This window comes from Musca autumnalis, unplaced genomic scaffold (genome assembly GCF_047663935.1).
Source record: "Musca autumnalis isolate F117 unplaced genomic scaffold, ASM4766393v1 scaffold_2, whole genome shotgun sequence".
NCBI lineage: Eukaryota > Metazoa > Arthropoda > Insecta > Diptera > Muscidae > Musca > Musca autumnalis.
Genome location: NW_027411755.1, coordinates 116,259,782 through 116,403,715, shown reverse-complemented (window position 1 = coordinate 116,403,715; position 143,934 = coordinate 116,259,782). Strand labels below are relative to the sequence as shown.

At 35.0% G+C, this 143,934-nt stretch overlaps 1 pseudogene; it reads right to left on the bottom strand.

The window, feature by feature from the left end:
- Window positions 1-36,694: 36,694 nt before the first annotated feature.
- Window positions 36,695-128,838, bottom strand: LOC141393045 (insulin gene enhancer protein isl-1-like; annotated as a pseudogene).
- Window positions 128,839-143,934: the final 15,096 nt, after the last annotated feature.

Sequence of the window (143,934 nt, the reverse complement as noted above, 5' to 3'; positions counted from 1 at the left end):
ACTTTTGTTGTGGTACCCAGATAACGAGTACGATCAATTTCAATTCCATTTAGTTCATAGCGAATTTCATCAAACATGTAACCCACACAGTTATTCCTTAGTTTAGCATTCTGCGAAACACCCCCCTTTGAGTTTTTCAAATTTCCTTCAATGTATAGATAGCTCTCCGATGGTAGTATGTAAAGATCTTGATTTTGTATACTTATACGAATTTCATCGTTATTTTTAAATGATTGAATATATGGAACATAGCTATGGTAGTCTCTCTTCACAATATTCTCGTCAGAGAGTGGGCGCTCATTAATGTCGAGTATTTCAGACATTTGGTTTGACTTTTAATTTTATAAGCTTTAAAAATTCTTTATTTTCCTTGCTGAGAGGAGGTCTTGACGGTTTGGCTCCTTGATGATGAATGTGTTTTGGTGTTTGTTTATGGGTGTATTTATTGTAAATAATCATGGCTGTCTGGGTCTTATATGAATTCGTAGCGTAATTTCTTCTCCTCTAAAGTTTATCAAGCGACCTTCTTGATCTAATATGAGTATCTCCAGATGACTTATTTCTTTGACGTTCACCGGCAAATAAATGAGATTCATCGGTCTCTCCGCCAATTTATAGCCTGGAGGGACGTCAAGAGCGAATTCGTGTAGAATATGAGCAGGCGACCCATTCATGAATGATCCGGTAACAATATTGCAATGTATTTGTATGGCATTGACCTTTAAAATGTTAACTGGAAGGTTTGAAGTATGCTTTTTGCCAGGTTCTAAAAATTTTTCGGTAAAACCAAAGAGTTTTGCAATGGATTTTTCTTTATCAAAGTATATGGGATCATGAGAGGATAAGATCTCTATCTGTAGCGTATTATTGTTGGCTTTAATCTCAATAGATCTGTTAATGTGGATTGCTCTATACTGTGTCTCCAAGTAGTGAGCAATGTCTTGTAGTTCATATGATCCTATGGGTATCTTTATAATTTTGTCTCCGATATGGAAGAGATTGTTATCATTGTCCACATTTGGAATGGAATTGTAGGATTGAAAATCTATTAAACAGCACTCATAACTACCCTCTCCCAATTCAATAGGAGGTGAATAGTTTGAGTGTAAAATTGATGATTTACCCGTCAAAGTAAACGTTGTTGACATTGTAAGATTCTTTCTAGTAATAAGTAAAACATCAAATATACATATGTTTATATAAGGTTTTTATTTATTTTATTAAAATTATTTAAATGTGTTAAGTTTACAATACATTTGTCTTATCTATCCAGGAATTATGCTTGTTTGAAAATCCCAGCCATTTAACAAAGACTTTATCACCCTTTGTTTTTAATATTTTTTCTACTAAGTATGTGTTGGGATATTTTGTGGGTAAAAGTTCTTCTTTATAGAAACATCCATGTATGGGATTTCCTTCGTAGTCTTCTAGTAAATAAGTAGCAGGGTTGGTTAATCGTATTCCTCTTATTTTAAATATTTCTGTAGTCCAATTTGGCGTATACCCCTTTTCAAATTGATGTTTATATTTGCTGATGCGAACATGATCACCAGCACGAAGATTTTGCCTCTTAAAGATTTTTATGTGGTTATATACAGTTTTTAACAACATCTGCTCATTCGATGAGTTTACTTGAATAGGTGCCATTTTTATTGTTCGATGACGAGTTTTGTTGTATTGATCAACCAGGTCTCTATAAATATCAATCCATTGATAATTTCCATTGTAGCTAAACTCCTTCCACATCATGCCTTTTAGAGTTCTATTGAAGCGTTCAACAATTGAGGCTTTCAAGACACTGTATGTAGAGTAGTGGTTTATTGAATGTTTCTGCATTAATTTTTTAAATTCCTTGTTGAAAAATTCTTTTCCATCATCGGTTTGCAAATTCTTTGGAATTCTTCCATCTTTCAAAATTTTTTCAAATGCTTTATATACTTCCGTTGCTGTTTTTGTTTTAAGTGCTTCACACCAGGCAAATTTCGAAAAGGTGTCGATAACAGTAAGCATAAATCTATATCCCCTGTTTGTTTTGGAATAGTTGCCCATTTCAACTAAATCAGCTTGCCAAAGATCATCGATCCCCTTTGTAATAACCCTTCGTCTTTTAAAATTTCTTCGTGCTTGAGAGTGGAGTTCGTTCACCAATCCTCGCTTTTCCATTATTCAAGTTTTGGGGGGTATATTAGAGCAATTGAGTTGAATGGGGGTTGAGATAAGACTTTAAAAATTTCCTTATGTGATTGTTTGAGATGGGATATTTCTTCTCTTAGTTGAGTACACTCCTGAATGATATTTTGGTTTAATACTTCTTGTATGTGCTTGATTTGTGAATGTATGTATGCTTGGTTGACCGCATCCGTTCCTTCTGTTGGGGGTGCAACGTTCCTAATTTTTTTATTTTGCACGTCAAGGTTGTTATCTTCGTCAATATTAATTCCCAGTATTCTCGAAACATTTTCTCTTACTTCTATTGAGTGGGTTTTTGGATTATAATGATGACCAAACTTGTCAACAGTCATAGGTTGTTTGTTTCCTTTAAAGTTTACTTAATAGATTATGTTGCCTTCTCGCAGTTCTTCGATAATCGAAACAATCTCATTAGTATGATTATTGTTTCCGGCTTGTTGTGATGCCATCAACAGCTTTAATCGTTCTACCAACTCGTTGGGATCGTCCCAGTATATATAGTTGGGTTTACTAGGATTTAGTGTCATTAAGCCTTTGCCACTGTGAGTATTCCCCATTAACTTTTTAATTATCCGCTTATATTTTTGTCCTTTGTTCCCCTTGATTCTACCATTAGGGTCATAGTTTATTTTAAATGCATTTGAGTCCAACAAGATTGTTTTATATATGTCGAGTTCTGTAGGATCATATTTTTTGGGGTTTTGATAAAATAAGAGTTCAAATAGTCCTGGTGTAAATGCCCAATTTTTATTTCCAATCGTAATCTTTTCATCGCTGATTTTTAGTTGTTTATCTCCAAACATCCATTCACCATTTTCATCTTTATGCGGTCCATATACTGTATCTAGTTTTTTATTTTTCTTCAAGAGTGTTAGACTAATTGGATCGTATACATCATCCTCATTTTCTGAATAAAATGTGTCATCTTTTGAGGTATTGTAAGTATCATCATTTTGTGAATAATCTCCATTATCCTCTTTCCCCTCCAATATACTTGGCTCAAGCTTAATCTCCGGTTTATATTTTTTAAAGGGTGTACTCGCAACAAAAGATTCTCTAAATGAATCCATATTCTCCTTCTTGGGTGCAATCATTTTGCTTGCATTCTCAGTTGAAAGCTTTAGTAGTTTGTTTATGGGTTCTGTTAATGGTTTAAAAGTATTTGTCAATTCAGTAGTTTTAGCATCTTCGCCCATTTTAATGCTTTGAAATTTTCTTTTCAAAACATTTTTGGACTTTACAAGTCGTTTCAACATTGCTTCCTCCATGGTTGCAGGTGTACTAATGTAAATATACTATATAACATCTTTTAAATAATATTATGGTTGAATAAATGTATGAAAGCCTTTTCGATATCTCCCAGAGTGAATTTCATCATCTTTAGAAATCGTTAGAAATCCATATTTTTCTTTCCAGCATTCATGACACATGTCTTTGAAGATATCAAAACTCATGTCACATCCAACATGATCGTTGTATATGTGTTTTAAATTCAGATCGTCTTGTTTAAACATGATTATCATATTGGCATTATCACGCAACAAATGCTTTGGGATACGGGTGTATGTTTGACATAAGTAAAATGAGTCAACATTCTTATGTCGACCCATACTAAAGTAGTTTTTAATATTGTTCTGTTTATCACACGCTACATCGTCAAAAATCATGATTGAGTTTGGTTTTATTTCATCTGGTTGTATAACATCATCATTATTGGTGAATGTAAACAACCCCATCCCTTTTACAGAGGAAATCAGTTTCTTTAGGTACTCATATGACGGTTGATATAGCGATTTTGAATAAATGTAAACATTTTCAAATTTTAATCCATTTGGGCTTTCAATCAAACTAAGCATAACATTCGTCTTTCCACAGTTTGATGGACCCACTATTAATGCTCGTATAGTATTGGGTAACAAAGTACTATGTCGAGGGGTTTTCTTTTGTATAAAGTCCCCATTTCGTACTGTAATTTTAGCTTGTTGCTCAACTAATCTCATGTTTACAACTAATGACTAGTATAAGAACACATGACTATTTATAATATATATAATCGATTTACATATATATTTTGTTTAGCACATGTGAAAAAGTATAAAATGATTGTTTACAACGCAAATCGATTTATTAGAAAGAAAGCCGTTAAAGGAGGAGGACTTGTAAATAAGTTGATCAACTCTCTTCCAGTCGAACTTCATCTACCAGGTTACCAATTTTGTGGACCAGGTACAAAGCTAAGAAAACGCATACAAAGAGGAGATCAAGGCGTTAATCCACTGGATGCTGCTTGTAGAAAACACGATATTGCTTATTCACAGAACAAAGATATAGAACAACGACATATTGCTGATCGTGAACTAACTGAACGAGCTTGGGAACGAGTAAAATCAAAGGATAGTAGCATTGGAGAAAAAATAAACGCATATCTTGTAACTAATATAATGAAGGCAAAGACAAAGCTTGGAATGGGGATGGGTAATAAGAAACCCAAACAAATACTTGGTCAACAAATATTTAAAAATGCTATAAAGAATGCAACAGATTCTCTTAAAAGCGTTAAACCAACTGATATTAATGCTGCCATCAAAATAGCAAGGAAAGAAATACAAAAGACATTCCGAGGAAAAAAGTCAAAGGTGGTCATACCAAGAGTAATAAGGGTACCCAAAAGGGGAGGATTTCTTCCTCTCATACCTATTCTAACTGGGTTGGGAGCATTGGGTGCATTAGCTTCGGGCAGTTCAGCGATAACCAATGCAGTTTTGAATGCTAAAAAAGCCAAAGAAGAGTTGCAAGAGCAAACCAGACACAACAAAACCATAGAAGCTATAGCTATGGGTAAAGGTCTCTATCTCAAACCATACAAAAAAGGCTATGGAATTTATGTTGATGAAAATGAAACGCCAAAAAACTAATAAAACAGCTGCCCAAAGGTCCACTTGCCGATACACATATAAATACCTTTGGAAAAAAATACATACCTCACTTTAGAGGTGTTTATATGCGAGATAAACTACCTAAAAAGCCTTATCGAATCGAATGTGGTGTCGTAAATTTGGATATTGACAGTGGGCCTGGCACACATTGGGTGGCATATTATAAGAATAATAACATCATCGACTATTACGATAGTTTTGGGAACCTTCAACCTCCAGCTGAAATTCTACGTTACTTGGGATCAGATACAACATATAATTATAAACGAGATCAACGTTTCAATACATACAACTGTGGTCATCTTTGCTTAAAATTTTTGTTGCAAATGAGCAAGATTTTATAAATAAAATACACCAACAACAAAATTACTCACTACAGTCTAATACAACTTATCCAAGATGTCGTACCTAATCCAAAGATCGGATGTCGCATTTGCCGACTTTCAATATTGTCATGGAAATGATAAAACCATTTTCATGAAGGAGCTATCATTTATGTGTGGAACTTCTGTTATTCCGAATCATTTTTTGTTTCGACCACCTTATAGTGCAAAGGAGCTTGATGGAGAAGCACTCAGAACAATCAACTACACCAAAGCACATGTGAATGGATTAGACTGGACCGATGGAGAAATCTGCTACAATGATATCGAGGATGTTCTCTCACCATTAAACAACTATCAATACGTTTTTGTAAATGGGAAAGAAAAGAAATGCTTTTTGGAAAACTATCTTCAAACTAATATTGTTAATTTAGAAAGTAATATGAATCTTAGAACTCGTCAAGATTATTTCACCAACTGTCCAATACATATAGATTCTAAGTATAAATGTGCTGTTAATAATGTATTTAAGATATTTGTTTTCATTGAACAGAAATGGTATTATATTCGTGATATAATACAAGATGGATTGTAAAAACCAAAACATAAAATAAAGATTATAAATAAAACAACAAAGATTTGAGTGTTTTAATTTTTCTCAAATTTTATTCATAGAAGTGCAAGCAATGAATGTGAACAATAATACTAATATTGTTTAAAACTCTCTGGTGCCGCAAACATCTAGACCAATTTCAGGGAGGATATCATCTAAAATATCTTGATTGATGGGAATATTGTTTGTATAAAGTCTTCTCATTAGCGGGCAGCTGTATGACATTCGTAAATGCTCTGCAACAGGACAGTCAGCTTCTTCCCATTGATGAATAACTAATTCACAAAAATAACATCTGGTTAAATCTCCTATACCAATATAATAAAATCCAACTGCAGCCATCGTCTTTGTATCTGGATACGATAATGGCCAACCATTGAAGGTTTTTAAACGCTCGTCTTCCCTATTAAGCGCAGACATCTTTCTAACTAAAGTACTATTTTCATACTGAAACCTCTATCCCCCCAAATTTAAATAAGAAGCCACAGAAACTTTAAATTTTATAAAAATTCTTTATTTTTGTTTAATACGGTGGATAATAAAATGTTGGAATTTCCAATTGTTTTAACTCTAATTTATATACATCTGCTCCGCTGGAATCTTTCAGGGTAGATTTTGTGATAGCATATCCTCCACCAGCTAATTGTTTCACATGTTCGTCTCCTAGTGAAAGAAATCTTGTTGGCAAGTAAAGAATAGAGTCATTTATCCTCAATACAATTCTCTCCCCATATTTTGTTTTGCTCTTGAATGCTCCGGTGATGATGTAATCCTTGTTGTCGTCCATATCCTTCAAAGGAATTATTGATTTGATGTTGAAGGAATTGAAGAAAGTAATTAAATCTCCGCTCGCCATGTCTTCACTTGTACTTTAACTTTTATACTGTGAATCTTATTTAAGATTTTTTGCTTTTTATACCAAAACTGTAGTATGCTAAAACATGAATTTCACAATATTGTGAAATTAATTGGGCATACATATGTTAAGTTATGAACATGATTGAACATGCTCAGAGAGAGACTGGCGGACGGACGGAAAAATCCACATTGATTACGATCATGATTCGACATGCTTACGGACAGACATATATTGAAATGTATTTTGTTTACATTAGCGATCAAATGTGGTTCTCTCTCAACTTCTCGGTCTGGCTCCCTCCCACACATATACAGGTTAAATGTGGTTCTCTCCTCAAATCTCGGTCTCGCTCTCTGTAGCACATATACAGGAGGTAAAATATGCAACATTGTTTCATATTTTGCTTCACACATACAAGAGGTAAAATATGCAACTTTGTTTCATATTTTGCTTCACACATACAGGAGGTAAAATTTGCAACTTTGTTTCATATTTTGCTTCACACATACAGGAGGTAAAATATGCAACATTGTTTCATATTTTGCTTCACACATACAAGAGGTAAAATATGCAACATTGTTTCATATTTTGCTTCACACATACAAGAGGTAAAATATGCAACATTGTTTCATATTTTGCTTCACACATACAGGAGGTAAAATATGCAACATTGTTTCATATTTTGCTTCACACATACAAGAGGTAAAATATGCAACATTGTTTCATATTTTGCTTCACACATACAGGAGGTAAAATATGCAACATTGTTTCATATTTTGCCTCGCTTATATTTAAACGCTTACATATGTATGTATGTATTCTTGATTATATTATCGAAAAAATGTGGGTCTCTCTCAAATTCTCGGGCTCTCTCCCCCTCATCCGTTCATATAGGTGGCTTAGCCTATCATATTTCTTGTAATTTTTTGTTGTTTTGACCCACTGTGCAGTTAAATTTAACCCTCGCTCTCCAAATACTCTCTCTCTCTCACACACACACACACTCTCTCTCTCTCCTTCTCTCTCTCTCTCTCTCTCTCACACACACACACACACACACTCTCTCACACACACACACACACACACAGACAGGAGGTAAAAAGGTATCAAATTACTGATCTGGAATCGGCATTACCCCTCTACTATCATTACATGAACTCAACTGTCCTGTCATTTGTAAACGCAGGGTTAGTGCAAAAGAAAATAATTTTTTGAATTTTTTTTCATAGCATTTTAAATTTTTTTTTCAAAGTGGCACAAAAACCTTTTTTAGAATAAAATGAATGTTATTTGAGGCATTTATAGGCAAAAGTTCATTCATTCTCCGTTCTGCCTTTAAATTACGCATTTTGTTTATATTTAATAGAGTTGGGTAATCAAGTTCCTAATTCACTGTACTAGGTATGAGTAACGTCATAACATCTAACGTAAGATATTACGTATAAGTTAACAATAAAAGACTTCTTCGTCTTTTGGTGAGCTTAAATAAACTGTTTCTTTATTGAAATCCAAAAACTTATTCTACTTAAACTACTTAAGTTATAAAAGACAAAAAGTGCTGACACCATGATCACGCCACTAGACGTAACACGACTCCATCAATGTAGCCTAGCAAGAACACAACACAGCCAAGCAAGCAACAATGTTGTTTGTTAGTTCGGCAGGGATGTGCTAACTACCCCCTCACTTAAGTGGAGGCCGTCCTCGGTCTTCTTTATAGCCATTGCTACGGCAGATTTAAATCTTTGTTGTTCTCTTATCTTTGTCCTACGTTTGACGAGGCACAATATGAAATGGAGTATTCCGATACTCATAAAAACAACACCGCCAACTAAAATTGGTCGCATTCTTGCATCTTTTTCAAGGTCGCCAATATATTGTAAGTTTTGCAAGTTCATCTGATGGATAGATGACAAACTTAAAATTTCACTGTGGTTGTTTATAATAATTGAGGGGAATGATGGTGTTCCTGGTTTCCGCATATCAATGTTGTTTCTATTTACGAATAGTGTACCATTGACAGTCACATTTTTTCAAAGGTTATGAGGAATGTGCCGTTTATGTTTCTTACATTTTCGGTTGCTTCTTTCACTTCTGCAATAGCGTCATTGACAATGATAATTCCATCGTCGATTTCTGCCACTTTATCAAGATTATTGCTTTGCGTATTACAGTGTGCTGATTCACCCGATATGAGTTGTTGAGCGCAGGTTTCGCTTGGCATAAGTTGACAATAGGTTGAAGATATTGTTTGCTTGCAATTTGTTGCTGAATACGTCTTGCCTTCGCAGTCTACTACAGTGTTGGTGTCAGCGAATTGGATAATTTTATTATCGTGAGGTACTGGGAATAAAGAAATTTTCTGACATGTTCTTATTGGAATAGGATATTTAATGATAAAATACAAACAATATTCATTTGATATTACTTTTACTTTAGACAAAGACATTAGTTCTGATATGGTGAAATCTGTGTGTTGCTCATTGCTCTGATTTTTTATAAATATTTTTAAATCGTCCTGGTCCAAAACTGTTGGATTTACAATATTAATTTTAGCTAAAGTTACGGATAAAATTATATTTTGTAGTTCCATAACTATCATCCGATTTCTGGCCATTAAAATTTCAAATAGATTTACGGTATCAATTTGTTCATTTCTACGAGTCCTTAGAATCGTGTTTACAGCGTTTGTTAATTTCTCGATTTCAATTTGTATTTTTGTATTTATTTCTATCTGTCTATTGTTGGAGTCTACAAGTTGTTTTTCGATTAATTTTGCTTCTTCCCAATCATCTGCATCTGGTGTACCCGCAATGACCTTAAGTGCTTTGCCTATCAAATTAATGCTTCTTGCATGCCGATGATGTATGGTGAGGGTTGTTAAAAGAGTATCAATATGCAATAAATCGGATTCTAATATCTTTTTTACATGAGTCTGAGGAAATATGCTAATTGCATTTTTAGTTTCACGTTGTATCTCAAAGTACGTTGTTAAGTTAGTTGTATGCCTTAGATACCCATAGTCATTCCAAACGATGGCTTTCCCATCCAAAATTGGGACATAATCGGAGTGTGAATAGTCAATAATCTTTGCACGAGTCAACGTTAGTATGAAAAGAAATTGTAGTAACAGCCTAGGTAAAAAACAAAAGCAGAAAAAAACATTTTATCAATATAAACTAAAATTTATCTGAGGTTGTCCTTATGGACCACCCTCCCCTTTATTAGGACAGTTGTCCCCAAATCTGCTTCGACAGTAGCTTCTTCATAAAGTGGTGTCATTTTATTTCCAAGTCTACGATTATTCCTAACAAAGACTTTATCCCCCACATTGTAAACTTTGTCATGACGACTTTTATTAAAGTAATGTAACTGCCTGTTTTGCGCGTTAGAGATTCGCTCTTTAATCTTTTGTTTTACCTCAGAGGGTGCAGAATGTATCGTATCAATAGGTCTTTCATTCGTGACAGAATGAATTGTTCGGTTGTATTCTATAGTTGATTGTAAGATGAGTTCGACGGTATCCTCGATCTTCCTTTCTATTTTCAAGCATCTTGCGATTTCGGCAAGAGTGCTATGAAATCTCTCTACCTGCCCATTTGAGGTGCTGTGTAGAGGAGGTGAATTGACAATATCTACATTAAACCTGTTTTTCAGAATTGATCTGATAGTCTCAGAGTTAAAGGACCTCTCATTATCACAGTAGACAACTTTGGTATTTGGAAAAATATTCATTAATTGGAGAATTGGTTCTTTTACGTCTAGAATCGTTCTGGACGCTATTGGCTGTACCACAGCGAATTTTGAGAATTTATCCACACAAGTTAAGAAATGGTTTTTATCAGTTGAATAAATATCAATATGTAGAATTTCACCGGAATAAGAAGGAACCTTTGTTTCTCCTATAACGTGTTTTTCTGGATGCCGATTGTATTTTGCTTTTGAACATGTCTTGCAGTTGGCAACAACCTCATTCGCTATTTTCACCATTTTGGGGAAATAGTAGTCTGAAAGGATTTGCTTAACATTCTCTTGGGCTGCCCGATGAGCTCTATTGTGTTCACTTACGACAATTTCTCTCTGGTCGCATTGGTTGAAAATGTCAGAGACAAATTTACTACAAAATCGGAACTTCGTTGAAGGGAACATTCTAATCAAATCGTGTTGAATGTGGGCCAACACAGGTAGGCCGCAATGAATAGCATTGACAACTTCAGTGTTGACTGCATCAACAATTTTGGCCAATATTTCGTTTTTATCTCTATATTGTACAATATGTCTCGTTTTGTTTCCGAAAAGTATAAAATTTCGAGTGGTGGGAAATTCCGACTCTTCCAGAATGATTTGGTTGCGAAAACAATTGACCGGTTTGTCTGAGCTTTCCATAGTGTAAGTGAATGACTCTTCACTATGGACTGTTGCCATGTCTGACGAATTATCGTTCTCCAACGCATGGACAAGTTGCCTTGATAGCGCATCTGCAACTTGATTTTCTTTTCCTGACTTATAATACAAGTTTGCATTATGTTCATCGATGAAAGCTTTCCAGCGCTTAATTTTTGCATTCGGATTACGATCCGAAACTGCATATGTCAAAGGTTGATGGTCAGTGAAGATGTTAAGAGTCTTCACACCATAGAGGTAATGTCTTAATGTTTTAAGAGCCCAGACTATTCCTAAAAGCTCCCTTTCGTTTGTTGCGAAATGCAACTCCTTATCCGACAATGCTCTAGAAATCATAGTGATTGGTCTTCCCTCTTGGGATAGGACAGCACCTAAACCATGTGCTGATGCATCAGTGGTAAGGTCGAACGGTTTTTTATAGTCAGGGTACATCAACATGACGTCCTCCGAAGATAGAATATTTTTCAGTTTGTGAAATGCATCCAGTTGGAAGGCGTTAAGATTGACTACAACCTTTTTGGATTTGGTTGCAGGAATTTTACCGTTTTCTCCTTTTAAAATATCAGTTAAAGGTTTTGCAATTTTGGCAAAGTCCTTGATAAAACATCTGTAATAATTTGCTAACCCAAGAAACGATCTTAGTGCGAACAACGTCGTTGGTTCTGGGAAATTTTGTATTGCACTTATCTTTGATGGTGCGGTTTTTATACCTTCTTTGGATACGACAAAGCCAAGGTATTCAACTTCAGATTTAAAAAAATTTGATTTTTCGACAGAGACTCTCATGTTTGCATCGAGCAGTTTCCTAAGAACACAGTCGATATGTTTTACATGATCCTCTTTGGTTTCTGAAAAAACAATAACGTCATCAACATAAACGTAACATGTTTTGCCTATTTCATCTCTTAGTATGTCATCTATCGCTCTTTGAAACATACTAGGAGCATTCTTTAGTCCAAATGGGAGACGGCAAAACTCGTACTTTCCGTTATTTACAGAAAATGCCGTTTTTTCCCTATCTCTTTCCGCGAGTTCAATTTGATGAAACCCGGATTTCAGATCTAAAGTGGTAAAGTACTTTGCTTTACCTAAATTTGATAATATCATTGTTACGTTCGGAACGGGATACTTATCACTAATTGTTTTGGCATTAAGCTTCCGAAAATCTATAACGAGACGTTTGTTTCGGTTGCCTAGATTATCGACACCTTTTTTGTCGACTACCCATACTGGGCTATTAAATGGTGACCTTGAAGGTCGAATTATACCATCTGCCAACAATTTTTTTATTTCTGAATTTACGAATTCAGATACACCCATTGGGTATGGATATAGTTTAGAATAAATAGGTTCTTCGTTCTCCATGTTAATGGTAGCAACGATATTTGTATTATAAGGTAGTGCTTCTTTAGGATCAGCAAAAACCTTTATTCGTTTTTTTAACATTTTCTGAAAATCCGCCTTAATTGCGAAAGGCACATCAATTTTATCGACGTCTATAAAATTAACATCTTTACATTCAAAAAATTCAATTAGTTCAGAGCCAGAATTATGTAGGATAAATCCTTTTTTAAATCAATGTTTGCATTGATTTTCTTTAATAGGTCTAAGCCCACAATTCCATCAAATGTTGTTAGAGTTGGCAAAATGAAGAATGTAGAGTTCATGCCGAATAAATTTACAAAACATTTTTGTTTAATAGGAGTTTGTCCGTTGACAGAGTGAACTGAAAAAGGAGTACTTACGGGAATTATATGCTTCAGTTCATTGAGAGGTTTTATATAATTTTTTGAAGCACCAGTGTCAATTAAAAGGCGTATTGGTTTCCCTGCTATCGTCCGCCTTATGAACGGTAGTAGGGACCTGCCTCTAAAAAATTTACATAGTCACGGTCTTCATTTATTTCATCGTTTATGTCTCCACATTCGGATTGAGCTATGTCACAATAGTGTCCCGCCTGCTCTTCTCCTGAATGGGATTCTGGAATCATATTATTCACTTTTTGAAATTTTGGGCCCGTACTTCGGCCAGACCCAGCTTGACGCTTAAATGGTTGTCTGTGAGAAGTTTTACCGTTACCATAATTGGTCGGTTGTCTGAATTTAGACGAAGTTGGGTCCAAGTCCATGTCCTCTATTTGATCTCTAGCCTGTAAATTAGCATCACCACCATTTTCGTAATGTGGATTTTTCTGTTTATGATAGTTTTGTTGTTTATAGTTCCAACCACTATCAGACGGTTTTCTTGGCTGAATTTTTTTTGAGGTTTCAGACCTTAACTTTTTTTCATCATTCCTATTCGCAAACGATGTGGCAAAGACGTATCTTTCGTGATTCGCCTCTACCTCCTGCGCTAAGGCTAGAGCTGACGGAAGATCAGCAGCGCGGGCTGAGAAAAGCACATCGCAGAGAGGTTTCCTCAATCCGGAAACAAATACTCTGAGTGCATCCTGTCTATATTTGTTATTCATGGCCAAAGCGAGAGTTTTGTCGTAACTCATAATTGTTTTATTGGTTAATAACGACAGTTTCTTCTCTACTTCGTCATAAAATTGAATCACTGACTGTTCGCCTTGTCTGAGGGTACTTAGTTCTTGTTCGATTAGATGAATTGGTTTTTTATCTGAATATGTAAAATCTAATCTAGCTATGATCGCTTTAAAATTTAGCACAGTGTTGAATGACGCTAATACAGCATCTGCTGACCCCCTAATTTTGTTCCTAATAATGCAGACCGCTTGGTAGTGTTTTGAACTACCATCGTATTTTTCGAAGACTTTATACGCGTTATGTGCCGCTTGTCTCCACGAAACATAGTTTTCGATTTTCCCGTCAAATTCGGGCAAAGATTTGATAATATCAAGTGATTCATCACACGTTATTGATGAATAAATTTTTACGTCTTCGTATGGTTTCACATCTGTTTGCCCTACTGAAATGGACGATAATTTTTTTGTTAACTCGTCGACTTTTTTGTCGACTTCTGTTTTATATGCCAGAATCGCTGTACGTACAGCGGATTCTATTAATGCAGTCATTTCTTCACTGTTCATATTGTCTTTTCAAACAAAAAATTGTTACGACTATAACAAGATCTAAATCACTGTGTTTGTTTTTTTTTTTTTTTTGCACAAAGATAAACATTTTTTAAACACGCACTACACTTTGTTTTTTCTTAAATATTAAGTTCTTAATTCACCAGTTTTGGACACAATTTTGAAATTCAATGAGTGACACACTTACATGACTTTATGTTGTTTAAAAAGAGTAAATCCTTATATTTTTCAGCAAGTTTTAAGCGGGGTCTCTTAATCCGGCAAGTTTTAAGTAAGACTTCCTTCCAGTAAATATTACTTTCAGTAAGTATTACGTTATTTAAAAAGAGTAGATCCTTAGATTTTTCAGCAAATTTTAAGCGAGGCCTCTTAATCCAGCAAGTTTTAAGTAAAGCTTCCTTTTTCAGCAAAATTTAAATTTAAGATGATAGATCTCTTTTTTTTAGATCTTTATATTCGTAGGACTGATTTAAACTGATAGATCTCTTTTTTTAGATCTTTATATTTGTAGGGTTGAACCCGGTTGGGCGCCAGTTAACAATAAAAGACTTCTTCGTCTTTTGGTGAGCTTAAATAAACTGTTTCTTTATTGAAATCCAAAAACTTATTCTACTTAAACTACTTAAGTTATAAAAGACAAAAAGTGCTGACACCATGATCACGCCACTAGACGTAACACGACTCCATCAATGTAGCCTAGCAAGAACACAACACAGCCAAGCAAGCAACAATGTTGTTTGTTAGTTCGGCAGGGATGTGCTAACTACCCCCTCACTTAAGTGGAGGCCGTCCTCGGTCTTCTTTATAGCCATTGCTACGGCAGATTTAAATCTTTGTTGTTCTCTTATCTTTGTCCTACGTTTGACGAGGCACAATATGAAATGGAGTATTCCGATACTCATAAAAACAACACCGCCAACTAAAATTGGTCGCATTCTTGCATCTTTTTCAAGGTCGCCAATATATTGTAAGTTTTGCAAGTTCATCTGATGGATAGATGACAAACTTAAAATTTCACTGTGGTTGTTTATAATAATTGAGGGGAATGATGGTGTTCCTGGTTTCCGCATATCAATGTTGTTTCTATTTACGAATAGTGTACCATTGACAGTCACATTTTTTTCAAAGGTTATGAGGAATGTGCCGTTTATGTTTCTTACATTTTCGGTTGCTTCTTTCACTTCTGCAATAGCGTCATTGACAATGATAATTCCATCGTCGATTTCTGCCACTTTATCAAGATTATTGCTTTGCGTATTACAGTGTGCTGATTCACCCGATATGAGTTGTTGAGCGCAGGTTTCGCTTGGCATAAGTTGACAATAGGTTGAAGATATTGTTTGCTTGCAATTTGTTGCTGAATACGTCTTGCCTTCGCAGTCTACTACAGTGTTGGTGTCAGCGAATTGGATAATTTTATTATCGTGAGGTACTGGGAATAAAGAAATTTTCTGACATGTTCTTATTGGAATAGGATATTTAATGATAAAATACAAACAATATTCATTTGATATTACTTTTACTTTAGACAAAGACATTAGTTCTGATATGGTGAAATCTGTGTGTTGCTCATTGCTCTGATTTTTTATAAATATTTTTAAATCGTCCTGGTCCAAAACTGTTGGATTTACAATATTAATTTTAGCTAAAGTTACGGATAAAATTATATTTTGTAGTTCCATAACTATCATCCGATTTCTGGCCATTAAAATTTCAAATAGATTTACGGTATCAATTTGTTCATTTCTACGAGTCCTTAGAATCGTGTTTACAGCGTTTGTTAATTTCTCGATTTCAATTTGTATTTTTGTATTTATTTCTATCTGTCTATTGTTGGAGTCTACAAGTTGTTTTTCGATTAATTTTGCTTCTTCCCAATCATCTGCATCTGGTGTACCCGCAATGACCTTAAGTGCTTTGCCTATCAAATTAATGCTTCTTGCATGCCGATGATGTATGGTGAGGGTTGTTAAAAGAGTATCAATATGCAATAAATCGGATTCTAATATCTTTTTTACATGAGTCTGAGGAAATATGCTAATTGCATTTTTAGTTTCACGTTGTATCTCAAAGTACGTTGTTAAGTTAGTTGTATGCCTTAGATACCCATAGTCATTCCAAACGATGGCTTTCCCATCCAAAATTGGGACATAATCGGAGTGTGAATAGTCAATAATCTTTGCACGAGTCAACGTTAGTATGAAAAGAAATTGTAGTAACAGCCTAGGTAAAAAACAAAAGCAGAAAAAAACATTTTATCAATATAAACTAAAATTTATCTGAGGTTGTCCTTATGGACCACCCTCCCCTTTATTAGGACAGTTGTCCCCAAATCTGCTTCGACAGTAGCTTCTTCATAAAGTGGTGTCATTTTATTTCCAAGTCTACGATTATTCCTAACAAAGACTTTATCCCCCACATTGTAAACTTTGTCATGACGACTTTTATTAAAGTAATGTAACTGCCTGTTTTGCGCGTTAGAGATTCGCTCTTTAATCTTTTGTTTTACCTCAGAGGGTGCAGAATGTATCGTATCAATAGGTCTTTCATTCGTGACAGAATGAATTGTTCGGTTGTATTCTATAGTTGATTGTAAGATGAGTTCGACGGTATCCTCGATCTTCCTTTCTATTTTCAAGCATCTTGCGATTTCGGCAAGAGTGCTATGAAATCTCTCTACCTGCCCATTTGAGGTGCTGTGTAGAGGAGGTGAATTGACAATATCTACATTAAACCTGTTTTTCAGAATTGATCTGATAGTCTCAGAGTTAAAGGACCTCTCATTATCACAGTAGACAACTTTGGTATTTGGAAAAATATTCATTAATTGGAGAATTGGTTCTTTTACGTCTAGAATCGTTCTGGACGCTATTGGCTGTACCACAGCGAATTTTGAGAATTTATCCACACAAGTTAAGAAATGGTTTTTATCAGTTGAATAAATATCAATATGTAGAATTTCACCGGAATAAGAAGGAACCTTTGTTTCTCCTATAACGTGTTTTTCTGGATGCCGATTGTATTTTGCTTTTGAACATGTCTTGCAGTTGGCAACAACCTCATTCGCTATTTTCACCATTTTGGGGAAATAGTAGTCTGAAAGGATTTGCTTAACATTCTCTTGGGCTGCCCGATGAGCTCTATTGTGTTCACTTACGACAATTTCTCTCTGGTCGCATTGGTTGAAAATGTCAGAGACAAATTTACTACAAAATCGGAACTTCGTTGAAGGGAACATTCTAATCAAATCGTGTTGAATGTGGGCCAACACAGGTAGGCCGCAATGAATAGCATTGACAACTTCAGTGTTGACTGCATCAACAATTTTGGCCAATATTTCGTTTTTATCTCTATATTGTACAATATGTCTCGTTTTGTTTCCGAAAAGTATAAAATTTCGAGTGGTGGGAAATTCCGACTCTTCCAGAATGATTTGGTTGCGAAAACAATTGACCGGTTTGTCTGAGCTTTCCATAGTGTAAGTGAATGACTCTTCACTATGGACTGTTGCCATGTCTGACGAATTATCGTTCTCCAACGCATGGACAAGTTGCCTTGATAGCGCATCTGCAACTTGATTTTCTTTTCCTGACTTATAATACAAGTTTGCATTATGTTCATCGATGAAAGCTTTCCAGCGCTTAATTTTTGCATTCGGATTACGATCCGAAACTGCATATGTCAAAGGTTGATGGTCAGTGAAGATGTTAAGAGTCTTCACACCATAGAGGTAATGTCTTAATGTTTTAAGAGCCCAGACTATTCCTAAAAGCTCCCTTTCGTTTGTTGCGAAATGCAACTCCTTATCCGACAATGCTCTAGAAATCATAGTGATTGGTCTTCCCTCTTGGGATAGGACAGCACCTAAACCATGTGCTGATGCATCAGTGGTAAGGTCGAACGGTTTTTTATAGTCAGGGTACATCAACATGACGTCCTCCGAAGATAGAATATTTTTCAGTTTGTGAAATGCATCCAGTTGGAAGGCGTTAAGATTGACTACAACCTTTTTGGATTTGGTTGCAGGAATTTTACCGTTTTCTCCTTTTAAAATATCAGTTAAAGGTTTTGCAATTTTGGCAAAGTCCTTGATAAAACATCTGTAATAATTTGCTAACCCAAGAAACGATCTTAGTGCGAACAACGTCGTTGGTTCTGGGAAATTTTGTATTGCACTTATCTTTGATGGTGCGGTTTTTATACCTTCTTTGGATACGACAAAGCCAAGGTATTCAACTTCAGATTTAAAAAAATTTGATTTTTCGACAGAGACTCTCATGTTTGCATCGAGCAGTTTCCTAAGAACACAGTCGATATGTTTTACATGATCCTCTTTGGTTTCTGAAAAAACAATAACGTCATCAACATAAACGTAACATGTTTTGCCTATTTCATCTCTTAGTATGTCATCTATCGCTCTTTGAAACATACTAGGAGCATTCTTTAGTCCAAATGGGAGACGGCAAAACTCGTACTTTCCGTTATTTACAGAAAATGCCGTTTTTTCCCTATCTCTTTCCGCGAGTTCAATTTGATGAAACCCGGATTTCAGATCTAAAGTGGTAAAGTACTTTGCTTTACCTAAATTTGATAATATCATTGTTACGTTCGGAACGGGATACTTATCACTAATTGTTTTGGCATTAAGCTTCCGAAAATCTATAACGAGACGTTTGTTTCGGTTGCCTAGATTATCGACACCTTTTTTGTCGACTACCCATACTGGGCTATTAAATGGTGACCTTGAAGGTCGAATTATACCATCTGCCAACAATTTTTTTATTTCTGAATTTACGAATTCAGATACACCCATTGGGTATGCATATAGTTTAGAATAAATAGGTTCTTCGTTCTCCATGTTAATGGTAGCAACGATATTTGTATTATAAGGTAGTGCTTCTTTAGGATCAGCAAAAACCTTTATTCGTTTTTTTAACATTTTCTGAAAATCCGCCTTAATTGCGAAAGGCACATCAATTTTATCGACGTCTATAAAATTAACATCTTTACATTCAAAAAATTCAATTAGTTCAGAGCCAGAATTATGTAGGATAAATCCTTTTTTAAATCAATGTTTGCATTGATTTTCTTTAATAGGTCTAAGCCCACAATTCCATCAAATGTTGTTAGAGTTGGCAAAATGAAGAATGTAGAGTTCATGCCGAATAAATTTACAAAACATTTTTGTTTAATAGGAGTTTGTCCGTTGACAGAGTGAACTGAAAAAGGAGTACTTACGGGAATTATATGCTTCAGTTCATTGAGAGGTTTTATATAATTTTTTGAAGCACCAGTGTCAATTAAAAGGCGTATTGGTTTCCCTGCTATCGTCCGCCTTATGAACGGTAGTAGGGACCTGCCTCTAAAAAATTTACATAGTCACGGTCTTCATTTATTTCATCGTTTATGTCTCCACATTCGGATTGAGCTATGTCACAATAGTGTCCCGCCTGCTCTTCTCCTGAATGGGATTCTGGAATCATATTATTCACTTTTTGAAATTTTGGGCCCGTACTTCGGCCAGACCCAGCTTGACGCTTAAATGGTTGTCTGTGAGAAGTTTTACCGTTACCATAATTGGTCGGTTGTCTGAATTTAGACGAAGTTGGGTCCAAGTCCATGTCCTCTATTTGATCTCTAGCCTGTAAATTAGCATCACCACCATTTTCGTAATGTGGATTTTTCTGTTTATGATAGTTTTGTTGTTTATAGTTCCAACCACTATCAGACGGTTTTCTTGGCTGAATTTTTTTTGAGGTTTCAGACCTTAACTTTTTTTCATCATTCCTATTCGCAAACGATGTGGCAAAGACGTATCTTTCGTGATTCGCCTCTACCTCCTGCGCTAAGGCTAGAGCTGACGGAAGATCAGCAGCGCGGGCTGAGAAAAGCACATCGCAGAGAGGTTTCCTCAATCCGGAAACAAATACTCTGAGTGCATCCTGTCTATATTTGTTATTCATGGCCAAAGCGAGAGTTTTGTCGTAACTCATAATTGTTTTATTGGTTAATAACGACAGTTTCTTCTCTACTTCGTCATAAAATTGAATCACTGACTGTTCGCCTTGTCTGAGGGTACTTAGTTCTTGTTCGATTAGATGAATTGGTTTTTTATCTGAATATGTAAAATCTAATCTAGCTATGATCGCTTTAAAATTTAGCACAGTGTTGAATGACGCTAATACAGCATCTGCTGACCCCCTAATTTTGTTCCTAATAATGCAGACCGCTTGGTAGTGTTTTGAACTACCATCGTATTTTTCGAAGACTTTATACGCGTTATGTGCCGCTTGTCTCCACGAAACATAGTTTTCGATTTTCCCGTCAAATTCGGGCAAAGATTTGATAATATCAAGTGATTCATCACACGTTATTGATGAATAAATTTTTACGTCTTCGTATGGTTTCACATCTGTTTGCCCTACTGAAATGGACGATAATTTTTTGTTAACTCGTCGACTTTTTTGTCGACTTCTGTTTTATATGCCAGAATCGCTGTACGTACAGCGGATTCTATTAATGCAGTCATTTCTTCACTGTTCATATTGTCTTTTCAAACAAAAAATTGTTACGACTATAACAAGATCTAAATCACTGTGTTTGTTTTTTTTTTTTTTTTGGCACAAAGATAAAAATTTTTTAAACACGCACTACACTTTGTTTTTTCTTAAATATTAAGTTCTTAATTCACCAGTTTTGGACACAATTTTGAAATTCAATGAGTGACACACTTACATGACTTTATGTTGTTTAAAAAGAGTAAATCCTTATATTTTTCAGCAAGTTTTAAGCGGGGTCTCTTAATCCGGCAAGTTTTAAGTAAGGCTTCCTTCCAGTAAATATTACTTTCAGTAAGTATTACGTTATTTAAAAAGAGTAGATCCTTAGATTTTTCAGCAAATTTTAAGCGAGGCCTCTTAATCCAGCAAGTTTTAAGTAAAGCTTCCTTTTTCAGCAAAATTTAAATTTAAGATGATAGATCTCTTTTTTTTAGATCTTTATATTCGTAGGACTGATTTAAACTGATAGATCTCTTTTTTTAGATCTTTATATTTGTAGGGTTGAACCCGGTTGGGCGCCAGTTAACAATAAAAGACTTCTTCGTCTTTTGGTGAGCTTAAATAAACTGTTTCTTTATTGAAATCCAAAAACTTATTCTACTTAAACTACTTAAGTTATAAAAGACAAAAAGTGCTGACACCATGATCACGCCACTAGACGTAACACGACTCCATCAATGTAGCCTAGCAAGAACACAACACAGCCAAGCAAGCAACAATGTTGTTTGTTAGTTCGGCAGGGATGTGCTAACTTATACGTAGTTTGTTCATACAAATGATGTGGGTAGATAATTCCATACAGTTCATATCTGGCGATAAGATTTTGGTATTGCGTATCTTGCCTTGCCAGGCTATCGGAGTACATGCAAATTTCAAGCAAGCGTTGACGATTCCGACCAGTTCCTTTACTGATCGACCCATTATGTCAATATCGTCGGCATAAGCAAGTAACAAACATGTGACTATTTGTGTATATTGTGTCATTTGTTTGAACGTTTGCATTTCATATAACCTTTTTCAGTAGGATGTTGAATAGGTCGCAAAGGCTGTCAGAAAGCTCTTGCGGTACTAAACTGTTCGGAGAGGCTTTTTCTTATTTTAACTGAAGACCGGATATCGGCTAATATCGCCTTGCGAAGAAGAATGAGTTTTGCGGGAACATGAATGTCAGAATACCTCTGAATGTATAGGGATGTCGAAGACAGCGTTATAATCAACAAAAAGATGTTAAGTGTCGATCTGCATTTCTTGAGTCTTTCCCAGTACTTGCCCTAGGGTAAATACCCAACAAAATGTTCGATGCCAAAGATGCCATTTAATCATGGGTGCAAGTGATCTGGCATGTCATCTTTTTAGCATCTTCATCGATGAATTTTATATGAGCGTGGACCCCAAAAGATGCTATGTCACCAACCCTGGGCAATGACATTATCATTACGACGAGAGTTTTAACAACGTTGGTTGTGATTTCGAGTCTCCGACAACATCAAGCCTATTGGAAATAATTAATCTTATATATTTAGAAAAATGTGTATAAATAAAAACACTAAATTCATCTCTATTGGATCGATGGAATGGCTTCAAATCCTGATGAAAAGATCGGATCTTTCACGACTTCCTTTGCATGGGTTCGTTTGAACCAATCCAAAAGATGACATAAAATCACGTCATCGCATAGAACCCCTTCCTTCAAATTTTGCTGGGTATCTGATCAGTGGTGGACTTGCCGGGACTAAAGACGCATTGACATGACCCAATTATTTCGTTGACCATAGGCTTTAGTCGTTCGCACAATATCCCTGACAATATCTTGTAAGCAATAGGGAGAACACTTATGCCCCTATAGTTAGAGTATACAGTCTTATCTTCTTTCTTGTTGACGGGACACAGGATGTTCACGTTCCAACCCTCGGGTACGCGATCTTCCTGCCGGATGGTGCTAAATAGCAGATGAATAATACTTATCAGCGTGTCACCTCCGGTTTTGAACAGCTCGGCTGGTAAGCAATCGGCTCCTTATTATTCTTTAGCCTTTTATTGCTGTCTGTACCTCATATTGGCCAGCGGTATGAGTTCAATACCATCTTCTGGGATTGGAACTGGGGTATTTTCGTCGTATTCGCTACTATTGGATACCAGCAGCTTGGAATACTGTTCTTTCCATATCCTGAGCCCACTTTATGTCCGAGTTACAAGATTAACTTCCTGGTCTCTTCAGGAGAATGTGCCTGTACCAAAGCCGTCTGTTTGATGTTTCACTCTTTGGTAGAATACTCATTGCTACTGATTGTAGAGTATCCCCACATGTCGACTTTTTATCTCCGGTACCGGCACGACACTCTTGACAATATCATTGGTTCCTTGGTGGAGGTCTCTGGTATTCAAGTATGGATTATGCGGATGTTTGCGTGGAGTAGAAAATACTAACCATTGTGCTGATATGTTATAGGGTCGAGGAGTGCTTTGATTAAGCAATTGGGCCAGTAGAGTTGAATATGCTGTGGCTATCTGTTGTGATTGCAGCTTACCGATGTCCAACTTATGTGTTGTGTCTGTTCGTAATTTATTTGCTATGTACCTTTGCTACAACAAGGTGGAGTCTACGTTTGCTCCTCGGAATGATCGAACATCCAACACGCTCGATGATTGTCTTTCATATATTACAACGTGATCAATTTGATTTTATTTTTGCCTTATTGAGGCGAAGGTTATTTATAGTTATATTTATAAACTAGAATACTATGTGGGGAGGGTATTATAAGTTTGTTTGCGTCAAAAAGTTTGTAACGCATCGAAATAATGGTCGTAGACACATACTTATGTATGCCAAAATGAATGTATCGACGAGCTGAGTCGATCTGGCTATGTCCATCTAAACCTTGTAATCACGCTATAGGTCGCAATTTTGATCGGATCGGATTTTGTGTGTTTATGGGGGGTCCCGGAGCGGATAATATTTAGGGCTCGAAATGGACAAAAAAACTTATTTAGAGAAAAAGTCAACATTTTTTCCAAAGTGAATATCGCAGCTTCTATAAGGGGCATACTAAAAGCAAATCCTGACAATGAAAGTAGGAAATATCACCTTTTCAACGATGTAAAGGAGGTTGCAGTAGGTGGTCAAGCAACGAATATATCCCAATAGACGCTAATGAAATCCAACTTTTAATTTTTGCGATTTTAATTATAATGACGAATAGAAAATATTCCATCTTTACAATGATGTAAAGTAGGTAGGCGTAGGTGGCCAAATAACTGATATATCAAAATAGTCGGTAATACATCCCATTTTTCCATTTTTTAATCACGCTACTGGTCGCAATTGTGATCGGATCGTCACGAAATTTTGTGGATTAATGGGGGTCCCAGAGAGGAAGAAGTCTATTGAGTTGGGTGATGGTCGGGTAATGTTCTGGGGTCGGAATGGGCAAAAAACTTATGTGAAGAAAATTCAACGTTTTATTCTTATGCGAATATCTCAGCTTTAAGTAAGACTATTCAAAAAGGAAAGCCCATCAATGGAAGGAGATAAGAAAAAGGCGATCAGTTACCCCAATTTTTAGTTTATGAAATTTTATTTCTATGGCGGATAATTCTGCTTCTGTTGGACATATTCCAAGGGAACCATCTGAGCTTTAATTTAATGCAAAATGTGGCATTGATGGTTAAGTACCAGCGTTATTGCAAAAGACGCTAAGATATCCCAATTTTAATATTTTTAAGTTTTTATTTTAATGGCAAATACCTTTGATTCTATTTAGTGTATTTAACACATGTAAAATGCTAATCAAGAACACCAGCAATGTTTTCAATCATTACTGTCGACAGTAGTCAAATATTAAATTGATTATTAATTATTTTGGTTCAGCTAGCCCGAAGCCAGGGTGGATGATAACTTTAGTACCACCATAATAGGAATATTTACCAGATAAAGTATTATGCCCAGTGGTAGTGGTGTTGGGTATCCCATAGTCGCCCTCGTCCCGACCATAGCCTTTGCTTACTTGTTTTAATTGCATAATTTGTTTTCTTGTATTTTGGCCTGCTGGAGATAGTTAGGTACCACTATGAATGTCGAGATGCTTAAATCGGGTACTGCTAACTATAATGTTTTTGCCGCTGCGAAGTATCTTTCCATTGTCATATATTTCACTGTGCGGACGGATTTCTCGACTGTTTTTCAAATTTTGCCATTAAAAACCCATAGAATAATTTTAATGGCGTGGGCAGGACAACTGTAGTATGCTTCTTCTAAGCGCTCGTAAAATATATCTTTGGCCTGTTCGTCCTTGTCTTCAGCTGGAGCATGAGCCCAAATAAAGCTGATGTTGAAGAATTTTGCTTTTACCCGTGTTGTAGCAGGTATTTCATTCACTAGGGTGAAACAGGAGAGCAGATTTTTAAACCTCAGACCAACTACAAATCGGCAAACCGAACGCACGCTTTGTGTCATGACAGTTATAAAAGAGTGGATCACCTTTAGGTGTTATTCACGTCACGCTTTTCCCAATCCAACGTATTTCCTGTATGGCAGTAATGTCGGCCTTGTACTTTTCAAGTACATCTGCCAGTGCGTAAACTGCACCTTCTCTATACAGAGTGCGACATTCCAGGTGCAGATTCGCAGACAATGGTCCTTAAAACTTTGCGGGGGTTTTCAACTTTAGAGGTGCCAGTTTTTCTTTTCCTTTGCGTTTTAAGCCCGATTTTAGCCATATTTTCAGACCGAATTAGCTATAATTTGAGATTTAGGGTTTCCAGTGACCAAGAAACTTCTTCGCCAAAAATTATAGACATAGGTCCACGTTTTCTTTTAGGCCCCATATAACGGTAGCGCCCGATTTCCGGTATTTTGATGTGTTTAGCTACATGTTCTGTCGAATTAGCTACATTTTGGGATTTAGGGTTCTCAGTGAACAAATGACTTCTCCAACAAAAATTATGGTCATACCCCATATGACGTATGTTCTCCACTTCAAATTGTGGACATAGGTATTTTTGCAGCAGAAAGAAAACTAATAAATCCATGTTAGCTCAGAGTATTTCATGGTGGAGGGTATAAAAAGTTCGGCCCGACCGAAATTAACACTTTTTAACTTGTTTCATGGTAGGATGCTATTTTCTAGGGGTGGGTTACTTACCCGACGCCCAAACTAAATTTTTAATCGTTTTTATGGGTGAACTTTTGACACATGTTAGCTCACTACCTTTATCAGGTGACCACGGGGAGGTCAGTGTCCACTTGATATAAGAGAGGGACTGGGCTGGTTAAAGCCGGTCAGGACCGTTTCTTGGCATCTCTCATACCCTACGTCACACAAAGACTACTTTCAATAATGATTTTAATTTTGTTAGTCACCGTAATATTTTTTCGCAATGTCACATAACATCTCAGACATACAAATGCCTGTAAGTTTTTCACCCATTCTTGTGTTGTGTTTTATGGTTGACAATAGTACTAAGCCCTGTTGTTGGTTTTGGCGTGTATAATTGTTTGGTTTGGTTGGTTGCCCAGTGATATTTCTTTGCAACACTCCAAACATTTTTGTTTCAATGATTCGTAAATTTCTTTTGTTTTAACAGAACATGAATTTGTGTGTGTGTCAATATGCTTGTCTTTAGTTTTTGGCTTTTAACTTTGGCACTCTTCTCCGGATTTGATACGATTTACGGCTGGATGAAGTTTGAATATTTTTACCATTGTCAGAGTCTCTCGCTGTATGTTTGTCTGAAGAATTTTGCGTAAGTATATTGGCGCCATCGGTGACATTTTTATTGTGCGTTAATTTGTACAGCGGCAAAACAATTATTTCTAAATTAAATTCACCATTTCGGTACGTAATAAGAGCTGAACCCGCACTCCTTTTGAGCGTCTCGGTTTACAAACATCTCGGGAATAATTTACGACAAAGATGTCCAATTAATAACAAACGTCACAACGAGAATTACAAGTCAATAATTTACAAAACTTGGAGTGTATTCTAAACATTTGTTTTGTTGTTTTGAATTCCACAAGCAATGTACAGACAGCGACAAAGAGCTTAGATATGGGGATAAGAAAATGACACTTGAATTATGTTTACAAATTTTTCAAACGTTTTGGTTTGACTTGAGAAGTTTTTTATATACAGTGACTGTCGCTGAAAATTATGCAATCTGAAATAAAAAATGTAAACGTTGATAACTTGGAAACGAGTAGAGATTATTTAACAATTCAAAAAACAATTGCATACAAAAATATGCCGTTTACAAAATTAGTATTTTTAAATTGTGAATTGAAAATGATGCACCACAATAATCGATTAAAAATTTCCAAATTGTTCGCTTTTTATGCCATTTTAGTAATCAGTAGTTGTGTCATTGATTCCGATAGAAAAATGAAGTTCCTGACCATGGGCGTAGCCAGGAAAAGCTAGGGAGGGGCAACTGCCCCCTCCCCCCTATAACAACCAAAAAGCATTCGTGGCTACGCCCATGTTCCTGTCGTCATTTTGGCATGATTGTAATAATATCCAAAGACATAAATACAACTAAGACTTGACAAAATGCATGCAACAAAAAAATGTTTACGAAACTTTGTATAGAAACATTACCCTTAACAGGTTGCAGTTAATTCAAAATCGCAACCAAGGAGGAACATTTCATGTAATGGTATCAGAAACGAAATTTATGAATTCAAGGATCTATTTAAGAATAATTCTATGTCAATTGGATCGGTAAATTCGGTTAAATACGTAAAAATGTATAAAAGAAAAAAATGTTATATCACCATATGGCGATATAACATTATGTTAAATTCAAAAGCCATTCACTGAAGAATGATAGCAAACAAAATGTCTTATCTTGTTGTATTTATGTCTTTGTAATATCCATTTGTAGGCAATTTGGCTAGAAATATCTAGTTTTTGAGGTTATTTTCCAAAAATGACTTAAATGACTAATTCTTGCACTTTTCTTTGAAAATAGTGTTCAGAACTATTGTTAACAATGTTTTGACCATATTTGCTCTTATAAAAACAGAAATTTCAACACATTTTGTTGCCTTCCAGTTCGGAAGTTTGATAGATTGGCAGTGGCGTAGTAAGCTAAGACCTGTCTGTTTTTTGGAGAGGACCCAGATTCAAACCTCAGCTAGGGCTGCAGGGCTCATGCTATGAATTTTATTTAATTGTTGTCTTATTAGGATAATGTTTGTATATAATGTTTGAAAGAAATTTCTTGGCGAAATTGGACAAGTTGTGTTTATTCGTGGGTTGTTTGGAAAAATCCACGGCATTCTATTGTTATGAAACCCGCATATTTATCGTGAGCTTAAGTTTCCTTGTTTTAAATACACAATGAAGATAATTGGTCTGTTCCAGAAACGGCACGAATCTACAAATTTTTACTACGATAACAATTTTTTCTATATAATATCAAAAAATGCTATATAATCAGGCCAATCATGAATATTTCCCTCGGAATTTTTCGGCACGGAAAATAATTTAAAAAGGTGAAATGCTTGAAAAATCATTGTTTTAAAACGTGGAAAACTGCTAGAATTTCCTAATTATGAAATATTCTTGCCTAATCAACAAAAATATTCCGTTTTTGGACATCAATACGTAAATAAAAAATTGTGAAATTGGGGAAAGGGAACAAATTCCGCACGGAATTTTTAAAAATGATTGCCCTGAATTTAAAAAAAAAGATAAATAAGTAGATTCTTGCAGTTCTGGAACAGAACAGTCAGTTAAAATAGAATACCAAGGGGTTTGCTTATTGATTGTCTGATTTATTTGTCGTAAACCACTTGGGACACACGCGGATCACTGTACCTGCTCTCCGTTTTGGCAAATGGAAACACACTGTATTATTAAGTTGCTTCTTGTTGGGAGCTCAATTGGCAGAAATGAAACGCACTGGACTTTCTGGTAATTCCAAATTGATAAACGAATTTATTTTAATTCACTGTTTACAATGTTTAATGATTTAATGATAATAGAGTAACAAATTATGTCTTGTTTTCAAGTTCACACAAAGGTAGTTTGATTTATAAAACGAATCTCGGGGTTGCTTGAACCGCTCGCGCCAATTGCTCACAAACTAAACGAAATAGAAATAAAAGGAGATGCGGCGCGGCGAAAACAAAAAAGAAAAAAAGTAAACAAAACAGAGAGTTGACACTTGTTAGTGATGGTTCTCGTAAGGAGAGGGGAGATAATGTAAAACTATGATCTCGTAAACTAATACTGCATTTACATCATCATTACATCATTAATTTAGTTTCATCTGTCTGTTCCCTGGTCACGATAACATATGTATTATTGATTACACTGTGCAACAAAATGGAGCTCAAAGTCTGGGGGGTGGAAAATTCCTATTGGAGATGAAAGCCCTTGTTGAGTATATACAGAACCCCGAAGGACAGATTCGCCGTGATTCGAACTTTCGCGATATGGCGTGATGAATATTTTGCTGGAGACCCTAAAAGCCATCTGGAATCAGAGTTATATCTTTGTTCGCTGTTGTTTAAGCTTATATTTAAGATCACATGTCTGCAGTCAAATCAAATGAGGATTATTTTCGTAGAACATTTCGACCTTCTAACTCGCTTCCTTCAATGTCCTTTTCGTCCTTTATTTCAAGAACCGTAATAAAAGTGGTACAAGATGACATTTTTCCGCTTCGAAATATTCTACAAAAATGTGGCTCGGAAGATTTTAGGTACGGTTCCCAAAGACATAAAATCGATAAAATCTTGTTTAAGCGGTCGTTTTTCACTTTTATCCGAATCTTGCTCAGACAGCCCTATATCTATTTATTTCAATATATTATTGTTAACCTATTGATGACCGAGAATTCTCGGAGTCATTAAAACTGTTGCATCTCGTTTTGCTAAGCAAGTTAATTTAATAATTTTTTGGAATAAAGATCCGGATATCCGAATTATGGAACCGGTTATTCTGATATTAAAACCGAATTTTTATCCGGTTTTTATGAACCGATTAACCGTATATGTATATCATTAGAAAGCTATTAAAATTGTCAATCAGATATGATTAATATGCATTAGACATTTTAAGCGGCTTTGGTGCTGGAACAAAAAAACCGTATTTTCGAACCGTTTCTTAACGTTTGTGAGGATACATTTCTGTACGTGAAAAAAATTATGATCATGACCTGGGGGGTGGAAAATTCTTTTTGGAGGTGAAAGCTCTTGGTGAGGACATACAGAATCCTGAAGGGTAGATCCGCCGTGAGTCCAACCTTTGAGTTATGGCGGGTTGAATTCTGGGATGGTGACCCATTATTGCAAGTGTAAAAAGTTACGTAACTGAATTTCAAGTGGGTTTAGGGTTCTACCTTTTTCAACAACAAGGACGTAAACAACAAGGCAGGATAAGAGTAAGACACAAAATGTGAAATCGTCTTAAATCGATTTGACTTAGCACATACTGTCCCAGTAGAACCCTAAACCCACTTGTATTTCAGTTACGTAACTTTTTATACTTGCAATAATGGGTCATCATCCCAGAATTCAACCCGCCATAACTCAAAGGTTGGACTCACGGCGGATCTGCCCTTCAGGATTCTGTATGTCCTCACCAAGAGCTTTCACCTCCAAAAAGAATTTTCCACCCCCCAGGTCATGATCATAATTTTTTTCACGTACAGAAATGTATCCTCACAAACGTTAAGAAACGGTTCGAAAATACGGTTTTTTTGTTCCAGCACCAAAGCCGCTTAAAATGTCTAATGCATATTAATCATATCTGATTGACAATTTTAATAGCTTTCTAATGATATACATATACGGTTAATCGGTTCATAAAAACCGGATAAAAATTCGGTTTTAATATCAGAATAACCGGTTCCATAATTCGGATATCCGGATCTTTATTCCAAAAAATTATTAAATTAACTTGCTTAGCAAAACGAGATGCAACAGTTTTAATGACTCCGAGAATTCTCGGTCATCAATAGGTTAACAATAATATATTGAAATAAATAGATATAGGGCTGTCTGAGCAAGATTCGGATAAAAGTGAAAAACGACCGCTTAAACAAGATTTTATCGATTTTATGTCTTTGGGAACCGTACCTAAAATCTTCCGAGCCACATTTTTGTAGAATATTTCGAAGCAGAAAAATGTCATCTTGTACCACTTTTATTACGGTTCTTGAAATAAAGGACGAAAAGGACATTGAAGGAAGCGAGTTAGAAGATCGAAATGTTCTACGAAAAAAATCCTCATTTGATTTGACTGAAGACATGTCATCTTAAATATAAGCTTAAACAACAGCGAACAAAGATATAACGCTGATACCAGATGGCTTTTAGGGTCTCCAGCAAAATATTCATCACGCCATATCGCGAAAGTTCGACTCACGGCGAATCTGTCCTTCGGGGTTCTGTATACACTCAACAAGGGCTTTCATCTCCAATAGGAATTTTCCACCCCCCAAAATTTCGGTTCACAGTGTTATTATTATTCAATATGACATCGAATTTCTATTTTGGAACGTTATAATTCTATATAATAACCCATTGCGCAATTTCATAAATATGCAAAAATCCGATGTCTATTGATAAGTATAAAATCTTAAGTCGAAATAGGCATGCCCGCCCATCTGCTGAAATCAAGATACAGCTCGCAAATTTTAAGATAGAGCTTTATAATTTTGTTTAGAAGTTTCTGTTACTCCTAGGATGTTTGACATTGGCCTATTTCGGTGCACTTCTTCATACATAGCACGGTACCTCCCTATTTTTCGTATTTTGATGATTGTGGTCTTAATATCGCACCGAAATTATTGAAATTTGGTATTTAGTCCTCTTTGGAGCTATAAATCTTTCCATTTATTTATTTTGTATATAGTCTTCGTTTGGGGCATACAACTTTTCCCAAGAAATTTTTCGGTATAGACCCTCATCTTCATGTAGTTATGGGGCTACATGGTATCCCACTGTTTTCGTTATTTTGAAAGTTTAAGCCACATTATTCACCAGAAATTCCTTGGAACAGATAAACTTTTTATACCGCCTCCTTTATGGAGGCTCCCAATTTTCTTCACTTTGAAAGTTTTAGCCACCATGTCCAACCGAACTGAAAGAGGTACAAAGCATCCATGCTACAAAAACAGACAGTCCAGGTTTTGGTACAGCACACATATAGGTTTAGTTTCCATTTAACTGGAATTTTTGTTCACAGAAGATAGAAAACTTGCGCGAAAAACTATCCATACCCGTATATAACCAGGTTTAAGTCTAGCACCCATTACGGTATTGCGCAATTTTATGCATTTCGAGGGGTTTCTGTTAAATTGTCGAAATGTGATTGCTGTAATTTATTATTGTGTGTTGTCAGAATATACAATTCGGAAAATTGAAATTATTGGTCCATGTTTTGAAAAAAGAAACAACGATGACGCTCCGTATTAACTCTTTTTAATCGATTATCATCAGTTAAGATATACATAAGAGGAGGAGCTTTGTACTTTCATAAACAAAATGAACTAATTGTTCAGATTTAATAGTATGTTTACTTATAAGTGAGTTTGCTTAACCCAGTGGGTCTCAACTGCCAAGTTCATTGCGTATACTTCAAATAAATCCTCATAAAGGAAGTTTAACCCGGCAAAAAGCTCTTAAATAAAGATGACGTTATTTCAATACAGTTCGTGGGTGGAGGGTATAAAAACAATTATAGCCGTTTTTACTTGTTATGCCCTCCACCATAATATGGAGGGTATAATTAAATTTGTCATTCCGTTTGTAACACATCGAAATATTCATCGTAGACCCTATATAATATATATTCTTGATTAGGGTAAAATTCTAAGTCGATATAACCATGTCCGCTGTCCGTCTGTTGAAATCAAGATACAGCTCGCAATTTTTAAGATACAGCTTTGTAATTTGGTATAGAAGTTTCTATTACTCCTAGGATATTTGGTTCTGCAAATGGGCTATATCGGCACACGTTTTGACATAGCCCCCATAGAACGGTACCACCCGATTTTCGGTATTTTGAAGGTTTTATCTTCATTATCACACCGAAATGGCTGATATTTGGTACTTAGTCTTCGTTGTGGGTATAAAACTTTCCCCTAGAATTTTGTTGGTATGGGTCCACGCCTTCATATAGCCTCTATAGTACGGTACCTCCCGATTTTCGGTATTTTGAAGGTTGTGACCTCAATATTCCTTCGAAATGGCTGAAGTTTGGTATTTAGTCTTCGTTTGGGGGTATTCAACTTTCCCTTCTAACAGTTTTTGTATTGGTCCACGCCTTCAAGTTGGAAGTAAACCCTTTCCGACTGAATTTCGTCGGAATAGGTCCACGTTTCGATAAAGCCCCATAGAACGGTACCTCCCGATTTTCGTAATTGTGAAAGATGTGACGTCAATATCCCACCGAAATGACTGAAATTTGTTATTTAGTCTTTCATGGGGTTATAAAATGTTCCATAAAAGAATTATCAGTCAAGGTCCACGTCTTTCTATATCCCCCATTGAAGCGTACCTCTTATTTACTGTATTTTTTAGGTTTTAACCACATTATCTTACAGAAGTATCGGAAATTTGGTATTTAGTCTTCTATGAGTCTAAAAACTTTTCGCCAGAAATTTGTCGATATATGTCGACGTTTTGATATAGCCCGAAACGTACCTCCCGAAGTTAGCGACATTGTTTACCGAAATTACTAAAATTTGGTATTTTAGAATTTATTTATTTAATAAGGCAAAAATAAAAAAAGCATTTTTTTCATTCATTCCCTGCAAAATAATTTTTTTCTCTGTGATGTAAATTCTAAGTAAAAAATAAAACAATTTCGGGTTGTGCAGCATAAGTTTGTATTGCCCTGCAAACAACTTCTTATACCTTCCACGTCAATGTTAATATCTTTCTTTCCCAGGAAATCAATCCATGTAGAATTTATTGCTATCTTTGACGGATTGGTTCGTTTTTCAATGTGTTTTGAAAACGAATAGCCTAAGTTCAAGGGAAACTAAATAAAAATTATTAATTAATACAATTTTACAATATGTATTTATTTCATTTCCCTTGAATTCCATTACTCATTTCTTCTCAGATTTCTTCTTCCGTTTCTGTAAATTAAATTTCATATCTTGAATATAAATACCTTCTTTTTGTTGTTCGTGCAGATCATTCACATAAAGCGAAAATAACAGCGGCAATGAGAGGCAACCTTGTTTCACCACCAAACTTTCAAATTATTTCGACAGTTTTTCTCCTGTCCAAACTGCGTTCACAAGGTCCACAACGAAAGCATATACATACATTCTTATTTTCCTTCTGCGTAAGGTTCACAATTGAAACCAGATTATATGTTATCCACCGTCGAGTAGCCTTTTCGGAAACTTGCCTTGATGATGGTGTTCTTAAAATATTATCGACGCATCCTGTATACAATTTTTGTTATAATGTGCTTTTAGAGAACTCTGTCCTTTCCTGGAGCTTTGCTTATATTCACGCTTCTCCAGAAGCGGGTCAGTTATAAAATTTTTAGCATGACTTATTTTCAGAGTCCTGTGAGGATTCGAGAGCTCTTGGAAGCATTTTTATCGTTTCACTGTTTTGACATATATCCTATAATTAAGAATTTTTTTGGAGTTCTTTTGACCTTTCAGATTTATTTGTCAATTGATAAATTAACTTAGCTCGAGGTTCTGTGTTTTTATACCCTACGCCACACTGTATGTATGTAACATGCACAAGGAAACGTCCGTCCGTTCGCAACGTACAGGTTGCTTTTATTGTCCGAGGGGATGTACATTCCCCACGTCATATTTCCTTTAACCATTATGTGTGTATGCAAAACGTATAACCATATCGTTTGAGCATTAATTTTTCAGAATAAATGGTGGTTGTGTCTCCGATCGTAGGTATTTATTTGGAGCCAAAATAACCGATGACACTTACTTATTTAAATATGCTATATTCTGAAAACTTATGACCACGTCCACTCTTTTCAATACATTGTACTTCTAACACTACTGAATATAACCGGTTTTTAGAAACCGGTTTCGGTTAACCGAAATTTTCGCTTTTTTCAAAAACCGGTTTTCGGTTATTAAAATTTTTAAACCCGTTTAAACAGTATAAACAATTACTAATATAAAATGATGTACCAAAAGAACTAAATTTACAATTTACGTCGTCTTGCTTTTTAAGCTTCATATTATTGTGAAATGTCTGAATCAAACATACATCTTATTTATAACGTGGCATTCGGCTAAAGATCGCGTTAATTACAGTCAAACTTCTCTATCACGTAGATCTTGGGGACGAAAATTAATATGTTATAAAGCACCTTCTTGATGATGATGATTTTTCTTTGAAATTTAAAATTTTAAGTCTAAAGAAGAATCTGTTGTAGGGAATTTTTTCTTTCGACTATATGTGCAGGTTTTGTCTAATTAGGCCGATCATAAACGTTATCAGAAAATCGTTGTTTGAATAATGAAAATATTGGACTAAATATTCGTTTCAAATTGTAATTACAACAATACTTTCTGAATATTATTTAGTTTTTTAGGACACTGTTCGTCAAAAATAGAGATGGGAAACGGGTATGTACCCAAATGGTAAATACCCATTAAAATAGGTAAATTGGGTACAAATGGGTAAATACCCAGGTATTTACCCAATATGTGTGTTTTAGAAAATTTTAACTGACTATTAATAAAATAAAAAAAAAGGCAAGTTAAAATATGTCTAATTTTGGTAAATCTCTCATATATTATGACAGCATCATTTTGATATTTGAGAGCTTTTAGAGCGGTTTGGGAGAGATTCAAGAGCTGCCACTTAATCTTGAAAAAATAACGGTTTGTTGGTCGGTTGAATCGTCGGACCCTATTTCTTCAAAATTATCCCGGTTAAGACTTCATCGTCAATGGCGACCGTTATTGCGCCGTCATAACCGACTATTTGATATCTGAAATTGAAGCTCGTAATCTCGACGACATTTGGTTTCAACAAAACAGCGCCACTGCCCACACAACGCATCAATCAATGGATTTATTGAAAGAACACTTTGGTGAGCACGTTTAGGACCAGTCAATTGGCCACCAAGATCGTCTCATATCACTCCGTTAAACTTTTTTCCTGTGAGAATATGTAAAGTCAAAATTGTATGCGGATAAAGCCGCTTCAATTCCGGTCTTGGGAGAAAACATCAGACGTGCCATTCGCCAGTTACCAATCGAAAAGCTTGAACGAGACATTGAAAATTGGACTCAACGGATGGACCGTCTGAGACGTAGCCTCGGCCAATATTTGTTAGACATAATGTGCAAAAAATAAATGTAATCGAATGTTCTTTCAAATGATAATAAACATTCCCCATTCAATTTGATTTTTCTATCCAGTCTATTCCGTAACAAGCCATGCTAACTCTATTCGTCTTCTAATGTTGTTTCCTTCATTTTTCTGGTTATATTTTGTAGTAATTTATATTTTTACATTAATTTACATTACATTAAAATCCTCAATGAATATCTCGGTTTGGCAATGGACCCGAAGAAAATACCTATTTTTTTGGTAGAAAACACATGTTGGAGAGCGTTCATGACTACCTACTTTTCTCCCTCAGAATTTTTCCGTTCGGATGTTTTGTTCGTGATAGGAAAAAAGTTGATTATTCTGTTCCTTACCTTCAGTGCATAGAAAAGATAAAAATGCAATTTCAATATTAAAATTTTTTGTTTATTTCTGCTTTAAATTTCCAGCATTTTCCATTAATAATAAAATTAAAGTTGAAAATACAGTTATTTTCTTATTCTTTTTTGTGATTTGTTTTTACATAATTTTACAATTACGTATGTATATATAAACATTGGTGCTACTGCCGGTAGTTTCAGATCCAAAACCAGTTGAAGAAGGTGGTGATGATATGGGTAGCCCTGCTCCACCGTTGTCGTTGCTGCAATATTGTAATGGTGTATATGAATATATGTAGATGCCTGAATTGCCAGCAACAGAATAGGATGCTGAGGAACAGAATGATGATGTTGTGGAGAATGCGTCAATATTAGTTTTTCGGTTTGTAAAGCAAGAAGTAGAAGTAGATATGATTGCATTCGTTTATCTAGGGACTGCCAGGCATACTGTCATCGTTCTCCAAATAGCTGACATAGGAATCCGTACTGTCCGGATTATGGTGTGTGATAATTCCTGCATCCATGTTGCCTCCGTGTGGACCGTTCATTTGTTGACCCAGTATTTACGGATGTGGTTCTTGTTGATGGGGTGGCATGCCTTAAGGTCGTAACCATGCATCTGTAAAACGAACAAGAAAAAGCAATCATAAGAAAATAAATAGAATGGGAAACGGAGACTTAGTAATAATGGGAAAATGCGATCAGCAGTTTGTAATGTTAGCTCCATTTGAATCAGCCGATTGTATTAAGACATTAAAACATGGATTCCTGAAATCTTACCTGATTCACTAGTTGTTGAAATGCTGGTGTGTGGATATTTATGGCACCATTACTATCCAAATCGGCATGTAGTTCAAAATCAGAGAGGACTTTCCATGGTGGTTGATATGTCTGGACATCGATACTCTGCAGGTTTTGGGGTGAATTGTGTCGGACAGGTGAACGCGAAAACATTGGTATAACCGGTCTGGCAACATAGCCCAGTTTACGACCCTCCTAAAAGAACAATAAAGGACATTTTTCTTAATTATTAAAATTAATAAATAATGCGAAGTTGCAGAAATCAAGAAGGTAAATACGAATACCATGCGTTGCGTTAACTAAATCAACAATTCTTACATTTTCTTGTTGCATTCGTAATTTCATTTGTATCGTTTTCTTATTATCTTTACAGCGTTTATTTTGAAACCACACACGTATAACGCGTGATGATAATCTAGTAATTTCTACCAATTGATCTTTCATTAGCGCATCAGGTCGCAAAATAGCATTATATAATGTACAAAATAGAGAAAACAATAAATTAAAATTAATTAATAGATAGGTTCCACCGTGGTGCAATGGTATGCACACCCGCCTTGCACGCTGAAGGTCGTGGGTTCGATTCCCCGGCCAGTCAACATCAAAATTTTCAACGGTGGCAAAATACCCCCCAGTAATGTTGACGACATTTCCTGAGTATTTCAGCCATGTAAAACTTCTCTACAAAGTGGTGTCTTAAGACACGCCGTTCGGACTCGGCGATAAACAGTAGGTCCCATATCACTGAGCTAATATGAATTGGGGTGCACTCATTGATATGAGAGAAGTCTCCCTTGTCCCGTTTGGGATGTTTGTGGAAAAATTAAAAAAATAGATTCATATAAAGGTGATGTAACGGTACAATAAATAACGAATATTAGAAAATCAAACACTAAAGAAAGTTAAATTAGCAGTTTATCATGGTTATAAGCGCTAGTTAAACGTAGTATAATGCGCAAGTTACACTACTGCTTAAATAATGTTTACATTTACGAAATAAAGTGGATTCCAACTTTCAATTCCATTGCGAATAATATCGACTAGATTTCAGATATATATCGTACTAGCTGAACCCGGTGCGCTTTGCTGCCCCGACTACGATAAAATATAATGGAATGCCAGAAATATTTTAACGTTTTTAATATTGTAACGAATAAATATAGGAGATATGAAGGCGTTATATACCTATTCAGGGTTGTTATAGAGCTATTATGGTATTTTTGTATGTTTCTGGAGGTACTCGTACAGGCGGAAAGCCTTAGATATATCATAATAAAACATAAATCTTAAGAAGTCTCTCAAAGACATGATACTTAATAGCTGTAGCCTTGTTCAATTCCTTCCCGACTATAAGTACTTCTGTAAATAATGATGACTTTTACTGACTGCTAAGTCTTCAAAATTTCATTGAAATTGAACATACGTAACAAAAACATGAAATCGACCGAAAATATATATGGGTAACTATATTCCTATATGAACCGCTCTCGATATAATTTGTCAAATTTATTTTTGGACCAAACCCGTCTCACATTCACATTTTGTTCATAAAATACAGAAAATCAGCCGAAAATATATATGGGAGCTATATTCAAATCTGAACCGATTTCGATATAATTTGTTCGATTTATTTCTAGAACGAATTTCGTCACGCTTTCCAAATTTAAGTGAAATTGGACATATGTAGTGTGTCCAAATCTGAACCGGTCTCGATATAATTTGGCACATTTATGTTTGTTAGAGCATCAAATACAGAAAATCGGCCTAAAATATAGATAGGAGCAATATCCAAATCTGAACCGATTTCGATATGATTTGGCACATTTATGTCTAGACCAATTCCCGTTACGCATTCCAAATTTCACCGAAATTTGACATAAATAGCGAGTTTGGTGCATAAAATACAGGAAATCGGCCGAAAATATATACAGGAGCCATATCCAAATCTGAACCGATTTCGATATAATTTGGCACATTTATTTGTAGACCAAGTTCTGCAACACATTCCAAATTTCAGCGAAATTGGACATATATATCTTGCTTGGTGCATAAAATACAGGAAATCGTACGAAAATATATATGGGAGCTATATTCAAATCTGAACCGATCTCTATATAAGTAAGCACATTTATTTCTGAAACAAATTTCGTCAGACCTTCCAAGTTTCAGCGAAATTGAACATATATAGCGTGTTTGGAGCATCAAATGTGGAAAATCGGCCGAAAATATATATTGGAGCTATATCCAAATCTGAACCGTTTTCGATATAATTCGGCACATTTATGTCTAGACCAAATTCCATTACACATTCCAAATTTCAGCGAAAGTGGGCATATAATGCGGAAAATCGGCCGAAAATATATATGGGAGCTATATCCAAATCTGAACCGATTTCGATATAATTTGGCACATTTATTTTTAGACCAAGTTTTGTAACACATTTCAAATTTCAGCGAAATTGGACATATATAGCGTGCTTGGTGCATAAAATACAGGAAATTGGCGAAAATATATATGGGAGCTATATTCAAATCTGAACCGATCTCTATATAATTTAGCACATTTATGTCTAGACCAAATCCCGTTACGCATTCCAAATTTCAGCGAAATTGGACATATATAGCGAGTTTGGTGCATAAAATACAGGAAATCGGCCGAAAATATATATAGGAGCTATATCCAAATCTGAACCGATTTCGATATAATTCGGCACATTTATGTCTAGACCAAATTCCGTTACACATTCCAAATTTCAGCGAAAGTGGACATATATAACGAGTTTGGTGCCTAAAATAAGGAAGTCGGGCGAAAATATATGTGTATGGGAGCTATATCCAAATCTGAACCGATTTTGATATAATTTGGCACGTTTATTTCCAGACCAAGTTCCGTCACACATTTCAAATTTCATTGAAATTGGACATAAATAGCATGTTTGGTACATAAAATAAGGAAATCGGCCGAAAATATATGTATGTGGGAGCTATATCCAAAACTGAACCGATTTCAATATAATTTGGTAAATTTATTTCTACATCAAGTTCCATCACACACACTAAATTTGGAGATTGTATCTGTAATAGTTCTAAAGATATTTGCATACAAAATCTACTTTTTTTGGAGGTAACTCCGGTTTTGATGCTATATCTCTAGATCAACGCGAAATTTCAAAAAATTATATAGCCTATTTTCATTCCAGGCCATGTAGCTATGCACCCTAAAAATGTCAGTAAGAGCTGTTCAGCGGTTTTCGAGTCTATAAGGCACAAACAAACGTACAAACAAATTTCAATTTTATATATAGATAAACAACGGAATTGACAGTTGAAACTCACTGGACTTCGTAAATGTAAATGTGATTTTATTATCATAATAAACCTTTCGTTGTTGATTTATGAAGTAAATGAGCATTTGTAATAAATAAATCGCACAACTATTATTTGAAATCAAATATAAGAGTAAATATGTCGCAGATATTTAGGTTATATCCATCTTCCTTTAAAATATCTTTCTATTAAAAGGAATTTTCTTAATTACCTTAATGTATGTAACTGTTTTTCATTGAGCACCGTTCGTACTCTCGTTGGTTTTCCATCCGATGGTCCTGAAGTACTTTTGTCCCTAATACTTTTATGTGAGCCAGATTTACTGCCAGAGACTGCAAAAAAATAAAAACAAAAAAAAAATAAATTTTAATTTGAGGCTGTGGCAATTTCAACAAGAACACAATATTCAAGGGTAAATCAATCAAAATCTAAAATTAAAATTTTTTGTACATTGTATTGGCCAAATAATGTAAAAACTTTAGAAATAGTCCGACAATACGAAATTCTCTTGGTTATATTAACACATGTTGATAAATTGATTGGTTTTCATGCAATACTAAGACGTGACGAAGGAACAAATTCGCAATAAATGTCTGGCAACGTCCGAAGAAGAAAAGAACATCAAAGTAAATTCCATTTTGTGAATGTGATCGCAAAAGATCAATTGTTTTGGAACAATCTTAAATGCTAGGAGTTTTTGTTCTCTTTAAATTGTGATATTTACAAGAATTCCTTTGCTAGGGAGGGAGAAAAAAGAATTGTGATCAAAAGAACACAATGCGAAGGCTCGTGTCAAAGTTCATTGTTTTTTGTAGAATTAACATCATGCGTATTTTGAGTAGGGATGTGTTTTGTGTCGGAATGATTACTAAAGATGTCACTTTTTTTCTTATTTCCCAGACAATTCACCAAAGAGATAGTTTATGTGACATTAAATGATCGCAATATTGTTATCTTAAATGTCAAATCATTGTCAACAAATTTTCATTCATGGTTTGTTTGTTGAATTTGACAATTGTTGTGTTGAACAAAGGTGTGCGTAAAAGATATAAAAAAGTCAAAATATAGAATTTATTAGTAGTAATTGTTAATGTTAATTCACACTCAGATGTTATTGTCAAATAAGGTAATGGTTTGGGCCTTAGAGATTTTTGTTAGATAAATGAAATAAATACATATATAATTGGCTATACTCGTAGGCAGATGTCACATAAGGTGCTCACAAAAACAGTTACAATAAAGCACTTCAAAATAAATTTTAGCATTATCCTAATGTTGGGTCTATTAAACCAGGTTCGTATTTACTTGATTATGATTTCTTGCGTGCTTTCTTTGATGGCTTCTGCAAATAGTGGATTCATTCCGCCAGCAACCAATGTATCATCTTATGAAACTCTAAAATAATGTTATTTACAGTCAAACTTCTCTATAACGAACTTCCCTATGACGAAAGGTCAAATTAACAATTTTGCCTTGGTTTCTCTATAACGTAGTAATTCTTCGGTCCCCAAGTGCTACGTTATAGAGAAGTTCGACTGTATTTGCCCTTTCGTTTTTCAAATTTTGGCGATCAATTCAATTACATACATATGTATATTATATGTATGTATCTTATATATATGTTCCGCATAGACTCAAAAACGGGTGAACCGATTTTCTTAAAAATTTTTTTAACGCTATTTTAGCTGTTTCTTTTTTTTAAATATGTTATTCATATATCCAAAAATGCTGAACCGATTTCGGAGAATGTACAGGGAACACCCGTGGTGAAAATAGGCTATATATTTTTTTGAATTTCGGACGGGGGCGGGAAACCTTCCCTCCCTATGCCCTACTTTTTTCAAAAGGCTATTTTAGCACGCCCACTTTTTTTTAAATATTTTATGTATCCAAAACCACTGAACCGATTTTCCAGAATATTTCAGAATGTTCAGGAAGACCCCTTGTGAAAACAGGCAATATATTTTAATGCATTTCGGAGGGCCGGGAACCTCCACTAGACCCTATTTTTTAAAATCGATCTGAAAATGAATTTGCAATGGTGGTTGTGTCCCCCACCCTATATCCTTAGTTGGGAGATAAATGCCAGACCATGCCTTTTTTAAATATGCTATAAACAGAAAAAAATTACTGTATTTGCCAAGGTTCAAATGTCTACATTTCATGAACGCCTTTGATAAAGCAAAAATACTGGTTTACTGGTTATTGACTAACAACCACCACACACCACCAACCAAACCTGAGACAAATTTAGCAGTTTTTTATTAACACGTTCGCGGACGCAAGCAAATTCAGAGAAATTAAAAAATTGTAGATGCGAACTATATCGTAAAGCCAAGCACTTTATTTTTTCGACACCAAACGCACTATAATTGTTTGGTTTGTCAGTTAACTAACAACAGTTGTTGCGACAGTGGTAGTTTAGGTAAAGCTTGTGTTGTTGTGGTTTGTTGATATAGTCTCAATGTGATGGTGAGACGATGGTAGAGGTTGTGTTGTGGTTTGTTGATATAGTGTCATTGTGATAGTGAGACTATGAGACCATTCAAAAGAAAACGAGAACAAAGTTGAGAGCATTTACCAAACAAGAGAGGAAATATGAGGGCAAATTATGGGAATGTAGGGAAAATAGGAAAGTGATTTTGCATGAAAATTTCACATACTTTTGAAAAAATAGTGGCTTTCGGATGGATATTAGAAACTGCACATGTATCTTATGTGAGGTACCTGTACAGTATGAAAAAACTCCATCACGTACGTAAAAATGTGTAAAAATTCTTGAAATTTTTTTGTCTGTTTATCTCCAAAACTTCTGAACCGATTTTCATCGTGAAAATAAGCTATATGGTTTGTTGCATTTCGGCGGAGCTAGTGGGCGTGGTCGGGTCCCACTTTTTTAAATATGTTATATCTCCAAAACTTCTGAACCGATTTCCATGTCATTTTCAGATAATGTACAGGGATGGCCAATTTCCAACATTAACTATATATTTTGTTGAATTTCGTAGGAGCGGGTTATCCCATGTGCCCTATTTTTTAAATGCGCTATATATGTAAAACTTACGAACATGTCCATTTCCCCAAGTCTGGGTAGATATTGTAGCCATAAAGCCCGACCACTCTCAATTTCTTAAATATGCTACAAATCAATGGAAATAACAGATGTTATGCATAACGACGCTTTAGTCTTATTGGAAAGCAAGTGTTTAGATTAGGGCAACATATCGATAGCTATAGCATCATCAGGTATATAAGATACAATATAAGAAGGTGGAAGGACGGCACAGTCGGCCCTCAAGGTGCCACTGGACATTCATCTGGAACAAATGTACAATGGCACATAAAAATTCCCCAGAAGCTTTAGATTTCAGACAAACACTTCCAGTTATACTATTCCAGCAGATGAAATAAATGCATGTCTCAAGTCATCAGTTCTTTGGCGGAATGTTAAAATTGCATATCGACACCAAGATTTTTGAAGATTTTTATTAATAGTCACTTGCCTATCCCGACTAATTAGCGATACAAGAAAAATATAATTGACTTAAGAAACGGTAACATAAAACTGTTGCAAAGGCCAGCAACACGGACCGGGTCGGCTAGTGACATTGTAAATGTTATTGTGGTGTTTATACATTTCTTATTATTTCAACAAATCACTCTCTGTTTCGACATTCGTTTAGAAGATTTCCAACGTCATGGATGCCAATCCACTCTCGTCTGCTATCAATCCATATAACTTCTCTTCTTCCTCTAGTGGGTCTTCCATCTATTTATACCCTACACCACTATGTGGAAAGGGTATTATAAGTTTGTTTTGGTAAAAATGCATGTAACACCGCGAAATATTCGTCGGAAACCCCCAATGTGGTATACCAATCTTCATATCTCGGCGAGATAAAGCGATTTTGAGATGTGTGTCCGTCCGTCCGTGTGTCCGTCTGTCCGTCTGTCCATTATAAATTGTAATCAAACTCCAGGCCGCAATTATGGACAGATCGTCACGAAATTTGGTATGGAGGTCGGTTTCACATCAGAATAGATCGCTATTTTGATTGGTGATGATCGTGAAATATTTAGCGGGTGAAATGGACCAAAAACATAATTTTTATCCGATTTTGTAGATGCTATGTAAGTCGCAATAATAGTCAGATCGCCTCGAAATTTTAAATAAGGTAAGGATATATTATTCCTGGAAGAGACATTCCTGGCAAGTAAGCTATACTTGGAAGAGGAACACTTGACCTTTCTATTGATGTCAATTGGGTTGGTGTACACTTAGATAACAGAGTTACAGCCTAATATACCCTGTTATTTGTTTGTAGTGTAATCATAAACATGCTAGAGGACGCAATTATAGCTCAATAGGAGTTAAGTAGTTGCTAACAATTTTGAATGATGATCTGATATTATTTAGCGGGTGAAATAGACTATTACTTTTGTATGAAAAATACCAAAACATATTTCTGGTCTATATTTTATTTCGTGGAGGGCATATACCGGCAAAGTAGACTACATATGAAAATAGAACTACTGATCTTCCCCCTGATAAAAATTGCAATAAAGTGTATGCTAGATAACGGGCCTACTGCTATAATGGGTTTTGTATCGAGAACTACATTTTCCCATTCCCAGTTGTTGCATTATTGCAAATTACAGGTGCCCTAACGTTTTAATTGTCCTATTGTATTTTTATACATACATTGTAGCATGGGTCGCTTTGCTACCTTTTTTCAAAATGATTCCCCAGCCTGGCAAAACCAAATTTTCAACGGTTGCAAAATATCCTTCAGTAAGGTTTGCGACATTTTCTAAGTATTTCAGTTATGTAAAACTACTCTACAATTGGTGTCTTAGGACACGCCGTTCGGACTCGGAGATAAGCTGTGGGTTCCATATCATTGAGCGTTGTCCCTTTTTTGATGTTTGTAAGCATTTATTATGTTATTATTTAAGCGTATCATAATACGTTACCAGAATCCACAAATTTACTTCTTATAATAAGTTTATTTGTTCCATAAACAAATTTTGATATGTGGAAAGCTAATTCCCAGGGGTAAAGGTGTAGGGTATTACATGGGCGACCCGTCCGATTATAGCCTTGGCTTACTTGTTTTATTCGAATTATGTTTTTGAGTAGCTTATATTTGCTGTTTGGCATGATATGACTTAGATAACGAGTGATATGATTTAGATAAGCAATTTTGCGTGTTTTTCTATCTGCATTATTTTCTTTTCCTGGTGTAGTCTTTGTAGCACTTCGCTATTTGAAAACAAACAGTGTCCGTGCGTGTGTGCGACACGTCGTTCGGACTTGGAGGTGTTTACATATCACTTAATGGGAAATACATTTTTTTTAATGATATATTTTTTCCTCAAAAATATATATCTCTAATGTACATCGCAAATAGAAATAAAACAAGTAAAAAAGTATCAATCGGCTTTACCGACAGAGATATACCTTCAGTCTGTATATATTGAAACAATGGTTCCCAAAAAACGTATGTATTTAGGGGTTTTTAAAAATTGTGGGAATTTGAACCGACAAAAATGTTCATTAGTATTAGATATCAAAAGTTTTGCGGAGGAGATACTAAAAGGAATGAATCTAAATTGACCATTATAGAAGTGGATCTTCAACCACTACATATGGTGCCATAGGGGGTTTTTACACTCTTCGCGTTGTTTGCTCAAGAAGTATGAACTTCCCCTGAAAAAACGTTTACCATCGTAATTGAGGCAGCGAATGCAAGTTGGTTCAACAAAAAGCGAAGTGATTCGATAGCAGGTCTTCAAGTGAACTTATACGAAATTTTGTGTGGGAGGTACCGGACAGATTGGACAAATATAGTCCATATTTGAACCTGATCTATATCTAGTAGATATATTAGGATGTGTAAAGTATGGACAAATTCGGCCACTCCCTTCAAGAGTTACCGTACGAACAAATTTTCCGAACTTTTGTGAAACTTAAACTATGTTTGGACAAAATATTGCTAAGGCTTAATTTTGGACCTAATCGGCATATCCGTTCTAGAGTTATCTTGCGTTCCAACCACCTCACACGGTGTTCAGTCAGATGGGAATTGCTGTTACCTTATACGAGGGCTGAACGATAACAATCTGGCCTAACAATGAAAACGCGAATATTTACCATCAAAAACATTTTTATTGTTTTCTTAAGTAGTCTCCAGCATGATTCATACACTTTTTTATGCGCGCAAGCCAATTGTTGACTCACTTTTTACACTCCGATTGAGACACCTCAAAAACATGGGGTTTGAACGTTTTACAGCATCTTCTGGCGACGAAAATCGTTGACCACGTCTTTTTCTTTATATGCTGGAAGCAAATGAAGTCAGTGGATCCCAGTCAGAGCTGATGACCTTTCAATTCCACGTTTGTCCGGTCAAACAGGTGCTGGTTTGAATCGATGTGTGAGAGCTCGCTTTGTCATGATGCAGAATGATTCGTCTTCTCTTGTTCGTTTTTCGAATTTCTCAAGAGATTTCAGACAAACCAATTACAGTGTACGACTCGGAATTAACCGTCCTACATTTCTCAAGCCGTATAGTCTCCACACGGTTAGTTATGCCGGAGATACAGGCGACCATTTGCTTCGAATTGCTTCTTACATAAACAATTTTTGTTGGGAGCCAAATCGAAGAACTAAACTTTCGATTCCTGTTTTGTTTCGGGCTCCTAAGCATAGATCCAAGATTCGTCGTCTGTGACGATCTTCTAAATTTCGTTTGAAGCATTGCTATTGTTTTTATTCACAATTTTTTGCACCAATCCACAAGAGCCTTTTTTGAGCGATTGTCCAATTTTGCTGGATCTATCGATAAAAATCCATTTTTGCGGCCACATGTTCATGCAATGTCAAATGTTAGTTGGTGGAATAAATGCCCAAGGATGCCCCTTTCTCACGGTATATAACGTGACGACCTTGCATTATCCCTTCACACACGGCTTAATTTTTTTCTGGCACAACGCCCAATTTTTGGCTACACTCACGACCTTGTTTTTTTGTTGGCTAGTGTCGGCCACGATTGAATTCATTAAACCAGTTTTTCATAGTGCTATAGGATGACTCTTTACCGACATACCAAGATTTAATTTAATCGATGCGCTCTCGCCGTGAATATCCACGCCGAAAGTTGTGAAAAATGATCGGACGAAAATGTTCACAAGTAAATTCATTTTTTTTGCAAAGTGTTTTTTTCAAGTCATTGTAAACAACACAGCACATGGTCGTATGACAAACTGTCCTGTGTACGTTTAGGCTAAGAACTGTCAAATTTTCAAGAAAAAATTTCAAAGGGCGCGGTGTTGCCTAGGCCAGATAGTTTTCGTGCAGCCCTCGTATTGTTCTTCCAAGCATTTAACAATTAATTACCGAAGCTAAAGACAAAAGAAAAAAAAATCACATTTAAATTCTTAGTCCGTTTACATTGACTTGGTTTGAGTATTACGTGTCATTTATGTTGTCGATCCCACTGAATATCTATAATAAATAAAAAAGAAACACTTGGTTTAAACACATTTTTCTTTAAGTGTAAAAGTAGTCAATGAGTAGTCAATTTACTTGATTAAATTGATCGATTACCATCAATATACACGTTAGAGATCGTCGCCGCGGTATTGTTTGTATGTTTTCTTATATGTGACGTGGATCACGCTTTGTATTTCTCATTTTTACATTTTCTAAGAAGTTGTTGTTCAATTGTTTTAGGTGTTTAACAACAACAAAGCTCTAAACTCATGAACGCAACAATTAAACATTTGCTTTGCACCCATTTGTCGTTTATTTTGAAGATCTTTTACGGCTGCGCACAATATCAAATGGAAAACACAGGAATAAGGATCTCACAATTTAATAAACAAAAGTTAAAATTCAAAAATCATTTTAGGTCTCAAATACATATAAGCGGACAAAACTAAAGCACCCCAAATCAGTATTTCGTTGGGTACCCTTTATTCTTAATGACACATCCATATCTTTTAGTCATAGAGGATATTAAATTATTAATTACTAGCAGACCCCGGTCCGCGTTGCTGGCCCGTCGTAATTAGTTTTATTGACAATTTTTTATGGACTTTATGCTTGATAATTCAAAAATAGATATTTTCTACTTCACTTCTTCGGTCCATTGTCAAACCGATGAGGATTTTAAATTTATCAACAGATTTTGTCTCGAACCTTTCTTCTCTCTTATGGACTTTGGCGAATTTTGTGCCCATTGATGCTGCTTAGGATTTATTATCGTCGACGTCCCATGTCTTTACAATAAATGTCTTTACAATAAATAATTATAAATATTTAAAAAAAAAATCAAGTCTAATTCTCCCGCTTATTGAGACTTTTATGTTTTAGTTGTTCATGCCTGATGGACCGTTGAACCTCACCATTTAAGGAAATTTGTAAATATATCGTTATTCTTGATCGGGGGCGCAACCATCGCAATTTGCAAGCCGATGCACTCATAAGTTTAGCAAATATTGCGATTAGAAAACAACAGGCCCTCGAAATTGGTCTACAAATATATAACATTTTTTAAAAATTCCATGAAATTAGGTTCAGTAGTTTTGGAAAAAAACATGTATTGAAAAGTGTGGGAGTGGTAATCAGTTTTCTAGATATAACATATTTTTTTTGGCTCCAAAGAAAGGCGTGGGAAAGGTACCCAACTTCAACATTCGTAATTTTTGCAAATATGAAATTTTGCAAATGTCGTGATTTTTATTAATATAGATACAACATTTTTAAAGAAATGGGGTATAGGGGAAGTACCCCGCCCCTTCCGAAATTCAACTAAATTTGTAGCCTATTTTAACCGGGGGCCTGGCAATTTCTGGAAAATAGGTTCAGTAGGTTTTGTAGAAATAATAAAATTTGAAAATTGAAAAAGTGGGCGTAAAAGAGGGTCAATTTTTTTTCATAAAAATCCAAGCCGGGTTATGGCGCACATTCTACAGAAATCGAAATCGGTCCAGCCGTTCTCAACTGATGCCATTACCAACGAACGACATTTGATTTTTATTTATATAGATATAGCATTTTTAAAGAAATAGGGTATAGGGGAAGTACCCGCCCTTTCCGAAATTCAACTAATTTTGTAGCCTATTTTAACCTGGGGCTATCCCTGCACATTCCCTGGCAATTTCAGGAAAATCGGTTCAATAGTTTTTGTAGAAATGATAAAAATTAAAAAAGTGGGTGTTGAAGTGGGCGTGGTAAAATTTTGTTTGCATAAAAACCCAAGTCGGATTATGGCGCACATTCTACAGAAAAAATTTTCGAAATCGGTCCAGCCGTTCTCAACAGATGCGAAGTAATTAATTTTCATAAGAAAAATAAGAAAAATCCAAACTGGAATTCGTCAAGACCCATCTGAACTGTAGTGTCTAAAAATGGAGGGCTGTGCTGTTTTCTGATGAATCTAAGTTTAATTTAAAGGATTCAGATGGAATAAGGCGTGACTAAATGGGCAAAGGTTAAATCCTAAATATAGCAAAGGCGGAACACGGTGGTGTGGATTTTTTCTCTGGGCAAGGAATTGGACCAATTCATAAAATTAATGGAAATATGGATCATTTTAAGTATCCTAATGTATGAAATGGCGTGATATTGCCTTATGCTGACATTCCAGGAAGATAACGAGCCAAAACATGTATCGAAAGTTAAGGAGTGATTCCAAAATAATTCAACAGAAGTGTTCCATTGGGCTGCCCAATCATCTGATCTTAGCTCTCGATTGGGACTTGTAAGAAACCTTTAACTCGAAAAATCTACCAAAAAATTGCAAAACCAAACAAGTTAGCTCGATTAATCCAATTAATTAATTAAAAACAAACAAGATTTATTTAGAGCCGCGAAAATAGACTGGGAAGCAATATCGCCTAAAATAATTTATAATTTAATAGATGTGCTTGTGTCATTCAGAATTAAGGATACGCAACGAAATATTGACTTCAATAGTTTTTGTTGTACCTAAAATTTGGGGGTGCTTTAGTTTTGTCCGCTTATATTTACGACCTAAAACGATTTTTGAATTTCAACTTTCGTTTATTAAATTCATCTGTATAAAAATTACAACTTTGTTTTCTTTAAAAAATTGTCATTAAAAAAATGTCCTGAGGGGGTGCTTTAGTTTTGGCCGACACTGTATGCCAATATAAAACAAATGACAATGGTTTTTTGTGGTGCAAAAATTCTAAAAAAATCCTACATTGTTGTTGATTTTTCTGCCATGTTTTTTGGACCACCTTCCTTCGTTATCATTTTGTGAGGTATTTTGTTTGAGGTGGTATTTTATTTGCTGTTGCTGTCGTTGTTCTAGTCAAACGCCTAGATTATGTCGTCGATATGATGTGACAATATGTCACTTCATGGCGACAATAACGTCACTGTTATTGAATGTTTGTTGTTTGGTTATCAATTTTTCCTATATACTTTTCAGAACTGCGGCTTGTTTTCGCTGTACTTTAACACTATTACTTCTAAGAATTTTTCGAATTTATTTGAAGCAAAACAAAATTGTAAGCCAAACGTTATAGCTATGGAAAAGATTGTGTTTTTTAATATTTTTATATTGTGTTGGAATTAGCAATGAAAGCAGTATTTATTTCTTATTAAAGAATAATTTTTCCAAAACACTCACCAGACATTGAACCCAAATCGCTGGAATGATAATTATTGTTGCTAGGACTTGAATGATTGTTATCATTACTACAGTCATTGTTATTGTTGCTTTCCAATGAGAATGAGGTCAAACTACTTTGGGAGGTTTTTCCAAAACATCATGGTCATCTTTACAATACAAAATGTCACCATCTCTTAACACAAATTCATCACCTACAAAAAGATTACCAATTGCATTTACATACTATAATACAATTACATACTATAATTACAAAACACAACAAGTCAATGGTATGTAGATAGAAAGCAATTTACCTAGCAATAATTGTCTGGCCCAGGCTGAACAACGAAAATATTCTATGTGGAAGATTTTCGTTTTGGCCTGCATCACAAAATCGCTTTTAATAAAGGAATTGCCACGTTTATCACATTTGTTGACGAATAGCCTGCAAAAAGAATAGAATCAATAATCAAATGTCAATTCCATAGCGTAAACGACAAATAAATCTTCATAAAGAAAATTAAACCGGCAAAAATTTCTATTGCAAACGCCGTTTAAGCTTGGTTTTATAATGTTAACATTTACTGTAAACATTTCAAGTTTAATTTGCTATAAAAATTAGCATGTAAAAGAATAGCCTATGTTTGTTTATTTATCTGTTTTTTTTTTTTTTGCATAAATTATACTCTTTTGCAGTTTGTTTTTGTTTTCATAAAAAATTTATTAGATTTTATGATTTACTTTTTTTATTATTTTCGATACTTGTGTTGCTTTTTTAAACTATCATCAATCATACAAAGTGCTAATTTATTACTTTAACGCTTGTTGTTAATAAATGGTTTAAACATTTACATAAATATCTAGTCTTTTGTTTGATTTAGTTTATGGATTTGTAGATGTACTAGAACGTAAAAAATCGCAACTCACACTCCTGTTGCATTTAAATGCCATAAACAATCAAATAACGGCAGCAAACAAACATACGTGGCAAACAGTTGATTTTGACAAGTTAGGAGGTGAAATACTTTAAAAGTTCTATGTGTAGTGTAACAAATGATTTGTATTATTTATTTATTAATATAATTGGTTCCATTTTCCTGCAACTGATATCCCAATTTGTTATTAATAAGTTATGTGAAGTCTTTTGATAGCCAAGTACTATTAACTCCATTCTTGGCGAATTTTCTCTCTCTTATGAAACTTATTTTTTCCAGAATAGAAAATAAACTCAAAATATTGAATACGTCATTTATCTCGTTTGGTCTAAACGAGTAAACGTATACCCAATAACTCTAATTATATTTATGCCAAAGGAAATACATACTCGCAGGAAAATATATGTTAGAAATATGTTTGGATCTAAACAGATATATGTTTGGGACTTGTTGCAGAAAAATATATGATTGCAACATTTTGTACCATATCTCGAATATCACCATTACAACGATGTGAAGTAGGTTGTCATAGGTGGTCAAACAACAGAGATATCGCAATAGTCTGTAATGCATCCCTTTTTACATTTTTTGTGCAATCACACTTCAGGTCGGAGTTTTGATCGGATCCTCACGAAATGTTGGGAGTTGATGGGGGTCTTACAGTGAGAGAAGCCTATTGATGGTTGGCGTACATCCCACTTTTCCATTTGTTTATTTGAGGTGTACTGACGATGCACTTAAATGCGTTCCAACAAAATTGACCTGTATTAGTGAAGACATTCAGAGCAAAGGCGCTAAGCTATCTCAATTTTAATATTACGAATTTTACCAGTCAAAAGCTAATACACAGGGGTAGTGGTGTAGGGTATCACATAGTCGGCCCCGACCCGACTATAGCCTTGGCTCAATTGGTTTTTCTTAGAACCTATTTTCTATGGGTGGAGAGAGGATTTTTGGCAAAGAGCGTAACAACAGGGCTCTCCCTTATTTTATAATAAAGAGCCGTGTATATGGTGCAATACACGCAGAGAAAAAATATTTTTCGCTTTTGTTGGAACAAAAATATATGTTTTGGTTCCAAAAATGTATTTGTTTTGTTCAAACATTGTAATCCAAATCCAAAAATACCATCTTTTGTTCCAAACATAGAAAACAAAAACAACTTTCGAATTTCCGCAATATTGTTAAAATCGTTAACAATACCGATTGTAGGAACTATCATAATCTAATTTTGTTTACAAAAAGTATTGTCAATACAGAAAACCAGCCCAGAAATTTTTGATTTGAGTGCATATACTTCTCATATACACTTTTCGCATAACTTCGATATAAATGTGGCGTATAATATTGCAATCATTGATGAACACAATACATGGTTTGCTGCATTGGCTGACAACAAAGACAAACAAAAAGCCACAAGAACCCACCACAACATAAGGAATAATTAAACACCATAACAAACATGAAAAGGAAAGAAGAATGAAACAAAACAGAAACAAATAAAAACAAGAGTCTCACAAGTACATACACACAAAAACAAAGGTAAAGGCAGCATGTCATACAAACACACCACAACTCACCAAAATTGTTTTTTCAACACGGCATCGAATAGCGAGAGAAGAGAAACAAATTTTCGAAGAAAAGAGAGAAATATTGTTCAGTTGACACAAACTATTTTTGGATTTACAATACTACATGAGGAATCCAACAATATGTTAACAATACATATTTTGCTCTTGGAATATTGTTGGATCAAACATATTTTTTTCTCTGCGTGTAGAGGACGTAGAAGCGAAGACGGGAGGGTGAAAAAGTTTGTTTTTGCTTTGGTGGTGTGTATGCGGACAAACACGTGTGTTTCGTTCTTTGTTGTTGTTATTGCGATTTATTCATCCACAAACAGACATTTTTGTCTGTAAATCACAGTCAACCAACCTAGCAAGCGAAGAGGAAAACAACAAATGGTATGAATTATTTTTGTTCTTTTGCGAAAGACAGAGAAAATGTTTTCTTCAGTTTCCCCAACGCAGTCGTTGAATAATGAGTGAATAAATCAATGTTTTACTTTTTTTAAAGTAATTGTGGTTCTTAGTAAATTACCATTTATAAATGTGTGTATGTGTATTTTTTTGTGGGCTTTGAGTTTGCGTTTATATTTCATCTAAAGAAATATTTGTTTGAAAACAAACATATATTTTTTTGCAGGGCCCAAACATATGTTGATTTTGTGTTCATTATTTAGACAGGTTGCTATAAATCAGCGACGACCACAGAAATACAACTAAAGCGAAGGCATGTATGAACGTATGAGTGAAAAAAGCAACAACCACATTATGTTTTTGTTTGTTTTCATTCATTTACACTGTACGTGAGAGAGAGAGAAGCAAATGCAAAAACAACTCAGTGGGCGCCCTCACTATACGATCTAAGCAAAGAAGCTCGCTATAAATAAACTAATTTGTTGCACAAACATAAATTAAATATGCATAGGTAACCAAAGCACACATTATGTGTGATATATTGTATACATTCGTAATTTGTACTGATGTTTAAATTAAACACTTGTATGTATCTATTTATGACTGATTGATTGGTGATATTATTGGCTTCTTTCTATAACAGCGTTTGCATTGTAGCTTTTTTCCGGTTTAACCTTCTTTATGAGCATTTATTTGACGTTTGCGCTATGGATTTGGCATTTGAAATCCAGTAGGTTTATTTAATCCGGTTAAGTGCAAACGGGGAAAATGCCTTGGTATAATGGAGGTTATTCTGAACGAAAATTCCCCGTGAATTGTTGTCTTTCCGCCATTTCAACTTAAGAGAGACAGTGAAAAAACTCAAGTGGAATTTTCGTTCAGAAAACCCCCAAATAATTTATAGCAATTTTTCCAAAACATAATAGAGAATATGAGTAGGTGTGTCTTTTTATTGGGTTCATTTTGTTGAAAAGGTGTTTGCAACAACCTGTAGCAACATCTTAGTCACATCGCTGTCAAAACTTGCTGTAAATCATCTTTACATTTGCGATATCCAGTGATTCTCAACTGTCAATTCCATTTCGTAGAAGTCAATTAAAATTTGATTTGAAAATTTGTGAATTTCATTAGACACATACACAATGGAATTAACCGTTGAAATCCACGTATTTCATAAATGTAAAAGTACTCTAAGAAGATAACTTTCAGTAATGATTCTTGCGGGAAGATTCAGATTTTATACTCAATAACGAAATGTTTACATAAGAGCTTTTTGCCAAATTAACCTCCTCTATGAGGAATTACTTGACGTATACGCAATGGATTTGACTATTTAAACACACTGGATTCACAAAATCCAGCTTTATTTAAATGTACTATTATAGTATGTTTAGATATATATATATGCACTCGATTTCAAATGTCAATTCTATAGTGTATGCGTGAAATGAAATCCAGTCAATTTATAACTAGATTTATTTGAAGTATACATACGTAAATCTAAACGTACTATAAAAGCGCTCGGCACAATCGTTCCGTTGAGTAAAGTCTCATAAAAAAGGTTAACCTGGCAAAAAGCTCGGCGTTTTACCGTATATAGTCGTGTTTGCAATAGGTTTTTCCATCACGTACAAATTTCGTCAGGGAACTGCCGACATTCTTGGCATTTTAGGCACGCTGGATGCCATTCTAAATCGGGAGCCACTCGCAGGATATATTGATCATGAACTTGTCCACCACAACCCACACATAACGACAGCTGTTGTGTTTCTGGAAAGAAAAGTAAATAAAAGATTGTTTGATAACAAACCACTTGTTTAATTTGATGTAAATGTAGACTAATTTATGTAGTATTTACATTCAAGTTTGCAAAGTGATGCAAACCATGTACATATGTAGAAAAATGCATTTAAAACAGGTGTTTTGGATGTTTACGTCATTTATTTGACATATATTGTATGGATTTGAAACTTATACCCCGGTTACACTTAGCCGGATTAACCCAGTGGGTTTGGATTTAAAATGTCAATTCCATAGCGCAAACGTCAAATATATCCCATCGAAGTGGGTTAACCCGGCAAAAAACTCTAGTGTAAATATGTAATATGTAAAATGTGTTCAAAAATTAATTTAATACTACACACAAACTTAAAAAGTTGAATTTAAAGTTATATTTTTATGGTCGGAGAAAATCAGAAACATCTGCTAACACTGGTATTTGTTCGTAAGTTCATTTTTCCTCTTTAGCTGCGACCATTATATTTCAAGTGTACTCAAAGTGCAATGAAGCAGCCGTGGACGGAAAAGAAAACATTTAGCAAGTTTGTTTTTTGTTATTCATTGTACTTTTTAGCAACAACGACAACAACAATTGACGATAGCAAAAAAGGGGATTCAAGTTCTTGTTCAAGAACAATTTTTTTTGGTTTGTTGAGTACAAAGTACAAAAACATTGGGAAAAAGTTTTCCCCTGTTATGATTTAAGTACATGCTCGAAATCTTTCAGCAAGCGGGTCTGGAAGGGTGGTTTATATTAAAGAAGGCCAATGTGAAAAAAGGCAATAGGAACAATAGATACGAAAAAAGAAAAATTTATACAACCCACACTCCCAACCCCAAAAAACCAAAGAGCAATAGCCACCATCTTTGTACCTGTCTCTTCAAAATAGGAGAAAAGTTTTGTTGAGGTATTTAGTGATGTTTAAAAAACGTTTTGCTGAATTTTCTTTTTGGATTTTTTGAGGAAAGAATTGTATGAAAGAATTGTATTTTTTCGCTTTACTTTGTAGCCTTGCAAGTGTAACGTTGGTTTAATGTAAACCAGAAACCCAGAAAAAAAGTTGCAAACGTAAAATTCGTAACCATATTCATTCATACCCTTAGCCGCACTTTGTCTTTCATTTTGGTGGTATATCTTTGGTTTCAAAATTTTTATCTGTTTGGTGTAGATATTATGAATTATTTATAAAGGCGGGGCAGACGTTTGGCCGCCTTCTCTTCCTTTGCTACCGGTTATCAAGCAAAAATAAAGGGACTTGGTTTGCAAACAACAAACTACATTTAAGCAAAGAAGTTTGAATACAGTGGACAAATTTTTTAATAAATAAATTGTGCATCAAATTCTAACAATTATTGTATTTGAATTTTTTTTTTAGAAAATGTGATTTTGATGTTTTAAATTCCATCCTTAGTAATGGTGGGATGATTTATTCACTGACAAAGATACTAATTTTTGTTATGATGTTTTTCTTAATAACATATCAAATATATGTAGTGAGTATGTGCCTGTAAAAAGAACAGTGTCCTATAATAAGCCTTGGTATACAAAGGGATTGAAAGTTCCAAAAAATAAAAGGAATAATCTGCATAATTCTTATGTTCGAACTGGTTCGCATGAGATTTTCAAACACTATAAGTTGTGCTTAAAAGAATTTAACTTCCTAAACAAATTTCTATACAAGCAATATTTACTTAAAATGGAAAATAATATCAACTCAAATCCAAAACATTTTTGGTCTTTTATACAATCGAAAAAGCGGTGCACTGAAATTCCATCCTCAATGACATATGGTGATTTAGTTTCAGATAAAGTAGAAGAAATAGTTAACTTCTTCGCAATTTTTTTTAAAGCTAATTTTGATGATTCTATTTTGAGTATTAATTATAACAATAATATGTTAAGTAACATCAACTTGGGCCAGATAACTCTGAATGAGAATAATGTTTTTGATGCTTTAAATAAATTAAAAAATTCTATGAGGTCTGATGCTGATGGTCTTTGTCCATTTTTCATAAAGAATTGCGCACAATCATTAATCAAAACTATTCTAATCATATTTAATAAATCCCTGATAGAAGGTGTTTTTGCAGATAAGTGGAAAGTTTCTTATATAAGTCCTATATATAAATCAGGCAAACGTAATGATATTGCAAACTATAGATCAATTTCAAAATTAACAACGATTTCAAAGATTTTTGAGCATGCGATTTACGATATTGTATATTTCACCAGTAAATCACATATGATATATAAATATCTCATAGCCTGTTATTGAGAAAATTGCTTTTACTGGGCATTCACTCATCTATTCTTAAATAGTTCGCGTCTTATCTAGAGAAAAGAGTAAGCTTTGTTCGAGTTGACAATTGCGAATCCCTGCCGTATATTCAGGTTTCGGGTGTTCGACAGGGTAGTATTTTAGGTCCTTTATTATTTACGCTTTTCGTTAATGATATACTTCGCTGTTTTAAAAATTCAGAGTTTTTGCTTTTTGCAGATGACTTAAAAATCTTTTCCAAAATACGATGTTTTTCTGATATCTTGTTATTGCAGGAAGATCTTGATTGTTTTAATGATTGGTGCCTGATAAATAATTTAAAGGTTAACATAAATAAGTGCTTTAATGTAACATATTCAAGGATAAGAAGTCCTTTCAACTTTCCGTATTTTTTGGGAAATTCAACTTTAAAAAAGGTAAATGAAGCTATGGATTTGGGTATATTATTTGATTCCAAGTTTACTTTTAAGCCGCATTTGGATCAGCTGATACCTAAAGTTTATTCGACGCTTGCATTTATTAAGCACAATTCTAAAGATTACCCAGATCCTTATACGTTAAAAACGCTATACTCCTCATTTGATTTGTCCAAACTTGAATATGGTTCATTGATCTGGCATCCTTGTACAAACTTTCAAATTGATCCAATTGAAAGAATACAAAACGTTTTGTTTGTTGTGCTCTACCACATTTGAATGTTATGATCCCGCGACCTTCCTATGATTCTTATTGTGCACATTTAGGTATGATTTCGCTTGAAAAGCGCCGAAAAATTAATTCTATGATGTTTGTATATGATTTAATTAATGGAAATATTGATTGTCCTTATCTTCTGAGTAAAATCCCATTTAGTATACCTGCCAGAATATCTCTCCGGCATAGGAACTTGTTCTATACGGGTGTGCATCATAGAAATTACATAAATAATGGCCCATTGAATAGGGCATTAAATTATTTAAACTGTATTCCTAATGGTTGTTTATTGGAATTTAGTAGATCAAAAAGGAATTTTAAACAATTTTTAATTGAAAATTTGAATTGAAACTTTGTAAAAAAGAAAAATAATAAACAACCTCACAGGCAACTGTGTTGGTGTTCTTTTCAACTCACAGAATTCGAAGAATTCTTAGTTGATACGTGCTGACATGTTGCAAAATATTTTGATTTTGGTGTTTCTTTGGAAAAGCCAAAAAGTGAGTGTGATTCTCATTCATATGGGAATACTAGACACTTAAAGAGTTCGGTTTTTCGCTAAAAAAGGCATCATTTCAAAAACTGAGAAGCCAATTGATAATTCCCTTCTCCGGGATGAAATCATGATATTGGTAGCGATCAGTAAAATTTTGCAACACTGTCAGTTCGTTTTGAAAAACATTACTCTCTGTAATAGAGGGTAATAAATGAAGTTGAGCCAATGGGGGAATACTCCACTCAAACAATCGAAAAAAAAAAATAATAATAAATTGTAATCCTCATAGTCTGTAAGAACTTTGTTCATTAGACTTAAATAAATAAATAAAAATAAATAAAAAATACCTTCAAGCTGTCAAAATGTTTGTTTGCGTTTTTGAAAGATGCAACAAATAAGGTGAATCAGTTTGAACCAATCTGTCACAATGAGTTTTTAAGTTTTCTTACTATTAATTCACAATACATAAGGTGGAGGTATAAAACCAGCAAGACTATTTTGATTGAAAGTCTTTCAAGCTGTCAAACAGCTGTCAGCTGTTTTTGTTCGGAGAGTAAGTAAAAGTAATACCACCGATTTCCAAATTGTCAAAATTCATTGTAAATTAGATTTAATTGTATGAAAACGTAAACAAACATTTTGGCAGATTTCAATTGCAATAGTGGCATTGTTGATTTGATTTGTTTTCTTATTTGTTCAATGGATATTCTTCTTAAGACCTCGGCACATACAGTTCGTGGTGAGTCGCGTCACGCGTCAAAAACACATGAAAAATGTGTAAGCAATGCCAAGTTTTTTCTTGAAGTCTTCATGTGGTTGTTATAACGCGGCACTGAACGGACCGTGTAGGCCTCGGCACATAGGGACCAAATACGTTGAGTGCCGCGTTACAACATACACATGAAAACTTCAAGAGCAAATCACTATCACTTTCAAATTTTTTGTGTGGTTGTTGTTTTTAACGCATGGCGCGACTCACAGTGGACCGTACGTGCAGGGGCCAATAGGGTCCCCTGTAAATCGCATCACGCGTCGAAAATGTGGTTGTATTAAAAATGTGTAAGTGAGACCAAGTTTGTTCTTGAAGTTTTCATGTTGTTGTTATAACGCGGCACTCAAAGGACCTTATGTGCAAAGGCTTTTATGCATGCTGCAATACATAGGGTGGAACAGTATATGCGAAAAGACATCCAATGTTTGAGTAAAGTTTTTTGTCATTTCTGTGTGTCATTCAAACTTGGCTGCACTTTGTCTTTTATTCTCCACCAGAAATGACACAAAACATTACTCAAACGTTAGATGTGTTTACGCTTTAGGGGTAGTTTACACTATATGTAAATGTCATATGACATGAAATTTTCCACCATTATATAGTCTCTAATATGTGCAATATTGGGGATTTTCCTTGCGCCATTTACTTTGTGCGTCCACACCAGCAAAATTGTAATAAAATTACGTCTCCACATTGCCTGCGTGGGTAGATATGGAATGTTTTTATTTCGTGTGATATGACATTGATAGATAGTGTAAACTACCTCTTAGTACACCAACTGGACTATTCGGATTGAAAGTCGTTCATACGATTAATTCACAATAACAATGAATTTGACAGATTAGGTTAAATCAGCTGGCCTTACTGTTCGATTTTATGTATTGAAAGGGTATAGTCAAAGAAAAGGATTTTAGAAAAACTATTTTTGAAAACCTTGTATTTTATTTGACGCATATTTAATGAAATTGATAATGACATTTCGTAAATAAACCCTGTTTGATATGAGAGAGAAGTATTTCCTTGTTCTTTTGTAGATGCTTATAAAAGATAATCTGTTTCTAACGCTAAAGGAGCCGATTTTTAATCCCTTATTAAAAGTCAAAATTGGTATGAATTTCGCCACATTGGGCGCCATTACAAATCAAACATATCGAAGTCATTATTTGAAAGGGTGGCGATGATACCACATCTTTGAGCTTAAAAATAACAGGATAGATTGTAGATTTATAGCAAATACAAAACAAGAATTCTTACTTTTATATAGTATGTTTGTATGTATAAAATCGTATATATACAACAACTTGCTTGCTGTTGATTATAATGTTGTTGCTGCAGTTGTTGGTAGTCGTGGCTATTGAAAATGTTAAAGCTTTAAGCCTGCTGTTTTTTTGATTCTTATACGTCTTCTTCCTCTATGGTATTTATATGGTAATGTTGGTAGTGGCACTGTTGATGGAGCCACCATTGCTCTGTTGCTTGCTAAAGACCCAAGAACATGATGGCTACGTTTAATAAGATACTAAAATGTATAGAAGTGGCGGATCAAGCAGTAAATGTTCACACATATGTATAAATACAAACATACATACATATGTATATGGACGCAGCAGCAGCAAACTTCCATCAAACAAAAAATAAAGCAATAGGTGTATGGAAACTGTGTCTTGTACCAGAATAAACGGAATACAAAGCAACAATGGGTATGGGATGGTTGGATGTTTGGCTGTTAAGAGCGAGATATTGGATACATTCAGCCATCCACCCATCTACAGAAGTTACTTAACTTTTTTGTTTACGTTTTGCTTTGCTTAATCCAAAAGTGCCGGTCCACACTAAGCGTAATTTCACTGAAATTTTGACATGAAAGTTAGAAGCAAATGTAAGTCCCGGGCCACACTAGAGTAATTTCAATGAAATTTTGGGAAAAATGCATCTTTTCAGGAAACTAGTGTACACGGTTTCATGTGTTCAGCAATTTTGCTTTGTTGCAATATTCGTATGAAACATACAGGTCGTTTTATTTTACATTTTCTTTTACTTTCATGTCAAAATTTCAGTGAAATTACTCTTAGTGTGGCCCGGGACTAAAATGAAACGGACTGTTTGTTTCATTCGAATATTGCAACAAAGCAAAATTGCCGAACACATGAAAGCATATTTCTTGAAATTACGTGTTTTTTCCAAAAAATTAAAAATTTCATGTCAAAATTTCATTAAAATTACTCTAGTGTGGACCGGGACTAATGGAGTTCTTTCAATTTTGATTTTCTATTTGTTTGGTTGGTTGTTAGGTCGGTCGTAGTCTTCCTTTGTTATTTTAGCGCGTATTCAATCTTAAATACATTGGGGATGCTGTACTTTATACATGTACGTGTGTGTATCAGTCTTTTTGGACTCCTTAGTAAACACAGATCCGCACACAAACAAGACACAAAGCCACAAACTCCATTTTGTTTCATTTATACCTTTTCCTATGCGGGAACATATAGATTTTTTTATTTCAATCTTGTTACTTGAAAATGTTTATTTTCTTTAATATCAGACATTTTGTAGATGGTTGATCCTGCATTCGAGTTATATTTTTGGTTTTTTTTATAATAACCGTTAATGCAAACAAAATCAGATCTTGCGCAATGTAGACTTCCGTTTGTTGGACTATATCACAGTCATGCAATTGTTTTGTTGTTATATCAACTGGATTTTGGTATTCAGCTATTTTCTTTCTGTGATAAGCCCCCACCATCCCCTCCTCATGACCCTCATGAGCATGTTTCATCATAGTAACCATAATGGAGATTTAAAAAGTGCGTTAAGCGTGTTGGCTATTCAATGCATAATACCCCGTTTGCACTTATACAGATAAACCCAGTGTGTTTAAGATTCAAATGTCAATTCCATAGCGTAAACGTCAAATAAATACTTATAAAGAAGGTTAAGAAGGTTAACCAAAAAGTTCTAGTGCAAACGCCGTTTAAGGGATGAAATTTGGATTTTAGAATTTAAGGTGATTTAGTGAAATGTGTATGGAGGAGAATATAATTTTCCGTCTGACTAAACAAAGCGTTGCCGAAATGAACGTCCTGTGAGAATTATTTTTTTGAAGTTTAAATTTTGAAAAAAAGAAGCTGAAAGTTACAACTTCGCACTGCTGTAAATTCAACTCACAGTATGACGCATAGGCTAAGTTTAAAACAACTTTAAACTTTACTTCAGGACTAAAGGCGCTTTTATACTACAATACATTTACATACATTTGAAAACGTATAGTATAAAAGCGTATATGGTATCTCGAATTGTTTGATGTCAAATGTATGAAAATATCTGTGAAACAAATAGAGCTAATAAAGACAATAAACACAAGTCTCAACGTAACAACTACAATCCCACGGCGTCCGCTTCTATGCACCGGATTGACTCGGAGGATTCTTCGACCAGGGGGCGTCACCTCAATAATTATGTTTTGTATTCATGTATTTTTTACCATGGGAGCGGCAATTTATCCCGGAATGCCTGCTCCGAATTCTTTTGGCCCATGCCGCGGTAGAGATGAAGCCCGGGCCAGTATGGATCTGTTCCGTTTGCCAGATCCAGACTTTCAACCTCTACGTGTCGGAGGCCCTAGAAATTTGCAGCTATTCGCCCTAAGTCTTCAGCAACTATCCTGACTTCGTGGACAAAGGAAGTCAACGCTCAGTTAAATATACATATTCGCGGACAAGTCATCCCGACGACCAAAAACCCCAAAATCCTGGGCGTAACCTTTGACAACTTACTATATTTTTGCAAACACGCTGAGATTGTAGCAGGGAACGTCGGGAAAAGAAACAAAATCCTCAAAGCGCTTGCTGGTAGTACATGGGGTATAGACAAAGAGACCATCCTGACCACCAATAAAGCCATAGGCCGCCTCCTCATGGACTACGCAGCCCCGATATGGTCTCCAGGACTAAGCGACACACAATGGGGAAATCTTCAAGAGGTCCAAAACACTGCACTGCGCATCGCTACCGCGTGCCACTTCACGCGGTCCGAAAACCATCTACACCACGGTTCAAACAGAACCACCCACATAACGCCAGCTATACTAGAGCTCCCCATAAAAGAGTGAGCTTATCTCAAACCTTCCCCAAATCCCCCCAAAACCAATAAACGATGACATCCAAACAGCAATGAAGCAGGCTCACACAAGAGTGGTAGAGAACCATATATCACCATACACAAGCAGTGTTGTGCTAGGTGAAAGCTCCCCACCCATAAATGATGAGAGAAGAGAGGGCACTACCTAGGGAGACCAGAGCGATACTATCCCAACTTCGGTCTGACATCTCTAGGTACCTCAACAGTAATGTCTCCGTCCTGAATTTTGAGATATCAGATACATGCCCAAAATGTGGCCAATCACAGAACGTCACACGACACCTCTTCGCATGCCCTGCAAACCCGACGGACCTGACAACTGAGTCGCTGTGGACACATCGAGTATTAGCGGCCTGCTTTCTAGGGCTGGATGTGGATGCTTAGATGCCTATCAACTAATTTCGAATTTTCTTCTCTTTCTTTTCTTTTTTTTTCTCTAGCGATACAACTTTACCTATAGAGGTTACAACAACAATAACAACAAACGCAGCATCAAACACCACAGGTTGTTGTTCAACGGCCCGGAAATGCATCATTCCTGCAATTCAATTGCAACGGTTTCTGCAATAAGCTGTGTCTGGCGTCATATGCCCGATATTAGTTCGCTTTTAGAGGGCAATAACCGTCTGGTGCTGGGGGACTGCTCATCATGAGCTTTGGCATTCCGTCCTAGGTAATGACCAAAGGGGTACAGCGCTGGCCGAGCAAATTGATAGCTCCACATTTTGTACGGTGGATAAAGACGCTCCTACGAGGATTAGAAGAGATTGGCACAGCTCGCCAGATATCACCATTGTGGCACCAGGTCTGATAAATGACGTATCCTGGCAACCCGTCATTTCACTTAGCTCAGACCACCTCCCTGTCATCGTCTCCATAAGCAGACCCCCCGATTTCATGACCTCAGAACACCGTACTTTCCGGAACCATGGGAAAGCTGATTGGCAAGGGTTCAGAGATTTTTACCAATCACCGCTTCAGAGAGCTGCCCATTCCTTCAGATCCTCGGGTAGCTGGGAGAATTTTTCGGAACATCATCACTGCAGCAGCCGCTCGCTACATACTTGCTGGCCGAATACCCGATATAAGACCAAATTCCCAGCAGATGCGACGGGACTAGCGAATGAGCGTGATGAGCTTCGTTGTACGAACTCTGAAGACCCGAGAGTTAGAGAACTTACTCTTGAAGTCAACAGATTAGTAGGCGAACACGAGCGGAGAAAGTAGCTAGATCACCTGAAGAAATGCTACATTGGTGCATGATTAAGTAAATTGAGGGCAATGGTTAAATCACTCTCGAATCCGGGAAAGAAGGATGACAGAACGGCTGTTACTTTCAACGTAACTTACTCAAAGAGGTGCGCGTGTTATTTTAACCGGCAGTTCATAGAGCACTGGGAGAGTGATAGGGCGAAGAGGAGTGTGCTACGCCGTATAAGAAGAGACCTATCAGGCGTGGAGGTACCACCACAATTTACGATGCGCGATGTTGCAGATGCCATCCGAAACGCCAAATCATCTAAAGCGTTGGGCCCACACCGAATATCGATGGTAATGCTTAAGCAACTGGATGAACCCGGAGTTGGGCATTTACAAGTGTCCTCAACTAATCGTTAGTCACCCATATTGTACCAGAAGCCTGGAAAGTTGGCACGGTGGTCCCGCTACTGCAGCCTGGCAAGGATGCCAGCAGAGGGGAATCGTACATGCCGATTTCACTCCTGTCGCCTATAGCAAAGATTCCAGAGGCACTGGTCCTCCCCACGATGAGAAGCTGTTTTCCAATTGCACAACATCAACAACAATATTAGACGTCCCCACATATCAGTAGAGGACTGAACCAGAACAGGCCGTGCGACCGAACAGTCAAGGTAGCTCTTGACCTATCGAAGGCTTTCGATGCTGCCAACCATGCCAATCTGTTCGAGGATATAGAGAAGACTACTCTCCAGCCGTATTTGAAACGTTGGGTGATGAACTATATGTGCGGACGCCATTCCTTTGTGGAATTCAGAGACAAGAAGTCCAAACCCCGTAGAGTGAAACAGGGAGTTCCTCAAGAAAGGGCGATATCTCCGAAACTGTTTAACCTCTACCTCTCTGAAATTCCACACCCTACAGACGGCATAGGGATCGTAATGTATGCGGATGATTGTACGAACTTGGCGTCGGATCCTATCGTCCTATCGATTACATATGTGATAGGTTAAATGTCTACATAGCTGACTTAGTGCAGTTCTTCCATCTGAGGAATATGAAACTATCCGCCGATAAATCCACTGCCACACTGTTCACCATTTGGACGGCTGAAATAAGGCTCCCACTGAACATATTGGTCGATTGTGTACTGAGTCCTACCACTAACTATCCCAAAATATTGGGTTAACGTTCGATAGCATGTTTAAGTCGTCCGCGCAATCCACAGCTATTTGCGCTAAGATCAGAAGAAGGAATAAGGTCCTCAAGTGGCTGGCCAGCAGCACATGTGGCTGGCCGGCAGCACAACAAGATGTTGTCGATGCAGTGTTATCGCAGTGAGAATCCCTGTCACGAATTAATGGACAGGCTTCCCACCCAGGCACATCAGGAGAGATCTTCATAATCTAGAGAGAGAGGTCAAAGGGTATAAGAGAGAACCTCTAAATTAACCAGCCTATCAGGCAGGCTTAGATAGCATTCACATTGACATGGTTGCCCAGGCAGTACAGAGACACAGTGTGAATGCCGTTCTTGGAGACCATCCTCCATCCATCGCTGCAGAAGAACACCAGCTGCCAAGACAAACACGAGTGGTTTTAGCCCAGTAAAGATCAGGAGGATGCAGCCGCCTCAATTCGTATTGGCCCGTGATGCCACGATACCCAACACATGCCCGGCATGTGGATTAGGACCACATGACACACTGCATTTGTTTAGCCGTCCAGCTAACCCCACTCACACTTACTCACCTGTCTCCTGATTCTTTATGGACGCAGCCGGTCCAGGTTGCAGAATTCTTGAGTATGGATACAGAGGAACCAGAATCCACTAATTGAAATAATGCACCAACGAACATATAGGCGTTTCTACAACAATAACGTAACAACTATACAAACGACATTTATTTTAAAATACCGTCCTCTAAGTTGTCAACTTTCAGTACGTTTACATATAACTGGATTTAGTTATTCCAGTTTTAATTGTTAATTCCATTGCGTTTTATATGGAGCAAAAAGCTCAAATGTCAACATGGCGTTCATTAAATGTCTGTCATATTACAATTTACTTTGCTATACCCCCCTATTGTTTAAACATTAAATAAAATTTTTACAACTCGACAATTATCAACAGGCGTTTATTAGAGTTTGTTGTTTGGCCTGATTGAGTTGGCATCAACTGGGAAACATTTTAATGTTCAAATTTGTTAAAATTCCTTTTCTCTGATGTTCACTTTATTTATAACTTATCTTATTGCTGTTTTTTTCTATTCCTTACCTAAAGACAACAAACATACGTAGATAAGTACTCTATGTATGTTTTGTTTTGCTTTCGGGTTTTTTTTTTATCAGCTATAAAGCATGCTGCCAAGTACTGAAACAGGGGGAAACCCTGATCCTATCTTACTGAGCTTAAATGTTTTTATCTAATTACATGCGTTTCTTGTTGTTTTTCGCATTTATTTTTCTGGCGCTTCTTTGTTGTAGCTACGTTTTTTTGTCTTCTTGTCTAAAGTTTAGTTGTATCTCTCCATACATACCTGCCGCCGTACGTAGATTTGTAACGTTTTGTTGTTATCAATACTGGATTGTTGGCAATGCGCTTTAGCCTCTATGTAATTGTTAATTCCTAGATCAAGGAGGGTCTGTCCAGTTGTTCACTTGACAAAAGAAGCAGAGTTTAATTTGGTCTATGAACATCACGGTTCGTTGTCGTCCAGCTAGTCAGTCACACGGCCACTTACAATGATGGATGTTTTGACATACTTTAAATGGCCAAAAACAAACAAATAAACATGACTCGGAAAAATAATGGCTCATATCAAGAAAATTATGTAAGTTGTTGTCTCTGGCTTAACATGTGTTTGTAACAGGTATTTTTTGTTTGAAAAGAGTGTCAGTTGTTAAATGTTACCTTTCTTAACTACATATTTTGCGGACACTATCCTGGGAAAATGTTATAAACTTGAAGATAAGCCACAAAAAAGAAAGAATAACGGCTTTTTGAAATCCTCATAAAGCTGTTTCACCGGACAAAAAGCTCTGAAACGCTAAACACATTAAGCCGAAAAAAACATCCAGTAAAGTTGGGCGCCATTTCTGATAAAAAAATGAAGAAAACTCGATCTATGTTGCCCTTATTCTTTTATCAGATTTTACTCCCAACTATAGTGAAATAGAGCTTTTTGCAGGGTTAACCTTCTTTATGAGGATTTATTTGACTTTTGTGCTATTGAATTGAAATTTGAAACCCAGCAGGTTTATTAAATCCGGTTATATAATGCAAACTTGACGTTAAACAGCTGTTAAAAGTCTCACAGCTAATAGCGCATTTAAACCAGGCGCATCATTTAGTAGAAGCCAATTTTAATATTGTCAATTCCATTGATCATTCTTCAAAAAAATGTTTTTCAAAACCCTTTGCTTTAGGTACCAGTGTGGAAAAGTTTCCGCTGATGCCATTGTATGACTAATTCGTTTTATAAAACCCTGATATTTATATGAATTGTTGACCGTTTAAGTTTGTCACTGTCCCTGGCGCCAAAGTATCTATAAAAGTTTTTTATACCCTCCACCATAGGATGGGGGTATATTAAGTTTGTCACTACGTTTGTAACTACTCGAAATAATCATTGTAGACCCCACAAAGTATATATATTCTTGATCAGCGTGCAATTCTACATCGATATAGCCATGTCCGTCCGTCTGTCCGTCTGTCCGTCTGTCCGTCTGTGGAAATCACTCTAGCGTCCGAACGGATTGACGTAGGTTGATGAAATTTTGGGAAAATATGTTATTTTTACGTAGGACTTTTGGTATTGAAAGCGGGCTATGTAGGTCCACGCTTTCGTATAGCCCCCATACAAAATGACGCGTGACGCGTCGTCGTTTTAAGGAATTTTTAAGATATTTGGCCCATTTTACCACCGAATTGGTTGTAATTTGGTACTTTGTGTCTCCAGAGGCCAAAAAATATTCCTACCAAAGTTGGGTTATATAGGTCCACGTTTTGGTATAGCCCCCATATAAGGCCCCATATAAAGTACGCGTCATTTTAATATATTTTGAATGTATTAGACCCATTTGACCACAGAATTGGTTGTAATTTGGTATTTTGTGTCTTGAGAGGCCAGAAAACATTCCTACCAAAGTTGGGTTATATAGGTCCAAGTTTTGGTATAGCCCCCACATAAGGCCCCTTATAAAGTACGCGTCATTTTAATATATTTTGAATGTATTAGACCCATTTGACCAAAGAATCGGTTGTAACTTTGTATTTTGTGTTTCCAGAGGCTAAGAAACATTTCTACCATAAAATGTTTATATAGGTCCACGTGTTGATATAGCCCCCATAATACAATATCTCCCGATTTTCGATATTTTGAACGTTTTAGCCTCATTTTCACACTGAGATGGCTGAAATTTGGTATTTAGTCTTCTTTAGGCGTATAAAACTTTCCCCCAGAAATTTGTAGGTATAGGTCCACGCCATCATATAGCCCCCATAGAACGGTACCTTCCGAATTTCGGTATTTTGAAGGTTATGGCCACATTAATCCACCGAAATGGCTGAAATTTGTGGTGGAGGGTATAAAAAGTTCGGCCCGACCGAACTTAACGCTTTTCTTACTTGTTTTTATCTAAATTCCACATTTTATAACATTTATTTAAATTTTTAACTAGACCATAAATAACTTAGCAATAAAAAGAACTGCACACACACCATAAGGGAAGTTTTATTGTAGTTTCTTGAGAGTTTACAGTATCCACTCATTCATGGTCAATCATTGGTGATGCGACTGATCATTATTCTGCTGCTCCTATCAACACATCTAAAAAAACCACTCACACCAAATTTGACTCATGACTAATATTTAAATATTTAGAAGGAAGTGAATACCAACAGAAAGGCAAAGAGGAAAAACATAATCGGTATTGTCATCTTTGTTGCGCTATGACAACTTCATGGTTTAGGCAGCAAGAACTTTTCGTTCAAACGATTTGTTTGTCCAAAACTACTTCTAAGGAGTCAAGGAGCTCTTGACATAGGTGATGGGCAAAAGGGCCAATTGAAAGAAAAAATGACTGACTTACTTTGTTGACGTTCGTTGAAGAAGATCTGATCCTTCTAAAAAGAATTGCCAGACTTATGTATATGCCAAAAGCAAAATATTACTTGGTGTTTGTCCTAAGTAAACACCAGATCTTTGTGAAAAAAGGAACTTCATTTGTTATGCGGCGTTTTGGTTGTTTAGATTTAACCGCCAACATAAATTGCTGCACCAACGCCAGTTCCTTGGTGTTTGGGTTGGTTGGTGTTCAACGGAGTGCAGTAGCATCAAAAAATTAAGGCGATCGTCAAAATTACGCTTTGACAGTCTGCTATCATTGAGAGTTACGTTTAGCGTTCGTCGTTTGTCGTGTTGTTCGTTTTCGTTTTGATTTTAATTTTGCTTTGCCGCCACACATCTTCTGCTGCTTTTTCTGAAAATATCCAGTGTCGTCGTCTTTTGGCCATGGCCAAGTGGCCGACGACCAACATTGGATGCTTGTTTTATTCAAATGTGGTCAATAAACACTTGAAAGCGGCTTCTTTATGGTTTCGTTGCAACAGCTAAGTGACAACAAAGACGGCGACCATTGACGTTGGAGTTCTGAGAGACAAGCAAACAAGTAGTTATTGATTTTAGACGTTGTGCTGCGGGCCTGTCATTTGATGATACTTCTGCCAATTTTCATATTCACAAATAGGTTAATTAATTAACTTTATTAAAGATTCCCATAAGAAAGGAGGGAGAAAGATGCATATTTGTTGACTTTTTTCTGGTTCATATCGAAATGAATGCCAAGTATTTCCATTAGAAGAGGATTTGTGTGATAACAATTCACTTCTATTGCCTGACAAAAAAACTCCCAAAACAATCCTTTTTTCTGGCTTCTAATCTACCAAACAGCTGAAAAATAGTTTTGCCTTTTCTACATTTATACTAGTACATATGTGTGAAACTATGTCACAAATCCCTGGTCGACTGACTGACTGTCGCTTGATTACCTCAATTGGGCTTAACGTGGCGCACATAAACTTCTCGATTGACAGACGAAAGTGTCTCCAGTTTTATCTACAAAATTGATGAGTCTCTGCGCTAAACACACAACCAAGTGATCGAACAATGCTGGTGGGAAGAGTGTGTGTTGGTGTTTTGTTGTGGATGAAATTTGGGCACGTGTTCGGACATCATTACTTTGGGTTTTATGTGTTTTTTGGGATACGTTTGAATTATATTCCTTTTATTTTGTCTTCATGCCATTTGGCAACCCAAATTGTTGTTAACGTTGTTGAATTGGAATACTTTTGCGAGAACGTCATTGCCTTGTTTTAGTTCATTGAAGAAAGAAGTCCAGGTAGAAAACCCAAAAACAAAAGGTATTAATGGTGTCATCATCATTGATATGTATCGCATCTGATCTCTTATGGGTAACTTGCTTGACTTGGTGTTGGGTTTCCAACATATTCTGGGAAAATCGTATGATTTTCTTGGAAATTTTAACAAAATATGAATGCCGGAGTCCAGGGAATCCCAGGATGAAATGTATGTTAAAATACAGTGGAATAATTTGCCATCGGAATGACACACATGTTTAGATTTGAAGAATATTTTAAGGTCCAACAGAGCGGTATTATGGAATGTCGTGAAGAAAACTACATATATTAAACAGCAAATCAATGTTTTAGTGAAACTAAATTAAAAACTTTATTCTATTAAATAAATATAAGTGGAATAAAAAAGAGGATTTCCTAAAACATGTGTTTTAGGATCAAAAACAAATTGCAAAAACCTTATTTACAATGGCACATAGAGTGTTTTGGTTAAGAAACCTTAATATTTAAATTACGCGTTATGTTAAAACCATTGTGATGTAAATGTTGGCAGATTTAAACCTAATTTAGACTTGCAACTAAAAACTGAATTTGGGGCAAATACGTTATTTATTGACAGATATTCAATGGAACTGGCAACTTAAATGACAAGTGCTTTATAATTTTCCTTGCGACATTTCTCAGTTTCCCCGAATGCCTAAGGGCCTTGTGGTCAGTTGTGAGTCGCGTCACGGGTAGGAAACAACAACCACATGAAAAATGTGTAAGTGATGCCAAGTTTGTTCTTGAAGTTTTCATTTGGTTCTTGTAACGCGGCACTTAACGGTCTGTATGTGCCGAGGCTTTATCCTCTCTCTCTTTCTCTCTCTCTCTCTCTCTCTCTTTATTAAACTGACAATTGCGGCAAGAAAAATTGGGTAATGTTAATCTATACTGGTATGGAAAATATTCATAAGACTACCTTTACATTAAACTGATTTATGATTCATTGCATTTAGCAGTAATGGGATTCTCTAACGCATTTTTTGGTTAGCGACAAAAATCGGTAAAATTAAAACGCAAAATTATGAATGAAAGGTATGCATTAAAGTTGACAACACTGCTGCTATTGGTAGGACTTAGCGACAACTTTTTTTTGGTTGCTAAGCTCGCCGACAAACTTCGTTAATTACCGAAATTATAAGCATTTTTATTTTACCGATTTTTGTCGGTAAACAAAACTTGTGCTAGAGAATCCCACTACAGCTCTTTTTTGAGGTATTTTAAGAAAATTCTTCAATCTATCAAAATTATTGTTTACGTTTTCATACAATTTATTCACAATAACAAAAATTTCACAGATTGAATCCAATCAGCTGTCCGTTTACGTCACCTTGTTTTTTAATCATGGTTGGAACCAAGATCGATTTACCAGGTCACGTAAGTATCACAATAACAACTAATTTTGGCCGAAATTTCTTCATGATGTCAAAATGTTTGTTAACGTTTTTATACAATTTATGCACAATTACAAAAATTACAGAGATTGGAACCAATCAGCTGTCCATTTTACGCTACCTTATAATTTCATCATGGGTGAAACCATGGCGGAATAAGAAGGTGTTACATCGATAACAATAATCGGGCCATTTACCACACCAAACGTCAAAATAGCGCATTACTGTGAATTGCTTCTTTACCTTTTGTATGTAATTTTATTCACAATAATGCATTTTGACAACTAATGTGATAATCAGCTGTTTTTGCCGATGTACCTGTATTATTGTGCCATGGGTGGAACCATGGCGGAATAAAAAGGTGTAACGCCAAAAACAGCTGATCATCATACTAGTTGTCAAAATGTATTATTGTGAATAAAATCTCATACAAAATATAAAGAAGCAATTCACACCAATGCATTATTGTGACCAAATTTGACGTTTGGTATGATTTGATGTAAACCCTTCTTATTCCACCATGGGTGGAACAGTTAAGGCCTCGGCACATACGGTCAGTAGTGACACGTTGGGACACGCGTTGTCCCAAAACAGTTAAATTATGTTTAACTTTAATGCGTCTGCCATATTGTTGTTTTTCAAAAAAACTTGGCTTCACTTACACTTTTTTCATGTGGTTGTTGTAACGCGACGCATAACGCACCGTATGTGCCGAGCGCTTTAGAGCAGCTGATTTCACCAAATCTGTCAAATTCATTGTTATTGTGAATTATTCGTTTTAAGACGTAAACAAAAATGTAGACAGCTAAGGACATTCATTCAATCAATATAGTCTTGTTGTTAACTCCTGGTTCGCCTTATTAATTTCATCATTATTTCTAGTGAATACCCCTAATATATAAATATCTTTCAAATACATACCACCACTTGTAGTTAGTTACTGGTTTCAAATTTTTAAATAGCTCGGTCTGGTTACCCTATAATTGTACAAATTGTTGCTGGAAGTCTGTTAAGACAAGAATCCAGCAAAAGAGAGCGAATCGAGAGAGACATTCTGACAGTTCTTTTACTGAGAGTTTGCAAGTTCTTGCTGGATAAATTTATTCTTGCAACCACTTGCAACTCTTCTTCTTCCTGAAAACAATCAATCATCTGATTTTATTTATTTCATGCTTTAGGTTTGTGCAACTTGAAAACAATTTTATTGCGGAAATAACAAGCTCAATTTTAAAAATGGAAAATTTCTTTTTTTTACTTTTTTTTTTATTTTTAATAAAACATAACATTTTTGCTCGCTTTGGTTCCTTTAATGCCGGACAAATTGTTCTGTTTTGGCAAATAAGCTGATTGTTTGTAAGTTTTTGCTGGTAAGGTGTCTGTTTGCTTTTTACATTTTTCTTGCAAAAGAGAATAAGAACTCCTTACTGACAGACTAATATCAATTCGCCTGACTAATCCATCCATCTATCTAACCAACCATGCAGAGTACCAAAGAAAACCCGAAAAACGGCATCCGTCATACTTTTCGTGGACAAAGATAACAAGTATCTGTGTAAAGATTAAAATTGAGCTTGTATCTTTTTTGTTGTACGTTCACAAATCTTTTTAGTTTGGTTGTTTTGGCTATCTCTTAATAACCGGTAGTGATTCAAACTTAAATGACGTGCACAATTTGGTAGCTACCATGAGATTTGCAATACGATGCAGTTGTTGTTCTCGTTTCTGCAGATATCTTTTCTGTTTGGACTGCAGTGCAGCCGGTTTGATTGTACATCACAAACAAGCCAAGCAATGAAAAGTATAGCAAAATACCTAACTAAATATGATGAAGATGGCGCAGCAGCATTGGCTGGCTTTGGGAGGTAAAATCTTATCTTTTATATTTTTGTGAATTTGTGTTGTTTTGCCCAGTACACTGGGTAAAACTGCATCATCGTGTTGTTAGCTGCTGTTGTTATCTGTGTGGTTTGGTAGTTTGCAAAGGTGCTGACTTGACTGGCTGGCTGAACGACGGAATGGTTGATCTTCTGTTCTTCGTTCTGTTTCATATTTGTAGTGGGTCCACATCTGTCGATCTGTCTGCCGTATGAGTATTGCATTCATTCCATTTAATAGTTTTTTTTTTGTTTTTATTCCACAATGTATACTGCCGTCATTGTTGTAGCTGGTGTTGTTGTTGTTTTGTTTCATTGAAATTTATTCACTTTTCCAATGTTTCGATTTTTATACATTTTTGTATTTTTTCCTTTGATAGATTTCCGAACTGATAAAGAGCGACAAACATATTCACTCACATACATACGCACACAAAAACATATGATGATAATAACATTGTCGTGTATATAGCCCAAAAGGCCTACTGATGCTTATGATGAGATTCATCTAGTTTAGAGTTGTGTATGTAAATTTTCTTTGCATAGAAGCTGAACGCTGACAAACCGTATTTAGGGAGATAAATGAACTAACAACCAATGAAGAACTTGTATATGATAAAAATTTATCCCAAAACAAGAAAACTATATGGGAGGTTTATTGGCCATGAATCAAAATGGAGGAAAAAACATGGATACATATAATGATATTCTCCTTCCAATTAGATTGAATAACATGTCTAACTCTAGATAGCAGAATTTGTTTGTAAAGATTACGGGACGGTAGCCGGATTTTGTATTAATTTTAATTAAATTTATAATAATTGTTATTAGATCAAACATCATGGACATGGAAGCTTTGTGATTTTACTAATTAGCTAACTACTATAAACTGGTTTATATCAATGTGATTAAGATCATGCTATTTTCCATATAAATATTTTACATTTTATTACCAAGAAGACCCAGAAAAAAAACAACAGCTAATCAACGTTATCAGGTCTTGGGGCTATTCTATTTGTTAGCAAAAGGTGTTCACTAACAAATGTTAAGCTTACTTATCAAATGATCTTACATTTTGTGTTGTTGCCTCAAAGATGTAAACTTATTTGTTGTAACAATAGACTTGGCTTACATTTCTATTAAAATTTTGAACGAAATTTAACACTTTTTTATCTGTTACAAAATCAGAAGAGGAATGATTAGTTAGCAAAGAAAAACATGTACCTTTGAAGAAAGCTACTGCAGATTAGGGAGTCGACCAGCGCTCCGATGTACTCGCGAGTGAAAATTTGGAGGAGGTTTTAAATTTGTTTTGGGTGCATTTTTTTGGTGGAGGTGGGGCAAATTTTTTGAGGTTGGGGTAAGTTTTTGTTTTGGCGGGGGAAGGGGGCAATTTGCCACCCTCAAATTAATCGAATTCAAGAGTGAAATTCAGCGAATTAGAGCTAGTATTCGGAGCTCTGGAGTCGAATTTTCACAAACGATTATTCGATGTTTTCATAGACGAATTAAATATAGACAACGTAAAATTTTGTTATCTTACTCCGCCAGATGCCACACCAGCATATTTTGCGGATCGTGTATACTCAAAATTTTGAGTGCATACTCAAAATGTTGATAGCTACTCAATTCAAAGATGAGGTGTAAAGTTTGTTTTTGAGTTTGGCGGTTTTTACAACTCAACATCATATGTGTGAAGCACTTACTTATGGCTATATCACACCATATGCTTTTTCACATGTATGACAACAGCTGGTCTGTATATTAGTACACCCAAAGTGACAATATACATAAGAACAAGTAAAAAAGTATCAGTCGGCTTTGCCGACAGAGATATACCCTCAGCCTGTGCAAATTGAAACATTTTTTTCACAAAAAACTTATGTATTTAGGGGGTTTCAAAATTTCGGTCGAATGAACCGACAAAAATTTTGCGGAAAAGGTACTTTAAGGAATGGACCGACATATACCATGGGGTGCCATAGGGGGTTTTTACACCCTTCGGGCTGTTTTCTCAAGAAGTATGAACTTGCCCCTGAAACAACTTTTACCATAGTAATTGAGGCAGCGAATGTAAGTTGCTTCAACAAAAATCAAAGTGATTCAATAGCAGGTCTTAAAGTGAACTTATCCAAAATTTTGTGTGGTAGGTACGGGATGGAGTGGACAAATATAGTCCATATTCGAACATGATCTACATCTGGTAGATATTATGAGAATGTGTAAAGTATGGACCAAATCGGTCACTCCCATCAAGAGTTATCGTGCCCACAATTTTTCTGAATATTTTTGAACTTTTGTGGGGTTGGTACCTGAAGGAGTGGACCGATATAGCTTATCTACGAACTTAAAGTAAGTTTGGAAACAATATTACGAAGGCCAAATTTTGGCCGGAATCGGCATTTCCGTTCGAGAATTATCTTGCGCTTACACCCATAAACATGATGTCATAGGGTTTGTTTTTCAACTTTCAGGCTATTTTTTCAGGAAGTATGGAGTTGCCCCTGAGGAAACTTGTACCTTCGTATAGGGGACAGTGAATACAAGATGTTACAACAAAAACCAAGGCAATTGGAGAGCAGGTCCTAAACTGAACTTTCCAAAATTTTGTGTGGGAGGTACCCGAAGGAGTTGACCGAATGAGTCCATATTGGAACCTCATCTAAGTTTGGTAGAAATTAAACGATGTGCAAAGTATGGACCAAATCGGTTACTCCCTTCAAGAGTTATCGTCGCACAAATTTTCCGAACATTTTCGAACTTTTGTGGGGGAGGTACCGGAAGGAGTGGACCGATATAATCCATCTTTGAACTTGAACTAAGTTTGGACAAAATATTACGAAAGCCAAATTTTGGACCGAATCGGCAGATCCGTTCGAGAGTTATCTTACGCTCCAACCACTATACACGGTGTCATTGGGTTTTTTGTAACTTTCAGGCTATTTTCTCAGGAAGTATGGACTTGCCCCTAATGAATCTTACAGCGTCGTATAGAGGACAGCGAATACAACTTGCGTAAACAAAAATCAAAGCGATTCGAGACCAGGTCCTAAACTGAACTTTTCCGAAATTTTGTGTGGGAGGTACCCGAAGGAGTGGACCGATTGAGTCGATATTGGAACCTCATCTAAGTTTGGTAGAAATTACACGATGTGCAAAGTATGGACCAAATCGGTTATTCCCTACCAGAGTTATCGTGCGCACAAGTTTTGCGACAATTTTTGAACATTTGTGGGGGAGGTACCTGAAGGAGTGGACCTATATGGCCCATCTTCGAACTTAAATCGAATCTGGACAAAATATTTCGATACTCAAAATTTGAACCGAATCGATTGATCCGTTCGAGAGTTATCGTGCGCACCAGCCAGCCAGACAGACAGACAGACGGACAGACAGACAGACAGACGGACGGACATTGCTAGATCTACTCAAAATTGTCTGAAACGGATATCGTACAAACATACTTGGGGTCTAAAACCATTATTTCGATGAGGCACATTTTTGGTCGTATCAAAGTGTAAATACCCTCTTTAGCCTAAAGGCTGAGGGTATAAAAAGCATATGCTTTTTACAGTATATTTGTTCCACAAGCCGAACTAAGAAAAGATCTCCAATCCTCTGCTGTTTGCTACTGTATTTTTCCAATCTGGGATATGTAGCTTTCTGATGTCTTGTTTCACTTGTTCGCTCCAACGAAGATTTTGGCCTTCCAGATCTGCGTGAACCTGCGGGTTCATCATCACTCATTCTTATGACATGGCCTAGCCAAGTAACATATGGCTGTTTGTGTATATTGTTCCACTTCTTTTGAGCTTCGCATCTCATATGACTTTATGAGGAGAAGTTCTTTCCTATTTTAACTGCGGACCGAATATGAGCTAATGTTATCTTACAAAGCCGTATGAGCTTTGCTGGGATACCAAAATCTGACATGGCTTGGAACACATTTGAACGTATAGGGCTGTCGAAGGCTGCTTTATAATTGAAGGCTGCTTTATAAGATGAGCTAAAGACAGCAATAAACCGGCTGAAGAATAATAAGGCAGCAGGAGCAGATGGCCTACCAGCTGTTCAAAACCGGAGGCGACACGCTGATAGGGTGTATGCATCAGCTAGTTAGCAGTTAGGAAGAATGCGTACCCGACGATTGGAACCTGAGCATCCTATGTCCAGTCCAAAAGAAGGGAGATAAGACTGTGTGCTTTAATTACAGGGGCATAAGTCCATAAGGTTGTATATGGCATATTCTATGAGCGACTAAAGCCTAGGGTCAATGAAATAATTGGAACCTATCAGTGTGGCTTTAGACCGGGCAAATTCATCATTGCCAAGATATTTACCTTAAGGCAAATCCTGGAAAAGAGCCAAGAAACGCAGATCGACACCTTCCATCTTTTTATCAATTATAAAGCAGCCTTCGAAATTCCTATAAGTTCAAAAGTGTTCCAAGCCATGTCTGATTCGAAATCGTAACGATATCTTAACGAAAGTTGTATGAAGTGGTTGACATAATTTCGGAACGAAATGTCGTAGCGACATCGTATCGATATCGTAACGAAATCTGAAGCAAATCCTTGGGAAATTCGGAAAGACATTTCTTTCCGACATTCGTTCCGAAATCGGTACAAAATCTGAACTATTTCCGCTCCGAAAAATCGTTTAGAAATCTGAACGATGTTGCTTCCGAAGTTGAGACGTGTCGGACATCCGACATTTTGTTTGCTGGGTATGGTGCGCAAAAATAAAAACACTCAACACTTTGAGTATGTACAATCCGCAAAATATGCTGGTGTGGCAACTGGCGGAGTAAGATAACAACATCTTCCGTTGTCTATATTTAATAAGTCTATGTACAAATTTCAAATTCCAAACAAAAGTCAACTGCAGATATTTGTCAGCTTTTTAGGTAATTATATATGCAACTTTTGATAAAGAAAAAAAAATACAAACAATTTTATTGACGTTCAGCAAGACAAAACAATTTTTTGAATTTCAGGGGGAGGGTGCCAGTTGCTTCTTAGGTAATCTATAATTTTTTTCACAGACAGCAGGAGTAAAAATTTTTTGACATTTTTGTAAAAATAAATGAAATAATAACTGAAATGTGTTGAAAACAAAAGAACATGAACAATAACAAAATATGTGAACGGATAACAAAAATAAATCGATGATTTTCATTCATAATTTTACAACTGTTTTCGCAGTTGTCGGGACGCCTAAGTCACACAGGCAATGCATGAACTCAACTGCCCTTTCATGTGTAAACGCAGGGTAATGCTTGAAGAAAAAACTTGTAAAAAATTTCAAATTTATAAAGGAAAAGCTGGTTCAAACTTAAAAAAACGTTTATAGTAGGTTTACATTGCATTGGTTCTATTAATGGGTTTAAATTGTCAATTTCATCCATTCCAAAAAATCCTCATATAAGAAAGTTAAACCGGCAAAACGCTTTAATGTAAACATGATATTAGAATCTTGCAGGTTCGAGGAACGTATCTTATACAATATTTATAGTAGAGCTTTTTTCGGGGTTAACCTTCGTTATGAGTATTTATTTGACATATACGCAATTAAATTGACATTTAAAACCCAGTAGATTTACTAAATCCGTTTATATATAAACGCACTATTACTCCATTAACCTCATTTATGAAGATTTATTTGGTGTATACGTAAAGGGTTTGACAATTAAAACCCAGTGGATTTTCTGTTAAATGAATTTGAATAAAATATCATATTTCATACAAAAAATTATAGATTTTTTCAGTGTAGTTTTAGAGCAATTTCTTTGTCATATTTCTCTAAAGTTCAATGAAAACCGCTTCATGTCAGACTATCTGCTATGTATGAAAGAGCAACAGCAACACCAACAACAGAAAATTCTTACAAAAATTCCGACATAAAATGTTTGGATTGAATTTGTTACCTCCCTTATCTCACCTTGCCAGCAACAATATTTTGCCCAGTGCTATGCAAAAGGTAATGTTGTCCGCCACATCTACCAACACCAGATGTGAAGACCCTCCTGTAAGCTAAGCTGGACCATGGTGTGCGTAGTACCTACATAGAACTTTGTTCTCTTTTTTTAATTTTTTGCAAATAACTACAATTCCGAAAATTGTATGCCTTGCAGGGATGACTGTGTTTTACAAAACTTTTGCATCATTTTTCTTGAAGGCTTTAAGTTTTCACACAAACTGCCTAACTGGCTGGCAAGCAAGTCTTGATGTCTGCCGTTGCTTGTCGTCATGTCTGTGGGATGCTAAGCTGCAGTCACCGCCGTTGTATGCCCCAAAAACAAAACTCAAAACCTGTGAAAACAAGGTGCAATATTTGCTGTTGTAAGAAAAGAAAAAGCAAAAAAAAAAAAAAAATACAAAAAAAAAACATAAAAAGGCAAACTTTTTTCATAGAGACCTATTTAAATGTTACATCATTGAAGGTTTCTTTTTTTTATTTTTCGGTACTATGTATGAAGGTTGACTGGTCCTAGGTGGAAAGTAGGGCCTGAACTTTAGATGTATAGCAAACACATTTGTTCACAATTAGTTGTTTTTAGCACTAGCACCAGCACCATCTACTGTTGTAGTAGTTATTGCAGAAGAAGGGAGATGTATGTATTTATATCGCGTAAGGTTTCTAGTTTGTTTCCAAAGAAAACGAATAAATTATTTAACTATTTCAAATAATCTGGATAATTAATCCATAACTTTGGACATTCATAAGTTTCATTCTAAGTTTAACCTAAAAAGGAAGTATCTCTTTCAAGGTTTTTTTTTTAATTCAATTGGAATAAATTTAAAACGTTATAAATTGTTGAATGCGTGTGTCCTTTTTTCAATTAAAAATTCATCAAATTTTATTATGCATTGCGAGAATTCCACCATAAAATAACAAAATGAATATCCTTAGACACGGCACCTTCAGCTACCCCACACCAAGCACAACAAACAAACAATATGGTACGTACAGAGTCACAATTTAAACATTTCTTTTTTTCGACTTAAATAAGAGTTCTTCTGACATTTGTGAAGAAGACGACGATTGCTTACACGCACAAAGACAATGAAAAAGTTTATGATACTAATGAATTTTTCTTCGTCTTGTTCATCTTCGTTGGCCAGTGCCGCTGTTAAATAAAAGTCCAATAGTCGGCTGGTCAGTTTTATACGCTTTTATTTGGGTTGGTGGAGGTCGGGCTCTCATGCCTATATTTAGTCCTTGACACGCAAAGCCGGATTATAACAAAGAAATGCAAATTTTTTACGATTGCACACCTCATCTTTGTGCACTTCATCGCTTGCGCCTTCTTCTTCAAAAGGCTAGGGTGGATCGAGTTTAAAAATTTGCCGGTTTGGGTTAATTAATTTATATTATTTTATTGGACCGTCAATGTTTAGCTCAAAACACTACGACAAAGCCTTCAACAAACACCCAACAGAAGAAAAAGATATACAATGAATGAAACTTGTGCGACAAGAAGACAAAGATGATGGTGATGATGATGGGAGCTGGCAAAAAATCGATGACACTATCGAAAATATAGATTCTTTTTTAAAAATTCAATTATTGGATTAAAAACCCCTAACCTGAAATTAATCAAAGACGTAAAGCAATAAAGACCCGAACAAATGCATTTTCCAAAAACATATGCTAATAGTTCCACATTTTGGTTACAGATGGCTACACAACTCACTGGAATTGATAACAGCAATGCCAATCGTTTTTGCTTCCCATTTCTCGCGGCAGAAAACATTAACGTCGTGTTTTGTGGCTGAAATTTATTTCTTTTCTTTTTTTATTGTTCATTCAAAGAAAACATCAAAAGCGAATGCCGTCAAACTTGAGTTTTAATGTTTTTCTTGTCAATATTCCAATGAGTAACAGTTTTCGTTTAACAGAATGTTGCTATGATATCGTAGCAACATAGGTTAACTCCCTCTACAGTTAATTTTTCACAATTGACTTTTCCTATCTTATAATATTGACATCTTTGAATTAATAGAAATTAAGGGGGTTTTCGATGTTGTGGATGTGTTTTCACAGTCCGTAGTCACACGTACAAAATTTTCGGAAAAGTAAATTATATTTTGGTGTATTTTTACTAAATAAAAGCAATTGTTCAGTTCACCGACATAAATTTCCATGCTTTACGGACTTTAAAAATTAAGTTTACAAAATGGCGCTGCATTAAGAAAACGCTTAACATGTGCGTTATCGAATTATAATTTAAATATTAATTAAGCAAATCTGATGCTATAAGCTTTGTCAACGTCTGGCGGTATCTCTTAGGAGCAGCCAAAAACCCCCGGGGGATTGATTTTCCTTCGCTGCAGTCATAAATGATAAAAAAGCATTTGTTTTTTCTCCTTTATATTTCTGTGAAGTACTCGTGCTAAATGTCAATAAAAGCATAGACATTTCCGCCATTTTTATTTCCAAATTAATGGAGATGACAAATTAGCGATTATATTGATAGCTATCGATAGTTTGAAATGATATATCGAAAATATCAAATGTTGGGAATGTCGATAGTTTGCCAGCTCTAATGATGATGCACTTGCCTGAATATAGACCCACACACTTGTGGTAAATGTAACCTAGCCGGGCCAAGTCAACCAACCAACATACGCTTATAATAAACGACAAATTTATATTTAATGAGCTTCCATAAAATTTGAATTTCAAGAGGAAAATACCGCCACCGCTGTAAAGGGAAGGAAAAAATCTCCGCCCGAAAAACAGTTGGCGTAGAGTACAAGCAACATGATCATCATCTTCATTGCAGCTTCTCTTAGAGCAAAAAAACGCCAACTCAAAGTGTGGTTTAAGCTATGAGCCAGAGTTCTTATTGAGTTTTTGTTTTCCTTTTTGTTGGTTGCAGTTTTTGTCGTTCGAATGACACAAAAAAAGGACGGCGAACAAAGTAAAATCTTTGTTTATGATAACTTAAGTATGTTGAAGTTTATAACGTTGATAACTCTTTAGAAATGGTGTGCTAAGAAGACTTTTATAGTTCTAAAACTGTTCTGGAAGGGGTTATTTATATCTGTGTGTGTGCTAAGAAGACTTTTATAGTTCTAAAACTGTTCTCTGTGTTTATTCTCTTGGATATTTTAAGCAGTTATTTTGTGGGGTATATATGAGAGAGGTAGTTACTGCATATTTATACCCTCTACCATAATATGGAAGGTATAATTAAATTTGTCATTCCGTTTGTAACACCTCGAAATATTCATCGGAGACCCTATAAAGTATATATATTCTTGATCAGATTAAAATTCTACGCCGATATAACAATGTTCGTCTGTCCGTCTGTTGAAATCAAAATACAGCTCGCAATTTTTATACCCTATACCACAATGTGGAAAAGGGTATTATAAGTTTGTTTTGGTAAAAATTCATGTAACACCGCGAAATATTCGTCGGAGACCCCCAATGTGGTATACCAATCTTCATATCTCGACGAGATAAAGCGATTTTGAGATATGTGTCCGTCCGTCTGTCCGTCCGTCTGTCCATTATAAATTGTAAACACGCTCCAGGCCGCAATTATGGACCGATCGTCACGAAATTTTGTATGAAGGTCGGGTTCAGATCAGAATAGATCCCTATTCTTATTGGTGATGATCGTGAAATATTTAGCGGGTGAAATTGACCAAAAACATAATATTTATCCAATTTTCTAGAGGCTCTGTAGGTCTCAATAATAGTCCGATCAACGCGTAATTTTAAATAAGGTAAGAGTATATCACAAAGGAGAAGCTTGCAATTTGAGATGGCGATCGGATAATATTTAGAGGGCTAAATGGATCAAAACTTTTGTGTGAAAATTGTGAAAACTTTTAATATACAGCTTATATCTTAATTCCTGGAAGTGACATTCCGGACAAGTGAGATATACTTGAAAGTGGAACGCTTGACCTTTCAATTGATGCCAATTATGTTGGTGTGCATGATCAGATAACAGAGTTACAGCCCAATATATTCCGTTATTTGTTTGTAGTGTAATAATAAACTCGCTAGAAGTCGCAATTATACATCAATAGTCACGAAATTTTGCACCGGGTAAGAGTATAGGTCGAAAAAGATGCCTGCAATTTTGAATGATGATCTGATATTCTTTAGCGGGTGAAATGGATCATTACTTGTGTATGAAAAATATAAAAATTTTATTTTTGGTCGATATTTTAATTCCTTGAGGACATATATATTTCGCAAAGTAGCCTACATATGGAAAAAAAACTACTGACCATTCCTCTGATGTAAATTGCAATAAAGTGTTTGCTAGATAACGGGCCTACTGCCTAATATATAATGGGTTCTGTGTAGAGAACCACATTTTTATCCCATGCTACATATTGTCTCTCCAAAAGTTTATGTAACACCAGGAAATATTCGTTATTATTTGGTATGCCAAAATTCATATCTCGATGAAATAAAGCGATTTAGCGATGTGTGTCCGTCCATTAAAAATTGTAAACAAGCTTAAGGCCGCAATTATGGACCGATTGTAACGAATTTTTTAAGGAGGTTGGGTTCGGGCCAGTATAGAAATGAATAGTTTTTGGTGATGATCGTGAAATGTTCAGGGGATGAAATGGACCAAAAACAAAATTTTAACCAATTTTGTAGCGGCTCTGTAGGTCAAAATAATAACCCGAAAAATTTTAAACAAATTTTGAGTTTATGATGAAGAAGAAGCGTACAAACCAACGTGAAGATCAGATAATACTTAGCGGGTTAAATGGACTAAAACTTTTGTGTGAAATTGGTAACATTTTCAATAACGTAGCGGTTAAACAACGGATGTAGTAGTACTACATAAGTGGGTTTCATTACATTTTAGTTTGTGTGAACTAAATTTTCCTTTCCTGCTACAAAAATGTCTTTGTCATGCTAGATAACTTTTTGGTTTTGGCCATAAGTATTATACATTATAATAGTAATAATTGTTCCACAAACTTCCCAGGCGGGACAGGGGAGACTTCTCTCATATCACTGAGTGCACCCCGATTCATATTAGCTCAATGATATGGGACCTACTGTTTATCGCCGAGTCCGAACGGTGGGTCTAAGACACCACTTGTAGAGAAGTTGCACAAGGCTGAAATACTCAGAAAATGTCGCCAACATTACTGAGAAGTATTTTGCCACCGTTGAAAAGTGTTTGATGTTGACTGGCCGGGAATCGAACCCACGACCTTAGCGTGCAAGGCGGGTGTGCATACCATTGCACCACGGTGGCACCCAAAGTATTATACATTACATCTCTGATATTTGATAATTAAATTTTCACAATCATTGAAAAGAATAGGGTGTCCAAAAAACCGGTTTTTCCAAACAAAACGGTTTTCGGTTAACCGACATTTTCATTTTTTTCAAAAACCGGTTTTCGGTTTTCAAAAATTTTCAAAACCGGTTAACCGGTTTAAACCGGTTTTGTTAAATAGGTACAAAATTGATCAAAATTGATAAGTATTTGTATCAAAATGTACGGCAAGGGATAAATTAAGTATACCGACTTCGTTATTATATAATTAGTTCATGATATCCTTTTTATTGGACATTCATTCTCGAAGCGGGGACAGCAAAATTAAGACAGAAATTGTGCCCTTATTGTTCCACAAACATCTCATATGAAACAAGGGAGACTTCTCTCATATCAATGAGTGCACCCCGATTCATATTAGCTCAATGATATGGGACCAACAGTTTATCGCTGAGTGTGAACGGCGTGTCCTAAGACCCTACTCGTAAAGAAGTTTTACATGGCTGAAATACTCAGGAAATGTCGCCAACATTACTGAGGGGTATTTTGCCACCGTTGAAAATTTTGATGTTGACTGACCGGGGAATCGAACCCACGACCTTCAGCGTGCAAGGCGGGTGTGCATACCATTGCACCACGGTGGCACCCGAGCCCTTACAAATATAAGATTGTGTACCAAAAGAATTAAATTCGCATATTACAAGGTCTGGTTTCTTCGCCTTGCGTTGCCAAACTAAAATTGTCGTGAAATGCCTGACTCCAAAGACATAGAACTGTAAAGATTGGACATAGTGCATAATGCAGTTCAATTTTACTATTAAACCATAGAGGGTGTTTGTGTATAACAGACAACTAACAGAACACGACGGCAACAAAAACAAGTATAACATAATTTTATGTCACCATATTGGAACATAACATTATGTTAGACCTCCAGCGCCATCTGCCGATGTATAGTAGCAATGTAAATGTCTCATCTTGTTATATTTTATGTCTTTGCTGACTCAAACATACATTTTGTTATCGTTACCCTTCATAACCTGACATTCGACTAAAGATTGTGTTAATTATGCACAGACTTTGCCTAATAAGGCTGATCACAGTGAATATTACACAGCATCGGAAAATTCGGCGGTCTGTTGTATAATGACTATTATTAGTTTTAAACGTCTTATATTGCGTTTTCGCCCACAAACGATGTGGGGGTAGTGAACTATATTGGCACAATTCTACATTTTACACAAAATATTTTTCAAACTTTGCGGTACCTTGTGTTAGTTAAGATTAGTTTACTTTCAAGAATACAATTGTAATGAAATATTAAAAATATTAGTATTTTTTAAAAACCGGTTAACCGACACAAATAACCGGTTTTTTCGGTTAACCGAAAATGACGTTATTGGCGAAAACCGGTTTCGGTTTTCTAACTCAAAACCGGTTAACCGGTTAACCGGTTTCGGTTTTGGACACCCTAGAAAAGAAGTTCCGTGGAGAGCGATTGTCCAGGGATAGTGGTATAGGGTATCCCATGGTCGGCTCCGTCCGACTATAGACTTTTCTTACTTGTTTTTTTTTCTGTGTTTACTCTCTTGGAGATTTTACGCAATTATTTAGTGGGGTATATAGTTACTGCATATTTATACCCTCCACCATAATATGGAGGGTATAATTAAATTTGTCATTCCGTTTGTAAAACATCGAAATATTCATCGGAGACCCTATAAAGTATATATATTCTTGATCAGCGTAAAATTCTTAGTCGATGTAACCAAGTCCGTCTGTCCGTCCGTCTGTTGAAAACAAGATACAGCTCGCAAGCTCTAAGGTAGAGCTTTGTGATTTGGTATGGAAGTTTCTATTACTCCTAGGATGTTTGGTATTGCAAATGGGCTATATCGGTCCACTTTTTAATGTAGCCCCATTGAACGGTACCACCAAATTTTCAGGTTTTAGCCTTATTACAACACCGACATGGCTAAAATACAACTTTTCCCCAGAAATTTGTCGGTATAGGTCCACGCCTTCATATAGCCCACATAAAACGGTACCTCCCGATTTTCGGTATTTTGAAGGTGGTATCCACAATATTCCTCAAAAATAGCTGAAAGTTGGTATTTAGCCTTCGTTGGGGGTATGAAACTTCCCCCCAGAATCTTGTCGGTACAGGTCCACGCTTTCATATAGCACCCATAGAACGGTACCTCTCTATGTCCGGTATTTTGAAGGTTGTGACCTCAATATTCCATCTTGATTTGGGGTACTAAACGTTCCATATGAAATTTGTCGTTATAGGTCCACGCCTTCATATAGCCCCCATAGAACGGTATCACCCGATTTAGAAGGTTTTATCACCCGATTTTGAAGGTTTTAGCCTCCTTATCACGCCGAAATGGCTGAAATTTGATACTTACTCTTCGATGTGGGTATAAAACTTTCCCCCAGAAATTTGTGGGTATAGGTCCACGGCTTCGTATAGCCCCCATAGAACGGTACCACCCGATTTTCGATATTTTTAAGGTTTTAGCCTCTTTATCACAATGACTGAATTTTGCTACTTACTCTTCGATGTGGGTATAAAACTTTCCCCAGAAATTTGTGGGTATAGCTCCACGCCTTCATATAGCCCCCATAGAGCCGTACCTCCCTATTTGGGGTATTTTGAAGGTTGTGGCCTCAATATGCCACCGACATGGCTGAAATTTGGTGCTTGATCTTCATTTGGGGTATTAAACGTTTCATATGAAATATGTTGTTATATCTCCACGCCTTCATATAGCCCCCATAGAACGGTACCACCCGATTTTTGGTATTAGCAAGGTTTTATCCTCAATATCTCATGTGGTTATAAAACTTTCCCCCAGAAATTTGTCGTTATAGGTTCATGCCTCCATATAGAACCCATAGGATGGTGCCACACGATTTTCGGTATTTTGAAGGTCTTAGCCTCATTGAAATTTGGTATTTAGTCTTCGTGGGAGGTATAAAACTTTCTCCTAGAAATTTGTCGGTGTAGGTCCACGCCTTCCCATAGAACGGAACCTCCCGATTTTCGCTATTTTAAACGTTGTGGCCACAGCAACGCACCGAAATGGCTGAAATTTGGTATTTAGTCTATATTGGAGGTAAAAATTTCCGACTGAAATTCGTCGGTATAGTTTCGATATAGCCCCCATAGAACGGTACCTCCCGATGTTCGTAATTCTGAAGGTTGTGTCGTCAATATCCCACCAAAAACTGAAATTTGTTATTTAGTCTTCCATTGGGTTATAAAATATTCCAGAAGATAATTATCAGTATATGTCCCCGGGTTTCTATATCCCCCATAGACGCGTACCTCTTGTTTTTCGGTATTTTGAAGGTTTTACCGAATTATCGGAAGTTTGGTATTCAGTCTTCTCCGAGTTTAAAAACTTTCCGCCAGAAATTTGTAGGTATAGATCGACGTTTTGATTTAACCGCCATGGTACGGTGCCTCCCGAATTTCGGTATTTTGAAGGTTAGCCACATTTTTTTTACCGATCGTGCTGAAATTTCATAAACGAAAGGAAACTAATTGTTCCATTTTACTTCAACACAACTCGTTTTGGAGGGTATAACAAGTTCGGCCTGGCTGAACTTAATGCCGTTCTTACTTGTTTATTTAGGGAATTGGAAGCCACACAGATTATTGGTTAGGTTAAACAAAATTTGAGTTTTTCATTAATTTCATTAAAACCTGTTAGATGTAAATGTGATTATAAACTTACAATTATCACAAGTAAAATTGCCTAATATCATGTTTACATAAGATCTTTTTGTGGGGTTTGTCTGTTGTTCGTCTTTTTGCAACAATAAATTTTGGTTCTAAAATATTCAGTAGACTTATAGCACGTTTATATATAACCGGATTTAACAAACCCACTGGGTTTCAAATTTCAATTCCATTGCTTATATTTCAAATAAATCCTCATAAAGAAGGTTAACACTGCAAAAGGCTGTAATATAAACATGGGCTTACATAAAACTCCTAGAAATCAATTCGCATACATCGCATATGCAGTGATCGATAATGTTGGCGTTCTGGAGATCTATATGAAGACCAGTATCAAACCATCGACGAAATAGTAACAAGAAGATTGTCGAAAACATCGCTCTTATCGTATAGCCAGTAAACTCAAGCTGCTGAGGAAAATTCAAATACCTCTAAGTTGGAAGTAATACCTGGACAGTACAGAAGGGAGTATTACGTATATACGCAAACGATTAATCTTCGCTTTGGTTTGAAAAGTCTGAAAATCGAAGTCGACATTTTTTATATGACAAGTCTGAAATGGCGCCCTCTGTTGACATTAATATTCATAAAAATGCGACTTTGATCAGAACCTAATGATCGAAAAGTCTACATTTTAGTTAAAGGTATATATCAGAAGGTCAAAAAGTCGACTTTTCAGTTGAAGGTAAAAATCGAATGATCAAAAATGTCGCCAAAGGAGTTTCCTTTTATCCTTGCTGGATTGTGGCGGACGCATTTTATTGGGATGGCGCCCAACGGTGGCTTTAAAGTGCAAATCTCAATCAATCTTTGCTTGGATTGTCGCCAAATTATAAAAGAGAACGGTGACGTAATTTCAAAAAGGCTCCGATATTAATTTATAATTTGGCATTTGGAAAGCGAACAAAGCAAGCGACGGACTGATTGAGTTTGGGCCCTATTGGTTTTTGAGAACCCCATTAGTAGATGCAAATGATGGGATGACTCAATCAGCAATTCATTTTTAACAACTCAAATTTAGACATTCTAAAAAACAACCCACAAAGCAACTCCCAACTTGGACCACGTCAAAGCAATAAATATTAAACCAATGCTAAATAACTTAAATCAAGATTTTAATCCACTGAAGATGGACAACATAGCACGTGTACCAAAGATAGAATTAACTACAATTTCAAATTACTACAAAACGTTTCAATTTACTGAATCCGCTAACTGCAATTGCCTTTTTTACTATTTTGCTTATAATCCGCCACAAACGTCGCCGCCGTTGTCGTTCTTTCGGGTGTTGCTGTTTTTTCTTTGTGGCATGCTGTTGTCCATTTATTTACTGCAACATTTCAATTTGTGACATAATGAGTTACATTCCTCTCTGCTGCCTACACATAAGACTGGGTGTCTTTCCACGCCACATAAGCTGCTGATAAGGGACTTGGTAATCTTTTGAAGTCCTCCTCCTCCTGGCATTGTATTAATTACCCTTGCAAAAAAGAAATAAAATCAACAAATAAATAAATAAAAAAGGAGGGCAAAAACAAAACCTTATAGTCAAAAGCTAAGATGAACATTTTTCTTTTGGATTTACGTTCAGGTTTTTCGGTTTTACGTTTTTGTCTGAGTGGAATTATAGCAACTTGTCCGGTAATAGCTGCAGCAACTCAAGTCCAATGAAAACGGCATAGGAATGGCGGCTTAATTTTTGTTTGTGTGCTGTAACCAACTTTGCTTAGCCTATTCATGGCAAACATGTTTTGTAGTTTTTTTTTAGATTACCAAGTGCGCGGTATGCAAAATATTATCTGTGCAGTATGTTTGGTTGTTGTGTGCTTTTTTGAATTTTGTAACATGGCATACGGTCAAATTGTTGGGGTGGCGTGATTATAAATTACATTGCCAACTTGTTGATATGAACAGCGCGTTTGTGATGAGCGCGTGTATTTTTAGAACATGATAATTTTGTATAGTGTCATATTTGTTAACGCTGGACATGATTTTGTTTATAAATAAGAAAGTTGAATAAAAAACGATACTGAACAGAACGATTGAAGTAGGTTGTGAACCATAAACTAGATTAATGAACTAGTTCAGATAAAAAGAGCTGAACTAAATGGAGCGCATAACGCTGCTAAGTCGAAAGTCACACTAGGAAGGTTTCGTGAAAAATTTGCGTTTAATTAGGCGTACATACTTAGTCAACTGAAGAACGCCTAATAAAATTTATTTTTTTCGCGAAACCTCTCTAGTAAGAACTTCGACAAACTAACTAACTAGAGTGTTTGAAATGTATTTGTTTTCTTCTCTAATAAGTCAATTTAGGTTTTTAGTCAAAATAATTATCGAAAGCCACTTGCATATCACTGACTATATAATATTTTGTTAATTTCTAAAAAATTTAAATTTCAACTTTTACTACAAATAAGCAAAATTCCCTTTATAACAATCTGGTGTAGACTGTGCAGGAAAAACAAAAGCGAGATTTGAAGTAGACTGCCGGATGAGCAAATTGTCTCATTGTGATCTTATCTAATAATTACGTAACATGTTAGAACTGAGCTAGTTTCACTCTTTGTGATCTTATCTGATGGTTACGTAACGCGTTAGATTGTAGATCACCAACTGGACGACTTAATTGCATTTCCAACTGCTTAAGTACTACTTATGAGAAGCGGTAATACGTTTAATACAGAGGTATATCATTTTTTAGTAGTGGACAATACTGAATTGTTTCATAATAGTAGTAGAATAAATAATTTACATCAGGTGTGCTCGGTTACTCAATAATTTGTACAAACTTGTACAAGTCCACTAACTTCTTGTAAATGACTAAGGTCTTTTGCAATGTACTTACATTGTTACATTTTGTCAGTTAACATTAAAATTCAATGGATCAATCACAGCAGAAAAGTGGAATAGTTACAAATTCACAATTAGAAACGTACAAATGCTTTAAAACTGTTACTTTTGAAATGTAGAGGGCTTTAAACTGAAATATGGGTTGCTTCACCTTTAATAAAAATATTTAAAATTTTTGTTTGTTGTGTACACATTTTGAGCCCCCGCAATGTCAGCTGTTGTGGTTGGGAAAAAATTGTTAAATTTTACACAATACCTATGTGTTGTTTAAAATTTAACGAACAGATTCTTCACACGGTAGAATTGTGTGACAATCATTCCGAATTTTTGGCGTTTTGTATTTTTGACATTTAAACAATAAAAAACTATTGACGTTTCCCTGTAGGGACTGAAACCGATTTAAAGTTAACAAATTTTTTGTAAACATAACAGACTTTTTACCGATTATTTTCCCTTATGCCAACTGACTACGTTTACAAGGCGATGAGCGCATAAGTACACTCTAAATTGTTTGTTGAAAATAGCAATGAAAATTACTGTGATTTTTTGCTGATTATTTAGGGGGTGTGTAATAATTAACATGTTGTAGTGCAATTTATTGAAATGCGCAAACACAAATTATTGCAAAAACATAGTTTCAACAGAATATATTTGAAATTAAACACAAACTGCTTAATTTTAAACACAACGTGTTGCAAAAACTGCGATTGCAACGAAATGTGCTTGAAATTAAACACAAAAAGTAGCAAATTCATTTTTGCACAACAGAAAGTGTGTATTAATTATTGAAGCAGAAGAACAACAAAACTTAAAAACACGTGTTAGTTGCTCGCGGTGCTTTGTTCGAAGCGGATTGTGAAAAAATCGTTTTTTATATGTAAATAACAGTTAAAATAAGAAGTAAATAAAAAGTCATTAAACATTTTGTGAAAAAGAGCTTAAAAGCCGTGTAAAATAATTTAAATTAGTTAAATAATTTAAAAATTTAAATGTAATAAATAATTTTAATTGTCATAAAAGTTTAGAAGTCCGCATCAAGATTCTATAAATAATTAAATATATACAATTTTACTTTTATTAGTACTTTTAATTACATAAATGAAATAATACCCCGGTTACACTTAACTGGTTTAACCCAGTGGGTTTGGATTTCAAATGTCAATTCCATTGCGCAAACGTGAAGCAAATCCTCTCGAAGTGGGTTAACCCGGCAAAAAACTCTAGTGTAACCGTACTACAAGATATATTTTTATATAAGTATAATATTTTTTTTTATATAAAGTAATTTTTTGCATGTATTCAAAATGTTTTATTAAACACATTCAGAAATTATGTATACATTTGGGTACATTTGCATACATTTACACACCAAATTGCGTAAAATTACAATTAATTGTGTCTAAAATCGCAACTCAAAATGTGTAAAGTTTTAAACATATTTTGCGTAAAATCTTACAACAAAAAGCTGTTGAAAATTACGCACTTTTGTGTCGCATCTTGTTGCCTATCATTATCATTGTGAAATTCAACAGAAAAAGTTTAGAGTGTAGTCAGTATTGTCTATCGCTAGATGACTTTTCAACTGATTATATACTAACCATTTATAGTCAGTTTAAATGATAATGTAATGTATTTATGACTATGACTTTTCATGTTCTCTCTCTTTCTCGCTCTCTCTCTGTTATGTTTTGTTGGAGAGAAGAAGAGGGCAAATTTGTATATTTCCTTCGTGTTCCTTTTTTATACGGGAACAATATGAATAATATGTACGAATATGTTCAGTCCATCAACACTTGCTTATATTATTGGATGCTACATTTTTATGAAATTTATGAAGAAAATGCAAATGCCTTATATTTTCGGCAATCTCAAATACTTTGTAGAAGGTACATATTATTGTTTTCAAAGTGGTTGATCTCTAGATGAATTTTAAACCAATTTAAAGTTAGCTGAAAAGTAGTGCAGAAATGGACAATTGTCAATTTTTTTGTTCAAAGTAGTTGATCTCTAGGTGACTTTTCAGCCAGTTTAAGCAAGTTTAAAAAATAATCGATGTATTATCAACTGGTTGATAAAAGTCCGACAGGGATTCTTCAAATATGTATCTTGATTTTTTTTCACTTTCAAAAAAGAAATACAACAATAACAAAAGAACTTTTTTATTCGACAGACAAATGATTGGTCTAAACATGACGTAAATTTGACACATTGAATAATTGTTATTGTATTTTTGTTGCTGTTCAAAGACATTATTACCAGTGGCCTTTGTCTGTTGTTGGATAATGACTAGTATCGATGGACGGATGGATGGATGGCTGGATTGATAGGAAATGTAAGTTTAATAATGCGTACAAAAGACAATATTAAATTCAGTAAAAAGTATGGTTTCAGAGGTGACAAAGATCTGGGAATAATATTTGGAGAAATTTTCAAAAGATAAAGGCAAAAATGTGTTAAAAAACAAATGATAATACATAATAATAAAAATAATGTAATAATAATTGTACTAGTACAATACACAGCACGGTGCTCTTGAAACAATTTTAAATGGAAGGTGCTTACACCTTGGAAGTTTTTGCGGATTCTGACACTACAATGTTCGTAGATGAGAAAAATCAAAAAAACAAAAAAAAAAACGCCGGAGCGCATTTTAAATAAATCGCGATTTAAGTTGAAATTTTTAGGGGTTGTTTAGATTTTCACGATTTTGCTGAGAAACCGCAAGTCCTATCAAAATGGGACTGAAGAGAATGTTGTAGCTATGAAAATTCTCTACAAGATCGACCTTTACGGTATTTTCGTGGTTTTTACCATTTTTGAGATATAAAAGTTCAAATTGGGACAATGCACTGACTGTATCGCCCCCTTATAAAACAATGTCATGCAGGGTGCGCCTTAACTAACTTTTGATGAAAACCTCTTATACAGGGAAAGTTTTTTGTGAATTCAGAAACAGCTGTGTTCATAGATGAGAAAAATCAAAAAACAAGAAAAAATCGCTGTAGGGATTTTTAAATAAATCGCGGTCAAAATTCACATTTTTAGGTGATTTTTAGGTTTTCACGATTTTGCTTGGAAACAGCAAGTCCAATCGAAATGGAGCTAAAAAAATGTTGTAGCTGTGAAAATTCTCTAGAGGATTGACGTTTATAATTTGTTCCCAGCCTGTACCATTTTTGAGATAAAGAAGCTCAGTTTACATTTTTAGGTTTTTTTGTTAGGGTTTCGCGATTTTGCTTGAATACGGTCAGTCTTATCGATATGGGACCTGAGAAAATCTTAAAGCTGTGAAAATTCTCTACAAGACTGGCTTAAGTAACTTATTCTAAGTTGTAACATTTTTTTAGATATATAAGTTTAAGTTGGGAATTTGCAGTCATGACATTGTTTTATAATGAATTGAATTTGAATTGTCCCAATTTGAACTTCTATATCTCAAAAACGGTAGAACCGACGAGAATACCATAAAGATCAATCTTGTAGAGAATTTCCATAGCTACAACATTTGTTTTAGTCCCATTTTGATAGAATTTGCGGTTTGTAAGCAAAATCGCGAAAACCTAAACAACCCCTAAAAATTTCAACTTAAATGGCGATTTGTTTAAAAAGCGTTCCGGCGATTTTTTTTGTTTTTTGATTTTTCTCATCTATAAACATTGTAGTTTCAAAATCCGCAAAAACTTCCGAGGTGTAAGCACCTTCCATTTAAAATTGTTTCAAGAGCACCGTGACAGTGGTCCCATTTGTATGGGAAGGTGCAACAAAAATATTTATAATTGTCGGATCAATCTGATTTTTTCAGTATATGCTAAAAAAAAGTCAAAAATACTTTACCCAAAAAATCATCAATATGGGTCCAGTTTTTCCTATGGCCCCCATGTAGAGGTATCACCCGATTTCAGGTATTTTGAAGCTTTTATCTACATTTTCGGTTCAAATTGGTTGTAATTTGCTATTTGGAGTTCTTACTGGTCAAAAAGCGTCTCCGACTGGTATCGTGGACGGGTAAGGAAACAAATTATTCCATTTGAGGTCAGAATATTTCACAATAAAATTCGGTGCGACCGAACTATACATTTTTACTTGTTTTTCATATTATATGTAGCATCATACATATATCAAAACAAGTAAGAAAAGTCTATAGTCGGACGGAGCCGACCATGGGATACCCTATACCACTATCCCTGGACAATCGCTCTCCACGGAACTTCTTTTCAATGATTTGAAAATTTAATTATCAAATATCAGAGATATAATGTATAATACTTATGACCAAAACCAAAAAGTTATCTAGCATGACAAAGACATTTTTGTAGCAGGAAAGGAAAATTTATTTCACACAAACTAAAATGTAATGAAACTCACTTATGTAGGACTACTACATCCGTTGTTTAACCGCTACGTTATTACAATTTTTACCAATATCACACAAAAGTTTGAGTCAATTTAATCCGCTAAGTATTATCTGATCTTCACGTTGGTTTGTACGCTTCTTCCTCATCATAAACTCAAACTTTGTTTAAAATTTTGCGTGTTATTATTTTGACCTACAGAGCCGCTACAAAATTGGTTAAAATTTTGTTTTTGGTCCATTTCATCCCCTGAACATTTCAAGAACCCAACCTCCTTAAAAAATTCGTTACAATCAGTCCATAATTGCGGCCTTAAGCTTGTTTACAATTTTTAATGAACGGACACACATCGCTAAATCGCTTTATCTCGTCGAGATATGAATTTTGGCATACGAAATAAGGGGTCTAGGACGAATATTTCGTGGTGATACATAAACTTTTGGAGATACAATATGTAGCATGGAATAAAAATGTGGTTCCCTACACAGAACCCATTATATATTAGGCAGTAGGTCAGTAGTTGTTTTCCATATGTAGGCTACTTTGCGAAATATATATGTCCTCAAGGAATTAATATATCGACCAAAAATACTATTTTTATATTTTTCATACAAAAGTGATGGTCCATTTCACCCTCTAAAAAATATCAGATCATCATTCAAAATTGTAGGCATCTTTTTCGACCTATACTCTTACCCGGTGCAAAATTTCGTGACTATTGATGTATAATTGCGACTTCTAGCGAGTTTATTATTACACTACAAACAAATAACGGAATATATTAGGCTGTAACACTGTTATCTGATCATGCACACCAACATAAGTGGCATCAATTGAAAGGTCAAGCGTTCCACTTTCAAGTATATCTCACTTGTCCGGAATGTCACTTCCAGGAATTAAGATGTAAGCTGTATATTAAAAATTTTCACAATTTTCACACAAAAGCTTTGGTCCATTTAACCCTCTAAATATTATCCGATCGCCATCTCAAATTGCAAGCTTCTCCTTTGTGATATACTTTTGCCTTATTTAAAATTACGCGTTGATCGGACTATTATTGAGACCTACAGAGCCGCTAGAAAATTGGATAAATATTATGTTTTTGGTCCATTTCACCCGCTAAATATTTCACGATCATCACCAATAAGAATAGGGATCTATTCTGATCTGAACCCGACCTCCATACAAAATTTCGTGACGATCGGTCCATAATTGCGGCCTGGAGCGTGTTTACAATTTATAATGGACAGACGGACGGACAGACACACATCTCAAAATCGCTTTATCTCGTCGAGATATGAAGATTGGTATACCACATTGGGGGTCTCCGACGAATATTTCGCGGTGTTACATGAATTTTTACCAAAACAAACTTATAATACCCTTTTCCACATTGTGGTATAGGGTATAAATATATACATATATGTAAAAAATACACTCATAAGTAGATCCCAAAACAAAAATGTCTTAATCTTTAAAGAAAAAAAAGAAAAAACAAAAACAATTAAAGCACAAAACAAAGAAGAAATTGAGAATACAGTAATACGGCATCAATGAAACGACCAGGGGCATCGTCAGTATTTTTAATGTCACACACGGAAATGCATATATATGCAGCTGGAACCAAATTTTTTGTAAACTTGACACTATGTCGAACATTCTTCAAAAAATTTGGAGAGTGGAGAAGGATGGCGAAGTTAGTAAAACTCAACTTTAATTTTTGGGATTTGGAAAAAAATCCACAAAATAGTATTATAAAAAATTTGATTTCCAGCTCATTTTATGCGAATAATGTGTACAATTTTTTTATGTAAAAGTAATTAGAAAACCTTGTACTAAAACTTTCAACTTTGAGTTACTTGCCTTGTAAGAAGTCACAACCTTACTGATGTTTTTAAAGTTTTTAAGAGATCATACGTAAATGTCAACTTCTTCTGTTTTCTTTTGTTAAATATAGTTATAAATTACAAAAACAGTGTTGGAATATTAATATATAATATGTTTAGCGAAAATTTGCTGAATTGTCGCAGATATTTGCTGATATCGATTTTTCGATTTTGTCGCAGGTTGGGACCAGTGTGTATGGAGAGAAGTCGCCCTTGTCCCATTTGGGATGTTTCTATTCTTTAGAAAAATATTAATCACTTAATGACTCAGCACCAATAACAAGAACAACTACAACAACTTGTTGATAATTTTTCTTTGCTTTTTAACGATAGCAAATCAGCTGTTAAAAAAGACGTTTCAATTTTCAATATAACGCTCGTTGTAGTTAAGAACTTTAAGATCACCCTTTTAATGGACATTTAAGAAAATAAACCAACACCATAAAAAATTTTATTGTCAAAATCTAGCGATTTATTATGGTTAATTAGGTGATCATCTTTTTGGCGTTAGCCTGGAATGAGAGTTAGAAAATTAAGGAATTTCTTGTGGTTTTTATGACACCTTAAATTAAGCCACAGAACACATAACACAGCCGCAATCTCCACCGTAATAATATTATTTTATGTTGTTTTCTCGACGGCCACTACTATTTATTTTATTTTTTTATTATATTTTTTTTAACAAATACGAGGGCGGTTCGGAAACTTCTTAGCCTATCAATGAAAGAGAATAGTTAGTTTTTCAAAAAATATTTTTATTTTTATACCCTCCACCATAGTATAGAGGGTATATTAAGTTTGTCATTCCGTTTGTAACACATCTAACTAATCATTTGCGACCCTATAAAGTATATATATTCTTGATCAGGATAAAATTCTAAGACGATCTAGCCATGTCCGTCTGTCCGTCTGTTGTAATCACTCTAGCGTCCGTAATAATTGAGATAGAGGCAGGTCAAGTTCGAAGATGGGCTATATCGGTCCACTCTTTGGTATAGCCCCCATATAACGGTACCTCCGGATTTGAGGTATTTTGACGTTCTTCGCCACATTTGCCGACCGAATTAGCTATAATTTGGCACTTAGGGTTCCTAGTGATCAACAAACTTATATCCCAAAGGATATGGGCATAGGTCCATGTTTTGGTATAGTCCCCATATAACTGTAGCTCCCGATTTTCGGTATTTTGAGAATTTTAGCCACAATTTTTAACCAAACTATCTGCAATTTGACATTTGAGGTTCTCAGTGGTCATGAAATATCTCCACGAAACATCGTCAACATAGGTCCATGTTTTGGTATAGCCCCCATATATCGGTACCTCCCGATTTTCGGTATTTTGAGAATTTTAGCTAGAATTTTTAACCGAACTAGCTGTAATTTGCCATTTGAGGTTCTCAGTGGTCACGAAATATCTCTACCAAACATCGTCAACATAGGTCCATGTTTTGGTATAGCCCCCATATAAAATACCTTTGAAGTCCCAAAAACCCGTTGCCATGTCTCATCAACAGTTATGAAACGACGTTTTTATTTCGCTTAAAACGATCCAAACAAGCTTGAGAAATGTTCATTCTTATGCGTTTTTGATCGACTGTTAACAAATGCGGCACCCATCTAGCAGAAAGCTTTTTCATCTGTAGTTCTTCATGCAAAATTAAATGGACTCGATCATTTGAGATGCCCATGATATTAGCAATTTCGCGCACATTTATTCGTCGATCATTTAATACCATATCATGCACTTTGTCTACAATTTCTGGTGTTGTTGCTGTTTTTGGACGTCCACTACGTGGTTCATCTTCAATGCTAGTACGACCACGTTTAAATTCAGCAACCCAATTTTTTACTGTTGCATATGAAGGAGCACTTTCACCTAACACATTCACCATATCATTATGAATTTCTTGTCCCGATAAACCTTTTTTATGTAAATATTTAATGACAGCTCGCATTTCTAATTTTTCCATTGTAAAAAAAAATGCGGATGCGTCTTTTTTGAACACCTGTTTCTATATGAAGGAGTTGCGAGATCGAAACAAAATATAACATGTGTTCATAACAGAGATGGAAGTTTCCAAAACACTTAACTTTTTTCTGTTTATACCGCGCTTTTTGTGCTAGGCTAAGAAGTTTCCGAACTGCCCTCGTATTGTAACTGCCGCATGTTTTGTTGTCAACAATTAACAATAAATGCTGAGTGAGTGGCTGGATGTCTGTTAAGATTTATTTTCCAAAGAAAAGCAAATGTCTCCGAGTTCAGGTGTTCCGACGACAACAGCAGCTTAAATGAATCCAGAAAACTGATGATTCCGTCTGTGTATAGATGATGATGCTACCAAACACACATAGCTATGGTGGCCTTTACTCACGAAAGAGAGAGAGAGAGATCCAGTCAATCAAGAGAGCTTGAAAATGTGATGTAATTTTGTACAGCGGTGCATCAAATGAAAACCACAAGGTATAGTAAAATTCAACAAACATGTTGGGATCATAAAAAATCTCAACACTTGAATTAAATGCCTCATGCAAAGCCAGCAACCAGGCACACCCGAAGCGATGACACATCGATCTCAATGGAATCCCTCTTTATTTTAAAACACACACAGACAAAAAGGAAACCTAGACTCTAAGAAGCGCTTAATGCACCATAAGTATGTAGACAAAGAAAAAATAGAATAGGAGATGAAAAGGTGCAGTAAAGCCGCTTAGAAGCATCAGACCCAATACAAATTCGACTTTTTTCAAGATGCGTCAAGAAAAGGTCATTTGCAGTCTTCGTCTTCTAAATGGATCTAAAACGGCGCTATCCATTGTTAAGAGATAAGTGAGACTTTTTATTATTCTCGTCGTTTTTTTATTTGGGGTTTTTTGTCACCTTTTTATTCTAGATTTATTACCGACATTATTTCAAGTTTGTCGCCAAAAAATTATAAAGCTTGGGTTTTTAGTTGTGTTTTTTGATAACGTCGTTTTGATGGGGGTACCTTTGTACTTGCGGTGCTCTCTCTCATCATGGCTTTAGAAATGACTAGGGAAGCTGGGAGTATGTGAGAGGCTATTTTCAGAAACACTTATGCTAAACAATTAGTTTCTATGAAGGCCAATTATTCAGTTTCGGAAATATATCTACTAGTTCCAGTGATAGGAGTGCGAAAATATTGACCTTTGTTAGCAAGTTAGAATCTAATTACATTTAGAATCTTTTATTAATGAACCTAACCACTCTCAACGCTAATCAATTATTAAACGAAAAGAAATTTCAAATTTCAAAATATTTACTCTGATAGTCTCGCGCTCAATGAAAGAGGTAATGAAATGTGAAGCAACAACCAACAGAAAGGCAATTAGAAACTCATACGCCCACACTAAAGGTCATTACAAGCCTCTTTTTGGTGAATTTACAACAAATAGCCAAGAACGAAAACCTAGACAACGAATAAGGATATGAATGTATGTATATTCTAACAAGCCAATAAGCAAACAAATATTAAAATATCCATAACGAATCAATGGCTATCGAATTGGTGGCGAGACGGCATCAAGTACTCGCTAATCTATGAGTGTCGTCATCAAGTTCAATGGCTGGCTCGTTTAGAGGATTAAGTATCCTTAAGACGACGAGGACTACAACAATTGTCAAAATAAACATTAAAGAAGAAAGTAAAATATGACTGTCTGTAAATATTTAAAAAGGATATAAATACTCTGACACACACATATTCGACTGTCTGAAGTCATTTGAATTGTTTTGTTGTGACGTTAAGCCGTAATTATACGGCTCGAGGTAAACAAATTTATTTCAGAGCCATTCATTTTTTGTCCGTCTGATTGTCTGATTCACGTGTAGGTGTTTGTTTACTTTTTAAGGTTTAGTAGGTAGCTGCGTAAATATGTTCATGAATGAAACTTCCAGCTGTGTGAAACTCTAGAGGACGAGTTTTATTTTTTGAAAAACTCTACGGGATATATACCATAGCCACAAACAACGTTTACAGAAGCTATCTGATCATGCTGGGAAAATAGGATCAATTGAGGAATGAAAAAAGACTACTTGGTGCACCTCAAAGAGGCGTAATTGTGTAACCAATTGAAGTGAATGTCAATTGGAGTACATACTCAAAGGCAGACAGGATTGCTTTTTTGTGCCGCAACTGTCACTTTCAAATTTCATCTCTCAATTCGAAAGACTTGGATTAGTTTTGTGTGCACTTTAGGGAGAGAATTATTGAGGTTTGTGTAGTATTTAATTTGAATATTGGCGACAGTCACAAGGAATTTTTTCTTAGGTGGCCCCCGACTAGTCTGAGTGGCAAACTAAAGTAGTTATTATAGCCTCTTATTTTGTTTAAATTTTCATCTTCCCAAGGTTTTATTGCACCTCCTTTAAAGAATTTATTAACCTATCTACAAAATAGTTTATTTGCCACGTCCGGTATTTGGTGGTATTGCCATAAATAGCAATTGTATCCAAATACAAAATATTGCCGTACCTACTCTATTTCATGTTCATGCATAGCTCAGCGAATTGTTTCAATAAAGATATTGAAGCGCACCTCATAAATTCTTGGGCTGATAATGTTTATCTGATTTTCACCTTTCTGGGGACAAATCTCTTAAACCATAAAATCCCAAATTCCTAAAGCTCACAAATAATAGTCCACAATAAAAAGAACAACAACACTATTCACTGAGCCAAGAACCCGTATACATTTCATTTGAGCAAAGTTTAACATTTCAACATCACTCATTCCATGGGAAATTATCTTGTAGATGGTTAATTTTTTGTTTGGATTTTGAGATGCTTTGGGACAATGAGGTGATTTTTATTACGCCAAGATATTACTTTTTGGATTTACGAGGGTGGTTCGGAAACTTCTTAGCCTAGCACAAAAAGCGCGGTATAAACAGAAAAAGTTAAGTGTTTTGGAAACTTCCATCTCTGTTATGAACACATGTTAAGTTTTGTTTCGATCTGGCAACTCCTTCATATAGAAACAGGTGTTCAAAAAAGACGCATCCGCAATTTTTTACAATGGAAAAATTAGAAATGCGTGCTGTCATTAAATATTTACATAAAAATGTTTATCGGGACAAGAAATTCATAATGATATGGTGAATGTGTTAGGTGAAAGTGCTCCTTCATATGCAACAGTAAAAAATTGGGTTGCTGAATTTAAACGTGGTCGTACAAGCATTGAAGATGAACCAAGTAGTGGACGTCCAAAAACAGCAGCAACAACAGAAATTGTAGCCAAAGTGCATGATGTGGTATTAAATGATCGACGAATAAAAGTGCGTGAAATTGCTAATATCATGGGCATCTCAAATGATCGAGTCCATTTAATTTTGCATGAAGAACTACAGATGAAAAAGCTTTCTGCAGGATGGGTGCCGCATTTGTTAACAGTCGATCAAAAACGCATAAGAATGAACATTTCTCAAGCTTGTTTGGATCGTTTTAAGCGAAATAAAATGGATTTTAAGCGTCGTTTCATAACTGTTAATGAGACATGGATCCACCACTATACTCCAGAGACAAAAGAACAATCCAAACAATAGACTGAAGCTGGAGGAAGTGCCCCAAAGAAGGCAAAAACAATTCAATCGGCTGGTAAGGTTATGGCAACGGTTTTTTTGGGACTTCAAATGTATTTTATTGATTGACTATCTGCAAAAGGGTAAAACAATAAATTCAGAGTACTATTGCAACCTTTTGGATCAATTAAATGTACAAATTCGAGAAAAACGTCCTGGCTTACAACACAAAAAAAATTTTCATCAAGACAACGCACCCGCGCACAAGAGTGTTTTAACAATGGCTAAAATCAACGAATTAAAGTACGAGTTGCTTGACCACCCACCTTATTCTCCTGATTTAGCTCCAAGTGACTTTTACTTGTTCCCAAACCTAAAAAAAACCTTGCTGGCAAACGTTTTACTTCAAATGAAGATGCAATTACAGTTGTAAACCACTATTTTGAAGACCTTGAGGAAGCTATTTTAATCAAGGGATAGAATTGCTAGAAAAGCGTTGGACTAAGTGTATTGAAGTTTCAGGAGATTATCTTGAAAAATAAAAATATTTTTGAAAAACTAACTATTCTCTTTCATTGATAGGCTAAGAAGTTTCCAAACCGCCCTCGTAGGTGCAGCAGTTTAATTTTTTGTAAATAAAATCATTTGAAAATATTTTCAAAAATATTAAGCTGTGATGGGGTCAAAATCATCTTGTAATTGTTAATTTATTTTTTTTTCAGATTTTTTAAATCAGTAGCACAGTTATGCCACGATCATCACACTAAATATACAACCTTATCCTGAACACAAATTAGAGAGCACAACAGGCCTCCTTTATGGCTTAGATGTATGTCCACACGGACATGTGGTGATCCTGCATCACCCCTCGTTTCAACCTAACCTAACCTATTATTTCACTTTCATAAAGTGAAGTTTAAGAGAGAGGCCTCATTTACAATGGTAAATTTTTTCCGCAGTAAGTCAATACTTCAAGAAATAATGGCCCAAGCACCAAAACCCTGCCGGCACAAACTAAAATGGCTATTGTGCAAGATAACTCTAACACATTCTTCCAAACTTAGTTTAACGTAATTTAATGTTTCGTTTCCGTATGATTTGGTTGCTGAAAATGTTTCGTATATGTAAATGATTTGGTATAGCCCCACATTACGGTACATATGAATTTTAAAGCAAACTCGGGATACAAAATCAATATATTTTATATGCGGCATAATTATTGTGTTGGTTTTTTTTTTGTTTTTGGTCAGTGAATAAGGGTATATCTCCGTCAGCACAGCTGACTAATACTTTAATGCTTGTTTAATGTAAGAAGGAGATAGGGTGAACTACATTCGCTCATTCTGTTTAACAAAATAGAGGTGCTGCATGAATGAGAGGAGCTAAATGAACGTTATAAACGAATGAGCTGGATATAGTTCCGTTTGTTCATTTCGATGAATCGTTCCTTTGAATCGAATTCACCAACGGAATCATGTTAGTATGAAAAAATAGCGAAATGTTTTCATCGTTCTGTTTTTTAAACTATAGTTTCTTTAATTTTTTAATTTAAGAGGTAGATAGAGTGAACTTTATTCACTCGTTCAACCTTATAAAATAGAAGAGATGCATGAACGAGAGGAACTAAATGAACGAGTTGATTTAAACGAATGTTATAAACGAATGAGCTGGATATGGTTCCATTCCTTCATTTCACAGATGGCTTGGCCTATTCCATTCCTTCATTTCTGTATTGGCTTGGCCTATTTCGAAGGAGGCAATCAGGCGAGGTAGCTTATGTACCCAGGCCTTTAGCACTGGGCTTCATTTTCTCGCTTTGCAAATGACAAATTATAAAACAATGCCAGAGCCGATCTGTAATAACGCCGTCGTTGGCCTTCATAATTTGGCATCGACAAAGCAAAATTCCGTCCTGAAAAATACGATAAAATATTCTTAAAATATTCAACTGATTGATATTCATAGTTCCTACAACAAATAGTGCAATTTTTCTATTTTCTTGAAACTTTTCTATATATAAATTTGTATACGGTTATATGTATATTTCTATGCAATTTGGTATTGTGGCTTCCGATGATTACGATGCCATGACAAAATTAGTTTGTTAGTTACCTGGCATTACAATAGTACATGATGAATATGACATAATGTCGAATAAATTAAATTTTGACACTAAATTACCTGACATAACCACACTACTTTCGAACATTTACACAGAAGCACAAGTTACGACATATAACAGACAACAAAACTTATAGAATCTTCTTCAACATCTTCCTAGCGAGGTATAAATATTCTCATAGGACATACTTAGCTATAAAATGCCTGTTTGTCTGATATATAGTTCATAACAAAATTGTTACAAGGTAAAAGTATTTCGAAAAAGGAAGAAAAATTTTGAAGAAATCACATACGCATATATTACAAAGGTGAAGGAGAAAAGAAGTTCATAACATTCTTGTAGTTTGTAAAAGTGTTGGCAATGCAGTAATAATGATTTATTCACCAGAGAATGTCTTTTAAAACATGTAACACTTGGTTGGCTTCTTTGCCTTGAAGATGGTTTTGTTTTTTTTTTGCTTCCCCAATGACGACAACGACACTTGCAATATTTTATTGCACCGTAGAATGAAGCAGCCAAAAGTTTGAGAAAATGTGTGGGTGTTGTATGCGACTTGATAAGAATGGTGGGTAGATGGATGGTAGATCACACAAATGAGAGTACGAGTGAGTACCCAGAGTACTTACTCTTTGTTGCAATGTTGCAATCAGACCGAATGTTTAATGCAAAAAACAGCCAGCTAGCCAGCAAGCATATGATGTACTCGTTTGTTATATACGAGTACATACATTTGTACACAGATTTCTCTCTATCTGTCTGTCCTGTGAGTGTTTTACACCGAGAACCGAAAAAAGTCGCATGTTGTATTCACATAGAATACATGAGTGCTGACATAAATATCTTGAGGCATGATTTACGATTGCCATAAACCAGACCAGAAAATTCCAAATGGTCCTACATCTTCTTGTCCCGTTGTAAAATTTGTTTGATATCCATGGAAAACTGGGCAGCCGCGATGCTGGTTATTTTACACTATCTTTTGAACAGCTCAAATTGCATACGACATGCATTTCTCCACCATAAAAATAATATGAAAAGGCTATATATAAATACACATGGCATACACGTTTTTACTGTCTACCATTTTGTTCACTCATGTTCAACAAGAACAGCAAAAAATTGCAAATAATATTAACTTTCATGTTGTTTTCCCGGTATTACACCGAGGATCTTTTGCAAACAAACAAAAGTGGGCGTATCTGCATATGGCCTACAATTTAATGGTGAAGTTCATTGTGGGACTAACGACTCGTCCATCATGTGGCAATTGGAATCTCTTTTAGAATTTTCCAAAGCAATCAAATATTGTCAAAGCTTTATGGTGCCTATTTTATGGCATCCCGCCGGGGGCATACCTTTAATAAACACCTTGCGTTCTCTCATATGAAAACAATAATGCGCCTATTACAATGTTATTATTGCTTTCGGTTGTTGTTGGGTGTGAATATTGGTGGTTTTGGTGGGAAGTGTATGGTTGGTTACACGCAATATGCGGGTGTGGCATTCCGGAACAGAGGTCCGCAAAATGCCACTCGCTTTTAATGCATATTCGCTATTTCGTGCCTTTTTCATTGCTTGCTATTGCCATCTATGTTTAATGCTAATGCTTGCTTTGCATTTTCTTTCATGAGAGTGTGCCAATGCCACACACACAACACACTAAAAGAGCTCGTTTTTTGTGCACGCTGCCTTCGGAAAAGCACGTTGCATTACAAAAAGCAGTATATATTTCTGTTCAACTTTACATGTTAATAAACATAAAAAAATGAATGTTGAGACAATAAAACCAAATATGAATATTGGTGTTTATCGTATTATTAAAGAAACTCAAAGAAAAAGCGAAATTTTGCAAATGTATTCATTTATTGAAACAGAAGATGATACAATACTGTGTGGTGGTATGCAGTACTGTGCATACTGCATTTGCGAATCGTGTGACTACAAATGTAAAAGCAAGCAAGCACGCACTAAAGCAGTGAATCTTTTTTTTTTGGTGAGTCTGCTTTTGGCACAATCATATTTTTTTATGTGCAAGGCACTGCACTATTCGCTTTTGGGAAAAGGCATGAGAGTGTGCCTTTTATATGCATTTTGCGGATCTCTGTTCCGGAACATGCCATGACAATTAGACAACGGCTCTACAAATAACTAACAAACAGATTCTCCATAATCCCCAACACAAAGAAGGGGCGCAAATGCATAAAATAAAAAGTGCCTGTATTGTTTTTATGGATAAAAATTGTATAAACTAGTAAATGCAACAACTACACTCACAAAAATGTTGATGTAAGTGTAAAACATAACCTAAAGGATTTTTTTGAATCAACGAGCTTTCTCGGAGGTGCTTCTAAGGTTTTTATGGTACTCGTTTATCGTGCACCATACATATGATCGATGATACACCAATGATGATACACATACGCCTTCCCGGTATGCTATGAAATCTCCTCTCATCAATTGGAGAGAATCCGTCAATGGGAGAGAATGATTATTAGGTCTTGTCTTGGCATGAGGCCTCAATTAGGCGAGGATGAAATTTGGAGGCTGCTTCACATTTTCCCCTCTGACCGGATAGATGTATTTCTAGTTAGAAATGCACTAAACTTCCAAGAGAAGGTGTCGTATCTGAGCAACAAAATTTTTGAATTGATGTTAAAATCATAGTACTAGAATATCTTATATACTTGATGCAACTTATACACGTTTTTTCAACATAAACTTAGAAAAATAGAAATATGCTAATTAAAATTAAGTATTCGAATCAATAAATTTCAAAGCTATACTAATTTTGAAAAATTTACTGTTAAATTCAATTTGTAAGCTCCTAACAGTGCGCATCGCACATTGGACTGTAAAGTAAAAATATTTACATATGTAGCAGCCCTAGAAGGAGCAGAACATTTTCCCTCCTCTCAAAAATCATGGACAGAGCAGAAGTTGAATCCTCGAACTTCAGTGTGCAAGGTGGGCTTTATAGGTGAGCCCACCACCAACTATTATATTCGGTTAAAGCAGATATCGGCCACATACAGTGGGTGTCACTGAAAATGATGCTATCACAACTAAAAAATATAAACCCTGATAACTTCGAAACCAGTTCAGATTTTTTTTACAATTCAAAAATACAGTCAAAGTCGCTTATAACGTCGGTCAAGGGACACCAAAATCGGACGCTATAAGCGATAGTCGTTATAAATGATATTTATAAAAAGGTGAAATTATATCATGTATCGTGACTTTTGGGTATAAAAACATAGTTTTATTAAGTAAATAAATAAATTCAATTAAATTTTTTACTTTTTCATTCTATATACATTAGTAAAAATTACTTAAAAACAAAATAATAAAAACTAACGATACTAAATTCATTCTTCAGTAGATATATTACGTTAATAAAGGATATGGTTATATTTATAATAGTCTGTTGTTTAGTTTGGGATTTTGAATTCCAACATAAGTTCTAAATTTAACTCACATCTGAACTTTTAAAGAGTTTCCAATGTCAAAATTGTGTAGTTTTGTTTATACTGTCAATAACAAAAGTGTATTTTGACAGCTTAAATCAAGATTTGCTGTTTTTGTTTAGGATTATTTATTGGGATATGCTTGCAATCAAATACGTAGGCACTCTTAAATGTATGCAGCAAACTTTTAACCACAAACACACATTCAACCAACAATTTTAAAAATACTGAGGACGAATTGAAAATTTTAAAAATAAAAAAAAAAAATAAAAATACAAATTTCATCACAATAAATTTTCCAAAGTGTATGTATTTCATGGCTTTTTGCTTTTTTATGGTTGTAAAAAATACACTGAACACAGTTGGATCCTTTTTTTTTGGCAAATGTAGCATATAAAATAGGGTTATGACTTTTTTACAACCTCATATCCCTATATCACATTTTAATGAGCTTTTGCCTAAGATTAGATAAAATCTTAATTATAAGGTGATTCGATGAAAAAGCTCACACACAACCAAGACCGAGTCAACATCAAAAAGACAATGAAAATGGGAAAATATTGATTAGTTGCCAAAGAGAACCGTACCTAAAATCTTCTGAGCAATATTTTTGTAGAATATTTGGATGTTGAAAAATCTCATCTTGTGGTACTTCTACTACGGTTCAAGAAATAAAGGACGAAAGTGACATTTTTTCTCAACACGAAGATACAATAACCCCAAAGAGAGATATGAAGCTATTTTCCCAAGTATTATAGCGGAAAAATCAAGAAATTCATCACGCGATATCTCAGAAACTTGACCTAAGGGTTCCTTTTGGGTTCTTAATATACTAATCAAGGGCACAGTGTAATTCAATGTAATGAACGTTATTTTTGGCATTAATAGGCAGTAGATCATTCATTCTCGCTACAGGAAATCATTTTTGAAAAAAAAGTCAAAAATTCATAACCCTAATATAAATGTGTTTGTAAATGTGGGCATTTTTTGTCCTGTTTTAATTACTTGTGTATGGGTGTGTTTTTGTTTGAAGTACTCCCTGTTTGGTCGTTTATATTATTTTTTGTTTGAGGCTTTTTGTAACATCAGCGCCAACGTTGATTTATGTATTCATGCCTGTATGTTCACTTTTTCTTGTTTTGTTTCCTCTTGTTTTTTCTTAACATAAATTAAATATTTTTCCGCATGGGTTTTGTCTATTTGGTTTGGTTGTTGATGATAGTTAATATCACATGGTTAATATATCATTATCTGGTAAATACATAGGTATGTACATATCGCTCATTTACTCAAAGAGTGACACATCTCAAAAAATCGAGTTTCGAGAAAAACGCGTTTTAAGTTGGCGATTGAAGTTTGACTTCTATACTTGAAAATATTATTACACAAAAACTAAAATAACTACTTGGACCATATTTTGCAAGCAGCTAGCCAGATATCAGTGCTAAATTTTTGTGCAAGATAAAGCACGATTTGAAGTGTTTTAGTGCTTCATAAACTCCAAAAACGTTTGTGTTGAGTTATGCGAAACTCGTAGTAAATGAGCTGTAACTCGTCGAGTTTTAGAGATATCAGCATGAAAATTTGACACAAGATAAAGTAGAAGTCGTAGAAAAAATAGAAATTGCTAACTCAGAAAACGCGTTTTTTGAGTTATGCCACTTTTTGAGTAAATGAGCGATATGTATATATGTTTATGTATGTTTGTGTGAGCGTGATTATAGTATTTGAAATTAATGCGAACGAATGAAAGAATATTAAGACCGCAAAAACGGTAGCCTAACATGTGACAACAGCTGACACTTTAATATGCCACTCCAAAATTCAGCGCCAATTTAAACAGCTGCCATGCGATTAATAACAAAAGCAACAACTTGATTATGGTCAATTGATAACAGTAATTTTGTGAAAATGATATACAAATAAATATACTTATGTAAGTGTGTATTCATACCCTGTAAAACTAGAGCTGTGAACAACTCTAAATCTTCTAATCATTTATCGTTAAAAGCGACTACTGTTCTTTGCAACGAGGCGTTGTAAATGAGAAATACAGTAGCCATTCAGTTGCCTTTTGCTGGTTCCATGATAGTGGAAGTGTGAATTTGTAGAGCAAAAAAGGGAAAATTGTTGCTTGAAAATTGGTTGGCCAAGTAATTATTATAAGGCCAAACAAATTTGGATTTTGGCTAATGATTGCAGAGATAAGTTTAATTTATTAAAACTAATTATGTATTAATTGTTAATTAATTATTATTAATAGTATAATGTTCCACAAACATTCCAGAAGGGACAAGGGAGATTTCTCTCATATCAATGAGTGCGCCCCGATTCATATTTGCTCAATGATATGGGACCTACTTTTTATTTAATGGCACAAATACTCAGGAAATGTCGCCAACATTACACTAGGGGTATTTTGCCACTGTTGAAAATGAGATGTTGTCTGACCTAGGAATCGAACCCCAGACATTTAGCTTGCAAGGTGGGTGTGCATGCCATTGCACCGCGGGTGGTGTTCTTATTTAAGCCTTAGTTATTAAATTCATAGAATTTGAATCCCCAGCTGATTTCATTTAATTACACAATTGTTTATGCTGCCTAATAGAATATACTCAAAGACCCCCTTGAGAAGCTGTGACGAAAATACTTTCAATAAATTAGTTTAATTTAAAATTGTTTGATTTTCTTAGCAAAACTTTTTTAACTATTCTTCAGTTTCTATTATTGTTTATTATTGTTTTTCATTCTATTTAGAGGGATTTTTTCATATTGTTTTATTTCCAAATTTGTTTTCCCCCTGAAAACACCACGGCGATGAAGACGACAATGAGGCCCAACAAAAAGCATGCCAATGAAAAGAAAACAAAAACAACTTTAAGTTTTGTATGTGAGTAAACATTTTTTAATGTATTTTTCATGTAAATTGTTTTCGCAACAAAACGTTGAGTATACCAGACGCACACACATGTACATACGACTACTACGTACAAACTGGGTTACAATTGTGGACAATTCATCCATGAAAAACTAAAGTTAACTTTTAGTAGGTCCACTAATTCTCTATCCTCCTTTTCTCTTGCCGTGATTTTCAAATGTGAACTTTAACGAAATTACTAAAAGGGCACAGAAACGATGAGTTGTGAGGTAAATAACTCAGGCATAGAATTGGTTTTGTTTTTTACTTGAGCAGGGACGTAGTCAGAAATGCATCTCGGCGCCATTTAGGGGGGAGGGGGTGGTACTAATGGACAAAATTCGAACTTTTGTGAGTAAAATATACAAAAAATGTCTACAAATTTACCATTTCATGGGGAGGGCCCCCTGGGGGGCTGGGTTACCGGCTGCGTCGGTGGACTTGAGCAAATCTGTAAGGTGACAGCTGTGTTTAGAATTTTGTTTACTTGATTTTTTTGGCATACAAGATTCTGATTAAGCTTTCAAATAATTTGTTTTTTATAATTAATTATAGTGAACTAATTAATTAATCAATTTATTTAAAGAAATTATAAATATTACATGTTGTTATTATTACAAGACCGTAACTCTTTCAATCCATCGAAAATATGGAATTTTATAAGCTTGTTGAACTAAATGAAAAGGAAGAGCAAGAAGAACGGTAATCGGACATAATACCGATCGTTCCTTTATGGAATAGTTCCTTTGAACTAGTTCGTTTCGGAACAAGTTAACTCTAATTTAAATATTAAATAATAAAAAAGAAATTCTGGAATATTCCTGCTTAAATATTCCTTTTGCATGAAAATTAACTACCTATAAACTTTACCATTATTTTTCTGCTCAATAAAGTTGAATTGATATAATGCATTGTTTAGACAAATAATATGCACATTAATACACCATTATATCATATAACATTATGTCACTCCAGCTTCATAAAAACAAAAGAATATTATAGTATTTCCATTTTGGTTAAGTTATAGAAACTGTAGGTCTTGCTTAATAATTTTCTTATCATATTTTGGGATTATTCGGTGGCATCTTACACACAAACACTTTAATATTTGTATTTACAAATGTCCTGTGCTGGCAATGACAAATAAAACAAGATCTATTATATAAACCAAAAATAGAATATTAATGTATGTACATTTCAAAGATTTATGATTAGTTATTTATGTGATTTGAAGAGAAATTTTTTGAAAATTTGTAAATAAATGTTAATTAAGTTTTATACATTTATAAATAAAGCACTAATGCACTTTTCAATAAATAATAATTAAATCGTTATAAATTATTATGTACACAACAATTTGCACTACACAGAAATGAAATACAATGTCTGTTTATGTATTTTATGTTTCTGTGTGTGTTCATGAATGAACAAATAATAATACCATAAATATACTTAGTTGAATGGAGTATAATGTAGAACATTTATGGAAAAGTTTAATGGAAAGCAAGAAATGAGTTCAAAATACACCAAGATGCTTCTATAATATTAGGTGTGTCTTTTTACTTACTAAATGTTGCTGAAACATTTTTTTCAGCAACTTTTCCTTTATACAACTGTCAAAATTTGCAACATTAGTAATAATTATTACTAATTATCACGTAAAAAGACACTGCTATTGTTGTATTTTAAGGTAGCAGCAACTGAATGTATTTGATTATATTTGGATTAAAAATTAATGTATGTACATGCATATATAGTAAAATAAGCAGAAGCAATATCTCTAAATTTAAGCACAATTTCGAGCTTTACCGTTTTTTATTTATCAAATCGATTAAAAGAGCAAAACGGTTAAATATATTTTAAATAAATAGAATGCCAAATCTCAGAAATTATGTGTTGAGCAATTAAAATAGATTTTATATAAAATGGGCATAAAATATTACTATTGCATACATTTTATTAATGCATTTCTCAAATTTGAACTCGATTCCTTTTTTCGTTTGTCCAAGGCCATGTTTATTGATTCAATTCCTCAACGCAAACAGTATGGCTTACTAAATAATCATTAATAATTTGACGCCGCAGAGATAAGCTGTAACACATTTTAAATGTATTTTAACAATCATCAAATTAATTTTGCACCAAAAAAATTCAATTATTAAAAAACGAGCCAATCCAAAAATGTTATAAACTTAAACTAAAAACTTAAACGCATTTTACATTTAACATGTTTTATAAAACATTCATCATTTAGGTTGTCAATTCCATACAATATCTGTCAAATAAATGACGTAAACTCCCAAAACCCCTGTTTTAAGTGCAAGTGTAAAATTCGTTTTACTAACTAATACTTATGACCACTTATATCTAGTATTTACAATTGCTCTGTTCCAGAACCTGCAAGAAGCTACTATTTTTTTAATACGATAACATTTTTTCCTTTATGTTATCGGAAAAAATTGTACAAATTAGTAGATTCTTGCAGTTCTGGAACATACCAAGTATATACAAGAGGTATCACTGCGTGTTGTGTCGCCTGAGACAAAAAAATAAGCGATTGTTTACATATAATAGCCCCTCGATCACCTTCGATAGCTCAGTTGATTGAGCGTTGGACTGTTGAACTCGATTCCTTCAAATACGCAATAATATATAAATCTAATTTGGTAAGCCGACAAATGAGACGCGGACTGCAAAATCGATAACATTGTAATATCAAGTCATAACCGCAAGGCTTCTTTATTTGAAGAAGGTCATATTCTTACGGTTCTTATCTTCAAATCAAAAAGTTTCCTTGACCTTTAACGATTTGTCTGTTAAAAATAAATAAATACCTATGCTATTGATAAATCTAAATTAACATTGCCATTAGACCATTTATAAATATATATTTAAAAAACAAAGAACAATTTAATTCCCATTATTTGATAACACACACAAATAATGATTCAAATGAATCGACCGAACCTACCTACACACATTACAAATTGTGATTGCTGCAATTTTATTTGGAAATTAAATGTAATTATTAAAAAAATTGCATAGAATTTAAATTGCTAATAAAATGCAAATTTTACTTTTAATGTTGCAATAACAAAAACGTTTTATTATTCCCGAATGGTGTTTTTGGGTGATATGACTATTTAATAATAATTATTATACATAGTAGCAACAGTAACAATAACAATTGATTTTATTTTCTAATTCAACCACATAATCATTCGACAAAACAGGTAAATGGACGAACTGGCAGACAGACCGATGGAACTATAAACAAATAGATTGCCAGCAAAAAGTCAAATTGAACTAATTAAACAAAATATTTGTAATATTTTGTTTGCCCATTACATAGATAAATAGAAAATAAATTGGCAGCTGCCCTAATGCTACTCAGATACAATTTTGATTTATACACAATTTGGAAAATGATATTTAATTCTTTCGAGTTGTCATAAGAGGTTCATTGAAAAATTAGGAGTCTACCGAAGTCCCACACATGCAACCATTATGCTACGTTTTACGGGTGGTTAAGTCCGATCATCAGGCATATGTTGTTTTTTTTTTTATCAGGCGAAGGCAAAGCTTGGTAACTACATCCTTTTCACATGTAATTCGAATATTTTTCAGTTGTAATTTGAAACATTTCCCTTGTGATTTGAGAATTCCAATTGAATTTCGAATTATTTCATTTGCTACCACCAGTGAAACCAGGTAACGTAATTTGGTGACTATGTGGGTTCGAGTCCTTGGCTTTCCTTTTTCACTTGCAAATAATTTCCGATCATCAAGCTCAACTCTAAACGAGAAAATTAATAAAAAATCATTAAAAATGATATTCGCCCTAACAGGCAAAATTTCAAAAAATAAAAACACAGGCTGAGCCCGGTAGGGATTTGTACCCACGTCCTTGAAAACATATAAAAAAATGTTGTCAGGGCGTGTTAGTGTTCAAAGCCAAAACTCATAACTTCAAAGGCAGCACAAAAAAGCGTTTGTCGTGAAGAAAATACATTTCAGCGGCCAAATATCCGCGTAAATGTATAAAACACATTTGCATTTGAAAAACGAAAAGTTCTAGGACAGAGAAGCCATTACATAGTCGATACGTCCGAAGATCTGCTTTACCACCAGTGAAACCAGGTAACGTAATTTGGTGACTATGCGGGTTCGAGTCCTTGGCTTTCCTTTATCACTTGCAAATAATTTCCGATTATCAAGCTCAACTCTAAACGAGAAAATTAATAAGAACTTTATTCATGTTGTGAAATGACTGGTTTTTTATTTATTCACTAAACTGAACAACAAAGCTTTAATATTTTTTATTCTTTTAATACACTCCACCATAATATGAAGGGTATAAATAAATTTGTCATTCCGTTTGAAACACATATAAATATTCGTCGGAGACCCTATAAGGTATATATATTCTTGATCAGCATGAAATTCTAAGTCGAAATGGCCATGTCCGTCCGTCTGTTGAAATCAAGTATTTTTTTCTAGAAGTTTGGTATTGAAAGTGGGCTATAAAGGTCCACGTTTTGATATAGCATACACAGAACGAATTTCGGTATTTTGACGGTTTAGGCCTCATTATAACACCGAAATGGCTGAAATTTGTTGTTTAGTCTTCGTTGATGGTACAAAACTATCCACTTGAAAGTTTTCGGTATAGGTCCCAAATTCATATAGCCCCCATAGAACGGTATCTACCGGCTTTCGGTATTTTGAAGGTTGTGTCCTCAATATCCCACCGAAAGCACTGAAATTGGGTAGTTAGTCTTTGTTGGGAGTATTAAACGTTCCACCTGAAATTTCTCGGTATAGGTCCACGTTTTCATACCTCCCGATTTTCGGTATTTTGAAGGTTGTGTCCTCAATATCCCACCGAAACCACTGAAATTGGGTAGTTAGTCTTTGTTGGGGGTATTAAACATTCCACCTGAAATGTCTCGGTATAGGTCTACGCCTCCCGATTTTCTGTATTTTGAAGGTGATGGCCTCAATATCCACCAAAACGGCTGAAGTTTTGTACTTAGTCTTCGTTGAGGTATAAATTTGAATTTTGTCGATATAGGTGCACGCCTTCATATAGCGCCCATAGAACTGTACCTCCCGATTTTCGATATTTTGAAGGTTCAGTATTATTAAAACACCAAAACAGCTGACATTTGGTGGAGAGTGTTAAAGAAAGAAAGGTTCCCTCCGACTTTTCGTGTTTTGAAAAATTTTTCATACAGAATGTTTTGGAAAGAACTACGATGACGCCCCATATGAGTTCTTTTGAAAGGAGTATTATCACTTGGGATATACTAATCCTGCAATAAGAGGAAGTACTTAGTATTTTCATAAACGAATGGAAACTAATTATTCTTATTCACTTCAATAAAGTTCGTTGTGGAGGGTATAAAAAGTTCAGCCCGACCGAACTTAATTCCGTTCTTACTTGTTATTATTTATTGTTGTTGCTGGTTTGCAGTGTTTTTATTTTGTAATTATTAGCTAATTAGTGTAGATTTGTTCACATAAAAATGTCGTTCAACTTTTGACGCAAAAAAGAAAAGAGTAAGAAAATAACAACAATAAAATTGCCATTAAACACAAACAACAAAGTCTGGCTGTTTTACTGACAACAACTTTGCAAATGACTACCAACCGCCAGACAGTAACCCGTTTTTTTAATGTCACCAAATCAAGAGTAATTTAAATGATCATCGAAATCGTGGTCACACTCACTCATTCACTCACGTCTACATACGCACATTCGATGTAAAATAACAAAAAATATCAATGAACATTTTTAAAACATTTGCTGCAATTAACTACGAAAACGGTAAGTTTTTTTCTGGTAATTTATGTTTATTTGTTTTTATATTTTTTTTACAATCAGGTTAATCTGTTTAGCGATCTATCAATGTATGGCCGGCTGGCAAATATTTTTATAATTTGGATACAATTTTTATTATGATTTCTGTGGAAAGCCAAGAAGTAAAGACATGCTGCAATTTATTTTACTCATGGAAAGAAAGAGAAGTGGGTGTCTTATTAATAAACAAATTAAATTTATGTGTCAATATTCTTTTTATTAATACTTTTTTCATGCGAAATGTATGGCCAATAGAAAAGTTGTATCAAAGCAGTAGTAGAACTACAAATATGCACGCAGAAAAATATATGTTAGAAATATGTTTGGTTGCAAACATAATTTGTTTGTGTCCCAGCAAATATATGTTTGCAACATTTTGTAACATATCTCAATTTAATATGTTTATGTACCAACATATTTTTTATGTTAGAACATATTTTTTATGGGTGGAGAGGATTTTTGTCAAAGAGAGTAACAACAGGGCTCTCGCAGCTGCGGAATTCTGGTTTATAATAAAGAGCTGTGTACATGGTGTAATGCGTAAAACACGTGTGTTTCGTGCATTGTGGTTGTTAACCAACGTAGCAAGCGAAGAGGAAAAGAAAAAAATGGTATTAAATATGTTGGTCTTTTTCATCAGTGTTCTAGAGAACATCGCTGAGTAAAGACGGTAAAGTGAGTGAATAAATCAGTGTTTTGTCTTTTCTTAAAGAAATTGTGCATCTTAGTAAATTAAATGTCCAATACATTTTATAATTGAATCAAAAAGGTGAATGGAAATATTTTATTGGACAAGGAAGAAATCGCATTTAATATTGCTAATTACATCAATACATTTTTCATATACATATATACATACATATGTATATTTGAAATATGGATGTACCTATTTATTACATTATATAATCATTTGATCCCAGGTGCCGATTTCCCGCTGATGATTTCAACTTTGAAGAACATGTGTTCTATTTCACAACTAAGAAGAAGCGTTCAACGATGTTTCTATATAATTTTTTTCTTTTTAAAAGTGCGACTTTTTATAATTTATTTCATTCAGTTTTTGTTTTATTAAAGTGTGTTTTGTATTTCCTTGGAATTTTGTATGCACCTATGTGTTAGAAACAGCCAGTGAGCGCTTGCTGGGAGCAAGTGAGTATACATTTCAATGTGTTTTACATTGACATTTACGCTCCGTTGCTCTCAGAAAGCGCCCACTGGTGCATGTGTTTGTTTTTTTGTGGCTTTTGGGTTTGTATTTGTTTGTACCCAAACATATATTTGTTTGCAGGACCCAAACATATGCTATGTTTGGGACTGCTTGCAAACAAATATATGTTTGCTGCAAAATAAGTTTGGGACATATGTTAGAGAGGCCATTTTTGTCTGTGTGTGCCAATCGATGTTTTTTTGTCCAGATGTTTAATGCCCATAAAGTGAATTATTTAATTTGTTTCAAATGAATGTTTATATATTTTTCGATTATTTAAAATATACAGCAGCAAAACCAACTAAAAATCATAGACAATATTGAAAGATTGTCGGAATGGTTTTATATATGCCAAAATGCTTATAAAAGAAATATTTAAATATTATATTTCATTTAATTTTAAAATTGTATGTTAAAAGAATTTATATATGTAGTTACATATATGAGTGAATATTGCGAAAAGACTTGTTTTTGGGGTCGAAATCGGCAAAGTACGAAAATGGGTTTAAATAAACATTTTTCGGCTTATACTGTTTTATAAGACAATTTTTTGCATTAATTAGCGATGGACCTTTTTTATGTCATTACCGTAGTTAGAAAATAAGCACGGTAATGAGTGTCACGGTAATGAGGGAAACGTGATCATTCTTGGTTTTAAATGTGGAAATCTTCAAAATTTGTTAGAAAATATAATTTAATTCAACGAAGGCTTAAGAAATGAATACACCATTACCATAAATTTGGAAATTATAATATAAATAACGAGAAAGATACTCAGCACGGTAATGACAAATTTTCGGGAACATGCACAAAAAACACTAAACACTTCAACAGTTCTCAAACAACTGACTATATTTTTCACTTCTGTCAATTATCTTTAAAATAAACGGGAAATGTCATTGACAGATTACTTAAACAAAAAAACAGGGTTAAAGCATTTTTTTTCTTAAAAAACACATTGGCGCACGGGAATGGCAAAAAATAGGGACACGACTAAAATGTCTCAAAATCATAATTTAAAAAATAAAATGATATTTACCTTATTTATATAATATATTTTGAAATATTAATGTATATCAGTATTTTTTGATCACAAAACGACTGGGGACATGCCACGGTAATGAGAATTTGCACCTTTCGACCAATTTTTTGATTTTCGAGTCTCGTTTAAGGAAATTTTGTTTTACTTATTCCATTTCTAAGAATTAATTTTTTTCAATATTTTTAACCTTAAATGCGTCGGGACACAGAAACAAGTATTTTCGCAATATTCACCCATTTATGTATTTAGTTTTTTTATAGTTCATTCTTCGGGACATTTTATTATATTAAACACTTCTAATTTTAATGTCGTTTGTAATTATTATCTTGTGTCTAAATGTGTACCTATCTATATGTCCAGTCAATGTGAAATGTACTGCTGGTGCAATGTTTTGTTCTAAAAGTTTCTCCATTTTCCAATCCGACTTATGTGCGGAAGTGTAGTTTTTAATTTTGTTTTTGTTATGCCAACATATACCTTTCAGTATATTGTTACGGAATTAGGTTTACCTAATCTTCGTGTAGACGTTGTTTTACTCCCCGAAACTATTTGTACCAAATAAAACAGAGTTCGTTTTAGATTACGTTTCTACAATGCTTTATTTATTTTATTACACTTATTCAGAACCGACAGTAATTACTAAGCATACAGCTTAAATCTAGTAAGCACACAGCTTTCCTTTACTTCATCTTTAACCGACTGTTCAGGTTGACGTTTAAAACACAACTCATTGTCTCGCCACTACCCTGTATTTATTCAAATCGCCTCTTGTTCCTGATGTTTCTAGACAGAAGATCTGGCAACATCTAGATCCAATCCATGCAACAAACACAAAGGGTACAACGAAAACAAATGTATATCAAGATAAACATGAAAAGAAAGAACTTGAAGGAATGAGAAAATTCTACGTGTAATTGTTATTGTTAAATAATTCAAATGAACTAACAGCTTAATAGAAACTCAAATTTTTAAATTAACGGAAAATATTTAGTTTCCTATCAGCTACATTCTTAACAAAATCCCGTTACATTTTATCTTATAAACTAGATTGCACCTGTTTTGTTTTTTGAGCTTGCCTTTGGTTTTACTTAATAATATTTTGGCGGATTTGTTCAATTTTTTCAGCTAATTGGTACCTATTTATCCATATATAAATCTTAGACTTTCAAAGTTTTTCAGATAGTCCAGGAATATAAGTAATTCGTTTATATAATTTTTTATTTTCTTGGTCTTTAGGTTATCACCAAAATAAAGAAATTAAAAAAAATATATATATAGCATTTCCAAATTATATGAAACCTTTTCCAAATAGAATGAAGCCTTTTCCAATTTAAATGAAACCTTTTCCAAATTGAATGAAACTTTTTCCAAATTAAATGAAACCTTTTCCAATTTAAATGAAATCTTTTCCAATTCAAGTGAAACCTTTTCCAAATTGAGTGAATCGTTTATTTTTATTGAAAGAAATACTAAAATCATATTAATTTTTAACGGGTTTTCATTTAAATACTAATTAATAATTATACTCTCAGCCTTTAGGCTAAAGAGGGTATTTACACTTTGATACGACCAAAAATGTGCCTCATAGAAATAATGGTTTTAGACCCCAAGTATGTTTGTACGATATCCGTTTCAAACAATTTTGAGTAGATCTAGCAATGTCCGTCCGTCCGTCTGTCTGTCTGTCTGTCTGTCTGTCTGTCTGGCAGGCTGGTGCGCACGATAACTCTCGAACGGATCAATCGATTCGGTTCAAATTTTGGGTATCGAAATATTTTGTCCAGATTCGATTTAAGTTCGAAGATGGGCCATATAGGTCCACTCCTTCAGGTACCTCCCCCACAAATGTTCAAAAATTGTCACAAAACTTGTGCGCACGATAACTCTTGTAGGGAATAACCGATTTGGTCCATACTTTGCACATCGTGTAATTTCTACCAAACTTATATGAGGTTCCAATATGGACTCAATCGGTCCACTCCTTCGGGTACCTCCCACCCAAAATTTTGGAAAAGTTCAGTTTAGGACCTGGTCTCGATTCGCTTTGATTTTTGTTTACCCAAGTTGTATTCGCTGTCCTCTATACGACGCTGTAAGTTTCATTAGGGGAAAGTCCATACTTCCTGAGAAAATAGCCTGAAAGTTACAAAAAACCCTATGACACCGTGTGTAGTGGTTGGAGCGCAAGATAACTCTCGAACGGATCTGCCGATTCTGTCCAAAATTTGGCTTTCGTAATATTTTGTCCAAACTTAGTTCAAGTTCAAAGATGGATTATATCGGTCCACTCCTTCCGGTACCTCCCCCACAAAAGTTCGAAAATGTTCGGAAAATTTGTGTGTACGATAACTCTTGAAGGGAGTAAACGATTTGTTTACTATACTACATACTTTGCACATTATGAAATTTCTACCAGACTTAGATGAGGTTCCAATATCAACTCAATCGGTAAACTCCTTCGAGTACCTCCCACACAAAATTTCGGAAAAGTCCAGTTTAGGACCTGCTCTCGAATCGCCATGGTTTTTGTTGTAACATCTTGTATTCACTGTCCCCTATACGAAGGTACAACTTTCCTCAAGGGCAAGTCCATACTTCCTGAAAAAAATAGCCTGAAAGTTGAATAACAAACCCTATGACACCATGTTTATGGGTGGAAGCGCAAGATAATTCTCAAACGGAAATGCCGATTCCGGCCAAAATGTGGCCTTCGTAATATTGTTTCCAAACTTACTTATGTTCGTAGATAAGTCATATCGGTCTACTCCTTCAGGTACCTACCCCACAAAAGTTAAAAAATATTCGGAAAAATTGTGCGCACGATAACTCTTGATGGGAGTGACCGATTTGGTCCATACTTTACACATTCTCATAATATCTACCAGATATAGATCAGGTTCGAATATGGACTATATTTGTCCACTCCATCCCGTACCTCCCACACAAAATTTTGGATAAGTTCACTTTAAGACCTGCTATTGAATCACTTTGATTTATGTTGAAGCAACTTACATTCGCTGCCTCAATTACGATGGTAAAAGTTGTTTCAGGGGCAAGTCCATACTTCTTGAGAAAACAGCTCGAAGGGTTAAAAAACCCCCTATGGCACCCCCATTGTCTATGTCGGTCCATTCCTTTAAGTACGTTTTCCGCAAAATTTTTGAACTTTAACCCTAATCAACATTTTTGTCGGTTCATACGACTAAAATTTTGAAACCCCCTAAATACATAAGTTTTTTGTGAAAAAAGTGTTTCCATTTGCACAGGCTGAGGGTATATCTCTGTCGGCAAAGCCGACTGATACTTTTTTACTTGTTATTGACCAATATCGAAGTTTAAACTCAAATAATCCGAAAGAGAGGATTTAGGTTTAAAAAATTGGTTCAATTAACCAGGGCTATATGTTATTTCTAATGAAGTGGTTCATGACATAGTATCATATCCCTATTATCATATCTATTGCATAATTAAAACTGGACTGTTGATTGAGGTGTTGGATACTTCGCATAAATTATATTTTTTTATATTTTTTGAAAATGTCGTACTATCGGGTTCAATCTTGGGGGATATGGCGGTAAAAGTTTCAAATTGAAAATGCGGCTAAGATCTTCAAAATATAGCATTTCCAAATTAAATGAAACCTTTTCCAAATTGAATGAAACCTTTTCCAAATTAAATGAAACCTTTTCCAAATCAAATGAAACCTTTTCCAAATCGTCACGTCAACGGTATTACGATCTATTGTCCGATCGCGTAGTACTGCTCTGGCGCACAATTTTATTTTTGAAAAGTGTTTTTCAGGATAATTTTTATGCAATAACTTAATAAGTAAACGAACACACATAATGATAGAATTAAACCTGCGTAATTTTAAGTTTTGAATGCCAAATTCAGCAATGTTGAACCCAATAGTAAAGGCATATTCAAAAACTAAATTGTGTGCCAGAGTGGTACTACGCGATCAGACATTACATCGTAATATCGTTGACGTGATTGAGCAACAGCTCACTAAACAGGACTGCTCCAATTATGTAATGACCATGTCCAATGAAAATTCCACATGCACAATTCAACCGATTTCATTGGTTTTCCCCATTTTGTAAAGCTTACTAAATTTTCTTTTTGACAAAAGTAAATAATTACGCAGTTTGGTGTCTTCTACGCAGCCTAGAGCGTGAGGAAAAGAATTTTCCTGTTTTTAATGCGTTTTTATCACACTTAAATCACTATAATAAAACCATTTGTAACCCGATTTTTAAAAATTATGGCTTGTTCGAAAGACTTTTTAAATAAAAAATAAACTGTAAAAGTCCGTTGTGGAAAAAATAAGTTATGTCCGTTTTAAATTGAAAATCCATGAAACCCCGTTTTTCACTACATTTACCGTTATAAAAACAAAACACGAAGCGACCCAAACAAACCAAAGGTATTTTCGGCTTCCATGGACTCCCACAATACCGAATTTATGCATCAGAACCCCTGCAAATTTTCACTGTAGCACAGTGTAATTATTAAATTTTTTTATATGAGAAAGCAAAAAACCAATGAATTATGAATGAAAACCTGTTAAAAACTGATTTGATTTTAATATTTCTTTCTATAAAAATAAAGGTTTCATTTGATTTGGAAAACGTTTCATTTGAATTGGAAAAGGTTTCATTTGAATTGGAAAAGGTTTAATTTAATTTGGAAAAAGTTTCATTTAATTTGTAAAAGGTTGCATTTAATTCGGAAAAAGTTTCATTCAATTTTAAAAAGGTTTCATTTAATTTGGAAATGCTACATATGTCAATTTTCTTTTAAGTGGTATTCAAATTCGCGAGAACTGGTAGAATAATTCAAATACACACTCGATGAAGCATTTACTAATGCTTAGAATGGGAACAAATATTATGTTGACATCACGAAACTTGCAAATGAGGACTATAAATTACGAGTTTACCACTCCTTTAGTAAATTTTGTTTTCTTAAAACAAAAACAAGTAAAAAAGTATCAGTCGGCCTTGCCAACAGAGATATACCCTCAGCCTGTGTATATTGAAACATTTTTTCCCAAAAAACATATGTATTTAGGGGTTTTTAAAAATTTTGGGCATTTGAGCCGACAAAAATGTTCATTAGGATTAGAGATCAAAAGTTTTGCGGAGGAAATACTAAAAGGAATGGATCTACATTGACCATTATGGAAGTGGATCTCCAGCCACTACATATGGGGGTTTTTACACCCTTCGGGATGTTTGCTCAACAAGTATGAACTTGCCCGTGAAAAAACGTTTACCATCGTAATTGAGGCATCGAATGCAAGTTGCTTCAACAAAAACCAAAGTGATTCGATAGCAGGTATTAAAGTGAACTTATCCGAAATTTTGTGTGGGAGGTACCGGATGGAGTGGACAAATATAGTCCATATTTTAACCTGATCTATATCTAGCAGATATATTAGGATGTGTACAGTATGGACCAATTCGGCCACTCCCTTCAAGAGTTGCCGTATGAACAAATTTTCCGAATATATTTGAACTTTTGTGGGGGAGGTACCTGAAGGAGTGGACCGATATGGCTTATCTTCAAACTTAAACTATGTTTGTACAAAATATTACTAAGGCCAAATTTATGACCCAATCGGCAGATCCGATCGAGAGTTATCTTGCGCTCCAACCACCTCACATAAAATTTGTTGCAACTTTCAGGCAATTTTCTCAGGAAGTATGGACTTGCCCCTAATTAAACTTGTACCGTCGTATGGAGGGCATTCAATACAAGTTGCTAAAACAAAAATCAGAGCGATTCGAGAGATGGCTCTAAACTGAACTTTTCCAAAATTTTGTGTGGGAGGTACCAGAAGGAGTGAACCGATTGAGCCTATATTGAAACATTATCTAAGTCTGGTACACATTTTACGATGGGCAAAGTATGGACCAAATCGGTTACTCCCTTCAAGAGTTATCGTGCGCACAAATTTTCCGAACATTTTCGAACTTTTGTTGGGGAGGCACCGGAAGGAGTGGACCATCTTCGAACTTAAACTAAGTTTGTGCAAAATATTACGAAAGCCAAAATCTATGCGAATTTGCCGACGGCAACTTATTGGCTCAATCTCATTGGAATATGGTATGTTCCAAAACTCCAAGGATCTGAAACTTTTTACCATTTTTTTCGATAACAAAAAGGAAAAATTTTTTATCGTTTTAAAAATGTGTAGATTCTTGCAGGTTCTGGAACAGGCATATATTTTCGAAAGATTGCTGTTAGCGTGTTCTGCAAGAATCTGCTAATTTTTACTATTTTTGATAACATAAAGGAACAATTGTTATCGTAGTATAAATTTGCAGGTTCTGGAACAGGCATTCTATTTGAATCTATAAAAAACCATTTAAAAACACAAATGTTGTTGGTACTTACTTATCACATCATGGCCATGACAAATCCAAATCCAGGTGCTGGTTCGTCAACAAAGATGTTTGTAATCCAGTTTGACTGTGATTGTTCAGGGGAATCTGGTGAGCCAAATGGCCACCAATCTCTGCCATAACAATAAGCATTCTGTAAACAATTTCTAATATTCCAAAAATGATTTGTTTTTATAGTGCTTTGCTTTTTAATATTTCTTTTTTTGAAAATTTGTATTTTCCTTGTTTGATTTTAGTTAATTTGGTTTGAGCTAAAACTTTATTTTCTTTTTGTTGCTGTTGTTATTTGGTTGGTTATCCTTTGAATGAATCGTTGGTTTGTTTTACGGTACTGTGCAAAGATTTAAGGGGGAAGATAAATGGGGCGTTTATGTGTGTGTACTTTTTGCGGTTGTTGATTCTACTTTTGTCGTTTCTTTTTATGTGGTCTTGAATTAATTTTTATTTGACTTTCATGGCCAAGCTGACTTTTTTTTGTGGTTTTCATAAATTTTTCACCAATTTGTTATCACTTGACATCTGTCACTTTTGTTTGCCAAATTTTTCATACCTGACCAAGAATTTTGTTATTGTTAAAAAACTGAACATAAAAAAATTAAAATAATAAATTCGAGAATTTGTTTTTGGTTGTTGAGTTTTTGAATTTTTCTTTTAATTTGGTTGTTGTTTTTTTTTTAATCCATTTGAGAACGTATGTGACGATATTTATTAAACGCGCGTCTTACGGAATTCGCAATAGAAGCAGGATGGACATATTGAAACTTAATCGAGAGAGTGTGTGTGTGAAATTCATAAGACGAATTTTGTTTTAGCGTTCTGCAGCCCAGTACAGAGTTAACGCGCAGTAAAGCATCCCGTACAACTAACCCGGACAAGCAATTTACGTTTTGTACGCTGTGTGTATCCACACATTGTTGTTGTTTCTTTCAAGTCTTCTTCCCCTTACTAAAATGAGACATTCAACAACACTAGAGGGAAAGAGACCGAGACAGCAACAATGAATTAATATAATTATTTGCTTAATGTTGTTCTCATGCGAAGATGTGTACTTGATAAGAATTCGAACAGGGGAAGTCAAGGCAGGCATATTTTCGAAAATTACTGCCATCTCTTTTCCTCTATACAACATGCTCTTTCTATTCCATGAAAATATATAATTTGTATGCACTAGTCACAGAGAATCTGAGATGCAGGAATTCTCCCATCATTCTCGTGCTCAACCAGAAAAAATATTGGAGAGGTTTTGTTGTGTTTTTATACCCTCCACTATAGTATGGAGGGTATATTAAGTTTGTTTTTCCGTTTGTAACGAATTGAAATACTCATTGGCGACCCTATAAAGTATATGGGGAATTCCAAGTGAAATCGGACAGTTCGGAGAAAAGTAATTTTTGATTTCAATTGTTTTTGGTTCAATTAATGCTCCTAGCCAACAGAACATTTTAGTATATTTTAAAATTTTTTTTTGACCAACGGTACAGAGATATCGCCTATTGAAATTATCACATTTTTAAAGAACTATGTCCAAATAAATACTCATAACTTCTTTAATATTGGTCCAAATGGACCAATGCACAGTGGGCTTCAATGCAATTTTCGGGATTTAATATTTAAAATCAATTTTTAAATATGATTGTACCCGTCGATGTTTTCAAAAAAATTATATGTTAAACTACGTTCAATTACAAAAATTTTAAGCTCTAAATCGTAATGGGATGCGAATAAATACTATTTTTTCTGAATTTTTTAAAATTTGTCAATACAATTTTTCCTTTATACCTTTGTCCAAAATTTATTATTTAATTAAAAAAATTAAAAATTTCATTTATAAATATTTGTTTTGATTTTATATTTATAAATTTATCTCAAACATCTTAAAAACTGCGTCATTTTTCGATTTTGAAAATGCATCAGCGAAAATTCCATTAATGTCCACTGTGGATTTGTTTTCTATTTTTTATGATAAATATATAATATATAATGATAAATATGTACTCTTAGCTTCAAAAATACAGGAAATACAAATTTCGGACAAAGGTATTAAGGAAAAATTGTATTGATAAATTGTAAAAAATTCAGAAAAAATAGTAATCGTCCGAATCCCATTACCACATAGGGCTTAAATTTTTTGTAATTGAACGTAGTTTAACATATAATTTTTTTGAAAAAATCGACGGGTACAATCATATTTAAAAATTGATTTTAAATATTAAATCCCGAAAATTGCATTGAAGCCCACTGTGCATTTCTCTTTTAAGTATTTCTTTCGATAGCTGATGAAAAAACAAACAATTCAAAAAAAAAGATGGTCCCATTTGGACCAATATTAAAGAAGTTATGAGTATTTATTTGGACATAGTTCTTTAAAAATGTGATAATTTCAATAGGCGATATCTCTGTACCGTTGGTCAAAAAAAAATTTTAAAATATACTAAAATGTTCTGTTGGCTAGGAGCATTAATTGAACCAAAAACAATTGAAATCAAAAATTACTTTTCTCCGAACTGTCCGATTTCACTTGGAATTCCCCATATATATTCTTTATCAGGGTAAAATTCTGAGTCGATCTGTGCATGTCCGTCCGTCCGTCTGTGGTAATCACTCTAGCATCCACAAAAATGGAGATAGGACGCTGAAATTTTGGGAAAAAATCGTCTTTTGTTTGCAGGCAGGTCAAGTTCGATGATGGGCGTTTAGGTATAGACCCCATATAACTGTACCACCCGATTTACGGTATTTTGACGTTTTTAGCTACATTTTCAGACCGATTTAGCTATAATTCGACATTTAGGGTTCTTAAGTGTCAATAAACTTATATAACTAAACTTGTGGACATAGGCCCATGTTTTGTAATAGCCCCCATATAACGGTACCGCCCGATTTCAGGTATTTTGACGTTTCAAGCCACATTTTTAGACCTAATTAGCTATAATTTGACAAAAAGCTTATATTCGAAAAATTATGAACTTAGGTCCATGTTTTGGTATAGCCCCCATATAACGGTAACTCCCGATTTTCGGTATTTTGAGAATTTTAACCAAAATTTTTAACCGAATTAGCTGTAATTTGAACATTTGACATTTGAAGTTCTTAGTGGTCACCACACCTCTCCACCAAAAATTGTCAACATCGGTCCATGTTTGGATATAGCCTTCATATAACGGTACCTCCCGATTTTCAGTAATTTGGCAGTTTTAATTTCAATTTTAACCGAACTAGCTGTAATTTGGCATTTGTAGGTTGTAGTAGTCACCTATATAACGGTACCTCCTGATTTTCGGTACTTTGAGGATTTTACTTAAAATGCTTAACCGAGCGTAGGTCCATGTTTTGGTATAGCCCCAAAACAAACCTTCCGATTTTCCGTACCTTAGCTTTATTTGTTGTCCGAACTTTCTGTAATTTGAAATTTAAGAGCCAACAAAAATTGTTCATTTAAGTTCATACTTTCGTCTAGCCCACATATAGCGGTACCTCCGAACTAGCTGTTAATGACATTTGAAGTTCCCACTGATCACAATCCACTAGAAATATTCAACATAGGTCTAAGTTTTGGTATAGCCTCCATATAACGCTATGTACTGATTTTCGGTATTTTGAGGATTTTAGCTATAATTTTTAACCGAATTAGGAGTTATTTGACATTAGAGGGTCTATCAACATACTTCCATGTTTTATTATAACTCCTATATAACGGTACCTCCCACTTTCTAGCCCAACAAAAATTGTCAACATACATATGTAGTTAGATATAGACACATTATCTGACATTTTAACGTATCCATTTAAAGTTGGGGACAGGGATGAAAGGTAATTATTCCATTTTAGTTAAGAATATTTTATGGTGGAGGGTGTGAAAAGTTCGGCCGAACTTAACGCCTTTTTACTTGTTATTTGTTGTTTTTAAACCCTCAGCATTTATGCTAACGAGGGTATATACACTTTCATACGGGCAAAATGTGCCTCATCGAAATTATGGTTTTAGACCCCAAGTATGTTTGGACGAAATGTGTTTCAGACAATTTGGAGTCGATTGAGCAATGTCCGTCCGTCTGTCTGCCTGTCTGGTTGGAGCGCACGATAACTCTTGAACGGATAAACCGATTCCGTTCAAATTTTGGCTTTCGTAATATTTTACCCAAACTAAGTTTATGTTCGAAGATGGGCTATATCGGTCCACTCCTTCCGGTACCTCCCCCACAAAAGTTCGAAAAAGTTCGGAAAATTGGTGCGCACGATAACTCTTGATGGCAGTAACCGATTTGGTCCATGCTTTGCCCATCGTGAAACGTGTACCAGACTTAAATAAGGTTTCAATATGGACTCAATCGGTCCACTACTTCGGGTACCTCCCATACAAAATTTCGGAAAAGTTCAGTTTAGGGCCATCTATCTAATCGCTTTGATTTTTGTTTTAGCAACTTGTATTCACTGCCGACGGTACAAGTTGCATCAGGGGCAAGTCCATACTTCCTGCGAAAATAGCCTGAGAGTTGCAAAAAACCCCTATGACACCGTGTGAGGTGGTTGGAGCACAATATAACACTCGAACGGATTTGCCAATTCGGTCTACAATTTGGCCTTAGTAATATTTTGTTCAAACATAGTTTAAGTTTGAAGATAAGCCATATCGGTCCACTCCTTCAGGTACCTCCCCCACAAAAGTTCAAAAATGTTCGGAAAAAATTTTGAAGGAAGTAGCCGAATTGGTCTATACTTTACACATCCTAATATATCTACCAAATATTGATCAAGTTCAAATATGGACTATATTTGTCCACTCAATCCTGTGCCTCCTACACAAAATTTCGGATAAATTCACTTTAAGGCCTGATATGGAATCACTTTGATTTTTGTTGAAGCAACTTGCATTCGCTGCCTCAATTACGATGGTAAAAGTTTTTGTAGGGGCAAGTCCATACTTCTTGAGCAAACAGCCCGAAGAATGTAAAAACCCCCTATGGCACCATATGCTGTGGCTGGAGATCCACGTCCATTACGGTTAATGTCGATCCATTCCTTTTAATATTTCCTCCGCAAAACTATTGATTTGTAATCCCTATCAACATTTTTGTCGGTTCAAACGCCTAACATTTTTAAAACCCCCTAAATACATACGTATTTTGGGAAAAAATGTTTCAATATACACAGGCTGTGGGTATATCTCTGTCGGCAATGCCGACCGATACCTTTTTACTTGTTCTTCCTTTTTATTTCCTGTAAATGGCGTTTTTGTCGGCCAATCAAATAGAGCATGCGCTCGCTATTCCAGATTCTCCGGCAAATTGCCCCACCTTCCAATTAGCCAGGAAAACTCGTTGTTGTTGCTGTTGCATGCGGGTTTTGTTGGCTGGCCTTAGCAAATTTTCAGAATTTCACATTAATCGGTTGTGTGTATTTGTAAATGGCTCTCGGTTTAGTTTCCTTTTGGAATCATATTCCGTTTTGCCAGTTTGCACATTAAACATTTCGCGTTCATTTATATAAGTGGAATTTAAATAATCTTGGCTGGTTGATGCCAGTTGAACACGATTTTAAACGTTTATGGATTTACGGAAACACAAAAGTGTACGCAATCGGCTAAGGAGAACAACATGACGGAACTGACTTGTGGTCGGTCTCTTGGCGAAAGAAAAAGAAAAGAAGAAAAACTTGCGGCAGTAATTGTTGTTCGCATGCTTTGTTGAGAGGCACAATGGCGGTTACTGGAGCGCCGCACCTTTCTTCCTCACATCAGTGCAATTTATGCTCTTCTTTTATTTGTCTCAACTTGGGAGCAGACAGAGAACAAAAACAAGGCACAAACGTTTGCCATTTTTTGCAACAACGGAATCAAGAAGAAGAAGAATAAAACAAATTATAGATGGAATATAAAATGGTGTTTGGTGTTTATTTCTTCTATAACTTTTTTACCGCTAACTTCTGGGTTGATCTGTCTGCCAACTGCCAAATTGTCGCTGTCAACGTTTTGCCAATCCTTTGACAAATTCAGCTCAAACCTTCGGCATCCCTTATGATTCAAACCCTAAGAGATCTTACTATAGCATGAAGAGATTTCTGTTCGAAAATATTTAAAATTTCGGAACAAACATTACCTTCAAACATCAACGAGTGTTCAAGGGGACAATGTGTGCACGATTCCCAGCAAAAACTATAAATATAAAAATGCAGCTCAATCGCTTTATGATTTAATGATTTTTACAAGGACTTGCGTTGCTAAAATGCACTCCGGCTTGCTTCCTTGCCACGTATATTACTTGAGTGTATTGAACTGATCTAAAAGGGCATACCATGGAAAGTGTTTTGGAATAAGTGTTATTTTCAAGTTTTATGTTGAATAGTCATTACGAAATATCATTTATGTAAAAAGACTACATAGTAAACAAAACGGAGACGGAAGCTAAATTATAAGCATCTTAAAATCTTTTGACAAACATATACAATTCATACACGAAGAAAATGATAATCAAAAATTACAATATTTGGATTCAATAATAATTCGACGACGCAACAAAATTACACTATATTGGCAACCAAAGCCGACAGCATTCGGACGATTAATCCATTTTATTCAAAACAGACGAAGAATACTAACCACGTCTTTAAACTTTATAAATAGGATCTTCAGTTTAAGCGACGAAAGATATCATCAAAAGAACGAAGACAACATTTTCGAGATATTAACGAAAACAATAGCTAATTTAATTCAACATGATAAATATAAGCAGGACTCAACAAGAGAACAAGGAAATCAAAAATTATCCGATACCTAATATTGCTGGACTTTCAGAAAGATTTTTTAACTTCGATGCTTATAATAAAAGCAAATACCTAGCAATTGGCTCCGAAAACCGACAATTTATTTAATAAAACCAACAAATTTGCAGAAGATAGTGCAATTTCGTTTATTAAATAAAATGTAATGGAGACGAAATAAAAATTTTCAGTAGAGATAAAATGCTACTATTTTTTTGACACATCGGTGATTGGGAAAAAGTTTAAATGTAATTATAAAAATGTATCAAAAAATGATCGTTTTTTATCTCTCCTGAACGATTCTTTTTTTTAAGATACGAGGTTGAGAAAGTAAGGCATCGATATGCCTGAAGGTATGAGTTGGCACGTCAAAAAAACAAGTTAAATAATGGACTTTCCGTGCGTAAATCGGATCAAACAAGTAAAAAAGTATCAGTCAGCTGTGCTGTCGAAGATGTACCCTCAACTTCTGACCAAAAATATATATAAAATACATATATTGATTTTGTATCAATTTGAGTAATTGAAATTTTAAATTACTTGAAACTAAATTTGGAAAATTTGTTTAAAAAAGTATGAGAGTAACTAGGCATTTACACACAGACAGTATTGGCAAGACAATAGCAAAGTTACAAACCATCCCAGCAAAATGTTCGATGCCAAAGATGACATTCAATCCTGGGTGCAAGTGATCTAGCATGTCATCTTTTTAGCATCTTCATCGATGAATTTTATATGAGCGTGGACCCCAAAAGATGACGTTCTTTTCTGGATCCTAAGCATGTCATTTTAACCAATGCGTTGACATGTCATTTCCACCAATGCTTTGGCATGTCATTTCCACCAATGATTTGACATGTCATTTTCACCAATGCTTTGACACGTCATTTTCACCCATGTTTTGACATGTCATTTTAACCAATGCTTTGGCATGTCATTTTCACCAACCCCTTGGCATGAAATTTTCATATTGTTTGGAAAATGGAAATGCTGTATTGAAATATGGTTTTCATGAAAAACAAAACTCTTTATTAATTCAAACGAATTCATGAAATAACTACAATTAATTTATCAGTTTTTTTTTTCAAAAGTTTACATCCAAAATTGCAATGTAATCACCACCGCTGCAACGCAAAAGTTTACTTTCTCCGTTCTCCGCAACTGATATTCTTTCATCTTACAAAAGGTTTTTTTCAATTATCTTCCCATCACCAGTTCAGATTTCGACATGGACTCCAAATGCACTCCTTTAAGTATTTTTATTTCGTAAATTACTCTTATTTTATAATTTTGTTATTTTATAACAACATTTTGGTAGTTTCTTCTTTATTTTCAGATACTTGTTCCTTTTCGTTTCGGACTTTTTTTTCAAATTCCAAGAAGCGAGATTTGATTGATTTCATTCTATGTTAGATTTAGAACAGACAAGGGAACTTTTAAAATAGCAATGTGTGCAGTCCGATTCTATTTTTAGCTCGATGGTTGGGACTTCATATAATACCAATTGTTTAGAAGTTTTAGTTGTTTGATATGCAGGAAATGTAAGACAACATCACGACGACAGTTCTAACAACTTTGGTCTGTTCCAGAAACTGCAAGAATCTACTTATTTTTACTACGATAACAATTTTTCCTTTGTGTTATCAGAAAAATAGAAAAAATTAGTAGATTTTTGCAGTACTGGAACATACCAAAATGAAAATAAACAAGTGTGTAAATAAAAACACAAACATCATCTCTATTGGATCGATGGAATGGTTACAAATGCTGATGAAAAGATCGGATCTTTCACGACTTCCTTTGCATTGGTTCAAATCCTAATGAATAGATCGGATCTTCCACGACTTCCTTTGAACCAATGCAAAAGATGACATGAAATCACGTCATCGCAAAGAACCCCTTCCGTCAAATTTTGCTGGGATTTTCAGCAATACATTCATAATTTTCTCTAAACGCCGGGTTAACGTGCCGGCAGAATTTTTGGAGCTTTTGGGCCATGATCTCAGGAAGTATGGCCTTATTCTGAAAGAAATTTGTACAATTGTAATAGAGGCAGCAAAGACAATCGTCTGCAAAAAATTTCAGATAGATTCGAGACGAACCCTCAAACTAACTTTTCCAAATTTCCTGCATGAAATAATACGGGAGTTATCTTGAGGATTTGACATTTTAGCACGTGCCGTCAGGTTTTCTGGAGCATTTAGGCCATTATCTCAGGAAATATAGACTTGCCCCAAAAAAGATGCGGCAAGGACAATTCTCTGAAAAAAATCTGATCTGTTCGAGAGTTATCGTGCGCACCACCCAGCCAGACAGACGGACGGACATGGCTAAATCGACTCCAAATTGTCTGAAACGAATTTCGTCCAAACATACTTGGGGTCTAAAACCGTTATTTTAAACCGTTACTTTGTTAGTCTAAAGGCTGAGGATATAAAAATTGCTAAAAATAGCTCAAGATGTGCCCTTTCAGATAAATAAAAAGGGATATTGAAAAAAATATTGGTAGGTTATTTTTTCTGCGTTTATTTATTTGTACTATATATTATATTCAAAAAATAAACAATATTTTAGGCTAATAATAGTTCCACAAGGACTCTCAAGCTAAATAAATATTCACAATTTACACGTTAGTATTTCTTTTCAGATATAATTATGAATGAAGATTACATGTGTAATATTTATATGTTATAATATATTTATTGGTTGGTTTTCCCTTTGTTTTGTCAATAACAAAATTAAAGGCATTTTTAAGGAGAATTTATTATAAATCACAAATGACTTCATCTACGCCAACATGTACATAAACAAGTAATTGATTAAAACTAAGACAGGTGTTATTTATTATACACTAGCAAAATGCCCGCTACTTCGTATGCGGAAAGGGAATAATATACGAATAAACAATATTTCATATGAAAATGGTGGACACTGAAAATTTTGATGTACTAATACCTATTTTAATTGATATTTAATTTCTTTTAAGTACTGTTCATATACCTTATGTTCGAATTTCCAAAAAATACTCATTTTAAATTCCATTCCATGTTTTATAAGAACGGTACGGGTATTTTGAAGATTTTATTCACATTTTCCAACCAAAGTATCTGTAATTTCGGCATTTGTGATATAAACATGTAGAAAACCTTTAGTCAGCAAATTTTACTTAATGCGCACGCTTTGTTTGACATAGCCCCTACATATAACTGTTATTTTTACACATTTTAATTTAGCCCTTCTTGTTCACAGGGGATAAAAACCTTCTTGTAAAACAATAGTCGCATAGATCTACGTTTTCAAATGTACTTTCTAAAAGAATAGAAAAAGAAACAATTTTGTTCAAAAGATACGTTTGACTACTCGATTTCAGTGTAAAATTTAGAAACCACCTTTGCGTTAACATGATGGCATTAGCGCACTATTCGATACAATTTTAAAACTCCATGGTATTACATGCAGAAACATTGCATACATTTTAACGGCGGATTTTTATAGACATTCTCGATGCCAGTGCTTCAATATTTAGTACTATTTAATACATCTAGTACACTTATTGTACTAACACCTCTAACAGTGAAACTGAAAACTTCTCCTTAGCCTAATACCAAATTTATTGCACTTTCGTACTTTGCGCACACTAACCATAATATTATTGCATCACCCAACATCAAATTTGGTACTATTTTGTATTTTTTGTATTTCCAATTCCAACTCAATAATTCAGTCCTTAGCGACCTCCATATCCAATTCCAGAATTTGAATGCATTTCAAAAACTCCTTATCTGAACACCAACAAACAACCCAATTTAGTACTTTTAATAGGTAAACGTTTCAAAAATAACATCGCGATAAACCAACCGAGATACTTATATACAATTTCATCTCAACAATTTTAACCAAATTTTGTGGCGTTTACTAAGTATAATACCAAATTTCAGAATTCCACCGTTATTCGTATTCCATTTAATACTTTTCGTACGAAAGTTCGAATTTCAATAACTATCTCAATCCTCCACTCCAAATTGTACCATATTGTACTCATATCCAAATGGTACCAAATTTAGTACCATTCGGAAATTCGTACTTATGTGTACAAAAAGTATTTTGTACACATAAGAACGAAATCTGTCTCAATCCTCCACGCAAAAGTAATCATAATTCCAAATTTCAGAATATTTTTCGTACACGTAAATACGAATTTCTAAAACTACCTCAATCCTGTACTCCAACAGTAATTATTATTACAAATTCTAAATTCCCAGCTCTATCCGTTCACCCTAATCCAAATTGTACCAAATTTATTACCATTTAATACTTTTCGTACACATAAGTACAATTTTCCAAAGCTATTTCCATAACTCAATCCTACCCTACAACAGTAATCGTAATTCCACATTTCCGGTTTGCAGCTCTATCCGTTCACCCAAATCCAAATTGTACCAAATTTAGAACAGTTTAGTAATTTTCGTAAACTTAAGTACGAATTTCCAAAACTACCGCAATCCTATACTCCAACATTCACTACTCCAAATTTTAGGATTCAGCCTATATCCATTTATCCAAATCTAAATTGTACCAAATTTAGTGCAATTTAGTACTTTTCGTATACATAAGTACGACATTCCAAAACCATTTCCTTACATTAAAACTACTTCCCAACATTGATTCCCATACCAAATTTCAAGATTCTAGCTATATCCGTTAAAAATATAGAATTGATACAAAATTTAGTAACTTTTAGTACTTTTCGTACACTTATGGGGCGAATTTCCAAAAACCCTTTGGTACATCTTTCTAACTCTCCATCAGTGACCCTCATTCCAAATTTCAGAATTCTAGCTCTTCCCGTTTGCCTAATACAAAGGGTACCACATTTAGTACCTTTTAGTACTTTTCGTACCCTTCCAGTTCGAATTTCCAAAAACCCAGCCTTATCTCACCCCTACACACCAACAGCAACCCACACTCAAAATTTCAAGCTTCTAGCTTCAGCCGTTTCGTCTGGGCGATGATCTGTCAGTCACTCACTCACTCATCACCAAGCTCTTTTATATATATAGATAACTAGAAAGACGAAAAAACAAAATGACATAATTTTGTTCGGGCAAGTTTCTGTAAATTATTTTTCATGAACATATAGAATAAAAGAGAAATCCAACAAAGTACAGAAAAATGGTTAGTAGGTATTTTTTGCATAAATAATAATCGATAATGTGAGAGTTTTATAAAATTTCGTTTTATATTATATCTTTATATATAAAACTCAATTGTCGTTTGTTGGTAATTGAATCAGTTGAAAACGGCTGGAGCGATTTGGATGATTTTTTGTGGAAATGTTAGTCATAGTCCAGTTTAGGTTTTTATGCAAAGAAAAATTGGCCACGCCCACTTTTCCGCCCACTTTTATAAATATGTTATATCTACGAAACTACTAAACAGATTTTCCTGAAATTTTCAGGGAACGTATAGTGATGGCCCCCTGTTGAAATAGGCTACACATTTGGTTGAATTTCGGATCGGGCAGGGTACCTCCCCTATGCCCTATTTTTGTAAAAATGCAATATTTGCAACAATTACAAATGTATCGCATTGAAAATTAATTTCCGAGTCAATGGCGATTGTGTCTCCGACCTTGCGTGCTTATTTGGGGCATTAAGACTGGACAACGCCCACTTTTTTAAATATGTTATATCTACGAAACTACTGAATCGATTTTCCTGAAACTTTCAGCGAATGTACAGGGTTGGTCCCCGATAAAAATAGGCTACATATTTTTTGACTTTCGGATCGGGCGGGTACTTCCCCTATGCCCTATTTTTGTAAAAATGCAATATTTGCAACAAATACGAATGTATCGGTTTCGGAATTTATTTACGAGTCAATGGCGATTGTGTCTCCAACCTTACGTACATATTTTGGGACTTAAGATCCGACCACGCTCACTTTCTAATTAGGTTATATCTACAAAACTACTGAAGTGATTTTCAAGGAAATCGCGATTTGTCTAAACTTTTAAATTTTTAAAAATAAAAATCGAATGTCGTTCGTTGGACATGGCATCACTTGAGAACGGCTGGACCGATTTCGATATTTTTTTATGCAAAGAAAATTTACGCCCACTTTTTTCAATTTTCAATTTTTATCATTTCTACAAAAACTACTGAACCGATTTTCCTGAAATTGCCAGGGAATGGACAAGGATGGCCCCCCCCTTAAAATAGGCTACAAATTCAGTTGAATTTCGGAAGGGGCGGGGTACTTCCCTATACCCTACTTTTTTAAAAATGTTATATTTACAATAATTACGAATGTATCTATTTCGGAAGACCTTACCCACTTTTTTAGGATCCAATGACTTGACCACACCCACTTTTTAAAATATGTTACATCTACAAAACTACTGAACCGATTTTCCTGAAAATGTCAGGGAATGTACGGGCATATTTTCTTGAATTTTGAAGGGGGCATATTTGAAAAAACGCCTTACCTTTATGAATAAAAATCAAATGCTGTCATAACCCAACATAGGTTTTTTGTAAAGAAAAGTTTACCACGCCCCCCGAAAACAGGTTACATATTTTATTGAATTCCGGAGGGAGCGGGGTACCTCCCCTATGTGATATTTTTAAAAAACGTTATATTTGCAAAAATTATGCATGTATCGGATTAAAAATTTACGGATTAATCTACAATGTAGGTACTTCTTTAGGGCCTATAGGCCCGATCACGCCTGTTTTTTTTTAATATGTCATAACTCCAATACTACTGAAGGGATTTCCCTAAAATTTGCGACAAAAGCTCAATGTTTGCCGTTGTTATGTATGTATTATGAATTTCGGAAGAGGTGGGGTACCTTCCCCATGCCTTTCTGTTTGACAATAGACCGAAGAAGTGAGGTAGAAAATACCTATTTTTTAATTTTCAAGCATAAAGTCGAGAAAAAGTTGTCATTAAAAATCATTACGACGGGCCAGCAACGCGGACCGGGGTCTGCTAGTTGAATTATATAGAACGTTTTTAAAATTTCCAAATAGTGACCTTATTTCCTTGTTATTACGTCCTCGACCACTCATTCAAAATTTTAAAGGCTATAAGAAATAATCTCTATATAGCAATGATGTTCCTCCTGTTGTAAGTGCTGCAAAGCTCTCGTATTTACTTATTACTTCAATTTATTGCAAACTACGATATGTGTCTTTGTACAGGTTATGAATGTTTATTAAAGTACGAATGCTAAGCTGTGGGGAAGCACCATCGTCCACCCAAGAACTTGAATAAATTATTTTTGTTCAACAGTTCAAATATTTCACAATCAGCTGTTGTTCATGCGCTTCAAAAATGTAATTATTTTATCTTTTGTTCAAGCTGCATCATCGTCGTTCATTTCCTCATTTTGGCATGGAAATAGCAGCACCAGTCAGCCGTCAGTATGCCAATGATATTTACTGTTTTCCTTTTACAAAACGTTTCATTCAAATCCATTCATTAATTGGGTTAATTGTCAGTTTTTTAATTGGCAGTTTTTGTGTTTGGTTATGTCGGTCGGTCGGTTGGTCTTTCATTCGTTTGGTAAAGGAATTCTAATTTTTGTTCCTAAATTACATGTGTGTTGCGTTTAAAAATAGACACAATAGGGCGGTTTTAAAAATCGATGTCAGTTTTTTGTTGCGGCATCCCCTAAAGTGTTTAGTTTTGTTAGATTTTAAGATTGCCAAGTTTGAGTACAATCGGAATATGTTAACCCGTACCACTGGGCCTCAAGGTTTCCGTAGTAATTTGTATGGGGCTAAAGGCAAATTTTTACCAAATTAACCTAAACATTTATTGTCCAATCGATGAGAAAATTTTACAAGTTAATTGTTGTGGCCAGAAGAAAAAATCCTTCAAAAATTTATGTAAATCGGGTAAGATTTTGATAATGCTCCAGTAGTATATCTGGCCAATTGGGGCCCTATAATATAGCCTTATATTAAAATCCAGCAAATTTTCTCAATTTCATTACCTGTTTAGTCACAGAAATTAACTGGTAAAATTTTCTCTTCGATTGGGCAATAAATAAAAGTTGCCTTTAGAGCAATTTCGTGAAAATTCACACCTTTGGCCCCATACAAATTGCTATGGAAACTTTGATGCCCCAGTGACGATTGTGCTCAAACTTTGGCAATCTTAAAATCTAACAAAACTAAAAATATTAGGGGGCTGCCGTAAAATCCGAAATCGATGTACATTAGGTTGGACTATAAAATGACAAAATTAACTTTTAAATTTTTTCCATTTGTTCCTTATATATGAAATTTTATGGCGATCGGTTAATGTTAACCCGTGTCATCATCCATAGTAAACTGTATGTATGGTAAATTTTGACTAAAATTTTTAAAAGGCCGTATTTCTGGTCCATTTGATGAAAAACCAGATAGCCATAAAAAAGGAATTCTAAAAAAAATATGAAAATTGGGCCAGATTTTGATATTGCTCTAATATGCATATATGATCAATTAATTACAGGCCATTTGGGCCCCATAATATAGCTAATACTAAAATCAGAGACGATTTTCAGAAATCTTTTTAGGATTAGTTTTTTAGTCCTCTACAATGAACTGGTAAAGTTTTTTAATCGATTGGAAAATAAGTGTGGCTTGTAGAGCGATTTTGTGGAAATTCGGCTTTGGCGCCCGTAAAAAGTCTATGGAAATAAAGATCGGTCAGGTCACGGGTTATCGTTAACCGATCGTCATAAGTTTTTGTAGAAATTTGTTTTTTAGCCACAACTGGTAAAGTTTTTTCATCGATTGGACCATAAATGCGGGCTTTAGATACTTTTCGTGAAAATCAACCTTTAACCTGTTTACTATGGAAATAAAATTTCATAAATATAAAAATAGAGTGTAGGCGTTTCAAAAAAAAAAAAAAAAAAAAAAACAATTAGGCTGCCCTAATGTACATACAGTGGCTTCAATTATATTATTTTAATATGAGAAAAAGTGTTAGGTAAATTTTATTTTTAGACCACCACCCCATTTGAGGAATTTAATTGTTTGTTCCTCATGCTAAAAGTGTATAATTTTTTATTTTCTAAGAATATTTGTGTTATATAACATTCGATTGTCGAACTAACCGGTAATTTAAATAATATCTAAGCAAGAAAGACAACTTGGGGTAGC